The 144,179-nt window shown below is 42.9% G+C and overlaps 2 protein-coding genes across 3 annotated transcripts; one reads left to right on the plus strand and one right to left on the minus strand.

The window, feature by feature from the left end:
- The first annotated feature begins 1,438 nt into the window (after positions 1 to 1,438).
- Positions 1,439 to 34,532, plus strand: LOC132824765 (hyaluronidase-4-like). Of its 2 annotated transcripts, XM_060839479.1 has the most exons (5): positions 1,439 to 1,475; positions 1,983 to 2,067; positions 24,229 to 25,190; positions 31,198 to 31,287; positions 33,987 to 34,532. In XM_060839479.1, exons 3-5 carry the CDS (start codon positions 24,252 to 24,254, stop codon positions 34,434 to 34,436), a joined length of 1,479 nt encoding a protein of 492 aa, XP_060695462.1. In that variant the 5' UTR covers positions 1,439 to 1,475; positions 1,983 to 2,067; positions 24,229 to 24,251; the 3' UTR covers positions 34,437 to 34,532. The 2 variants fall into 2 exon arrangements, with proteins under 2 accessions (XP_060695462.1, XP_060695463.1); XM_060839480.1 differs by lacking the exons at positions 1,439 to 1,475; positions 1,983 to 2,067 and adding an exon at positions 11,791 to 11,906.
- Positions 34,533 to 55,373: 20,841 nt separating this feature from the next.
- On the minus strand, positions 55,374 to 108,277 carry LOC132824807 (hyaluronidase PH-20-like). The gene is made up of 8 exons (XM_060839549.1): positions 108,272 to 108,277; positions 101,269 to 101,361; positions 101,039 to 101,063; positions 94,875 to 95,854; positions 94,562 to 94,651; positions 83,238 to 83,651; positions 55,921 to 56,064; positions 55,374 to 55,805 (listed from the first exon to the last, which is right to left on the minus strand). Exons 1-8 carry the CDS (start codon positions 108,275 to 108,277, stop codon positions 55,374 to 55,376), a joined length of 2,184 nt encoding a protein of 727 aa, XP_060695532.1.
- Positions 108,278 to 144,179: the final 35,902 nt, after the last annotated feature.

Here is a 144,179-nt window from a genome sequence, read left to right on the forward strand (position 1 = left end):
GAACTATGTTTGTGACTATGTGTGTATAATATATAAAGACTTTTTTAATGAATAAAAGACATTTTTGAAATTTTAAAAAAAGAGCAATTTTCTTTCTTCTTTACCTGATTTAAGTATTTGTCTTCTGTTTGCTGTCTTTCTTACACGGAATGATTGCAGGAGAAAATAACTAATGCTGACCATTATCTTATATAGTACCTAATTCTTATCTTATCTTATATCTTTAACTTATATAGTACCTATAGAGTATTGACCAAGGAATTATAATTTTAGTTTCTTAAAAATACGATTATTGTGAAACCTTTGTGAAAATCAATGTATTTGACAAGCTAACTGAGGGAGAGGGAGATGAGGGAGAGCGAGATTCAAATGTAGAGAAGCACAATGTTTTAAAACAGAATTAAAAATAGGAGAGAACAAATATTGAAAATAATAAGTAAAAAGAGAGTATTGGAACTAGAGAACAGGTCAGCACAAGCTAAAAAAAGAGACTTCACCTCAAGTAATTTTCTTCCCTGTTGCTGATTGAACTGAAGTATTCTAATATTTAAATAAAACAAAGAAGTTCTTCAGTGCTGAAAAAGAATCACCAGACCTGAATTGTAACTCTGTTTTCCCCCCACAAATGCTGCCAGACCTGCTGAGATTCTCTAGTACTTTCTATTTGTTTCATTTTTAAAATTTTAAATATGATATCTTCTAGTTTGGAAACCACAATAGGCTGGATGGCTTAGAAGAAGAAGATTTTGGGCTTTCTGGTTAGAATATCTGTTTTCTCATTGACTGAGAGATCCAAATCAGATGAAGTGCAGCTTGCTTCACGCACAGGAGCAACTGGGTTATTGATGAACATTTTTCAATAAATAACTATGATTTGTGTTTTTGTTCATTTTGTCACCTTACCTTTATAAATTCCATTTGTGCTTATGCCATTACTTAAAAAGTGGTATTCATGTTTCCTCTGTTTTAGTTTCACTGACCTCACCATTGGAGGTTCTTTAATTGTCTTTGGAACATGCACTACTGACCGAGTGGCAGTGAAATGGCCCAGTTCAGGCATGCTGTCCTTGAGCCAGATGATAGTCATCAGTTATGTTGGAATGATTCCTGATATTATTTTCCCTCCCTCCATGTAGAGTTTATTTGGTTGTGGTTTTTGCTGCCTCTCCAGTAAAATATCATTCTCACTGTAGGGCCATCAACTACAAAATCCAAACTCCCTAGGCTTTGAAACAAATGACCATCTATTTGTTGTATTTTTAACTACAATGTCTTACAGTTGACAAAACAGTCTCATTTACTTTTAAAAGCCCTTGGGGGAATGCAGTTATGTAAACCTTTGTGCAGTCCACTTACTCCTTGTAAAACACTCCCATAAATAAGGTGGAGTGTAACAATGTATTAAAGCAACAGCCTCAGACTTGCACGAACATTTCTTTCAGAGAAGAGCCCCTAGCTGCTGTCTGAAGACAAAAGTAAGATCTGTAAATCTTTGCATTGTTTCTATTAAACTCAATTTAGACAATAATGTTAGATTGTGATTGCTCTCCTTTTGTTCAACAAATTATACAGAAAAGTATGTAAGACTTCTAGAACAGAGGGCACATTTTGAATTTTTATGAATTGATTTTACTTTCATTACTGCAAAGCATTCAGTTTAACTATAGTCAAATTGTCATGGAATGCAGTGTTAAATAGTTATCTAATCATAGATTTTCTGTTTTCCAGTTAACAAATTCATAAAATTTGCATTTTAAAAAAAAGTCCTTCAGGAGTGAAGTTAAGCCAATCCAGTGAGTCATTTATTTATTTCACATAAAGCATTCCCACAACAGGATTATAAAATGATAGATAAGGAAGCTGTCATTTTATACTTTGTTATGGAAATATTTTATTTGAAGTAAATAAATGATTCACTGGGTTGGCTTAATTACATTTCTTTGAGTTTTTATCTAAATGCATTTTTTTTATCAATTTGTCAGGGAAAACAAGGCAGTCTCTGAGCAGATCTTCAGGAATTCTCCTTTAAGAGAAGAACCCCTCAGCTTTGGTTGTTTGAAAACAAAGGTAAGATCTTAAAACTTTTGAGTTGTATTAGTATAGATTTAGACTTAATCTGTGATCTTGACTTAATCAACAGACCATACAGAAAAGCAAATTTTGCATTGTCAAGTGGTTTTGTTTTCATTTTCTGTAAAGTGTTCATCGTACCTCCGTTTGAATTGACATGAGTTTCAAATTTGGTTTTGATGGTGAGATCAAGTAGTAGAGGTTTGTGTTAACTACAAGGTAATTTCAAACATTACAAAACCAATCCTTATCATTGTAATGCCACAACAGAGCCAAGTGGCAATCCATTAAAAATTTTTTTTTTAAAAATTGGAAGAGTTATTCATGTAACTGTAATATTCAGGAACTAAACCTGGACACATACACAGAGTCACAGAGATGTACAGCACAAAAACAGACCCTGTGGCTCAACCCCTCCATGCTGACCAGATATCCTAAACAAACCTAGTCCCACTTGTTAGTTCTTGGCTCATAGCCCTTTAAACCCTTCCTATTCATATGTTCATCCAGATGTCTTTTAAATGTTGCAATTGTACGAGTCTCCACCACTTCCTCTGGCAGCTCATTCCAAGCTCGCACTACCTTTTGCGTGAAAAGGTTGCCCCTTAGGTCCCTTTTAAATCTTACCCCTCTCATCCTCAATCTATGCCTTCTAATTCTGGATTCCTTATGCCCTCTAATTCTGGATTCCCCTATCCCAGGGAAAAGACTTTGTCTATTTACCCTGTCCATGTGCCTCTTGATTTTATAAACCTCTATAAGGTCACTCACCCATCTCCGATTCTCCAGGGAAAACAGCTTCAGGCTATTCAGCCTTTCCCTGTCAAGTCCTCCAACCATGCCAACATCCTTGTAAATCTTTTCTGAACCTTTTCAAGTTTCACAGCATGCTTCCTGTTGCAGGGAGATCAGAATTGCATGCAATACTTCAAAAGTGGCCGAACTAATGTCCTGTACAGCCACAACATGACCTCCCAACTCCTATACTCAATGCTCTGACCAATAAAGAAAGCATACCGAACACCTTCTTCATTATACTATCTACCCGTGACTCCATTTTAAAGGAACTATAGACCTGCACTCCAAGGTCTCTTTGTTCAGCAACACTTCCCACTACCTTACCATTAAGCATATACGTCCTGTCCTGATTTGCCTTTCCAAAATGCAGCACTCCCTCACATTAATCCAAATTCAACTCCATCTGTCACTCTTTGGCTATTGGCCCATCTGATCAAGATCCCATTGTGCTCTGAAGTAACCTTCTTCGCTGTCCATTATACCTCCAATTTCGGTGTCATCTGCAAACTTACTAACAATACCTCCTATGCTCAGATTCAAATCATTTATCTAATGATGAAATGCAGTGGACCCAGTTATTGTGGTATACCAGTGATCTTGACCAGTAAAATTGTACAGGTTTATTTGACAGTTAAAATATTACTCATTGTAAGTATATTTCAATTTCAAAAAGTGTCATTATTTCGTTGGGCATTCAGGTATGTTTGAACTCTTAGGTACATTTATGGATTGCAGCACTCAAGAATGTGGCTCAACCACCTCCTCCAAAGCAGTTGAGATGAGCAATATTGTTGACTTTGTCTTCAAAGCCCCAACTCATAGCTCTAGGAAATTTTATACCCCATGCCCATTCAAGCTATATATGAAGAGGCAAAAGTAATAGTACTGTTCATGGATTTCAGTGCTCAGAAGTGGCCAAAATGTTAAAATGAATATTTGCCTCAGGTCAGTATGGAAACAGGCCATTCAGCCTGATCAGTCCATGTTGGTACAGGTTTTTCATGCAAGCAAATGCTCCTAATTAAATTTACCCACTCTGTTACCTCTTGCAGTTATTTAATTTCGTTTAATTAATCTATCCAACTAAATCCTGAAGGTCCACAGCAACATACTTGAATATTAAGTGCCTTCTGAAATTTCATAACAAACCAACCATTCAATTGTTTTTAATTTGGTGGCTCATCAGCACCTTTTCAAGGGAAACTAGGAATGCGTAATAAATGCTAACCTGACCTGAAATCTTTATGTATTGTGAAACAATAAAAAATCCTGATCATTGGATTTGATTTTGCTTTAGATACATACTAGAATTGAGTTCTGCAGCCTCATAACTTTCTGTGTGAAAAAATTCTCTCGTTTCTCTATTATAACTCTCTTATTTTTATTCTTCTTCCTATGGCGCTTCAACAACCAAAACCAATCTCGTTCCATGCACCCTATCCCAGTAAAGAAAACATCACAGATTTACAAGACTGTCTTCTCATTTCTATATCCTTATTGCATATATCATAGTAATGAAATCTGACCCTATTGTAAAACTTTACTATATTTCCTGTACTGCTCTTTCACTACACCAAGTTTATTTTAATAGATTTTGTTAAAAAAACCAGTAATTTTATTCCATCACATTATGCTGGCATTGATCTCCATCTCCCACATTTTACCCCACCACTGCCTTGCCCCCATCTAATTGTATCCATTTGCAATATCCTTTGGTATTCTAAGAAATAATAGAATCAAATTGTCCTATTTTCAGTTAGTGTTTTGTCAAGTGAGTTACATAGCTCCCAGTTTGCCATTGCTTGCAGAATTTTTCATATGCATTCTTCTCCCTTCACCACATTCGTTATCCAAATGGGCTCTTAGGTGCTTTTTATTTAAATTTGTGCAATCGAAAGCACGGGAGTGTTCCCTACTGCGGGGACTTTGACATTCAAGCCACTGACACCATATTTGCCATACATTTGGATGCCACTGCAAAGCAAGAACTACCTGTCATTTAGTGTTATAAAGTCAGCACTGTACAGCATGGAAACAGACCCTTCAGTCCAACTTGTTTGTGCAGATCAGATAGTCTAAATAAATGTAGTCTCGTTTGCCAGAATTTGGCTCATATCCCTCTAAACCCTTCCTATTCATATACACAAAATTCATATTTCAAAATGTTGTAACTGTACCAGACTCCACCAGGCGATGGCCTGAGGCACTCAGATGGGCCCCAGCTATGCCTAGCTTTTGTCAGCTACGTCAAACAGTCTGTCTTCAGTACCTATACAGGCACTGTGCCCCAACTCTTCCACCATTACGTCGATGACTACATCAGTGCAGCATCCTGCACCCAAGCTAAACTGGAGCAGTTCATCGACTTCGTCCACAACTTTCACTCTGCCCTCAAATTCACTTGGTCCATCTCCACACCTCTGTCCCCTTTCTTGATCTCTCCATTTCGATCTCTGGCAACAGTCTCCAGATGGATGTTTATTACAAACCCACAGACTCACACCTACCTGGATTAGACCTCCTTCCACCAGTATCCTTCAAGAACTCCATCCCATTCTCCCAATTCCTCCGCTTCCATTGCATCTGCTCAGATGAGAAGACATTCCACTCCTAAGCTTCCCGGTTTTCCACCTATTTTGAACAGCGTGTTTCCCCGCCTCTGTCATCCAGACAGTCCTCCACTACACCACCTCCATTCCCCATTCCACTGCTCTAACCCTCTCCCCTCCAAATGCAATAAAGACAGGGTCCCCGTTGTCTTCATCTACCGCTCCCCCAGTCTCCGCATCCAATCCGTCATCCTTAAACACTTCCGCCAACTTGCACCTACCAGGTAGATGTATCTGTTGCTCCTGATGAGATCTCCTCTATATTGGGGAGACTGGAAGCCTTCTTGCAGAGTGCTATAGGGAACATCTCCGGGACATCCGCACCTATCAACCTCACCACCCCATGGCCCAACATTTCAACTCCCTCTCTCACATGCAGGTCCTGGGCCTCCTCCACTGCCGCTCCCTCACCACCTTTCGCCTGGAGGAAGATCGCCTCATCTTCCATCTCGGAACACTTCAACTCCAGGGCATCAATGTGGACTTCACCAGTTTCCTCATTTCCCCTCCCCCATCTTACCCCAGTTCCATCCTTCCAGCTCTGCACCATCCTCATGACCTGTCCTACCTGCTAATCTTCCATCCCACCTATCCGCTCCACCCTCCTCTCCGTCCTATCTCCTTCATGCCCACCCCATCCATCTATTGTACTCTTTGCTATCTTATCCCCAACCCCACCCCCGACCCATTATCTCTCCACTCCGGAGGCTCCCTATCTTCATTCCTGATGAAGGGCTTTTGCCCGAAACATTGATTTTCCTGCTCATCGGATGCTGCCTGACCTGCTGTACTTTCCATCACCACTCTAATCTAGACAGTATGCAGACAGGCCAACAAGGGGTGATGTCATATTGCATTTCGTACTGGGGAATGAACCCGGCCAGAGGTAGCTGAGCACTTTGGCAATAGTGACCACAATTCGGTTATTTTTTCGATAGCAATGGGCAGACATAGGTATATTCTGCAGTGAAAGATGTATAACTGGGGTAAAGGCAATTATGAAGTGATTATACATGATTTAGGATGCATAGAATGAGGAAGGAAACTGCAGGAGATGGACACTTGAAATGTGGAGCTTATTCAAGGAGCAGCTACTGCAGGTCCTTGATAAGTATATTCCCAACAAGTAGGGAGGTAGTTGTCGAGAGAGGGAGCCATGGTTTACTAAAGAAGTTGAAGCTCTTGTCAAGAGGAAGAAGAAGGCTTATGTGAGGATGAGGTGTGAAGGCTTAGTTAGAGAGCTTGAGAGTTATAACTTAGCCAGAAAGGATCTAAAAAGAGGGCTAAGAAGAGCCAGGAGGGGACATGAGAAATTGTTGGCGGATAGGATCAAGGAAAACCACAGGGGCCGACCTGACTTCCCAGTCACTAGCTATTTTAATTTCCCCTCCCACTCCCTTTCTGATGTGACCATCATCAGCCTCCTCCATTACCACAACAAATCAGACCGTAAATTGGAGGAACAACACCTCATGGTCCGCCTGAGCAGCCTACAGCCTGGAGGACTCAACACTGAGTTCTCAAATTTCAAATAATCGCCCTTCCCATCACCTGACTCCCTTCCCAGCCCCTCACCCTCCATTCCATTCCTCTCATCGACTCTTCCTTCTAGCCACCAACTGGATTCATCCCTCCCATCGACCAACCAGGTTGTACCCTCTTCCTGTCTTCACCTCTCCCCACGACACCACCATGCCCTGCCCACCCCCTTGATCTGCAGCTCCTCTTACACCCACTCCTAATCCTGAAGAAGGATTACATCTTAAATGTTAACTTCTCCACCTCCTGATGCTGCCTGACTTGCTGTGCTCTTCTGGCCCCCTGCTTGTCTACCTTGGATTCCAGCATCTACAGTTTTTTTTGTGTCCACCACTTCCTCTGGCAACTCATTCCATACATGGACTACACTCTGTATAAAAAAAGTTGCCCCATAGACTTCTTTTAAATCTCTCCCCTCTCATTTTAAACCTATGCACTCTAGTTCTAGACTCCCTCACCCCAGGGAAAAGACCTTGTCTATAAGGTCACCCCTTAACCTCTGACACTCCAAGGAAAACAGCTCCAGCCTATGCAGCCTCTCCATATAGCTCAAATCTTCAAACCCTGGCAATATCCTTGTAAATCTTTTCTGAACCATTACAGGTTTCACAATATCCTTCCGAAAGCAGGGAGACCAGAATTTCATGCAGTATTCCAAAAGTGACCGAACCATTATCACTGAAGACAGAAACCAGAAAAAAATGCTTGCTCCTCACTTCATGAACAGAAGCCTGGAGATTCTGTTGGATGATATGGTGGAGATTAGGGCAGTGCCAATTAGGAAACAGCCAACCTGGACCCGGCTTGGAGCCTGGGTCAGTTATAGAGTCATAGAGTCATAGCGATGTACAGCATGGAAACAGACCCTTCGGTCCAACCCGTCCATGCCGACCAGATATCCCAACCCAATCTAGTTCCACTTGCCAGCACGTGGCCCATATCCCTCCTAGCTCTTCCTATTCAAATACCCATCCAAACGCCTCTTAAATGTTGCAATTGTACCAGTCTCCACCACTTCCTGTGGCAGTTCATTCCATGCACGTACCAGCCTCTGTGTGAAAAAGTTGCCCCTTCGGTCTCTTTTTATATCTTTCCCCTCTCACCTAAACCCATGCCCTCTAGTTCTGGACTCCCTGACCCCAGGGAAAAGACTTTTGTCTATTTACCCAATCCATGCCCCTGAGAATCCATCACCCCCTACATTTTCCAAAATAGCATACCTGTTTGAAATGGGTATAGCCACAAAAGACTCCTGCATTAGCTGGCTACCTCTCTAACCTTTCCTGGAGTTAACCCATCTGTGTGACTGTATCTGAGACTTTCTCCCTTTCCTATAACTGCCATCCATCACATACTGTTGCTGTTGCGAATTCCTCATTGCTTCTAACTGTCTCTCCAACCGATCCATTTGATCTGATAAGATTCGCAACCAACAGCATTTATGGCAGATATAATCCACAGTAACCCTAAAACTCTCTTTAAACTCCCACATCTGACAAGAAGCACATATCACTCTACTCAAGGCCATTTTTGTTCCTTCACAATCTACAGACCCAAAAAATATCACCATCTTATTCCTCCACAAACACTGCCCCAGGTTAAATTAATAGTTATGGCTTACATTTTAAGTTTAATCAAGAGACTTATCTCCAAAATCATATATTCAAGAAACTCACTACTGCAGACTTTCAGAAGTCCATTTAAAACAATTAACTTATCTGATTCTGTGATGTAAACTTCGCCCAACAGTTTCTCCAAGGTCAGTTGTGAATTTCACTGTTTGTTAATTTTCCCAGATGCACTCCAATGTCCAGCGATACATGAATTCAAACAGCAACGGCAGTGTCAGTTACTTTCTTTTTTTCTCTCTCCTGCACTGACCTCACCATGTGCTTCCTTTGTCTGTTCTTCTCCCTTTTAAAACTGCTGTTGTTTTGACTTTTTTTTCCCAAAGTTCCAAAAGAATGCAACAGCATATAAAACGTAATTGCTGCTCCTGGAATTCGAGGAAATCACCTCCAGCATCTAAAATACCTCAATAAAGGAGCAGCTGTTACAGCTAAAAAGTTTTCCTGTCCTCCATCTTGGATTATCCAGAATCCTTTTTCAATAAGCTGAGTTGAAAGGAATGCCCTGCAAAGCAGGAAGAAGGTCAATGATCTCTGTGCCTCATCAAATGAGTGCCACCATCCTCTCTATGCGACCTTATATTTACAGAGCCACCATTCCCTGTAAGTCTGCCATTGTGCATACATTTTCCCAACTCTCACTATTGCATGCAATATGACCATCAGTGACTGTCAGCCATCTCAGTCTCCTGTAACAGTACACCATCCTGCCCTCTGCTCATTCTGCTCATGCACTGGGGCCACCTCACATCATCTCCTGTGTCATCTTTAACTGCTCTTCCATCCAATTCCATCATAATCAATCCCCCTGACTTGGATGGACAGCCCTAACTACTGACTAAACAGGATCCTGACTGGTCTCCATTCAGGTCTCCAACTGCCTACATTGGGCCTGCTGGACTGACCATAGTGCACTCTCTTCAATGTAGTGAGTCAGAGCCCCTGACCATGATCATCCCAAATGGACACCTAACCATATCCAGGCCCCCGAATTGCCCTTCACTGACTGTGTTGGGCTCCCATGCCAAATCTACTTCCCGCTCCTCCACCCTTGAGCCCCGCCCCTCCAATCGCCACCAGGACAGAACCCCACTGGTCCTCACCTACCACCCCACCAACCTCCAGATACATTATATCATCCTTCAGCATTTCCGCCACCTCCAAACAGATCCTACCACCAAGGATGTATTTCCCTCCCCTCCCCTATCAGCATTCCGGAAAGACCACTCCCTTCGCGACTCCCTTATCAGGTCCACACCCCCCACCAACCCAACCTCCACTCCCAGCACCTTCCCCTGCAATTGCAAGAAATGTAAAACTTGCGCCCACACCTCCCCCCTCACTTCCCTCCAAGGCCCCAAGGGATCCTTCCGTATCCGTCACAAATTCACCTGCACCTCCACACACATCATTTGCTACATCCGCTGCACCCGATGTGGCCTCCTTTACATTGGGGAGACAGGCCGCCTACTTGCAGAACATTTCAGAGAACACCTCTGGGATACCCGCAGCAACCAACCCAACCGCCCCGTTGCTGAACACTTTAACTCCCCCTCCCACTCCGCCAAGGACATGCAGGTCCTTGGCCTCCTCCATCGCCAGACCATGGCAACACGACGCCTGGAGGAAGAGCGCCTCATCTTCCGCCTAGGAACCTTCCAACCACAAGGGATGAATGCAGATTTCTCCAGCTTTTTCATTTCCCCTCCCCCCACCTTATCTCAGTCCCAACCCTCAGACTCAGCACCCCCTTCTTGACCTGCAATCTTCTTCCCGACCTCTACGCCCTCACCCCCTCTCCAGCCTATCACCCTCACCTTAACCTCCTTCCACCTCTCGCATTCCCAATGCCCCTCCCCAAGCCCCTCCTCCCTACTTTTTATCTTAGCCTGCTTGGCACACGCTCCTCATTCCTGAAGAAGGGCTTATGCCCAAAACATCGATTCTCCTGCTCCTTGGATGCTGCCTGACCTGCTGCGCTTTTCCAGCAACACATTTTTCAGATGGAGCAAGCCCCTTAGATTAGATTATCTACAGTGTGGAAACAGGCCCTTTGGCCCAACAAGTTCACACCGCCCCTCCGAAGAGAAGCCCACCCAAACCCATTCCCCCACCCTATATTTCCCTCTGACTAATGCACCTAACACTGTGGGCAATTTAGCATGGCCAATTCACCTGACCTGCACATCTTTGGATTGTGGGAGGAAACCGGAGCACCTGGAGGAAACCCATGCAGACACAGGCAGAATGTGCAAACTCCACATAGACAGGCGGGAATCGAATCCAGGACCCTGACGCTGTGAGGCAGCAGAGCTAACCACTGAGCCACCGTGCCGCCCCTTGTGTTGACTGGTAACTACTTTCTGTCACCAGTCCAGGGCTATTTGGTCCAGGGCTATTTGGATGGTTCATATGCAATGCCTGTTCCTGTGCACATAGTTTCTTTGCAGTAGCATTGCAATGAAAGATGCCAGTGCATTCCAAAGTGCCGCATTGAAGTACAGTAGAAGTAGAAAAGGATTGTACATGTGCTATGATGATACAGTGAGATTGTTATGTCAATATCTGGGAATGACAATGTAGGCAGCCACTGCTCGTGGAGTGTGCCATGAGATGTTGATGATGACTGGCCATGATGGAGGTCCAGTTGCCAGATAACCCCTCAGACTTTCGTGTTGGAAATTCTCAGCATCCAGTTTCTATCTTGCTAGTGGGAGCATAGGAATCTGCTTATTGCTGAGATGAGAAATGGTAATAATGACGGTGATAATGAGCAATAATATATGGTAGGCCTCTTACTGTTCACTGGCAAGAATCTCTTTTTGATGTCCAGGACTTTATGGGAAATTTTGACTTTTGGTCTTGACATCTCACCAGAGTTTTCCAAAACTTTTTTTGGAAGTCCACATCATTCAGGGACTGGGGAGATTTCACCCTTTGATTCTCTTCAGTATTCCAGCTATTCTCCAAGATAAGAGGTATCTTGGGGTCCTTCTGCTAACATCCAGCTAATAAAACTATGATTATGTGCAATGACTTGGATGAATTGTCTAACTTTTCTTCATAGACCTATTGACTGTGGACTCCCCAACTCAAGCACGCACCTCACTGCATTCCTGGTCAGTGACTTCAAATCAGGAACTCCCTTGGTTCCTGCTACCCTTTGCTACATTCAAGCTGGTATAAAGCACCAAGTGCTTGTAGCCTTTTACCTTCTGGTCCCAGCATCTTCCTATTGTCAACGGAACAAGAAATCAAAGAGGTAAAGTTAATGTCCTACATCACCTTTTCCCATAACAATATGGCAAACTTGAGATACAAATTCATCTTTTATTATCTCTATCTCCCAAACCTTCCATTCTTTTGTGAAACAATGTGAACAATTTCATCTCTTTAACAAGATAACTGTAGACATCCTGTCACCATGCAGAGGCGTGGCAAGGTTGTTAGTTTAGTTTGCAATTCCTTGCATATAGCCCTCATAAATAAACATAAACTATCTTCTCAGATCATTTTTTTTAAATCATTTATCCTCCATTTAAAATTCTCAATTCTGAAACTTACGTTCCTAAAATATAAGAATCGTAAAATTGGGCATTTGGAACATTTTTTGGCTCATTGCTTCCAGAGAATGTAAAGCTGCAAGCCGTATGTTGTCTAAATTCTGGTAATTGTTAGGATCTGAGCCAGCAACAGGTAATTACTATTTGGCAATCACAAGTCAAGTTAATGCTGCCTTCATATTGGCAGGAATTTTTGGTTTAAATCTTGTTTTGGAAAATATCCCCCAGACAAAAAGAGAAAATGTAGCTAATGAGTATTTTCTGGAAATTGACCTGCATAACAGAAAGTCAGCAACAAACAAGATGCACAGGTATATTAACAACAATGCATAGGAATTACTCCAGTGACCAAGACTGTCTCCCTTTACCCTTTTCTTTTGATGACTCCTTTCTTAGAATTCCATGCATACATACATATGCTTAAGAAACATAACCTAAAGCAGTTTATAGTCAGTTAATTTGATTCTGAAGTGCAGTCTCTGCTGCATTGTAGAAAATATGATGCAGCAAACTCCCATAAAAGGCTAAGTTCTAATCAGCAGATAAGTTGTAGACTTATAGTTTGTTTTAATGTACTTATGTACATGGGGATTGCTGCAGACCAGCATATATTTCCTGTCCCTGATTACCCTTGGGAAGGTGGTCGTGAGCTGCCTTCTTGAACCACTGCAGTTCATTTGCTGTTAGTTGACTCACAATGCCCTGAGGGTAGGAATTCCAGAATTTTGACCCAGTGTCTGTGAAAGTCAGCATGGTGAGTGGCTTGGAGGGGGACTTGTGGATGGTAGTGTTCCCATGTATTTGCTGCCCTTGTCCTTCTAGATGGAAGTGGTCATGGGTATGGAAAGTGCTGTCTAAGGATCTTTGGTGAATTTCTGCAGTGCAGCTGTTGTACATTTTGCTGTGATATAAATAAAAGGGCCAGAACACCCATGTTCTTCTTTGAAATAATATGAAAATATCTTGTACATCTTAGATGGAAGACAGGACGTTAGCTTAATAATCTCATCTGATAAAATAGCTTCTTTAAAGTGCTGCACTCCAACTTTGCATTATATGCTATCTGCAGTAGAATTGTACCCACAATCTCCTCACTTAGAGAAACTGTTACCAATGAATCACAATTGCCTGCGCAGTTGTCAATTAGACATAGTAATAATTTAAAGTTTGGGGTGGAACCTTATAGAAGCCTGAACAATGTGAACTACAATGAGATTTGTGGCAGAATCACAAGTAGACTAATTAGTAAAGTTAGGTCACAAAGGGATTCAGGGTGAGCTTGCCAATTGAATACATAAATGGCTTAATAGTAGGTGACAGAGAGTGGTGGTGGAGGGTTGCTTTTTGGTCTGGATGTCTGTCCACAGGGATCAGTTGTTTTTTGTTTGTCATTGATATAAATTATTTGGATGAGATTATGGAAGACATAGTTATGAAGTATGTGGCATAATATATGGTTGAAGGTTTGTTGAAATTACAAAGGGATCTTGATCAAATAGATCAATGAGCTGAAAAATGGCAGATGGATTTCAATCTGGATAAATGTGAGATATTGCATTTTGGTATACTAAACAAGAGTAGAGCTTATGTAATTAATGGTAGGGCCTTGGGTAGTATTGTGGAACAGAGGGACCTAGGAATTCAGGTACATAGTTCTTGAACTGTGTCACATGTAAACAGGGTGGTTAAGAAGGTGTTTGGAATGCTTGCCTTCATTGCTCCGTCCTTTGAGTACAGGAGTAGGGAAGACATAATAACAAAGTCAGGGTTGGATCTCCTTGCATGGAGTGCAGTCAGTTCAGGGAAGATAGGTTAGAATGCGTGATGGGGACAGAGAAATTGAGACCACCAATGTCACATTGACAGTTCTCAATGAACAGGTCCAGTACAGGTAGAAAACCAGAGGGAAAGGTCCAGGTGGAGGGAGAGTGTTGAAGGTGAGCAAAATGATCTGTTGGACGGGTAGAGGACTCTTGTCCAAAGGAATGGGTATGGACGTGAAGATGATGGAAGAAGAGTTTGATGTCATGTCATGTCTGAAATTCATTAATGTGGGGAGGGATAAAACTAAGACTTTTGCTGCGTATAGAATGTCTGGCATCAGAGAGCAGAAGGTTAGGAGGATGGTGATTATGAGAAAGGAAATGGGGTTGGGGGAGGGGATGGAGTCCGAAGGAAGGCAAGAGGAGGAAGATTCCAGAGGGCTGTAGGTTTCTCTGTTGCATCTTGTGTGCCTTGATTCCTGAAATGTTTCTTGTTAGCATGGAGAATGAGCCAGAGAATGAAGTGGAATTGCAGAGTGGTGCAGCCCTGAGGCTACAACAAAGGCTATATACCTTTGCTCTGTTTTATTTACTCCAGCATGACAAATTGGGAAATATTTGATGGACTAATGGTCTTTCGCTTATCCTCAGTTGGAATGAAGTAACTTGCCACTTAGCATTGGCATTCTGCTGTAAGTTGGACTAAAATCTCATGTTGCACTAAGTTTGCTAGTTTTATATGCCCCAAGACAGAATGTTTTATCTGACTCACTTAATTAGAATCCATTTTCAGCTCATCTTTAGTTAAAATGATCTGTGGAAACATCGTTAAAATCCTGCTTAAGCCTGACAACCAAAGGGTTTAAAGTGTAGATTTTTGATTTAATAGCAATTACAAACAACAAACTAAAATAGATTGCTTAGTGATCAAGGGTATGGAGGTGAGGAAGGAGAAGAAGTGTTCTGTTACTTTAGCTTCCACTAGACATTTTTAGCCTTGGCAATTGATCCTTACTCTCCTATAGGAGATGATGTTAGTTATTCGGTGAGTATTTGCTAAGTGACAGAGGTGAGTTACATTTGTAAAATTTAGACATCAGAGGAGCAATTACTTTTCCTTATTACCAAGTTTTTGTTACTTTTATCCCATTCCAATTAAAAGGATTACAAGCCAGCTAATGTAATTGGCTATATATTTAGCATCTGGTTTAACATAACATCAACAGCACGGATTTGATTCCTATTTTAATGAGGCAGATTTGCAATCTGCTTCCTCATCATTCTTGGAAATAAATGACAGTGGCAAACTAACAGTGACGCAAACAAATAGCTGGGATGAAGGATCAGCAGACAGTGAATCAAGGATCTGTCTTCAGGTTGAGCACAACACTCATGTTTTGTTTATGTTGTGGATCAGTTTGTTCAATTAAGTTAAAGTCCACTTAATTGTCTTTGACTCTTTCTCATTGAAACAGTTACTGTTTTATTATTTATTTTCCTTTCACTATTTGGATTAATGCCAGCAGATATTTAGTCTAGTTTCATTTTCAATTAAAATGGAATTTCTTGAACTATTTAAAATCAAATTTATAAGTTATTGAAGACTCACTTGATGGATGGATAAACGAAAGGAGCAATTTCAGTACTAAATAGTTAGCAGATCAGGCTGTTCCTGTGGAGAGAGAAACAAATTTAACGTTTAAGTTCAATGGGTACAGAACAAAATAATAAGATAATTTGGTATAGCTATGTATTAGTAGAATCAATCAAGATGGGAAGAATGAGAAAGGGCTAATTTAAAGAAGCTAAATCAGAGATTGAAATGAAAATGAGAAGTTAATTTATTTGAGTGACTAAACAGGACATTTTAAAGGTTACTAAAATATCTGAGTAATCAGCTAGGAATATTCAGGCCACATATTCAGGTGTTGAGCAAGAAATACATTTTATTTAATTTTAAAAAAATCTTTAACTTCAGGTTCAGTCAGTTAATATTTTGTTGCTAGGATATGTAACAAACATTACAGACAAAACTGTGGATGTTTGGATAGCATTATACAAGGGTGGTCAGATCGAGCCAAGAATTATGTGCAAAGGTATCAGACAGTGGTTTCAAGGCTGTTACACTCTACTATTGCTTTTGATTGATTTTTCTTTTGATGGATAGACTTTCCTTTAACAGAGTAAAAAAATGTAAGGCTCCAGGAAAATAGTTCAGGTTGCCTGGTAAATCACTTAATCATCATCATATTTCCCAAAGGTACTTTACCCATGTATTTATTATGGGAATGGTTGATCTTCAACAGTACAGAGGAATGCATATTGTTACACAGTGCCAGCAGAGAGAATTATATTTCTGGGAAACAGGCTAAACAAATAAAAATTTATATTTTCTGCAGAGTTATGAACTCTGGTGTGATCTTTGTAAGTTTGTGTTAAGATTCTAACTTACGGAAGGGTGGGCTTGTATATTGAATGCTTCTTGTAATTTTCAGTACTTTTCCCACAATTTAATTGTTTTAAACTCATCAATTCTTCATTCTTATTGTCTGATATTTCTTAATTTCCATCTGTCTGCCCAGAACCGCATCAAGATGCACAAAACTTGGAAATATCATCATAAAATCAAGAAATAACATTTATAGATTGTAGGAAGCAGCAGCAGGTTGTACTAACCGGGGAGATGATCCCAGTCAGGGTCTCGCACAGGAGATCCAAGTTTACCTACATGCCCATGAAGAGCAGTCATGCTCCTCCTGATGTCACAAAGATAAAATGAAAGGTTTCGTTGATAATCTTTTGCATGTGGTTTCCAGAGAGCCACTAATCTATCATCCAATTATTGCCACTCGACATCTAGTGGAAACAGATGAAATGTGCATCATGCACATTTCATGTGAAATTTGCAATCAGCATAGAACAGTGATTCACAAAATTAGGCAACCTTACACTTGGAATAGGCAAGTTTAACTGAAAATTGAATTAGCCAGCCTTGGACATGAATGGACCAAATGAGGTTCTGTACTACTGCAAATTGCAAACAGCCAACTTCCTATTTTTCAGGTGAGAAACATGCCGCCAGTAAAATCTGTGCCAGTTCCATCAATCTAAAATTTTCAGCAGCAGCTGAAATGAATTTGCTTCAAATGATATATTATCAAGCATCTAATCTGTGACAAATGGTGCAAAACATGACCCGATAATTATCTCCCCAGTTCTGAATTACCACGCGTGGCAATCAATAACAAAATCAATTTAGCTGCTTGCAGCTGTTGTGAGCGTGCTTGGGTTTAAAAAAGGTCTTACAGAAGCACTTCTTCAAGAGCAAAGAATGTTTGATAAAGCTTTATGTATTAGAATGGAGGAAGCCACAAGAACTTTATCATCTTTGCCACAATAATACATTGTGCACCTTTGATTTTTGTAAAGTGTTGGTTAACATACGGAAATATCTGTTGTGTAGGTTACTGAAGAAATTGTTCTGAAGGAGCTAATGTTGTTACATTGAGCTGCTGCACCCATTGTGTTGATGTCACACACAGTCTGCACTAACCTTGGGAAGGAATAGATACTCTGTACAGCTGTAAATCTGTCTCATTTGTAATATAGCAGTAGTTATTTTTAATCATGCAATAAATAAATTGTTAAAGAAGAGCACTGGCCCTTCTGGAAGGACTCAGTGGTGGCATATCTTTTACCACTGATCATTAAACAGGTCCCAGATGAAGTTTCAACAAAGGTTGACTGACAGCAGTGACCTACTGCAAATGTGTTGCTGGTCAAAGCACAGCAGGTTAGGCAGCATCTCAGGAATAGAGAATTCGACGTTTCGAGCATAAGCCCTTCATCAGGAATAAGAGAGAGAGAGCCAAGCCGGCTGAGATAAAAGGTAGGGAGGAGGGACTAGGGGGAGGGGCGATGGAGGTGGGATAGGTGGAAGGAGGTCAAGGTGAGGGTGATAGGCCGGAGTGGGGTGGGGGCGGAGAGGTCAGGAAGAGGGTTAGGAGGGCGGTGCTGAGTTGAGGGAACCGACTGAGACAAGGTGGGGGGAGGGGAAATGAGGAAACTGGAGAAATCTGAATTCATACCTTGTGGTTGGAGGGTTCCCAGGCGGAAGATGAGGTGCTCCTCCTCCAGCCGTCGTGTAGTTGTGTTCTGCCGGTGGAAGAGTCCAAGGACCTGCATGTCCTCGGTGGAGTGGGAGGGGGAGTTAAAGTGTTGAGCCACATTGGAACTACATACAGGCAGAGGTGACAGATAGCACAAAGTGCCAGAAGTATTTAATTTTCAAGTTCTCTTTCACTTTAGCACTTAAGCGTTAATTATTAAATATTAATGTTAATTACAGATCAAGTGAGAGAGTTTTTCTGGACTACTGTTCGACGTTGTAACTCTGTACCAAGAAAAAGCATCTGGATGTTTTTAAATGATTTCTCTTGTTCCACTGTTTGAAAACTATCATTCACTTTATTTCCTTTTGGAAGATAAATCTAGTGTTGTGTAGGTGGATAATAGTGTGAAATAAAACTTAGAGGCTATTCAGGGCTCCCTGATGGCAGACTCAGTCAAATGCGGCCTTGATGTCAAATGCTGTCAGTCTCACCTCATGTCTAGAATTCAGCTCTTTTCTCCAAGCCTGAACCTAGGCCATAATGAGGTCAGGAGCTGAGTGGAACCGCAACTGCGTGTCACTGAGCAGGTTATTGCTGAGCAGGTGATGCTTGATAGTCCTGTTGATGACATCTTCCATGGCTTTACTGTTGACTGATAGTGAATTGATGAGCCAGTAATTGGTTGGGTTGGATTTGTCCTGTTTTACATGTGTAGACCATAGCTGGGCAATTTTCCACATTGTGTGTCTATGCTATACAGTGTTGTAACTGTACTGGAAGAGCTTGGCTAGGGGAACAGCAAATTCTGGAGCACAGGTCTTCAGTACTATTGCTGGAATGTTGTCACCATCCTGACTTAGAAATATATCGCCATTCCTTCACTGTCATTGGGTCAAAATCCTGGAATTCCCTCCCTAAGGGCTTTGTGTGACAAATACCCTGTTTGCTGTTTATTTAATTGACAGACTGTTTGTGCAGGAATTTCCTCCAATTAGCTATTTTGAAGACAAAGAAATTAACCAGAATTTCACAACAGCACTCGCCACCCAAGGAGCAGATTAGCAGACAGGCAAGGTATAAAATTTAAGGCTGTTGCAATGGCACTACCTTTGCTGGGTTTTATTTAATCCAACATGACAAAATGGGACATATTTGATGGACCAATGGTCTTTCTCTTATCCTCAGTTGGAGTGAAGCAGTTTGTGTTCCTTTGTAGCAAGACTGGGACAACATTTGCATTTGGGCTGGCAGGAAGTGGGAAGCAGTTGTGGCACACATTGGAGTTGTTTTCCTTGGAGCGGACCTTTGATTATGAGGGGCATAGATTGGAGGATATTCCATTCATAGAGGGTCCAACAACCTGGGAGCATATATTTAAGGTATGAAGTAAAAGGTTAAGAGGAGAATTGAGGAGAAATGTTTCATCCAGAAGTGGCAAGTGACTGGAATTCATTGCCTGAATGTTGGCTGAATCAGAAACTCTCACATCATTTAAGAAGTATATAGATATTCCCTTGCAATGCAATAGCCTCCAAGGCTGTAGGCCAAAATCTGGAAAATGGGAGTACTGTAGTCAGATAATTGTTGACTGGTTTGGACCTGAGGGCTGAATGGTCTCATGTGCTATAAATCTCTCTCAACCTACAAGGATGATGACAGAAGCACATGCAGCAGAATGAGTGAGCATGCCCATACAACATTGCCAAGGCTTCTTTAACAGACTCTTCAAAACCTGCAACCTTTACCACCAAAGAGAACAAAAACAGCAACTGTATGGTAACACCACTACCTACATTTCAAATCGCACACAATTCTGACTTGGAACTTTATCATTATTGCTGCTCTATCAATGGAACTCTGTCCCTAACAGCATTACAACTGATTACTCAGAGAAAAGGTATATTGGAATTGAGCTGCTTGCCATCCCCAAAGCATTGAGCTAATAATATTTCTATTGTTCTCTCGCAGTTTTATCAGCTTCTAAGTTGTATTTATAATATTCCTACTAATTTGCTTGGAGAAAGTGTCTCTAAATCAGCACTTTGGAGCTTTGCTGCAAAAGAGGTTTACCAGCACATTATCTGGACTGGAGTGTATTAGATATGAGTAGAGATTGGACACGATTGGATTGTTTTTGCTAGGCTGAGGGATGACCTGATAAAAGTGTACAAAATTATGAGAGTTGGATGGATAGTTGGGGTCTTTATCCAGGATGGAAATGTCAAATATTTGGGGGCATAGGTTTAAGGTGAGAGGGGTTAAGTTTAAAGGAGGTTTGCAAGGCATATTATTTTACACAGAGCGGTAAGTGCCTGAAATGTGCTGCCAGGGGAAGTGGTAGAAGCAAAACCAAGTTTCAGAAGGATTTAGACAGACAGAGAATAGGCAGGAATAGAGGGATACAGATCATCTGCAGGCAAATGGCATTCGTTTAGACTGGCATCACAGTTGGTGCAGAAATGGTGGACTGAAGGTCCTGTTCCTGTGCTGTACTGTTCTGTGTTCTATATTTTAAAGTTATCCTGACTTGTTCTCATTTGTCCTATTTATTTTCATACTGCCTGAGAGGGCTACACAGGAATTTCCCAGAAATTTTATTTCTTTTCTGGGATTTTATCGGTTTCTTTGTTGCCTCCCTGGGAAAGTTAAATGACTGTGAGCTGGAATGAAATAGCATATTTTGGAATTGTTATCATTCTCCAGCAATCAGGAGCAGGTTGTGGATTTGATGACCCTGCTAATATTTTTTTGCCCATTCTTTATATATGACTGTATGTTCAGAAGCTAGTTAGGGTAGGAATAGGAGAGAATAGGAATAGAGCAGATGAATGCGTGGCTGAGGAGCTGGTGTACGGGAGAAAAATTCACATTTTTGGATCACTAGAATCTCTTTTGGGGTAGGAGTGACAGGTACAAGAAGGACGGAGTGCACCTAAATTGGAAGGGGACTGATATACTGGCAGGGAAATTTGCTGGAGCTGCTCGGGAGGATTTAAACTAGTAAGTTTGGGGGAGGGACCCAGGGAGATAGTGAGGAAAGAGGTCAATCTGACACTGCTACAGTTGAGAACAGAAGCGAGTCAAACAGTCAGGGCTGGCAGGGTCAAGGTAGGACTAATAAATTAAACTGCATTTATTTCAATGCAAGGGGCTGAACAGGGAAGGCAGATGAACTCAGGGCATGGTTAGGAACATGGGACTGGGATATCATAGCAATTACAGAAACATGGCTCAGGGATGGGCAGGACTGGCCGCTTAATGTTCAAGGATACAAATGCTACAGGAAGGATTGAAAGGGAGGCAAGAGAGGAGGGGGAGTGGCATTTTTGATTAAGAATAATATTACAGCTGTTCTGAGGGAGGATATTCCCGGAAATACATCCAGGGAAGTTATTTGGGTGGAACTAAGAAATAGGAAAGGGATGATCACCTTGTTGGGATTGTATTATAGATCCCCTAATAGTCAAAGAGAAATTGATAAACAAATTTGAAAGAAGATTTCAGTTAGCTGTAAGAATAATAGGGTGGTTATGATAGGGGATTTTTCCCTTTCCAAACATAGACTGGAAACTGATTGGGGGCAGTGTTCGTAGGTAAAGGGACGGTTGGAAAATGGGAAGTCTCAGAAATGAAATAACGAGAATCCAGAGAAAGTATATTCCTGTTAGGGTGAGAGAAAAGGCTGGTAGGTATAGGGAATGCTGGATGACTAAAGAAATTGAGGGTTTGGTTAAGAAAAAGAAGGAAGTAAATGTAAGGTACGGACAGGATAGATCGAGTGAATCCTTAGAGTATAAAGGCAGTAGGAGTATACTTAAGAGGGAAATCAGGAGGGCAAAAAGGGGACATGGGTTAGCTTTGGCAAATAGAATTAAGGAGAATCCAAAGGGTTATTACAAATACATTAAGGACAAAAGGGTAACTAGAGAGAAAATAGGGCCCCTCAGAGATCAGCAAGACGGCCTTTGTGTGGAGCCACAGAAAATGGGGGAGATACTAAATGAGTATTTTGCATCAGTATTTACAGTAGAAAAGGATATGGAAGACATAGACTGTAGGGAAATAGATGGTGACACTTTGCAAAATGTCCAGATTACAGAGGAGAAAGTGCTGGATGTTTTAAATGCATAAAGGTGGATAAAACCCCAGGACCTGATCAGGAGTACCCTAGAACTCTGTAGGAAGCTAGAGAAGTGATTACTGGGCCTCTTGCTGAGATATTTGTATCATCGATAGTCACAGGTGAGGTGCTGGAAGACTGGAGGTTGGCTAACGTGATGCCACTGTTTAAGAAGGGTGGTAAGGATAAGCCAGGGAACTGTAGACCAGTGAGCCTGATGTTGGTGATGAGCAAGTTGTTGGAGGGATTCCTGAGGGACAGGATGTACATGTATTTGGAAAGGCAAGGACTGATTAGGGATAGTCACATGGCTTTGTGCATGGGAAATCATGTCTCACAAACTTGATTGAGTTTTTTGAAGAAGTAACAAAGAAGACTGATCAGGGCAGAGTGGTAGATGTGATCTATATGGACTTCAGTAAGGCGTTCGACAAGGTTCCCCATGGGAGACTGATTAGCAACGTTAGATCTCACGGAATACAGGGAGAACTAGCCATTTGGATACAGAACTGGCTCAAAGGTAGAAGACAGGGGGTGGTGGTGGAGGGTTGTTTTTCAGACTGGAGGCCTGTGACTACAGGATCGGTGCTGGGTCCTCTACTTTTCATCACTTATATAAATGTTTTGGATGGGGGCATAACATGTACAGTTAGTAAGTTTGCTGATGACACCAAAATTGGAGGTGTGGACAGTGAAGAAGGTTACCACAGATTACAACAGGATCTTGACCAGATGGGCCAATGGGCAGAGAAGTGGCAGATGGAGTTTAATTTTGATAAATTTGGGAAAGCAAATCTTAGCAGGACTTATAAACTTAATGTTAAGGACCTAGGGAGTGTTGCTGAACGAAGCAACCTTGGAGTACAGGTTCATAGCTCCTTGAAAATGGCATTGCAGGTAGATAGGATAGTGAAGAAGGCATTTGGTATGCTTTTTTTTATTGGTCAGAGTAATGAGTACAGGAGTCGGGAGGTCATGTTGTGGCTGTACAGAACATTAGTTAGGCCACTGTTGGAATTTTGCGTGCAATTCTGGTCTCTTTCCTATCGAAAGGATATTGTGAAACTTGAAAGGGTTCAGAAAAAATTTACAAGGATGTTGCCAGGGTTGGAGGATTTGAGCTATGGGGAGTGGCTGAACAGGCTGGGGCTGTTTTCCCTGGAGTGTCGGAGGCTGAGAGGTGACCTTATAGAGGTTTACAAAATTATGAGGGGCAGGGATAGGATAAATAGACAAAGTCTTTTCCCTGGAGTGGGGGAGTCTAGAATTAGAGGGCATAGGTTTATGGTAAGAGGGAAAAGATATAAAAGAGACCTACACGCCAACGGTTTCACACAGAGAGTGGTACGTGTATGGAATGAGCTGCCAGAAGAAGTGGTGGAGGCTGGTACAATTGCAACATTTAAGAGGCATTTGGATAAATAGATGAATAGGAAGGGTGTTGGCAGGTTGGACTTGATTGGGTTGGGATATCTAGTCGGCATGGACGGTTTGGACTGAAGGGTCTGTTTCCGTGCTGTACATCTCTATGACTCTAAAACATGGATTAATGTTTAACATGACCTAATCTCCCTTTTCAGCCTTGGGACCACAAACTTTAAATGATGAAATAGATGAACCAGTTATTACCTAGTTGTTACATTGTTTTAAAAGTGTGAGCAAATTTGGAATGACTGACTATTTAACATGAACAATCTCCTGCTTAAATTCATCATGAATGCTATGCTTAATTTTGAGACAGGGAGTTAAATCATTAATATAAGCTGAAAATGACAGCAATTCAAGTTCAGCCTTTTTTAAAACTATGATCTGTGAAAGCTGTGATGGATTTTGAACTCATTAGGAAGCTTGTAGAAAGATCATAAGGTGATGATTTTCTGATTTTTCATATATATATATATATATATGGCTAGATCATTTATATCAATAAGTTAATGATAAAATAGTACTATATTTATGGACTATTAATGCATATGTCAATGCTTGGCAATCTGCAGTAATTGTCAATGTCATTCTGTTGTTTCAGGGAGAGATTGGAAGCTGAGAGCAATGCTTGTTGCAGTGATTCCCAAGAAGCTGGTCACAAAACAACTGGTGTTTGTATTCATATTACAGACGACAAGTGGCCAGTATTTTAAGCAAGCAAAATCTCCAGTACTTCCACACAACCCATTTATTGCTGTGTGGAATGCCCCAACAGAACAGTGCAGGCTCAGGTATAAGGTGGATTTGGACCTCAGTGTTTTTGATATATTTTCCAACTCCAATGAGACACTCAGTGGGTCAACCATCACCATATTTTATCACAATCATCTAGGCAAATATCCTTACTTCACCAAAAATAAAGTTCCTGTAAATGGAGGAATCCCCCAGAACATCAGTCTTAAGGAACATTTGAAGAAGGCCAGGGCTGACATTAAGAAAGTCATCCCAGTTGATGACTTCAGTGGTCTTGGGGTGATCGACTGGGAAGACTGGAGACCTCTGTGGGTCCGAAACTGGGGTCATAAAAATATCTATCGGAAAAAATCCATTCAAATTGTGAGAAAGCTTCACCCTAACTGGCCAGAAAAAAAAATTAAGTTAGAAGCCAGGAAAGAATATGAAAATGCTGGGTGGAAATTGATGAATAATACACTGGGGTTAGCAGAGAAGATTAGACCGCATGGCCTCTGGGGGTTCTATCTCTTCCCAGATTGCTACAACCATCACTATAAGAAAGACCCAAAGAAATATACTGGGAAGTGTCCTGCAATTGAGTACAAACGTAATGACAAGTTACTCTGGTTATGGGAAGAAAGTGGCGCTCTCTATCCTTCCATCTATCTACCACTTGAATTGAAGTCAAGCCCAAATGCATTGAAATTTGTCCATTACCGACTGAAAGAAGCTATCAGATTAGCCTCCATTGCCATAAAGGATTACACTCTTCCCGTCTTCGCATATGGACGTCCATTTTATGCCTATGAGTTTGAGCCTCTCACTCAGGTAAGTAGGAAAAGATACATGTTGTGTTTGAAAATGGATGAGAAACCCAGCTTTTGTATTAGCTTTGTGATGAATTTGCCGATCCTCGTTCAATTATTCCAGCAAGGTTAACATTCCTGATTGCAAGCCAACCATTCATGCTGGAAAGTACCAGTGAACATGGGAATGCTGATGGGATTGATTCGGTTCTGCCATTCCTAAAGTTATTTAGTCTACTGACAATCGTTATCTACATATTTTCTAAGCAACCTGTTCAGAGATGTTAGCACATACCTCTGGAATGCATAGGACTCCAAGCATGATTATTGTTATTAAGCTCACAAAAAGCAAGTGGCCAATGGGTGTGGCGATAATGCCCCTGCGAATCTATGCCTCAAAGATATTTGTGCAACAAAAGTAATACAAAATCATAATTTATTTTATTAACAATACAATTTGTCATTATGTATTGTACACAAACACGTTAAAGAAGAGGTGTTGGCTAGAGATTCTCTCAAAGTTCATTTTTGAATTAGCAAGGCAACAACTTAATTATACCCTCATATGATGCATCTATATCTTCAATGTATGAACATATGAATAACTGGAGTAAGCCATTTGTCCCCTTGAGCCTGCCCTGTCGTTTAATAAGATTATGAATATGTTACTTTATTACTCTTAGGTCAAAACTGGATCTGCTATTGTTCACTTTGGCAAAGGGTGGGAATCTTGAAATCATCAGTTAGAATAAGTTAGGGAATGCTGCTACTGAAAAGCTCCCAGGAAGATCCCTCAACTGAACCTCACTGATTTATTGGGTCACTGATACTTCAAGTATTTGAAATGTTTTGTTTTTTTCAGTTCCACAAGTCTTATGATTTTAAAACACAAGGGAACTATTATTAAATCACATCTAAGATTTCTTGCTTTTACTTACCACTTTACTTGATACTACCATATTGCTGATTGGTTACCCTTCACCAACTTTTATTAGTAGTCACCCAGTTCTCTACAACTCCTGCTGTCATCGCATCGGCACATTGCTTACAGGGTAAGCCTGAACATGGGTGTCATTTCCATTTATATAATGCAACATTTGAAACTGGCAAGTGGGTTTACAGCCAGAACCCTTTCCTGCCATTAATCCTCCCTAAGGGTTACTACTAAGTTCCTAAATCCCCAGATTCCAAACCCACATTATCGGAGGGGTGTGATTGCGCTGGGGAAAGTGCAGAGGAGATTTTTCAGGATGTTGCATGGGCTGGAAAACTTCAGTTGTGAAGAGAGATTGGACAGAGGAGATTGAAAGGAGACATGATTGATACATAGAAAATTATGAGGGACGCCTATAGAGTAGACAGGAAGAAACTTTTCCTCTTGATGGAGGGATCAATGACCTGGATATAGATTTAAAGTAAAGGGCAGGAGTTCTAGAGAAAATGTGAGAAAAATCTTTTTCATGGACAAGGTGGTGGGAATGTAGACCTCACTGCCTGTTAGGATGGTAGAGGCAGAAATCCTCATGATATTTAAGAAATATTTAGATGTGCACTTGCAAAGTCAAGACATATAAGGCAGTGGGCCAAGTGCTGGAAAATGGCATTAGAATTGTTCAGTGCTTGTTTTAGACCAACCCAGATGTGATTGGCCTAAGGCCCTCTTTCTCTGCTGTAGATCTGTATGACTCTAAACGAGTGGCATGCAGATTGTGAGTTGGCATTTGGTAGTTTTTGGCTAAAAATGTTGTTTACAGTTTCTAAAAACAAAACCTGCTGCAAAATTATGTCTGAATGATCTGATAGGCCTATTTTTATTGGCAGGTTCTCTGCTGTTTTACCATTCCTGCAAGCAACAAAGTTAGGATTTAACTGGCCCTTGGGATGAGCGGACCAGGAGCAGCAACTTCAAGAACTGAGCTAACCTGAAGTTGTGATGTTGACCCCTTTGCTAGATTCCTGCCACTTGTTAAAAAGGACATTCTTTGGCCTCAATAGTACTTAGATATATTGACTTGATGTTGCCTTCAGGGACATGCAAGACCAAATTTGTGACTTACCATGATTCAAACAAAGGTGTAGAGCATTCTAAAGTATTTTGATTGGAAATGTGGGTGACAATCCCTCTCTTCTGTTCACTGTTCCAGCGACCCAGATTGTTCCTTTCCTTTTGAGAGTGAATGATTTAAAGTTTCCCCTTCTTTCGGAACCAGTAACCTGATGCTATTTTGAATAGTCTTGCAGAGGATGTATTCTGAGGTGATTTTCCATCCAAGCAGCAGCTACATCGAAATCTGCTTTGTTGCTGCAATCATACAAAATTCAGTGTATTTATTCTGTCATATCTACAAATTTGATCACAGGAGTAAATTAGTCTGTTTCTCCCTTTAATACTGATTTGGTTTCAAGGTTTCTTCAGTCCTAGTGTTGCTACCTAATAAACTTTTTCTCTGTTGTGCTTGGCATGCATATTTCAGTTAAAATGAGAAGTGATATTTTAGGCACAATAAACCCCAGGCACATCATTTCAGTTCAGTTACTGTCCTGTTTATAAATTGCTATTAACAAATCAATAATAGATTTTGAGGAGTCCCATTTCTAATAATACATGATGAATTTGGAAATGTGAAGCTACAATACTCATGTACAATAAGATTTAACACATTGCTGTAGCTTGTATAAATATTGGGTTAATATTTCATTAAATGTTACCAAACTTTTAGAGAATCTGAAAGAACAGAAGGAAGTTATTTGGCCTGTCCCACCTGTGTTGACCTTTTGAAAGAATTGTCCAATTTTTAGTCCCAGATCAAATTTTTAAAAATTTTCTGTGGAATCTGATTCTCCTATATTTTCAGGTGGTGTATTCCAGATCTGAGAAACTCTCTTGTGAAAAAAAACTCCTGATTTCCTTCTAATTATTTTTCCAAGCATTTCCAATCCATGTCTTCTTGTCCTAACCTATCTATCAGAGGAAAGTTTCCCACTTTTTACTTCATGAAAATTCCTTGTAAATTTGAACACCTCTATTAGGTTTTTACCACATCCATACCTGCCTCAGAACAAACCCAATTTTTCAAAATGGCTGGAGTCCTTCATCCCGATTTAAAGTTTTACTGAACGAATTATTATAGTAAAAGTTACAATGAATCAATCTCATGTACATTCCTTCCTTTAGTGTAGAAAATGCATACTGTTTCTGTTGTAATCTGGTATCTTTCTAATAACCATTGTGATGTTATGCTCCAAATCATGCCTTAAAGCTAACCATTTATCCTAACCAACTATGCAGTTATTTCAATCAAAATATTTCAAGTTTGCTAACATCGATTTGTGATTTGGATAATATTAGCATTTTGATTACTATCGCATATTCCACTTCAAGTACTAAAATTAAAAATAACCAATGGCAGCACAGTGGCTCAGTGGTTAGCACTACTGCCTCACAGCACCAGAGACCTGGGTTCGATTCCAACCTCGGGCAACTGTCTGTGTGGAGTTTGCATGTTGTCCCCGTATCTACATGGATTTCCTCTAGGCGCATCGGTTTCCTCCCACAATCCAAAGATGTTCTGGTTAAGTGAATTGGCCATGCTAAATTGCCCATAGTGTTCAGGATGTATGGGTTAGATAGATTAGTCAGGGATAAATACAGGATAATAGGGTAGGGGAATGGGTCTTGGTGGCTTACTCTTCAGTAAGATCAGTATGGGTTTGTTCAGCCGAAGGGCTTGTTTCCATCTGTAGGGATTCTATTAAAAAAAAATCCAATAGCATCAGCACACATTAAACTAAAAAAAAATTATATCTCAGACCAAAAAAATGCAATTCCCAATGTCTTACTCCTAGCATGAAGGCTGCTGTTTGTACAATTTGGCAAGAATTAGACGCAGCTCATAGTAGAATCATAGAATCCATACAGTGTGGAAACAGGTTGCCTCGACCATTTCCACCACCTACAAACAGAACCCACTACCAGGGATATATTTCCCTCCCCACCCCTATCCGCATTCCATAAAGACCATTCCCTTTGTGACTCTCTTGTCAGGTCCAAGACCCCCACCAAACCACCCTCTGCTTTCAGCATCTTCCCCTGCCACCGCAAGAATTGCAAAACCTGTGCCCACACCTCCCCCTTTTCCTGCGTCCAAGGCCCCAAAGGAGCCTTCCACATCCATCAGAAATTTACCTGCACTTTGATGCACGTCATTTACTGTATCCATTGCTCCCAATATGGTCTCCTCTACACTGGGGAGACAGGACGCCTACTTGAGGAATGCTTCAGAGTGCATCTCCAGGACACACTTATTAAACAACCCCACTCTCCTGTGGCTGAACACTTTAACTCTGCCTCCCATTCCCCAAGGATATGCAGGTCCTGGGCCTCCTCCATCACCAAACCCTTACCACCTGACACCTGGAGGAAGAACACCTCATTTTCCGCTTTGGGACCCTCCAACCACATGGGATTAATGTGAATTTCACCAGTTTCCGCATTTCCCCTCCCCGAACCTTATCCCTGATCCAACCTTCCAACTCGGCAACGCCCTCTTGTCCTGTCCATCTTCGTTCCCACCTATCTGTTCCACTCTCCTCTCTGACCTATCATCTTCACCCTCACCTATCGCATTCCCAGCTACCTTCCACCCCCTCCCCCTCCCATTTATCTCTCCACCTCCTTGGTCCATAAGCCTCAATCCTGACGAAGATCTTACGTTTGAAAAGTCGATTCTCCTGTTTCTCGGATGCTGCCTGACTAGCTGTGCTTTTCCAGCACCATAGTCTCGACTCTGATCTCCAGCATCTGCAGTCCTCACTTTCTCCCAACAAGTCCACACGAACCGTCCGAACAGGAACCCATCCAGACCCATTCTCCTACCCTATTAATCTACGTTTCCCCTGACTAATGCACCTAACCTGAACACCATGGACAATTGAGCATGGCCAATTCACTTAACCTGCACATCTTTGGATTGTAGAAGGGAACTGCAGCATCCGAAGGAAACCCACGCAGACATGGAGGAATGTGCAAACTTTACATGGATAGTAGCCCGAGGCTGGAATCAAACCTGTCCCTGGTGCTGTGAGGCAGCAGTGTTAACCACTGGGCCACGGTGCCACCCCAGTTTCGCAACTATTAGGGAAAGAAAATCATGAACTGTGTCCACCTAATTTGTTGAAAATGTGTTGCTGGAAAGGCGCAGCAGGTCAGGCAGCATCCAAGGAACAGGAGATTCGACGTTTCGGGCATAAGCCCTTCTTCAGGAATCCTGAAGAAGGGCTTATGCTCGAAACGTCGAATCTCCTGTTCCTTGGATGCTGCCTGACCTGCTGCGCTTTTCCAGCAACACATTTTCAGCTCTGATCTCCAGCATCTGCAGACCTCACTTTCTCCACCTAATTTGTTGCCATGCATTGTATTAGGCAAGACTCAATTTCAAAAACCTAAAACTGGAGACTAATCTCTGGTATTCCAATTCACCCTGAAACACTTTGCCATAAGCCAGAAAGAAAATTCTGCTCTAAGGCAAGTGATCTACGTCAGGGCAGAATGTGATGTATCTCAAATGATCCTGTTGCCCCCAGAGCTAAAGGTGATAAAAATTAACCACGACCCCATTGCTGGAGATGAACCGGAAAGTAGATAACAGCTGAGGACTAGATTGAGCTTAAATGTGACCATCTCCGACCACTTTCAATTCACCCTTGAGAAATGGTCACCTGAATAAGGAAAGTGGAACTTGTTTGGCTGATATTTAATTGCTTCCAACAGGTTGTGCATACACCCTTGTATATACTGGCTAATAACTAATAGGGAATATTGCACAGTCTCTCTTCTTTATACTCATTATTAACATCTCAAATGCAAATACAGCTTCAACCTGTTTTATTTACTCGTCTGGTGAATGGAGGTTGTTCTATAGGATGCTTTACCCATGTACACAGCTAAATACAAAATCGAAAGTTGCCACAAAGCATGGTTTTCCTTTATTGCTTGTGTAACTGTGACATGATACTTTCTCATCCTCCAGATTGACTTGGTTCATACAATTGGTGAGAGTGCTGCCATGGGGACTGCTGGCATCATTCTTTGGGGAAGCATCAATTACGCAAGATCAAAGGTATAACTATTTTAATCATATTCTTCCCCATCCCCATCCCAGTAAATGAAGACCAATTTCATATTATTTAGCTGAGAGATTTGAGGTGTACCCTGGACACCGTGTTCAACATACTTAATGTGTTGTAAATCCAAGTCATTTACATTCAAATTTCAGTTCAATGGTTTCTTTTCTCCCTCAATTCCTTGACTGAATGATCACCTAATAAGTGTCTCTACCTATAGTGTACTAGAGATTCATAAGTCTGTAAAGTTCACCTTCAGTGATAGGAAGGAGCATAGGAATAGGAGTGGGCCAGCCTGCCCCACCATTCAGTACAATCATGGCTGAACGAACACTCTAATGTCTTTTAAAAACCCAATCTCCATAACCATGTATATCACTGGTAACCAAAAATCTATCAATCCATACCTTTAAAGACTGAGCCTCCACAGCCTTTTGTTAGAGAATTCCAGTTTAAAAAAAATTTCTATCTCAGACCTAAGTAGCTCACCTTTATTTTTAAGTTGTGCTCCCTGGATCTAGACCCCCCAGGCAAGGGAAACATCTTACCTGCATCTACTCTTTGCAGCCCTTTAAATATTTCATAGGTTTCAATTAGATCACCTCATCCTCCAAAATGCTACAGGCCCAGTTTACCCAGTCTCTCTTCATAGGAAAGCCCCATCATCCCTGGGTCAGGTCTGGTGAACATTTGTTATACTCCCTCCATGGCAATAATAATCATTTTCCTACGGTAAGGAGATCAAAACTGCACACAGTTACTCCAGGTACAGTCTAGCAAAACTTCTACTCAACTGAAGCAACACTTCACTCCTCAAATCGTCTTATGATAAAGGCTAGCATTCCATTAGCATTTGTGATAGCTTGCTGGCCTTGCTGCAATCAGTGACTTATTGATAGGAACCTAGGTCCTCATGTACATCTACACTTTCCAACTTGTTATCATTTAAGAAATACTTGGCACATTTATTTCTCCTACTGGACAACCTCATATTTTTCCACATTATATTCCATATGTCATGTTCTGAATTAAGCCTGTCCAAAACTTCCTGAATCCACTTTACATCTTCTTCACAACACACATTCCCACTTAGCTTTGTACTGGAATGACAACTATTCCCTCATTACAAGTAGAAACTTATTGTTCCCCTTTTCCCTGAGAATACCTTAAAGATTTTTCTGTAAAAATGCATGGATTCTTCAGATCCACAGATGGAAACCAATAGAGAAGTCTAAAATAAAACAAATTTCCCTGCACAGATGTTGCCAGACCTATTGAGTTTCTCCAGCAATTTCTGTTTTTGTTTCAGAGAAATCTAAAATATTCTAAAATAATCTGAAATCAATGATTGCATTGATTTCTCCAGAGTATGATCATTGTAATCATATGATGAATTTGCATGACATTTTTACGCAACTAAAATAGCTTTGCTAAATTTAAGTTTAATGATTTCTTATTAATTAGCTTAGCACATTGCAGTCATTGTGGGAGGTGATGATCTAGTGGTATTATCACTGGACTGTTAACGCAGAGGCACAGGTGATGTTTTGGGGACCTGAGTTCAAATCCTGCCATTACAGATGTAGATTATGAATCCAATAAACATCTGGAATTAACAGTCTAATAATGACCATGATCTATTGTTGATTATCAGAAAAAACCCATGTGGTTCACTAATATCTTTTAGGGAAGGAAGCTACATAGAGTCATAGCGTCATAGAGATGTACAGCATGGAAACAGACCCTTCGGTCCAACCCATCCATACCGACCAGATATCTCAACCCAATTTAGTCCCACCTGCCAGCACCCTGCCCATATCCCTCCAAACCCTTCCTACTCATAGACCCATCCAAATGCCTCTTAAATGTTGCAATTGTACCAGCCTCCACCACTTCCTCTGGCAGCTCATTCCATACATGTACCACCCTCTGTCTAAAAACGTTGCCCCTGAGGTCTCTTTTATATCTTTCCCCTCTCATCCTAAACCTATGCCCTCTAGTTCTGGACTCCCTGACCCCAGGGAAAAGATTTTGCCTATTTACCCTATCTGTGCCGCTCATAATTTTGGCCTTCAAGTGACTCCAGACCCATAGCAATATGGTTGACTCTTAACTGCCCTCTGGACAGTCAGGGATGAGCAATAAATGTTGACCTAGCCAGTGATACCCATATCCTGTGAATAAATAAACAAAAAAAATCATGGAATGGTGAAAACAATCTACTATGATTTCACATGTGTTACTTATCCTTAAAGTGAGGTCTGTATTTCTCATATGATCCTAACTTTTTTACAATTCCCTAATGTCAATGGATTTAAACACATGAAGAACAATTATCAACTTGTCGTTGAAAAGCTTCTGACTGTGTACAATTGTATTCTTCAACATTTACCTTGATTAAAGGCAGGAAGTGAGATTTAGTAATTCCTGCTGCTCATATATTTCTTTCAATTTTTGAATCATCACATTTACTTGCAACAAGCATATTAGCATAGAAACTACTCTGCTGATGAAATTTAATTATTTGTTTTTTGTATATCTATAACCAGGAAGACATTTTGTAAGGTATTATTAACAATTCAATGGACTGCTGGTTTTGGAAATCAAAATTAAGACAGGATTTTTTGATGATGGCAGTTATTTAAATTCATATATGTATTTTTAGGATTGAAATGTCCTTAACCTTCCCTTACAGAATCACTGCTTAGCAGTGAAACAATACGTGGACGGACCCCTGGGACATTATATTGTTAACGTGACGTCTGCTGCAAAGTTGTGCAGCAAACATCTTTGCAAGAACCATGGCAGGTGTGTGAGGCAGAACAGTAACTCCAAAACCTACCTTCACCTGGATCCAAACAGTTTCAAAATCCAAGCCAATCCTGAAGGAATGTATCCCAGATTTTCTGTGAAAGGGAGAATGAACACGAGGGATATCAAAGTCATGAAAAAAAAGTTCACATGTCAGTGTTACGAAGGCTGGATTGGGATATCTTGCGAGGTACCTGTGCTTGAGATTCCTTCTTTGGATAAAAATGTCCAGAGCACGGTAATTAGAAAAAATTCAGCACCGCTGCTACCATTTTCATTGGCCACTCCTGTTGTCTTTCAGCTGGTTTTTCAAACCTTTTATTTTCAACACTAGAAAAAGCTTTAAAGTCTGGTTGAAGATTTGTAGCTCGGGTGTCCGTTGTTGTGGTTCTGTTCGCCGAGCTGGAAGTTTTTGCTGCAAACGTTTCGTTCCCTGGCTAGGGAACATCATCAGTGCTATTGGAGCCTCCTGTGAAGCGCTGCTGTGATGTTTCTTCCGGCATTTATAGTGGTTTGTTCTTGCCGCTTCCGGGTGTCAGTTTCAGCTGTAGCAGTTTGTATGTGGGGTCCAGGTCGATGTATTTGTTGATGGATGTTCTTGCCACTTCCGGGTGTCAGTTTCAGCTGTAGTGGTTTGTATATGGGGTCCAGGTCCATGTGTCTGTTAATGGAGTTTGTGGCTGATTGCCATGCCTCTAGGAATTCCCTGGCTGTTCTCTGTCTGGCTTGTCCTATGATGGTAGTGTTTTCCCAGTCAAATTCATGTTCCTGGTTGTCTGAGTGTCTGGCTACTAGGGATAGCTGGTCGTGTCGTTTTGTGGCTAGCTGATGTTCATGGATGCGGATTGTTAGCTGTCTTCCTGTTTGTCCTATATAGTGTTTTGTGCAGTCCTTGCATGGTATTTTGTAAACTATGTTAGTTTGGCTCGTGCTGGCTATTGGGTCCTTTGTTCTAGTGAGTTGTTGTCTGAGTGTGGAAGTTGGCTTGTGTGCTGTTATGAGTCCTAAGGGTCGCAGTAGTCTGGCTGTCAGTTCTGAGACGCTCCTGACGTATGGTAGTGTGGCTAGTCCTTTTGGTTGTGGCATGTCCTCGTTCCGTGGTCTATCTCTTAGGCATCTGGTGATAAAGTTGCGTGGGTATCCGTTTTTGGCGAATACCTTGTATAGGTGTTCCTCTTCCTCTTTTCGCAGTTCTGGTGTACTGCAGTGTGTTGTGGCTCTTTTGAATAGTGTCCTGATGCAGCTTCGTTTGTGTGTGTTGGGGTGGTTACTTTCATAGTTTAGGACTTGGTCTGTGTGTGTTGGTTTCCTGTGTATCCTTGTGGTGAATTCTCTGTTGGGTGTTCTCTCTACTAACATGTCTAGGAATGGGAGTTGGCTATCCTTTTCCTCTTCTCTCGTGAATCGTATTCCTGTGAGTGTGGCATTGATGATTCGGTGTGTTTTTTCTATTTCTGTGTTTTTGATGATTACAAAGGTGTCATCGACGTATCTGATCCAGAGTTTGGGTTGGATTTGTGGTAGGGCTGTATGTTCTAACCTTTGCATAACTGCCTCTGCTATGAGTCCCGAGATTGGTGATCCCATCGGTGTTCCGTTGATTTGTTCGTATATCTGATTGTTGAATGTAAAGTGTGTGGTGAGGCACAGGTCTAGTAGTTTAAGTATGCCGTCCTTGTTGATAGGTTCGGCCTCCTGTGTTCTGTTATGTATGTCCAGTAGGTTGGCTATTGTTTCTCTGGCTAGGGTTTTGTCAATCGATGTGAACAGTGCCGTCACGTCGAATGATACCATGGTTTCTTCTTTGTCTATGTGTGTATTCCTGATGATGTCCAAGAATTCCTGTGTTGATTGTATGGAGTGTTTGGATCCGCTGACTAGGTGTTTCAGTTTTTGTTGTAGGTCTTTGGCCAGTTTGTATGCTGGTGTCCCTGGTAGTGATACTATGGGTCTGAGTGGGATGTCAGGTTTGTGTACTTTGGGTAGTCTGTAGAATCTGGGGGTGTTGTTGCTTTCAGGTTTCATTCTTTGCTGGTCCGCTTTGGTTATCTGTCCGTTTTTTTGTAGATTCCTTAGTGTGTTGATTATTCTATTGGTGAGTTGTGGTGTGGGGTCGGAATCCTTCATTTGGTAGGTGTTGGTGTCTGAGAGTAGTTGTTGTGCTTTATTGATGTAGTCTGATTTATCTAAGATGACCGTCATTCTGCCTTTATCTGCCGGTAGTATGATTATGTTCTTGTCATTTTTCAGTGCTTTCAGTGCTTCCCTCTCCTTGGTGTTGAGGTTATGTGTATGTCGTTTTCTTATCATCATAGGTACGACCGTTTGTCTCACTGTTTGTTGTGTCTCTTCTGTCAGTCCATTGTTCCTGAGTGTGCATTCTAGTGCTGCTAGGAAGTCTGCTGTGTTGGCATCCCTGTAGTTGTATTTGAGTCCCTTGGCCAGTATAGTTCTTTCCATGTCTGTGAGCTGTCTGTGGGAGAGGTTTTTAACCCAGGTGTGTGTTGTAGTGTCCTCCTGTTTGTGGGTTAGTTTGTCCATTTTTTCTTTTAGTGCCATTTTTTTGCGAAGTGTTGTCCTGTTCTGTCCTATAGTGATAGCCTGTTCTATGGTCCGGGTCCATTCCTGATTAGTGGTTTTTAAAATTAACTTTTGGCGCGCAATTTCTTGCTTGTATTTGTGCAGTCGGTTGTGAGCGTCTGTGATCATTACCTGGACCATCCTGAATCCGTTCTTCCTGGCTGTTTCCCTGCAAGGACTGCACAAAACACTATATAGGACAAACAGGAAGACAGCTAACAATCCGCATCCATGAACATCAGCTAGCCACAAAACGACACGACCAGCTATCCCTAGCAGCCATACACTCAGACAACCAGGAACATGAATTTGACTGGGAAAACACTACCATCATAGGACAAGCCAGACAGAGAACAGCCAGGGAATTCCTAGAGGCATGGCATTCATCCACAAACTCCATTAACAGACACATGGACCTGGACCCCATATACAAACCACTACAGCTGAAACTGACACCCGGAAGCGGCAAGAACATCCATCAACAGACACATCGACCTGGACCCCACATACAAACTACTACAGCTGAAACTGACACCCGGAAGCGGCAAGAACAAACCACTATAAATACCGGAAGAAACATCACAGCAGCGCTTCACAGGAGGCTCCAATAGCACTGATGATGTTCCCTAGCCAGGGAACGAAACGTTTGCAGCAAAAACTTCCAGCTCGGCGAACAGAACCACAACAACTAGAAAAAGCCTATGTGCACGTGAATAATGTAATAAAATGTGATTTATCAGATGTGTGCAAATGAATGTGAACTATGATCCAACTGGGAGACTTGGTTCTAGGAACACTTTTTACATCCAGAGACATGACCATAACTATCACATCTGCTCCAGCACACTCTTTGCAACAACCAAAATGGCAATTTCTAATTAGGTGATTCCTAAATAATTCAGGGTCTGCTTGAAAATCCTACCGAACGAGGAAGAAAATTTGGGAGAACTAGTTTCTAAGATTAGTTTCTGCAAGGATGTTTTCTTCCCACATTAGTTCTCCACACCATGATAGAACAAGTGAACAGGGACCATGGTCCTTGATCACTGCTACTCCAAAGTAGTAATTCTAGACAGGTAGATGTTCATAATATGTGACATTGTGGTGGCTCAGTGAGTTTAAATCGTGAGCAATTGGGTCACATTGGATCCAAGGCTCAGTTCCCAGTCTCTGCTGAGTTAATAGACCTCAGCCAAGACATTGATTGGAGTATTGGAATTGGCCTCAGTGTCCTGATTTAGTAGGGTGAGGGATTTACTTAACCTGGCTTACTGCACTGAATGGATTCTGCAAGCTCTGCGATAGATGTACATGCTTGGATTTTTTTATGGTGAAATAACTTGGAATTGTATTATTTAAAATTGAATAATGCTCACCTTGGTGAGGAGCTGGAACACAATTAACACCTACAGAACTGTCTCCAACAATGAATCAATATGCTTAGGAAGAGAGAAGAAGAAATCCTAAAAATGTAAAGGTTTTCAAAAATATGATATGTAAAGTAGTTCACAAAATGTCATTAATATTCAAGACATAAAGACATAAATTAAAGTATTCCTTCAGTTTGCAAATATGCTTAACCAAAATGTATTGGGAGAATATATGGGGTGATTTTTTAATTAACAAAGTCTATTTGTTTTCTTACCTATGTAGTGAATGGGTGTTATAAACTTAAAAAGGTTTTTAAAGAAATACGATGTTTTTAAGATTGACTAAGACCGAAGGCTTTTTACAAATCAGCCTTTGTGCAGGTATTCCTTAAAGAGTTTAGGGGCAGAAGTCACTAATACTTCAATTTCAATTATGATATATAATCAAGAACTTGAAAATAAAACCATCCAATTAAATCAAGCAATTTGACATTCATTTTGGTCATCATTTTAACATGCTTTGTATGACTTACCACATTTATTCTTATAAACTTCTGGCTTAAATGTGCTTCCTAAACTGAATATACTTTTATTCCATGAATGATATTTAAACCTAAGTATATTCTATGGCATAATGTTAGGCTAAAATTCCCGTATTAGGGCATCTAACAGCACAAGGAGGCTTCTACATTTTTCTGCATGGGATATTGCTTGAAATGCAAGCTGGTATAATTACAGAAAGGAAAGTTCTGAGTCAACAGTAAAAGCAACTTTATCTTCTTTATCAGACTGACAATTCAAGAAATGAACAGAGAAAAGGAAGTGCAAATTAAAATATAAAAATTCAATACCAATCAGATACTTAACAAGTAATAAAAAGAGGAATTGAAGAATTGAATTAAGAAAGTTAAAAATCACACAACACCAGGTTATAGATCAACAGGTTTATTTGGAAGCACTAGCTTTCGGAGCACTGTCAAATAAACCTGTTGGACTATCAGCTGGTGTTCTGTGATTTTTAACTTTGTATACCCCAGTCCAACATGGACTAAGAGAGTGATGGGAAAGACGTAAGGAATGACTCTCCACATTTGCAGTGATTAATTTTCAGAATGCTTGCAAATTGGTTCCGTCCTCATTTCAGACCAGCTCTAATATTCTGTACTGAATTTAGTTTGTACGTATTGTGTAAATACTGCAATGTCACACCATTCAATACATTTTGAGGGAGAGGCAGGCAGTAACAAACTGATCTGCAAACTGTTGCGGAGTTTCAGGATACATAGCAGTAACTGTTTAAGTTGCATCTCACATGACAGCAACTTGTGCCATCTACAAGGCACAAGTCAGGATTCTGATGGAATAGTCCCCACTTACCTGGATGAGTGCACCTCCAACAATACTGAAGAAACTTTTCACTATCCAGAACATAATAGTCCACTCAGCTGGCATCATAACCATAAACATTCACTCTTTTTGCTGCTGAGGAGCAGACTGGAGGCTGGAGCGATCCCGGAGCAGCACAAGGGGAAACCTGAGTCTCGGAGCGATGTGAGGTAAAGTGAACCACAGTGCAGCAGATTTTATCTTGTTGCTGCTGAGTGACAGTGAGGAGTGGACTGGAGGCTGGACTAGTGTGGGACAGTTCATGGAATCATAGAATCCCTACAGTGTGGAAACAGGCTCTTCAGCCCAACATGTCCACACCAACCCTTGAACAGTAACCATTCTTCTACCCTATATTTACCCTGACTAATGCACCTAACACTATGGGCAATTTAGCATGGCCAATTCATCTGACTTGCACATCTTTGGATTGTGGGAGGAAACCGGAGCACCCAGAGGAAACCCACGCAAACACAGGGAGAATGTGCAAACTCCACACAGTCAGTTGCCCGAGGTTGGAATTGAACCCGGCTCCCTGGTGCTGTGAGGCAGCAGTGCTAACCATCGAGCCACCGGACTGGGGCCTGGCGCTACATGCTGAGCTGCTGCTGTTTGGAATCCTTTATTGGACCATAATGTAAATTTTTTTCACAAAGTTTTAACTACACATTTCTAGCTTACTCTTAGACACCATAAGTAACGCTACTGCTTTTCTTTTCATCCTCTTTTGTATAACCACAATTTTTGTTTTACTCAGTAAGATTTGCACCTAGATACTTGTACCTAAGATCGCACCCTTAAAGGCAGCCATTGTAAAAATTTCTCACTGTACTTCTACACTGGAGTACAAGTGACAATAAAGGATATTCACATTCATTCTACCAGTGGCATTCAGGGGTGTACCATCTAAAAGATGCACTGCAAAAATTCACCAAAAATTCACCAAAATTCTTAGACAGCACGTTTCAAACACACAACCACTACCATCTAGAAGGACAAGGGCAGCAGATACATGAAGAACACCACCAGTTGCATGTTCCCCTCCAAGTCACTCATCATCCTGACTTGGAAACATACCACTATTCCTTCAGTATCACTGGAGCTAAAACCTGGAACTCCCCCTCCAATGGCATTGTGGGCATACACATACCAAATGAGGGAGTCAGTTTAGCTCAGTTGGCTGGATGGTTGGTTTGTGAAGCAGTGCAATGTCAACAGCATGAGTTTAATTCTCATCACCAGCTAAGCACTCTTCTTCTCAACTTCTCCCATAGTCTGAGGTATGGGAGAAGTTAAATCAAGTTAAATCACCACCAGTTGTCTCTGATGAATGAGAGAAAGCAGCCCTATGGTCTGATAAGACTATAGTGACATAATGCCAAATGAATAGTCGGGTTCATAAAGGCAGCTCATTCACTACCTTCCCCACAGCAACTAGGAATGTGCAATAAATGCTAGCCCACCCTGTGATGCCCACATTTCTCAATGATAAAAATGAATTCTTTTAAATAACTTGCAGTGATGTAGGTATTCCTACAAGTAGCTGCTCTCAGTAATCTTAGAACATAGAACATTACAGTGCAGTACAGGCCTTCGGCCCTCCATGTTGCGCCAACCTGTGAAACCAATCTGAAGTCCATCCTACCTACACTATTCCATTATCATCTGTATGTTTATCCAATGACCATTTAAATGCCCTTAAGATTGGCAAGTCTACTCCAGTTGCAGGCAGGGCATTCCACGTCCTTACTACTCTCTGAGTAAAGAAACTACCTCTGACATCTGTCCTTTATCTATCACCCATCAATTTAAAGATATATTCTCTTGTGCTAGCCATCACCATCCGAGGAAAACAGCTCTCAGTGTCCACCCTATCTAATCCTCTGAGCATCTTGTATGTCCCTACTGAGTCATCTCTTAATCTTCCCTGTATTGAAAATCTCCTCAAATCCCTCAGCTTTTCCTCATAAGACCTTCCCTCCATATCAAGAAAACTTCCTCTGCGCCCTTTCCAATGCTTCTATATCCTTTCTATCATGCGGCAACAATGATTGCGGCCGCATCAGAGTTTTGTACAGCTGCAACATGACCTCATGGCTCTGAAACTCAGTCCCTCTACCAATAAAACCTAACACACCATATGCCTTCTTAACAACCCTATCAACCTGGGTGGCAACTTTCAGGGATCTATGTACATGGACACCGAGATCTCTCTGCTTATCGACACGACCAAGAATCTTACCATGAGCCCAGTACTCTGTATTCCTGTTACTCCTTCCAAAGTGAATCAGCTCACACATTCTGCATTAAGTACCATTTATCATCTCTCAGCCCAGCTCTACAGCTTATCTGTGTCCCTCTGTAACCTGCAACATCCTTTCACACTGTGCACAACTCCACCTACCTTAAAGTCATCTGCAAATTTACTAACCTATCCTTCTACGTCTTCATCCAGGTCATTTGTAAGAATGACAAACAGCAGTGGCCCCAAAACAGGTCTTTGCAGTACACCACTAGTAACTGAACTCCAGAATAAACATTTCCCATCAGCCACCACCCTTTGTCTTCCTGCACCTAGCCAATTTCTGGTACAAACCACTAAATCACCCTCAATCCCATACTTCTTTATCTTCTGCAATAGCCTATCTTAGGGAACCTTATCAAATGCTTTATTGAAATCCATATATACCACATCGACCGCTTTACCCTCATCCACTGGTTTGGTCACCTTCTCAAAGAGGTCAATTAGGCAAGACCTACCCTTCACAAAACTGTGTTGACTATCCCTAATCAAATTATTCCTTTCTAGATGATTATACATCCTATCACTTATAAACCTTTCCATCACTTTACCCACAACCGAAGGCTGACTGGTCTATAATTATGCGGATTGTCTCCATTCCCCTTCTTGAACAAGGGGACAATATTTGCTATCCTCCAGTCTTCCTGTGGACAACAACAACATAAAGATCAAAGCCAAAGGCTCAGCAATCTCCTCCCTAGCTTTCTGGAGAATCCTAGGATAAATCCCATTCGGCTCAGGGGACTAATCTATTTTCACACTTTCCAAAATTGCTAACACCTCCTCCTTATGCACCTCAATCCTGTCTAGGCCAGTAGCCTGTTCCTCAGTATTCTCCTCGACAACATTGTCTTTTACCTGTATGAATACTGATGGAAAAATATTCATTTAGCGCCTCTCCTATCTCTTCGGACTCCACGCACGACTTCCCATTATTGTTCTTGACTGGCCCTAATCTTACTCTAGTCATTCTTTTATTCCTGACATACCTGGAGAAAGCTTTAGCGTTTTCCTTGATCCTACCTGCCAAAAACTTCTCAAGTCCCTTCCTGGCTCTTCTTAGCTCTCTCTTTAGGTCCTTCCTGGCTAACTTGTATCTCTCAAGTTGCCTAGCTGAGCCTTCACTCTTCACCTGAATAAAACCTCCTTCTTCCTCTTGATAAGAGATTCAACTTCTTTAGTAAATCATGGCTCCCTCACTCAACCACTTCCTCCCTGACTGACAAGTACATACTTATCAAGGACACGCAGTAGCTGTTCCTTGAACAAGCTGCACATTTCAATTCTGTCCATCCCCTGCAGTTTCCTTCCCCATCTTAAGATCCTAAGTCTTGCCAAATCACCTCATGTTTGCCTTTCCCCCAGCTTTTACTCTTGCCCTGTGGTATATACCTATCCCTTTCCATCGCTAAAGTAAATGTAACTGAATTGTGGTCACTATCACCAAAGTGCTCAACTACCTCCAAATCTAACACTTGACCTGATTCATTACCAAGTATCAAACCCAATGTGGCTTCGCCTCTTGTTGGTCCATCTACATACTGTGTCAGGAAACGCTCCTGCACACATTGTACAAAAACTGACTCATCTAAAGTACTCGAACTATAGCATTTCCAGTCAATATTTAGAAAGTCAAAATCCCCCATAGCAACTACCCTGTTGCTTCCGCTCCTGTCCAGAAACATCTTTGCAATCCTTTCCTCTACATTTCTGGAACTATTCGGAGGCATATAGAAAATTTCCAACAGGGTGACCTCTCCTTTCCTGTTTCTAACCTCAGCCCAAACTATCTCAGTAGACGAGTCCTTTCAAATGTCCTTTCTGCCACCTTAATACTATCCTTGACTAACAATGCCACATCTCCCCCTCTTTTACCACCTTTCCTGATCTTAATGAAACATCTAAATCCTGAAAACTGCAACAATCATTCCTGTCCCTGCTTTATCCATGTCTCTGAAATGGCCACAACATCAAAGTCATATGTACCAACCCTTGCTGCAAGTTCACCCACCTTATTCCAGATGTTCCTCACGCTGAAGTAGATACACTCAAACTACTTCCTGCCTGCCATTACACTCCTGCAAACTTGAAACCTTATTCACGACCTCACTACTCTAAACCTCCTATACAATGGAACTCTAATTCAAGTTCCCATTCCCCTGTGGAATTAGTTTAAACCCTCCCAAAGAGCATTAACAAAGTTTCCCCTCAGGATATCGGTACCCCTGTGGTTCAGGTGTAGACCATCCCATTTGTAAAGGTCCCATCTACCCTGAATGAACCCCAATTGTCCAAGTATCTGACTCTCTTCCTCCTGCACATCCTTGTAGCTACATGTTCAACTGCTTTCTCTCTTTATTCCTCATCTCGCTAGTCTGTGGCACAGGTAGCAAACCATTGGTAATAACTCTGTTTACTCTAGCTCGAAGCTTCGGCCCAGCTCCCTGAATTTCTGCCTTAAATCCCCATCTCTCTTCCTACCTATGTCCATTGGTGCCTATGTGGTCCATGATTTGGGGTTGCTCCCCCTCCTCCCTAAGGATCCCGAAAACATGGTCCGGGACATCAGGGACCCTAGCACCTGGGAGGCAACACACCAACCGCGAGTCTGTCTTGTTCTCACAGAATCTCCAATCTGTCCCCATAACTATGGAGTCCCCAATGACTAATGCTCTGCTCCTCTTCCCCCTTCTCTTCTGAACAACAGGGACAGACTCTGTGCCAGAGACCTGAACCCCATGGCTTACCCCTGGTAATTTGACCCCTGAACTTAATTCAGATTTTATCTTAGCATATTAAAATTGGCCTTTCTCCAATTCTAAACCTTTATTTCTGGTCCATTTTTGTCCTTTTTCCACAACCGCCTAAAATTTAGTGAGTTTATGGTCACTGTCACTGAATTGTTCCTCCACTGACATTTACCACTTTCATGGCTTCATTCCCTATAAGTTATGCAGGGCATCATCCACTCTCTGTCCCATAGGACTTTCTACATGCCAACTTCAAATGCTATTCTGGATATATTTTAAGAATTCCACGGTCTCTGAGATTTTCACAATTTGTCTCTCCCAGCTGAAATCCTCTACTATTATTATCATCGGTTTCAGAGAATTGCTTCTATGTCTGTCCTTACATCCCTCTCTGAATGTTTGACATCTGTAGTCCATTCTCAACAATAGGGATGTTCCATTTTTGCTTTAAAGTTCTATCCATGTGGCTTCAATTGAGAAACATTCTAAGATATCATCTTGCATTTAATTGCTTCCTCGATCAAAATTGCAGCACCACTTCTCTTTCACATGCCTGTACTTACCATCTCACCTGAGGTTTCTCTACTTTGGAATATTGAGCTGTCTTCACTATTGAGAGTCCTACCTCCATTTCTTCCTCCCCCTGTCATATGTAACGTGACTGGCTGCAATCCATAAAAGGAGCCATCATTCACTAATTTCTAAAATGGATATTAACTGTTCTGAAGTGAGGGGTGCTCTGGGTCATTGCTGATCACCTGCCTGCATCCTTTCTTTTCTGAGTAGTGGTCACCTATTCCATCCCTAGTTGTACTTCTTTAAGTTGCAAGGTGACCATAGCCTCATGGATGCATTGCTCTGCCTCCAGCTTATGAGCAAACTCCAAAGCCCCAGTGGTCAAGCTGGCAGAAACAATGACACTTCCTGCAGATGTAGTCATCCAGGCTGCCAGGAGTGTCAAAGACCACCCACATGCTGCAGGCATGCAATATATGGGCCTGAGTTCCCCTGCTATACCTTTACTTAAAATACACCTAACAAAATTTAAGCTGAGTGGAAAGTTATTGAAGTTGCCTATTTTTTAAAAAATGCAGAAGGTAGAACTTTTATTCCATGCATCTTTGAAGACAATTTGGAACAACCTACCCACTGCCAACTAAACAGCTCTTTGCTATGAGCTGGCATCACTTGCTCCATCTGAGCTCAATATAGGCTTCGACCCTCAGTCTTTTACTGAGAAGCTCCTTTGCTTCTATTCACACCCCAGGTTTGTTCCACTCCAACCGCTGTTCCTATTCAAACTGCATGGTCATGGTCATAATCTGTATTGATTCCCTTAACAGCCAGTCTAGAAGTTCCATGGCAGACACCGGCACAATTTGACACACCAATTCAATATGTTTGAACCTGGAACTTCCATTCTCTCCAGACTGAGTGTGGCTCCCCTTCCAATACCTCACAAAGTTGCCAGTGTGCCTCTTCAATCATCCCAGCTTGGAGAGCACGGTCCCTCCTAGTGCAGACTCTCCCACATCTGTCACTGTCATGGGTTTCTGACTGTTCCTGAGTTGAAAACACCAACTTACCTAAATGGATCCAGTCAAGTGTGAATATTTGTGCTGGTGCATGACTTTTGAATGAGTGAGGTTCCGGGAACATGGAAATAGCTATTTAACCCCTCTTCATTACACTACTACTGAATGAGTTCAGTGATTTTCTGCGACATCACACCCCTGAGAAATCTTCCTTTGAATCACCAACAATTTTTTCTCTGCAGATAAAGGCTTTGGGAGATGAGAAGAGCAATGTGAATTAATTGTGGCAAAATGATATACTTGGTCTTTGCATAGTTTGATCATTGATGAAATAAAGTCAGCATGTGTGCATCAGAGGTTATTCTAATAATGTTACCAAATATCACTTGATTGAAAGACATAAACGTGCCACTTATTTTCACAACGTGTTTGTTTGCCTATTGTGACAGCTGCCTCTGGTGCTGTTGTTCTTCTTGACATTTTGTGCTTTTTTCTCCTTGGAAAGATAAAAAAAATCAGACTTGTAAAAGCTACAAAATTACCTCTAGATGCAGCACATTCAGTGAGGGAGAGAATTCGGCAGAAGCATCACATTGTACAGGAATTTGGGTGAGGATGGCTTTGAAGGGCTCTAGTCAAACTGAAATCAATGGGAATCAGGGGAATATACCTTTTTGAAGTTATACAAAAGTATAAGTGTAGCCAGAATCACAGAAGTACTACGATGCAGAAGTTCACTAGAAACCTTTCTCCAGCCTGAACAAATGTCCATTCACCATTAATGGGTTTCCTATCACTTTGTCAATTTTCCATTAACATTGCTACTTTTCCTTTTATTTCATGTCCTATGACTTTCCTCACTTGTACTTTGAGTGGCACTGTATTGAATGCTTTTTAAAAGTTTATGTAATCCAAGATGGAGGACAGGAAACATTTCTGGCTGTAACAGCTGCTCCTTTTTTGAGGTATTTCAGGTGCTGGATTTCCTCAAATTCCAGGAGCAGCAATTACTGTTTTATATGGTGTTGCATTAGATTAGATTACTTACAGTGTGGAAACAGGCCCTTTGACCCAACAAGTCAACACCGACCCGTCGAAGCGCAGCTCACCCATACCCCTGCACCTAACACTACAGGCAACTTAGCATTGCCAATTCACCTGACCTGCACATCTTTGGATTGTGGAAGGAAACAGGAGCACCCAGAGAAAACCCACACAGACACGGGGAGAATGTACAAACTCCACCCAGCCTGAGGTGGGAATTGAACCCGGGTCTCTGGTGCTGTGAGACAGCAGTGCTAACCACTGTGCCATCATGCTGCCCAAGTCAAAAAAAGTCAAAACAACAGCAGTCTTAAAAGGGAGAAGAACAGACAAAGGAAGAATATGGTGAGGTCAGTGCAGGAGAGAGAGAGAGCAAGAAACTGACACAGCAGTGAACCTGCACCGTTACTGCCTTCGCTGTTTGAATTCATGTATCGCTGGACATCGGAGTGCGGCTGGTAAAATTAACAAACAGTGAAATTCACAACTGATCTTGGAAGTTCACAGCACAGGAGCAGATAAGTGAATTGTTTTTACGTGTGACCAACAGGAAGTCTGCAGTAGTGAATAGAGTGGGCTCTTTCTTGATTATATGTTTTGAGATATGTCTCTCGATTAAACTTAAAATATAAGCCATTACTATTAATTTAACCTGGGCAGTGTTTTGTAGAGGAATAAGACAGTGTTATTTTCTTGGTTTGTAGATTGTGAAGGAACAAAAATGGCCTTTAGTACAGTGATATGTGCTTCTTGTCAGATGTGGGAGTTTAAAGAGAGTTCAAGGGTTACTGTGGATTATATCTGCAATAAATGCTGTTGGTTGTGAATCTTATCAGATCGAATGGATTGGTTGGAGAGACAGTTAGAAGCAATGAAGAATTTGCAACAGCAACAATATGTGATGGATGGCAGTTATAGGAAGGGTTGGAAGTCTCAGATACGGTCACATAGATGGGTTAACTACAGGAAAGGAAAGCGAAGTAGGCAGCTAGTATAGGAGTCTTCTGCGGCTATTCCCATTTCAAAAATGTATGCTGTTTTGGAAAATGCAGGGGGTGATGGATTCTCAGGGGAACATAGCACGAACAGCCAAGTTTCTGGTATTGAGACTGGCTCTAACGCAACAAGGGATATGTTGGGTTCCAACAGATCAATTGTGTTAGGGGACTGTCTAGTCCGAGGTACAGACAGACATTTCTGTGGCCAGCAGCGATAAAGCAGAATGGTGTGTTGCTTCCCTCGTGCCAGGATCAAGGATGTCGCAGAGTGGATGCAGAATGTACTCAAGGGGGAGAGGGACCAGCAAGAGGTCATTGTCCACTTTGGAACCAATGACATAGGAAGGGAAAATGTTGAGATTCTGAAGGAAAATTACAGAGAGTTAGGCAGGAATTTAAAAAGGAGGTCCTCGAGAGTAGTAATATCTGGATTACTCCCAGTGCTACAAGCTAGTGAGGGCAGGAATAGGAGGAAAGAGCAGATGAATGCATGGCTGAGGAGCTGGTGTATGGGAGAAGGCTTCACATTTTTGGACCATTCGCATCTCTTTTGGGGTAGAAGTGACCTGAACAAGAAGGACGGATTGCATCTAAATTGGAAGGGGACTAATATACTGGCAGGGAGATTCGCTCAAGCTGCTAGGGAGGATTTAAACTAGTAAGGTGGCTGGAGGTGGTGATTGGGTCGGGGTGGGGGGGGGAGGGGGTGGAGTTGGGACCCAGGGGGATAGGGAGGAAAGAGATCAATCTGAGACTGGTACAGTTGAGAATAGAAGCGAGTCAGGGCAGACAGGGACAAGGTCGGTCTAATAAATTAAACTGCATTTATTTCAATGCAAGGGGCCTAACAGGGAAGGCAGATGAACTCAGGACATGGTTAGGAACACGGGACTAGGATATCATAGCAATTACAGAAACATGGCTCAGGGATAGGCAGGACTGGCAGCTTAATGTTCCAGGATACAAATGCTACAGGAAGGATAGAGAGGGAGGCAAGAGAGGAGGGGGTGTGGCATTTTTGATTAGGGATAGCTGTGCTGAGGGAGGATATTCCTGGAAATACATCCAGGGAAGTTATTTGGGTGGAACTGAGAAATAAGAAAGGGAATATCACCTTATTGAGATTTTATTATAAACTCCCTAACAGTCAGAGGGAAATTGAGAAACAAATTTGTAACGAGATCTCAGCTATCTGTAATATTGATAGGTGATTATGGTAGGGGATTTTAACTTTCCAAACATAGACTGGGACTGCAATAGTGTTAAGGGATCAGATAGAGAGGAATTTGTTAAGTGTATACAAGAAAATTTTCTGATTCAGTATGTGGATGTACCTACTGGAGAAGGTGCAAAACTTGACCTACTCTTGGGAAATAAGGCAGGGCAGGTGACTGAGGTGTCAGTGGGGGAGCACTTTGGGGCTAGTGACTACAATTCTATTCGTTTTAAAATAGTGATGGAAAAGGATAGACCAGATCTAAAAGTTGAAGTTCTAAATTGGAGAAAGGCCAATTTTGACGGTATTAGCAAGAATTTTCAAAAACTGATTGGGGGCAGATGTTCGCAGGTAAAGGTACAGCTGGTAAATGGGAAGCCTTCAAAGACAAGATAATGAGAATCCAGAGAAAGTATATTCCTGTTAGGGTGAAAGGGAAAGCTGGTAGGTATAGGGAATGCTGGATGACTAAAGAAATTGAGGGTTTGGTTAAGGAAAAGAAGGAAGCATATGCCAGGTATAGACAGGATAGATCGAGTGAATCCTTAGAAGAATATAAAGGCAGTCGGAGTATACTCAAGAGGGAAATCAGGAGAGCAAAAAGGGGACATGAGATAGCTTTGGCAAATAGAGTTAAGGAGAATCCAAAGAGTTTTTACAAGTACATTAAGGACAAAAGGATAACTAGGCAGAGAATAGGATCCCTCAAAGATTAGCAAGGCGGCCTTTGTGTGGAGCCGCAGAAAATGGGGGAGATACTAAATGAGTATTTTGCATCAGTATTTACTGTGGAAAAGGATATGGAAGACATACAAAGTAGCGAAATAGATGGTGACACTTTGCAAAATGTACATATTACAGAGGAGGAAGTGCTGGATGTCTTGAAACGCATAAAGGTGGATACATCCCCAGGACCTGATTAGGTGTACCCGAGAACTCTGTGGGAGGCTAGGAAGTGATTGCCGGGCCTCTTGCTGAGATATTTGTATCATCAATAGTCACAGGTGAGGTGCCAGAAGACTAGCGGTTATCTAACATGGTGCCACTGTTTAAGAAGGGCGGTAAAGACAAGCCAGGGAACTATTGACTAGTGAGTCTGATGTCGTTGGTGGGCAAATTGTTGGAAGGAATCCTGAGGGACAGGATGTACATGTATTTGCAAAGGCAAGGACTGATTAGGGATAGTCAACATGGCTTTGTGCATGGGAAATCACAAACTTGATTGAGTTTTTTGAAGATGTAACAAAGAGGATTGATGAGGGCAGAGTGGAAGATGTGATCTATAAGGACTTCAGTCAAGCGTTTGACAAGGTTCCCATGAAAGACTAGTTGGTAAGGTGAGATCTCACAGAATAAAGGGAGAACTAGCCATTTGGATACAGAACTGGCTCAAAGGTAGAAGAAAGAGGGTGGTGGTGGAGGGTTGTTTTTCAGATTGGAAACCTGTTACCAGTGGAGTGCCACAAGGATCGGTTCTGGGCCCTCTACTTTTTGTCATTTACATAAATGATTTGGATTCGGGCATAAGAGGTACAGTTAGCAAGTTTGCAGATGACACCAAAATTGGAGGTGTAATGGACAGCGAAGAAGGTTACCTCAGATTACAACAGGATCTGGACCAGATGGGCCAATGGGCTAAGTGACAGATGGAGTTTAATTCAGATAAATGCAAGGTGCTGCATTTTGGGAAAGCAAATCTTAGCAGGACTTAGGCACTTAATGGTAAGGTCCTAGCGAGTGTTGCTGAACAAAGAGACCTCAGAGTGTAGGTTCATAGCTCCTTGAAAGTGGAGTCACAGGTAGATAAGATAGTGACAAAGGCATTTGGTATGCTTTCCTTTATTGGTCAGAGTATTGAGTACAGGTGTTGGGAGGTCATGTTGCGTCTGTACAGGACATTGGTTAGGCCACTGTTGGAATTTTGTGTGCAATTTTGGTCTCCTTCCTATCGGAAGGATATTGTGAAACTTGAAAGGGGTCAGAAAAGATTTACAAGGATGTTGCCAGGGTTGGAGGATTTGAGCTTTGGGGAGTGGCTGAACAGGCTGGGTCTGTTTACTCTGGAGCATCTGAGGCTGAGGGGTGACCTTACAAAAGATTACAAAATTATGCAGGGCATGAATAGGATAAATAGACAAAGTCTTTTCCCTGGAGTGGGGGAGTCCAGAACTAGCGGGCATAGGTTTAGATGAGAGGGGACAGATATAAAAGGGCCCTAAGGGGCAAATCTTTCACGTAGAGGGTGGTATGTGTATGGAATGAGCTGCCAGAGGAAATAGTGGAGGTTGGTACAATTGCAACACTTAAAAGGTATCTGGATGGGTATATGAATAGGAAGGATTTGGAGGGATATGAGCCGGGTGCTGGCAGGTGGGACTAGATTGGGTTGGGATATCTGGTTAGCATGGACGGGTTGGACTGAAGGGTCTGTTTCCATACTGTACAACTCTGTGACTCTCCACCACATCAACAGCATTACCCCTGTCGACTCTGTTACCTCTTCAAAATAACTCCAGTTTAACATGATTTTCCCATTCAAAATCCATACTGGCTTTTCTAAATGAAACGTTCTTTTCCCACATGACTAATCATTATATTCTGAATGGTTTCTTCAAACTTTTTCCATGACTGAAATTAAACTCATTGTAATTGCTGGGCGTATCTTGAAAACATGTTTGAACAAGGACATAAGGTTTACAGTTCTTGAGTGCTCTAGCACCTCCCCTGAATCTCAGAAAGACCGAAAGATTGTGCACAGAACTCTTCAATTTACACTCTCACTTCTTTCAACGATTCCTTGGATCCAACTCATCCAGTCCTGTTGCCTTGTCAACTTGAAGTAGCAGCATTCTGTCCACCATTTCCTCCTTACAGATTTTGGACCCATTCAGAAGTGGGTGTCCTTAGGTAACATTTAACTGCTCAGTCACAATTGATGATAAGTATTCATTTTTAGTTTCAGCCATACTCCATATCTCTTGAATCCACTTTTTGGTCCCTACAAATCCTTCTTTAATACTGTTTTCATATTTGTATGGCTGTGATAGGTTTTGAAATTCCTCTTTACATCGGGCCCGAGTCTTTGTTCATAATCCCTCTTCTCTTTTCTAATACACATGCCATCTAATACCTTAAGCATTCAGTCCTTCCACTATCAATGCACAATGGCAACAGGATGTACCACTTACACACTGCAGTAACTTGCTAAGGCTCTTTAGACAACAATTTCCAACCTTGCTACTTCTACCCCTCTAGAAGGACAGGGACTGCGGTCCTGCAGATGCATGGGAACACCCTTTCAGGCAACACACATCCCACTTTGGAACAATAATCACCAATCCTTTATGCAATTGAGTCAAAATCCTAGAATTCTCTGCCTAAAGACAATATGGGGAATCTATACCACATGGACTGAGGCAAATTAAGAAGGCAATTTTCACCAATACCACTAGCGTCCTGAGGCTAATGAGGGATGGCAATAAATGCTGGCCAAGCTATTGATGCTGAAATCCATGAGTGGATTAAAAAAAAGTCAAACATGGTCTTTTATAACTTCAGAAACCCCAAAAGGATTTTACAGCTGGTTAACATCATTTGAGTATAGGAGAAAGTGAGGACTGCAGATGCTGGAGGTCAGAGCTGAAAATGTGTTGCTGGAAAAGCGCAGCAGGTCAGGCAGCTGTCCACACTTTCCTCATTCCTGAAGAAGGGCTCATGCCCAAAACGTCGACTGTCCTGCTCCTTGGATGCTGCCTGACCTGCTGCGTTTTTCCACCCAACACATTTTCAGCATTTGAATATAGTCAATTTTGTAATGTAAAACATTAAAGGCCATGTCTAATGGTTCAAACTGATACAAAAAAAATCCTGTAGTTTTTTTTTTAAAAGAGCAGGTGCCCAGGCCACATTTTTCCTCAATCCACCATGACCAGAATAGGTGTCACTGGCCATTGATTTCTTTGCACACAGCAAGAATTCACAAATCCAAATGATTTGTTATGTTTGCTTACATAATAATGCTTCCATTTTTTCTGAGATTCCATTTTGTATTTTTTTTTGTTTTTTTAATTATTACTATGTTTCCTTATAAAACATTTAAGAATGAACCAGAACTGGACACCATACATTGCGTATTTGTCATGTAATTTCCTATATCGCCCTGACACAATTACAAGGCAGGCAAAAGAAAAGTAGGTCATTCCAGTCCACACTATCTGGTTAAGGTGCAATCCATTCCTTCCCTTTACTACAGCACCCATGGGGTCAGTGAGGCCAAAGAACCATCCAGGCCATTCAGAAGAAATTCTGGGAAAGTTCTCTCCTGCTCTCCAGAAAACTGCCCTACCTAGCAATTGTCTTAACACAACTGTTAACAATTTACCCTGTAAAATTGGAAATGTCAAGTATGACATGTGATTGAAATCCATATACAGTGTATTACAAGGTGTTATTCATACATGTAATATGGAAATAGACTAATTACTGAGAGTTAAATTATTCACTTTAACAAATTCTTTGATCCAAAACAATATTCTGTTCAATGGAACCAATTCAAAATAAACGACTGGGACCTAGGTTGGAAATATTTTGGTTATTAAAAGCATTAAGAGATATGGAGAGAATACAGGAGTATGGAATTGCAAGCTAGGGTCAGCCATGATCATATTGAATGAAAGACTAGCTCAAAGGGCTACATGGCCTTTTCCTCTTCCTCATTTTTAATCTGTTCTCGAACTTTTCAACATTATTGCCAGTTAGATTTACTTTTTCTGAGCAAGAAATCTTTTTCCTCCTCAAGGGAGAGGTTTTTTGTGAACATGTAAAAGAAATCTAAAACTTATCAAGATACAACTCACCTGCAACGAAAGTATTTCTTTGAGCAGGAGGCCAGGGGCTCAAGTGTAATAACATCTCTGAACAGGTTGATTAGAAAAATTGTTTTGCTTTGGCCACAGAAAGAGGAACAGACTCATTGTGTAACGTGCTGGAAGTTATTAACCACCTGATGAAGGAGCAGCGCTCCGAAAGCTAGTGTTCCGAATGCACCTGTTGGTCTATAACCTGGTGTTGTGTGATTTTTTTTAACTTTGTCCACCCCAGTCCAAGTCAAGTGTTATTTTATGACACATGGGTATTGGTGGCTACGCTAACAATAATTTTCCATCCCTAATTGTTCTTAATAAGATGGAGGTGGTGGTTTTCATTGCATTACATTATTTACAGTGTGGAAACAGGCCCTTCGGCCCAACAAGACCATACTGACCCACCGAAGCGCAACCCACCCGGACCCATTCCCCTACATTTACCCCTTCACCTAACACTACGGGCAATTTAGCATGGCCAATTCACCTAACCCGCACATTTTTGAACTGTGGGAGGAAAACGGAGCACCCGGAGGACACCCACAACAGACAATAGGGCATTCACTCAAACAACAGCATGCATTTTATGATGCCTCTTTTATATTATTCCCTGCCTGTGTGTAATTCAACTGCTCATTGTTAAGCAATATCGTTAAAAATCAATTTAGGCCTTTCTCTAGTATGTTATTGAGTGCAGATATTATCCTTAATCCTTAAAGATAGTTTATGAATACTCTAAATTTGAAATGTTTTATTGAGCATAAATATTCATGCTGGTTTTAATTAGGAAAATAAATATTACATCAAAGGAAGTTTATGGGCATGAAATTGAGCTTCATTGCACCATTGTTGCCAATATTTTGAGCCACTCAAACTGATTTAATGTGGGGTTTTAACTGCCAAGTTCTGATAAACAGACATTTCAAAAAGGTAATGAATGAGGAATATTGCATATATTACTGAAACAGGATGTCCTAGAAACATAAAGAGAGCAGACCATGTTCGGTTCAGTGATGACTGACAACCCGGATTTAGTCAAAAACATAACAATGCATGAACATTTCACCAAGAAGCAAGCAAAAATGCGATCAAACTCAACATAATATTGGTCATTTATAACAGCGGAGCAGGGGTCCTCCGCCAGAGCTCATCTGCTCCAGTTATTTTTCTTTCTTTTCTCCCCTCACTTTTCTATTTTATAACAGGTGTACCGAGCTGGGCCCAGAATTCAGACCCGAGTGGGCTTACTGCAGACCTTGGGGAGGACCAGAGCGCAGACCTTGGGGAGGACCAGAGCGCAGACCTTGGGGAGGCCCAGTGCGCAGACCTTGGGGAGGCCCAGTGCGCAGACCTTGGGCAGGCCCAGAGTGCAGTCCTTGGGCAGACTCAGAGCGCAGACCTTGGGGAGGTCAAGAGCACGGACCTTGAGAGGGCTCACAGCACAGGGCAGGTCCAGAGCACAGACCTTGGGCAGATCCAAACTGCAGATGTTGGGCATGCCCACCGCCTGGACGTTGGATGGGGTCCAAGTGAGAACCGTGTGCTGACCCAGTGCGTGGACCTTAGGTGGGCCCAGAGTGCAGACCTTATGTGGGCCCAGAGCGTGAACCTCGAGTGGGCCCAGAGCACAGACCTTGGGTGGGCCCAGAGCGTGGATCTTCTGTGGGCCAGAGCGTGAACCTTGAGTGGGCCCAGAGAGCAGACCTTGAGTGGGCCCAGAGAGCAGACCTTGGGTGGGCCCAGAGCGTGGACCTTCTGTGGGCCAGAGCATGAACCTTGAGTGGGCCCAGAGAGCAGACCTTGGGTAGGCCCAGAGCGCAGACCTTAGGTGGGCCCAGAGCACAGCCCTTGGGCAGGCCCAGAGAGTAGACCTTGTGCGGGCCCAGACCGTGGACCTTGTGTGGACCCAGAGCGCAGACCTTGGGGAGGCCCAGGGCACAGAATTTGTGCAGGCCAACTGTGGACCTCAAGCAGGCTCAGCACAGAGGAGAGTGAGACCCTACTTACTTTTCAGAACTTGGAATCGGTGTCTGCTACATTAGCAGAGGCAATGTCAGCAAGGTCGACCCAGTGGCAAAGTATGGTGCTTGAGGGTTGGCTACTTCAATGTTGGTTGTGTCAGGTGTAGACGGTGGCAAAGTGGTTGCAGAGAGATGGTGGCGCAGGCGTTGTTGACATGAGAAGCTGGCTCAGGATTGTTGGATTCTCTTCAGGCTATATCTCTCTTTTATTCCTTATTCTTAAATTATTCAAAACAGTGCCATTTTACGGTGACAAATGAAACATTTTCACTGTATTTTATTGTATTTTTACTTAAAACACTTGACAATAAAATAAAAATCAAATCAAATCTGAAAAGAAGAAATGTGAAACAGCTACTAAGATTTTAGATTTCAGCCAAGTTGACTTCAGAGGGTTGAGACAGAGACTTCCCACAATAAATCAGGTGGATCTACTCATGTGTAAAATGATAAAATCAATGGGAGGCCTTCAAAAAAAGATTGAATGTAATCATGAACAAACTTATACAACTAATAGGCAAGAATTCTGCTTGTCACAAAGGATAGAGGTGGGAAAAAAGGTAAAAACAACGTAAAACTAAAAGTAAGAGCAAAAGATCCTGGTGAATGGGTAAGTTATAAACAACAGAAAAAGGGGACAAAACAGGTGAGCGTGAAAAAGAATCTTGCAAGTGATATCAAGTCAGTATTGAAAAACATGAGAAAACAAGAAATGGATTCTGGATAATCCAAGATAGAACATAGAACATTTCAGGGCAGTAAAGGCCCTTCAGCCCTCGATGTTGTGCCAACTTGTGAAACCAATCTGAAGCCCATCTAACCTACACTAAACCATTCTCATCCATATATTTATCCAATGACTATTTAAATGCCCTTAAATTTGGCGAGTCTACTACTGTTGCAAGCAGTGTGTTCCATGCCCCTACTACTCTCTGAATTAAGAAACTACCTCTGACATCTGTCCCATATCTGTCACACCTCAATTTAAAGCTATGTCTGCTCCTAGCTAAAAGGCTCTCACTGTACAACCTATTTAATACTCTGATTATCTTATGTGTATCAATTAAGTTGTCTCTCAACCTCCTTCTCTCTAATGAAAGCAGCCTCAAGTCCCTCAGCCTTTCCTCGTAAGACCTTCCTTCCATACCAGGCAATATACTAGTAAATCTCCTCTGAATCCTTTCCAAAGTTTCCATATCCTTCTTATAACACGGTGACCAGAACTGCACGCAATACTCCAAATCTGGCCACACCAGAGTTTTGTACAGCTGCAACATGATCTCATGATTCCGAAACTTGATCCCTCTACTAATAAAAGCGAACATACCATATGCCTTCTTAACAACCCTTATCAACCTGGGTGGCAACTTTTAAGGATCTATGTACCTGGACACCAAGATCTCTCTGCTCATCAACACTACCAAGAATCTTACCATTCACCCAGTCCTCTTTGTTCCTGTTATTTCTTTCAGAGTGAGTCACCTCACACTTTTCCACATTAAACTCCATTTGCCACCTCTCAGCCCAGCTTTGCAATTTATCTACGTCTCTCTGTAACCTACAACATTTTTTGTCACTATTGACAACTCCACTGACATTAATGACATATCAATGACAAACAACAGTGGACCCAAAACAGATCCTTGCAGTAAACCACTAGTAACTGATATCCAGGATGAACATTTCGCATCAACCACCACCCTCTACTTTCTTTCAGCTTGTCAATTTCTGATCCAAACCACTAAATCACCCTCAATTTTTCTCTGTGGGAAGAGCGACTGTGAGGATCACTGGCATGATGGGAAGGTAATATTTAAATATGTAAACTTACCTCAGGAGTTTCAGGTGCATATTTTGGCAGCAGCCAAATCCCGAGACACTACCTGTGTAGTGTTTCCCACCCACCCTCCTCCTCTAACCGAAAAAAAAGGACTCTCAAAGGTAAGGGGTTTCAATTGATATTTATTGTGTTTTGTGTGATTAATTAAAAGTTTACACTTAGTTGGTTAGTTGAATAAGACCATAGAGAAGTACTAACAATTGTTTGACTCATAAATTTGTATAAATTAAGTAAATAAGCGGAGATGGCTGGACAGGTCATGTGCTGTAGCTGTGTGATGTGGGAGCTGGCTGATCCCATTGTGAATGGCAGTGACCACATCTGCAGCAAGTGTTGGTTGCTGGAAGAACTCCGGATCAGAATTGATGATCTGGAATCTGAGCTTCTAATTCTGCGGCACATCCACAAGGGGGAGAGTTACCTGGACACTTTGTTTCAGGAGGCAGTCACACCTGGCAGATAAAGTAATTCAAGTTCAGTCAGTGATCAGGGACAACAGGGTGTGACTGTAAATGAGGGGGGTCGGGGGGCTTCTGAGTTCAGGAGTGGAGGAGCCTCAGCCCTTGTCCTTGTCCAACAGGTATGAGATTCTTGCTCCCTGTATGGATGAGGGAAAGGGCTGTGGACAGGATGAGCCAGCTGACCACGGTACCATGGTGCAGAAGGCCATTCAAGAAGGGGGAGCAAATAGACAAGTAGTTGTTATAGGGGATTCTATAATTAGGGAGACAGATAGTAACCTATGCAAGCCAGGTCGGGAGTCCCGCATGGTGTGTTACCTGCCAGGTGCCAGGGTGCAGGACATCTCCGAACGGCTTGAAAGGACATTGGAGCGGAAGAGGGAGGATCCAGTTGTTGTAGTTCATGTTGGCACTAACAACATAGGCAAGGGTAGGATGGAGGGCCTGCTTGGAGATTATCAAGCATTGGAAGGAACTTGAAGAACAGGTCCTCAAGGGTCATAATCTCCGGATTACTGTCCAAGCCACATGCTAATTGGCACAGGGATAAGAAAACTAGGGAAGTAAACATGTGGCCAAGAGATTGGTGTGGGAAAGAGGGTTTCCATTTCAATAGACAATAGACAATAGGTACAAGAGTAAGCCATTCTGCTCTTCGAGCCAGCACCACCATTCATTATGATCATGGCTGATCATCCTCAATCAGTATCCTGTTCCTGCCTTCTCCCCATAACCCTTGATTCCACTATCCTTAAGAGCTCTATCCAACTCTTTCTTGAAAGTATCCAGAGACTTGGCCTCCACAGCCTTCTGGGACAGAGCATTCCATACACCCACTCTTTGGGTGAAGAAGGTTCTCCTCAACTCTGTTCTAAGTGACCTACTCCTTATTTTTAAACTGTGTCCTCTGGTTCGGGACTCACCCATCAGCAGAAACATGCTTCCTGCCTAAAAAGTGTCCAATCTTTTCATGGGACATTGGCAACAGTTTTGGAACCGGAGAGTTCTGTACCGATGGTACGGTTTCCACCTGAACCGGTCTGGAACCAGTGTTCTGGCAAAAAGGATAAATATGGGTGGTCACTAGGACTTTAAACTTGTGAGTCGGGGGGTGGGGGGAGGGGGAAGGGAAAGCAACAGGAAGTATGGAGTCACATAGAAAGATAACCAGCAGGTTAGCATGTGTGCAGGGTTAAAGTTCAAGGCAGACTAGGAATGAAGCAAAAAGAAAGGATAATTTAGGACATTTTGGAGAGATGTTGGAAATCATGAGGATAAGAAAATTAGCATGAAGGTGCTTTACCCGAATGCTCGAAGCATTCATAACAAAGTTGATGAATTAACAACACAAACCATCGTGAATGATTATGATGTGGTAGGCATCACAGAGAGGGAGTTGCAGTTAAACATCCAAGGATTTACAACTTATTGAAAAGACAGGGAGGTGGGCAGAGGGGGAGGGGTTGCTCTGTTAGTTAAGAATGAAATTAAATCTATGGCACTAAATGACATCGGGTCAGATGATGTGGAGTCTGTGTGGGTGGAGTTGAGGAATCACAAATGCAAAAAAAAACACATTGGGAGTTATGTATGGACATCCCAACAGTGGTCAGGACCAGGGGCGCCAGATGTGCCAGGAAATAAATAGGGCATGTCAGAAAGGCAATGTCACTGTGATCATGGGGGATTTCAATATGCAGGTGGACTGGGTAAATAATGTTGCCTATGGATCCATAGAAAGGGAATTCATGGAATGCTTACAGGATGGCTTTTTGGAACAGCTTGTGATGGAGCCCACGAAGGACCAGGCTATTCTGGACTTAGTTCTATGTAATGAGACAGACCTTTCACAAAATCCTAAAGTAAGGGAACACTTCGAAGGCAGCGATCATAATATGGTAGAGTTCAGTCTGCACTTTGAAACAGAGAAGACAAAATCAGATGTGATGGTGTTACAGTTAAATAAAGGTACTTACAGGGATATGAGAGAGGAACTGACGAAAATCAACTGGAAGCAGAGCCTTGTGGGGAAGACAGTCGAGCAACAATGGCAGAGTTTCTGAGTGTAACTGAGGACACAGTACAGAGTTTCATCCCAAAGAAAATAAAGATTATCTGAGGTGGGGTGGATGCGGGTGTTGTGGGGTTAGGCAACCATGACTGGATAACAAAGGAAATGAGGAAGGAGAGGATCAAATATGAAGGTAAACTGGCCAGTATTATCAGAAATTATAGTAAATGTTTCTTTCAATACATAAGAAAAAAACAAGAGGCAAAAGTAGAGATTGGGCCGCTCCAAATTGATGCAGAAAAGCTGGTGATGGGAGATAAGGAAATAGCTGAAGAACTTAATAACTACTTTGTGTCAGTCTTCACAGTGGATGACATGAGTAATATCCCAGCAATTAAGGAGACTCAAGGGCCAGAGTTGAGTATGGTGGCCATTACAAAGGAGAAGGTACTTGAAAAGCTAAAAGGTCTAAAAATTGATAAATCTCCTGGCCCCGATGGGCTCCATCCTAGAGTTCTGAGGTAGGTGGCTGAAAAAATAGTGAAGAAATAAAACAGTGCTATTTTCTGGGTCTGTAGATTGTTAAGGTGCAAAGATGGCCCTTAGTAGAGCGATATGTTCTTCCTGTTGGATGTGGAGGTTTAGGGAGAGTTTCCATGTTACTGATGATTATGTCTGCAGCAAGTATCTTTGGTTACACATCCTATCAGAGTGAATGAGTCAGTTGAAGCATCAGTTAGTGGCAATAAGGAATTTATGGGAGTTAAGGGGTGTGATGGATGGCAGTTACAGTAAGGGAGAAAAGTCCCAGATACAGTCAGGTAGATGGGTTAACTCTAGGAAAGATAGGAGAGGTAGGCAGGTAGTACAGGAGTCTTCTGTGGCTATCCCCATTCCAAACAAGTATGCTGTTATGGAAAATGTAGGGTGTGATGAACTCTCAGAGGAATTTAGCATGAACAGCCAAGTTTCTGGTACCAAGCATGGCTCTATTGTAATGAGGGGTACATCAGGATCCAAGCGATTGGTTGTGATAGGGGACTCTCTAGTCAGAGGCACAGACAGGCGTTTCTGTGGCCAGCAGCAAAAAATCAGGATGGTGCATTGCCTTCCTGGTGCCAAGATCAAAGATATCTCGGAGAGGGTGCAGAGCATTCTCAAAGGGGAGAGGAGTCAGTAGGAGGTCATTGTATACATTGGAACTAATGACACAGGAAGGGAAAAGAATGAGATTCTGAAGGGAGAATATAGGAAGGTAGGCAGGAATTTAAAAAAGAGGCCCTTGAGGCTACTAATATCTGCATTACTCCCAGTGCTACAAGATAGTGAAGGAAGGAATAGGAGAAAATAACAAATGAATGCATGGATGAGGAACTGATGCAGGGAAGAAGGGTTCAAATTTTTCGATCATTGAAATCTCTTCTGGGGTAAAAGTGGCCTGTACAAAAAGGATGGATTGCACCTAAATTGGAAGGGGACTAATTTACTGGCAGGAAGATTTGCTAGAGCTGCTGAGGAGGATTTAAACTAGTAAGGTGGGGGGAGTGGGTGAGGGAGGTGGGACCCAGGGAGATACCCAGGAAAGAGACTGGTACAGTGGGAAAAGGTGTGAGTCAAACATTCAGGGCAGGCAGGAACAAAGCAGAGATCAAGATAGGACTGATAAATTAAACTGCACTTATTTCATTGCAAGAGGCCTAACAGGGAAGGCAGATGAATTCAGGACATCATTAGGAACATGGGACTGGGAATATCATAGCAATTACAGAAATGTGGCTCAGAGATGGACAGGACTGGCAACTTAATGTTCCAGAATATAAATGCTATAGGAAGGATTGAAAGGAAGGCAAGAGGGAGAGTAGTATTTTTGATAAGGAATAGCATTACAGCTGGACTGAGGGAGGATATTCCTGAGAATACATCTAGGCAAGCTATTTGGTTGGAACTTAAAAATAGGAAAGGGATGATCACCTTATTGGGATTGTATTATAGGCTCCCCAGTAGTCAGCAGGAAATTGGGAAACAATTTGTAAGGAGATTTCAGTTGTCTGGAAGAATAATAGGTCGGTTATAATAGGGGATTTTAACTTTCCAAATATAGACTGGGACTGTCATAGTGTTAAAGGTTTAGATGGAGAGGAATTTGTTAAGTGTGTACAAGAATATTTTCTGATTCAGTATGTGTATGTACCTACTAGAGAAGGTACAAAACTTTACCTACTCTTGGGAAATAAGGCAGGGCAGGTGACTGAGGTGTCAGTGGGGGAGCACTTTGAGGCCATATTGTGGGCACCCTGTCTATAATATTTCAATGTTCTCTCAAATCAGGAACTATTCATATAGATTGGAATATTGTATATGTCACTCCACCATATTAGATTTTGTGACAGAGGGAAACAAAAATACATTATAGACCAGTTAACCTCATAGCTGTGGTTGAGAAATTGCTAGAGCCTATAGTCATGTTTCAGCTTGTTATGAAATTTCAGCCCGTACTTTACAATTTTGATTATACACTGTTTAAATATCCATTGCAAACTATATGACTTTTGACATTCTAAGCTGCAAATAGTTTTGAATATCATACAAAGAATGAATCAACTATGAACATTTATAGATGTTCACAGAATTCACATATTCTTTTGTTTAATGATGGAGCATAAACAACTATTGCATTCCAGCTGGCCAGTATTTCTGTTTCACTACAGATATAAGAAGCATCAAAACTCAATGTCTGTCAGGCACAAGTGAATGAATCCCATTTAATCTTTGAGGGTTATAAGGGTTTTCCCATGTCCAAGCTAGGTGAGCATTTCTTAAAGGTATCAATTCACAACCACAGGATGTGGAATCAATGCATGACCCTTTCTGAGGAAATCGAATGGTACAAGTCACATGATGAAGAAGCCATTTTGTTTCCTGTCTTGACAATGACAGCAAGAGGCTGTTCTGCACACTCAGAGTTCCACCAAAAAGTCACCAAACCAGCTGCAAAGGAACCAAGCAACAATATCTTGGGAATTGAAGAAAGACCTCCTGCAACTTGTTCCGACTTCATGTTTAGTTAAGAACTAACCTCCAGGAAATTTGATTTTAATTATAAGAAAGCATGCAGTTTTCTGAGAATATTTTGCTTGATAAGACCTTTACCTCATTTGAAGTGTCAATGTATCTAAGAAACTACAGGCCAACCATGAAACCAACAATTGTAATTGTATTAATGTATCTAATGTTTGTATGTATAATTATGTGTGAGACAAGTGAGACATTATATTTTAAACATTTTTATGAATATGCAATAATAAATAATGGGTCAGAGAGAATAAGGTACTGGAGAATAGGACAGGTTATCAGGTTAGTAGAGTGCCAGGTAAGCAGGAAACAACTGCGTAGGGTGCCAGTTGGGGTTAGGGCACTGGGGAGTTAGGATGCCACATGGAAAAACAGCCAATTGGGTAAAGCACCAAGATGCAAGCTAAGTGGTGCAATGTTTAGAGTATGGTCAGGATAATTAGGGGAAATGGGTTACAGAGATTTCAGGTCAGGTCTGGCTGGGGTATTGCGTATTTCAGGTCCAGGCAGGGGAGGGAGGGTCATGTGGGTGATTGAGGTCAGGATTGATCTAGCAGCAGGGTGTCAGCTCAAGTCAGGTTCAGTGGAGTGTCAGGTCTGGCCTAGTCTGGTGTGGCACAGTTGCAGAATGGGGAGATGGAGAGCGAAGGGAGTATGGAGGTCACCACAGTAGGTCCTACCACCAGAGGTGTCAATGGAGCCCCCTTCCTAAATCCATTTTACCCAGGAGCAGTGCCAGAGAGCCACCAAGGAGATCATAGCTGTCTAGCAGGCTGTGAATACATCAAATACCTCAGTGTGCCATCTCCCATAGACTGCCCTACTGAATCCCTCAACTGAGTTACAAGTAGCAGAATTGTGTGCAACCTACCCAACCTCTCTGTCTTATGAGCTGGTACACAAATTTATTTTTCCTTGGCCTGGCTGCCCACTAATTCCCAGTGACTTATTGGGCACAGAGCCTAGCTTTTCAGTAGTTTCTAAGGTACAATCAGTGCCAGTAATTGAGTTGGTGATTTGAGTGTCAGCAACTCATGAGATTTCTTCCCCAATGGTGTGATGCTGCTCAAAGTTTATGAGACGATTTGTAACTCGGGTGTTCGTTGTGGTTCTGTTCGCCGAGCTGGGAATTTGTGTTGCAGAGGTTTCGTCCCCTGTCAAGGTGACATCCTCAGTGCTTGGGAGCCTCCTGTGAAGCTCTTCTGTGATGTTTCCTCCGGCACTTATAGTGGTTTGTCTCTGCCGCTTCAGGTTGTCAGTTCCAGCTGTCCGCTGCAGTGGTCGGTATATTGGGTCCAGGTCGATGTGCTTACTGATTGAACCTATGGATGAGTGCCATGCCTCTAGGAATTCCCTGGCTGTTCTCTGTTTGGCTTGTCCTATAATAGTAGTGTTGTCCCAGTTGAACTCATGTTGCTTGTCATCTGTGTGTGTGGCTACTAAGGATAGCTGGTCATGTCGTTTCATGGCTAGTTGGTGTTCATGGATGCGGACCGTTAGCTGTCTTCCTGTTTGTCCTATGTAGTGTTTTGTGCAGTCCTTGCATGGGAATTCGTATACTACATTGGTTTTGCTCATACTGGATATCGGGTCCTTCGTCCTGGTGAGTTGTTGTCTGAGAGTGGCTGTTGGTTTGTGTGCTGTTATGAGTCCTAGTGGTTGCAGTAGTCTGGCTGTCAGTTCGGAAATGCTCTTGATGTATGGTAACGTGGCTAGTCCTTTGGGTTGTGGCATGTCCTCATTCCGTTGTCTTTCCCTTAGGCATCTGTTGATGAAATTGCGGGGGTATCCATTTTTGACGAATACATTGTATAGGTGTTCTTCTTCCTCTTTTTGCAGTTCTGGTGTGCTGCAGTGTGTTGTGGCCCTTTTGAACAGTGTCTTGATGCAACTTCTTTTGTGTGTGTTGGGGTGGTTGCTTTCGTAGTTTAGGACTTGGTCTGTGTGTGTGGCTTTCCTGTATACCTTTATGGTGAATTGTCTGTTCGGTGTTCTCTGTACCATCACGTCTAGGAATGGGAGTTGGTTGTCCTTTTCTTCCTCTCTAGTGAATCGGATTCCTGTGAGTGTGGCGTTGATGATCCGGTGTGTGTTCTCTACTTCTGTGTTTTTAATGATTACAAAGGTATCATCTCCATATCTGACCCAGAGTTTGGGTTGAATTTGCGGTAAGACTGTTTGTTCTAACCTTTGCATTACTGCTTCTGCTATGAGTCCAGAGATGGGTGAGCCCATGGGTGTGCCGTTGATTTGTTCATATATTTGGTTGTTGAATGTGAAGTGTGTTGTGAGGCATAAATCCAGTGGTTTGAGTATGCCGTCTTTGTTGATAGGTTCCCCATCTTGTTGTCTGTTCTGTATGTCCAGCAGGTTGGCTATTGTTTCTCTGTCTAGGGTTTTGTCGATAGAGATGAACAGTGCCGTTACATCGAATGAGACCACAGTTTCTTCCTTGTCTATGTGTATATTTCTGATGATGTCCAAGAATTCCTGTGTTGACTGTATAGAGTGTCTGGATCCGCTGATCAGATGTTTCAGTTTCTGCTGTAGTTCGTTAGCCAGTTTGTGTGATGGTGTCCCTGGTAGTGATACTATGGGTCTGAGTGGGATGTCTGGTTTGTGCACTTTAGGTAGTCCATAGAATCTGGAGGTGTTGTTGCTTTCAGATTTCGTTCTTTGTAGGTCAAACCTGGTTATCTGTCCGTTTTTTTGTAGGTTCCTCAGTGTGTTGTTTATCCTATTGGTGAGCTGTGGGGTGGGGTAAAACTCCCTCTTTTGGTAGGTGTTGGTATCTGCAAGTAGTTGTTGCACTTTTTGGATGTAATCTGCTTTGTCCAGGATGACCGTCATTCTGCCTTTGTTTGCTGGTAGTATGATTATGTTCTTATTATTTCTTAGTGCTTTTAATGCTTCCCTTTCCTTGGTGTTGAGGTTGTGTGTTTGTCTTTTCCTTGTTATCAGAGGTATGATACTTTGTCTCACTGTTTGTTGTGTCTCTTCTGTCAGTCCATTGTTCCTGAGTGTGCATTCTAGTGCTGCTAGGAAGTCTGCTGTCTTGGCGTCCCTGTGGTTGTAGTTGAGTCCCTTGGCCAGTATTGTTCTTTCCGTGTCTGTGAGCTGTCTGTGGGAGAGGTTTCTAATCCAGGAGTGTGTTGTGGTGTCCTCTCTGTTGTGTGTTAGTTTGGCCATTTTTTCTTTTAGTGCTGTTTTTTTGCAATGTGTGGTCCTGTTCTAGACAATGGTGATGGCCTGTTCTATGGTCTGGGTCCATTCCTGATTGGTGGTTTTATGAAATTAATGATTTTTGGCGTGCAATTTCTTGTCTGTATTTGTGTAGTCTGTTGTGTGCATCTGTAATCATTATAGACAACAGACTACAGAATATTCTTTGTGACAGCAACAACAAGAGGCCCTGTCATAGCTGGTCCTATGACACGGTCCACTATCTTCTCCAAAAGTATAAAAAGGTTTGGAGATGCCATTGTCCAGTAAGATAGAGATAAGAACATTAATGATTGTGTGCATTGTGTTTGGATGATTGTCGTCCCCTTTGGAAAGCACCTTCAAAAATAAGCCTTTCACAGAACTCTCTGAAACTAAAATTCACTTGGAACCAGTTTCCAAAACACAACAAAACTAAAATACTGCAGATGCTAGAAATTTGAAACAAAAACAGAAAGCACTAGAGAATCTCAGCAGGTCTGACAGCATCTGTGAAGAGAGAAATGGGGTTTGAATCCAGTACGGCTTCGTCAGCATGAAACTTAACTCATTCTGAAGAGTCAAATTGGACTCAAAAATGTTAACTGTCTCAACAGAAACCCTACTGGGTTTCTCCAACTCTTTATGCTCTCAATCCAAAGTTCAATACCCCACCCCCATCAATCAATGGTGAAAACCTTTCATTTCTTGGGAGCTTCCATTGACAACAATTTCTTCATTGTCTCCAGTGAGCCTTTGCAGGCTCTGGTCATTTGAGGAAATGAGTATTTGAAGATCAGGCTCTCAAACCTGAGAATCAGGTTATTGTTTAGCAGGCAGTACTGATCTCTATGCCTACCCCCAGTGGAGAAGTCCCACCAGGATTGATTTTGCAAAATCCTCCAAATCTTGTGATCAGAAAGGCAGCCCAGCAGTGAGGCTTCTACAAACCAACTTGCTTGGCATGGAGATGTTCACGACTCAAAACCAGTTTCATTGGACAAGTGTCCTGAATCTACTGTTCTACTCAAAGCTTGATCAGAGAAGGAGACTCCCAAAAGATGACCTCAAAGCACCCCTGAGGAGATCAAACCTCTCCACCAGTTCATGGAATGCATAGTTTGTAATCAGTCAAAATAGAGGTTTGTTCTGAATGACGCTAAATACGTTGTTGAAGAGACTTTGTTGAAAATATTCAAAGACAAAGCCAAGAAAATAAATCACCACCCAACTCTTTCCAAGCACCAGAATCTACTGCTCATGCATTACACTCATCAGCCATCTTAGAGTAGAGGCAAATCACCCTCAATCCCAAGGGACTGTCTCTGGGTGATTTACATGTGGAGGCTGCAACACGTGGTTACGTGACTTAGATCACTGGAAGGACAGAGATGAGCAGGAATTTCCTCTCTTAGAAGGTAGTGAGTCTGTCAAACTCTACCACAGAGGGCTGTCAATACTGGGTCATTAGGTATATTCAAGACTGAGATAGACAGGTTTTTCATCAATAAGGGATTCAAGGGTTATAGGTAAAGTTGGGAAATTGGACTGGATGATTTTCAGATCTATCATGATCTCATTGAATGACAAATGCAATGGGTGGAATGGATTATGTCATGTGAGCTGTAAGGTTGAGGTGGAGCTTCTGAATGTTGGATCTGTTACCTTGCTGCTTAAGACTGCTGAAGGATGAATGCTGGGTTGGTTTAATGATCATCCTGGATTAGGGTTAGGATTGGTGAGTTTGTCCTTTGAAGGTGCAATAACTGACCTTCACCATCCATCTGAGGTTGCTGAAATACTTGTGGCACGACTTTCAGGCACTACTCGGCCTCCTGCCTGGTTTTCCTTCAGACAATCTTTCTCAAGGACTACCTGGTCCCACCTTCCAAGTTCTCTGACAATGGACTCTTCTGCTCCATAGGGGTCAAACATTATATTGTGAACTCAAGAGCTTTCTCTCTGCTCTGTTACTCCCATTAATATAGTCTCTACTTCCAATTGCAGTACAGGCAGTCAACAATAACTTCCATCTGAAAAGTACAGCATCCCTTTAAGAGGGGCAGGTTGCCTTTAAGAGTTGCAGGGTACTGGAACATGTATTATTCAAAAATGTTCTTCAGCCCCTGTTGAATGTTCAGCCAACAGTGTGAGTCATACTTGGCTGAATGCTGCAATAATTCTAGTCAGGAGGGCAGTATGAAGTTTTCATGCAAATTTTGATCTCTGCATCTAAAAATAGAAGGAAACAATTTTTTAGTTATTGCTGCCTGTCTTTATGCCAATTATCATGTCTCTCTTCAGCTCCATTTCTTTATTTTCTCTTTTTTCACAGTTTGGTTGTTCATTTCTATAACGTACTTTCTCATCTATTTCAATACTTCAAAGGTAGGTCTAAGACAGGACTTGCAAATGGAGACCTTGCTTTTCTTCAGAAGCTTAGGCCCAATTCAGACAACATTCAGATATAGTGTCTAATTAAACAAGAATTGTGCACACATGTGTATTGCTATGTTTTGCTTCATCTGTCCTGAGCTACTGCTGCACTATAAGCAGCTCGGCATTGTTGAGGTCGTCCACTGCCACAACTCCTCCTTTATCTACTTTTAAAGTAACGGCCATTTTAATGATTTGGAGGTGCTAATGTTAGACTGGGATGGACAAATTAAAAAATCACACAACACCAGGTTACAGGTTACACAACAGGTTTATTTGGAAGCACTAGCTTTCAGAGCATACTCCTTCACCTGGTGGTTGTTTTAATGTGTTGGTCAGTCTCTGGCAGGGCCTCTTTGTCTAAATTGTGTAGTCATGGATAGGTCAGTGTTAAGTCCAAACAGAACAGGCACTTGTCTTAGTTGAGAAAGTGAGGTTGGCAGATGCTGGAGATCAGAGCTGAAAATGTGTTGCTGGAAAAGCGCAGCAAGTCAGGCAGCATCCAAGGAACAGGAAATTCGACGTTTCGGGCATAAGCCCTTCTTCAGGAATGAGGAAAGTGTGTCCAGCAGGCTAAGGTCTGCCTGACCTGCTGCGCTTTTCCAGCAACACATTTTCAGCACTTGTCTTAGTTAACAAGGTGGCTTACTACATGACAGCAGTAACTGCGTTACGAGTCCAGTGTTATAATGTAGGACTCTTGGAAGCTATACAGAAAACATTTCCTTTTGAAGCTCAATGCAGAACTCAACTGCCTCCATTCAAAGGTTATGTGCAATCCTCACATTAGGTGGAGATAATGCAATTTCAGAATTAACCCTTTCCAAGTTATTACCTTATACTACACTCAAAACAAAAAATGTTGAATGTCACAATGGGTCAGGCAGCATTCATGGTGAGAGAGCAAGCTAACGTTTCATGTCTGGATGTCTCTTCATCAGAGTTGTAATCCCCCCGCAATAAAAACGTGTGTGACTGAATTATCATGTTTCTGAAAATCAAGGGAAGTGGTTTTCGGTGTGTGGGCACAGGAATGATCTGGATAAGGCTCACAATGTCATACAATAGGTTCAGATACTTCATGAAAAAGCTGACAATCCCTTGTTACAGTTAGCGATAAAAGTCATCAACCATGCTCTGGGTATGTTGAGTTATATGGTGACATAATATCTGAACAACTTTCAAAGGCTGAACAAAGCTCTGTGAGTGAGTTTATAAAAATGAACACTTGATCACGGTGGCACAGTGGTTAGCACTGCTGCCTCACAGCGCCTGAGACCCGGGTTCAATTCCTGACTCAGGCGACAGACTGTGTGGAGTTTGCACGTTCTCCCCGTGTCTGCGTGGGTTTCCTCCGGGTGCTCCGGTTTCCTCCCACAGTCCAAAGATGTGCGGGTCAGGTGAATTGGCCATGCTAAATTGCCCGTAGTGTTAGGTAAGGGGTAAATGTAGGGGTATGGGTGGGTTGCGGGTCGGTGTGACTTGTTGGGCCGAAGGGCCTGTTTCCACACGGTAAGTAATCTAATCTAATCACGGACTCATTGATTGGTTGATTTATTGTCACGTGAACTGTAGTTCAGTGAAAAGTTAAATTCTATTCTACTTTATTCAATTGTCTTTCTTTTGTGAAGTTGTTGAACCTTATTGGGATTTGACCCCTCGAATACCAACTTGATCAAATAATTTTTCTTCACGGATATTATCATAGGAATGCATGAAATCCATTTAATGATGCAGCACACACTGACCTAAGCTTGCTTGCTTGCTTCCTTCTTGAAGAGGCTCAAACTATTCCAACTATTTGCCTCCTTTCCAACTTTTCAAAAATTTAGGTCACAGGTTTAGAACATAGAACGTCAGCCCTCGATGTTGTGCTGGCCTTTTATCCTACTCTAAGATCAGACTAACCTACATACCCTTCATTCTATGATCTTCCATGTGCTGATCCAAGAGTTGCTTAAATGCCAAAAGGTTATTATGTCTTTCAGCAACATTTTATAAAAATGTTCATCATATCTGGCTTTATCTGTTTTTTCCTCAACTCCTCCTTTTGGTCTGTTGTACAAAAGGAGCTTTCTTCCAGTTTCATGTTCTGGTGATTTGGGTACCACCAAACTGCGATCATTGTAACAATATAAGCGTTGATAGGCCTAGGGTCTATTTTCGTTATTTGTTTTTATTTGAACTAACACAAATGTATAGAAACTGAGAAGTTGCACATGTAGGATATTGAGAATAGATAATTTACTGAAATAAAAACAAACCTGGTGTTGATATAAAGAGAAGCCATTAACACCACAAATCTGACAAACAAATGAAGAACTTAGGCAGCTTCATAAGAAAAGCAAATTAACATGTCATCACATTAGCCTAACTTATCCTATTTACACATGCTGCATGATCTGTTCTGTTTGCTGCATTTCTTTTTATTCAGATCTTCAGCATTTGCAGTTAATTATCTTTAAATGTTTAGTAGTATTTTCTCTCAACAGGTGCTGTTAGGTTTGCTCTGTGACATATTTTCAACATTTTCTTTTACATTGAGGATGAAAGTCTGTTGCTCAGGCCAATCTTGATATAGCATGAGTGGAAAACCTTCACTATCTCTTTTGATTGTGTAGGCTATCTTTCAGTTCCTCTTGAATCCCGACGTTAGCTCATTTCCACTGCAATGTCTTAAAGTTGTTAGCCTTTGCATGATCACCGTAACTGCAGCCACTGAAGTCTTCAGCAAACTGACCAAACACATTTGGTCCCTCATTTTAAGTCACAAATATCCATTTTCATTGTTTTTATTTGAATTAGTACAAATACGCAACAACCGAGAAGCTTCAAATCAAATAGCAAAGGAAATAATTCGTCTACTTAAAGAAAATAACTCTAGTGATCATGGGAGACTGATTAGCAAAGTTAGATCTCATGGAATACAGGGAGAACTAGCCATTTGGATACAGAACTGGCTCAAAGGTAGAAGACAGAGGGTGGTGGTGGAGGCTTGCGACCTGTGGAGTGCCACAAGGATCGGTGCTAGGCCCTCTACTTTTCATCATTTACATACATGATTTGGATGCAAGCATAAGAGGTACAGTTAGTAAGTTTGCAGATGACACCAAAATTGGAGGTGTAGTGGACAGCGATGAAGGTTACCTCAGATTACAACAGGATCTGGACCAGATGGGCCAATGGGCTGAGGAGTGGCAGATGGAGTTTAATTCAGATAAATGCGAGGTGCTGCATTTTGGGAAAGCAAATCTTAGCAGGACTTATACACTTAATGGTAAGGTCCTAGGGAATATTGCTGAACAAAGAGACCTTGGAGTGCAGGTTCATAGCTCCTTGAAAGTGGAGTCGCAGGTAGTTAGGATAGTGAAGAAGGCGTTCGGTATGCTTTTCTTTATTGGTCAGAGTATTGAGTACAGGATTTGGGAGGTCATGTTGCAGCTGTACAGGACATTGATTGGGCCACTGTTGGAATATTGTGTGCAATTCTGGTCACAAGATGTTGTGAAACTTGAAAGAGTTCAGAAAAAATTTACAAGGATGTTGCCAGGGTTGGAGGATTTGAGCTATAGGGAGAGGCTGAACAGGCTGGGGTGGTTTTCCCTGGAGCATCGGAGGCTGAGAGGTGACCTTATAGAGGTTTACAAAATAATGAGGGGCATGGATAGGATAAATAGGCAAAGCCTTTTCCCTGAGGTCGGGGAGTCCACAACCAGAGGGCATAGGTTTAGAGGAAAGATATAAAAGAGACCTCAGGAGCAACGTTTTCACGCAGAGGGTGGTACGTGTATGGAATGAGCTGATAGAGGAAGTGGTGGAGGCTGGTACAATTGCAACATTTATGAGGCATTTGGATGGATATATGAATAGGAAGGGTTTGGAGGGATATGGGCCAAGTGCTGGCAGGTGGGACTAGATTGGGTTGGGATATCGGGTCGGCATGGTCAGGTTGGACCAAAGGGTCTGTTTCCATGCTATACATCTCTATGACTCTATGGTGTTGACAGAGAGAAAAGGGATTAACAGAGATCATAAATACTTGAAGCCCCAGCACTGATCCCTGTAGTGTTTCACTGGTCATTGTTTTGCATTAGCAAGCTTTCATTTATTCCTGCTCACTGCTTCCTACAGCTTAATCAATCTTCTTTTTACGTTTTTGGATTCATGACTGAGCCATGAACTCTTATATCAAGAAGTAACCTTTGATGTATCAACTTACCAGTTACCTTTTGGAAGTTCAAGCACACTTCATTAACAAGTTCCCCTATATTGACCTTGCTGCAGGCAGCCAACTGGATATCACTAAAATAAACCAAACAACTGGGGATGCTGGAAATCTGAAACAAAAATAGAAGTTGCTGGAGAAACCCAGCAGGTCTGGCAGCATTGGTAGACAGGAAGCAGAGATTTGGGTCCATTGACCCTGCCTCAGAACAGCCGTCACTGTCAGAGTTTCTTTGCGCACCGCATCTGCAGGTCCAGGGCATGTACCTCTGCAGTTGCAGTGTCAGCAAACACAACACCATCAATCAGTTCCTGTGGCAAAGCACATCCTTAGCTCACCATGTGAAAATATTTCTTTGGATTGCCTCCATTATTTACCACCTTTAAAACTGAAGGCTGTAGATTCCATGTTGCAGCATGTCACAGCAGATGATTCTGAGTTTCAATTACAGCACAAAGTACTGACAGATAACTGCACATGCACAAGGTTATGTGAAACCTGACTCAATAAAGAAGAGGGTGCATCCACATGCCAACTGTACAAAATAAACCAAACATAAGGAAAAGTGTGAAGTGATTCATTTTGGAAGATCGAATCTGAATGCAGATTACAGGGTTAAAGGCAGGATTCTTGGTAGTGTGGAGGAACAGAGGGATCTTCGGGTCCACATCCATAGATCCCTCAAAGTTGCTACCCGAGTTGATAGGGTTGTTAAGAAGGCTTATGGTGTGTTGTCTTTTATTAACAGGGGGTTGAGTTTAAGAGCCACGAGTTTATGCTGCAGCTCTAAGAGCTCTGGTTAGACCACACTTGGAATATTGTGTTCAGTTCTGCTCGCCTCATGATAGGAAGGATGTGAAAGCTTTAGAGAGGGTGCAGAGGAGATTTATCAAGATACTGCCTGGACTGGAGGGCATATCTTATAAAGCAAGGTTGAGGGAACTAGGGTTTTTCTCATTGGAGAAAGTGAGGACTGCAGATGCTGGAGATCAGAATCGGAGAGTGCGGTGTTGGAAAAGCACAGCCTGTCAGGCAGCATCCAAGGAGCAGGAAAATCAATGTTTCGAGCATAAGCCCTTCATCAGGGAGGTCGATTCTCCTGCTCCTTGGATGCTGCCTGACTGGCTATGCTTTTCCAGCACCACTCTCCTCAATTTTTCTCACTGGAGTGAAGAAGGATGAGAGGTGACTTGATAGAGATGTATAAGATGATGAGAGGCATAGATAGAGTGGATAGTCAGAGACTTTTTCCCAGGGCAGAAAAGGCGATCATGAGGGGGCATAATTTTAAGATAATTGGAAGAAGGTTTAGGGAAGATTCCAGAGGTAAGTTCTTTACACAGAGAGTGGTCTATGCGTGGAATGCATTGGCAGCATTAGTGGGTAGTACAGTCAGATACATTAGGTACATTTAAACGACTCTTGGATAGGCACATTGATGATAGTAAAATGTAGGATATGTAGGTTAGTTGATCTTAGAGAAGGATAAAAGGTCAGCATAACATAGAAGGCTGAAAGGCCTGTACTGTTCTATATTGTACTCTATGTGTATAATTTCAAAGTTCCATTGAAATAGCAGCAGACTTAGCAGCAGGGAGTCATATGTCCAGTTATACAGTGGATTTGTGAAACATCAGTTGAAGTATGCAATTTGTCCTTAGAACTGCACCAGAAGCACCTCAGAGGAGATGCATTGGTCTGAGTCTCGAATCATAGAACAGAAACCATACAGTGCAGAAAGAGGCCATTCAACCCATCAAGTCTGCAACCTGTGGAATGGCCTTCCCTGCCCAGTGAAGCAGTTGAGGCTACCTCATTGCATGTTTTTAAGGCAAAGATAGATAGTATTTTGAACAGTAAAAGAATTAAGGGTTATGGGGAACAGGGCAGGCAAGTGGAGCTGAGATGATGGAAAGATCAGTTATGATCATATTGAGTGGCAGAGTAGGCTCGATAGGCCAGTGGCCTACTCTCACATCATATGTGTTCTCATGACCCACAAAGAGTATCCCACCCCATCCCCATATTTACTATGGCTAATTAACCTAGCTTAAACACTACAGGGCAATTTATCATGGCCAATCAACCTAACCTGCACGTCTTTGGACTGCGGGAGGAAACTGGAGAATCCAGGAGAAACCCATTCAAACACTGGGAGAATGAACAAACTCCAGAGAGTCTGTGATCCAAGGCTGGAATCGAAACCAGTTGGCTGGTGCTGCGAGGCAGCAGTGCCAACCACAACGTCACCATGCCATGTTATCAGAAACAGTTGAGCATGTTGGGTCCATAGTCATTGAAGTTTAGAAGACTGGGATATGACTTTATTTAAAGAGAGGAGACTCTAAGGGGGATTGTCAGGATGGATGATAATAGAAAACCTCCCCATTGGGAGGGAATCTAGAACTGGGTCAATTTTATTTGTTTATTTTTAAAGTTCTATTTGAGACCGGGGAGAAATTTCTTCTCGCGGAGATGCAGTAATCTTTGAAATTCATTATCCCAGAGAGAGTAAAAACTAGATTATTGAATATATTCAAGCCTGAATTGATCAGATTTTTGACCTAAAAGTGAATCTAGGGTTAGCAGGATAGGCAGGAGAATGGAATATGACAAGAATTAGATCAGCCATGAACATACTGAAAAGTGGAGCAGGCCTGATGGGCTGTCTGGCCTACTCCTATTTCTTATGTGATAATGCTGTCACTTTATAAAGGTTGTTTTGTCCTTGTTTTTTATCTTAGCCAGGTCATACAGGCAAACGTGCTGAAGAGTTTAGGAAGGGTCTAGTTTAACAATGGAAGGGGAGTGGCCAGTGCTCCCAGTTCAGGTTTTTTTAAAAGTTTTATTTAGCTGCAGCAGTCACAAGATGTAAGAGTCCAGGGGAATTGCAAACTTCAGTAAAGAATTCCTCTGACCTTATTGTGAAACATTTCAGGATGCTGTTCCCTCCTGCCTGTAAGAACTTGTATTGAATTTATGTTTTTTTGCCAGGGGGCATTTATGGACTGTTTATTCGCAATAGTTACCATATTGGGTTGGTTAAGTTTTCCAACAGTTCAGTTATTCTGAATTCCACTTTCTGTTATTAATGTTTCAACTGTGGTGTTTTGCATGTGTGGTTTACAATAGACAATAGGTGCAGGAGTAGGCCATTCTGCCCTTCGAGCCTGCGCCACCATTCGATATGATCATGGCTGATCATCCTTAATCAGTATCCTGTTCCTGCCTTACCTCCATTGCATCGCACCAGGAATACCCACTTCACATATGCCTTTAAAATAAGAAAAAGTTAGGGTGTTAGGCTACCTTCTTAAAATATTTTGAGGGGCTTTGGTCTGGTCCATGACAATGACAAGACACATGTGCTGACTACCTGAACAATGAATGCAATCCACTGTTCAAGATCAACAGCCATCTCCATGGTTTTGAAGATTTGAGGTATTTTAGTGTTGGAGATGATTTCATCGAATCTCAGGAGCAGCAATTACTGTTTTATATACTGATGCACTATTTTGGAACTTTGGGGAATAAAAGTCAAAACAATGGCACTTTTAAATGGGAGAAAGACAGACAAAGGCAGGGAAAGAAACCTACATTGCTAACTGACACAGCAGTGAATCTGGACATCAGAGTGTGTCTAGAAAAACTTAAAAAGTAAAAAGTAAAATTCACAGCTGACCTTGGAGGAACCTCTGTGGGAGAGCTCAAAGCACAGGAACAGATAAGTGCACTCGTAACCTTGCTGTAAGTCTATAGTAGCAGGTAGAGTGGGTTCTTCCTTCATTTTTTATTTTATTGAAATCTGTCTCTATTAAATTTTAAAAATATAAACCATAAGTATTAAGTTAGCCTGGAGCATTTTTTTAGAGCAAACAGATGATGCTATTTTGTGGTTTTGTAGATTCTGCAGGAGCAAAGAGTGGTATGCTCTTTGTGTTGAATGTGGAAGTTTAGAGAGAGTTTCCATGTTACTGATGATTATGCCTGCAGGAAGTGTCTTTGGTTGCGAATCCTATCAGATCATATAAATCACTTGGAGCAGCAGTTAGAGGCAATGAGGAATTGGCAAAGGCTAGGGGGTGTGGTGGATGGCAGTTAGAGGAAGAGAGAAAAGCCGCAGATACAGTCAGGTAGATGGGTTAACTCCAGGAAAGGTAGGAGGTGTAGGCAGGTAGTACAGGAGTCTCCTGTGGCTATCCCCATCTCAAACAAGTATGCTGTTATGGAAAATGTAGGGAGTGATGGACTCTCAGAGGAATGTAGTACGAACAGCCAAGTTTCTGGTAATGAGACTGGCTCTAATATAATAGGGGTACCTTGGGTTCCCGTCTAGTGATCAACTGTGATAGGGGACTCTCAAGTCATAGGCACAGACATACATTTCTGCGGCCAGCAGCAAAAAATCAGAATGGTGTGTTGCCTCCCTGGTGCCAGGATCAAGGATATCTCAGAGAGGATGTAGAATGTTCTCAAAGAGGAGAGGACCAGCAGGAGGTCAGTGTACACATTGGAACTAATGACATAGGAAGGGAAAAGGATGAGATTCTAAAGGGAGACTACAAAAAGTTTGGCTGGAATTTAAAAAGGAGGTCCTTGAGGCTAGTAATATCTGGATTACTCCCGGTGCTACGAGCCAGTGAGGGGAGGAATAGGACGACAGAGCAGATGAATGCATGGGTGAGGAGCTGGTGCAGGGGAGAAGGGTTCATATTTTTGGATGATTGGAATCTCTTCTGGAGTAGAAGTCACCTGTATAAGAAGGACAGCTTGCACCTTAATTGGAAGGGGACTAATATACTGGCAGGGAGATTTGCTCGAGCTGCTCAGGAGGATTTAAACAAGTAAGGTGGGGGGGGGGGTGTAAAGGGAAATAGTGAGGAAAGAAATCAATCTGAGACTGGTACAGTTGGGAAAAGGAGTGAGTAAAACAGTCAAGGCAGGTAGGGACAAAGCAGAGAACAAGTTAGGACTGATAAAGTAAGCTGCATTTACTTCAATGCAAGAGGTCTAATAGAGAAGGCAGATGAACTCAGGGCATGGTTAGGAACATGGGACTAGGATATCATAGCAATTACAGAAATGTGGCTCAGGGATGGACAGGACTGGAACCTTAATGTTCCAGCACACAAATGGTATAGGAAGGATTGATAGGGGTGCAAGAAAGGAGGGTGTATGGCAATTTTGATAAGAGATAGCATCAGAGCTGTACTGAGGGAGGACATTCCCGGAAATACATCCAGGGAAGTTATTTGGGTGGAACTGAGAAATAAGAAAGGGATGGTCACCTTATTGGGATTGTATTATAGACCCCCTAATAATCAGCAGAAAATTAAGAAACAAATTTGTAAGGAGATTTCAGTTATCTGTAAGAATAATAGGGTGGTTATGGTAGGCGAATTTCACTTTCCAAACAGACTAGGACTGCCATAGTGTTAAGGGTTTAGATGAAGAGGAATTTGTTAAGTGCGTACAAGAAAATTTTCTGATTCAGTATATGGATGTACCTACTGGAGAAGGTGCAAAACCTGATCTACTCTTGGGAAATAAGGCAGGGCAAGTGACTGAGGTGTCAGTGGGGGAGCACTTTGGGGCCAGCGACCATAATTCTATTAAGTTTTAATGATTTGGAGATGCCAGTGTTGGACTGTGATGTACAAAGTTAAAAATCACAACACCAGGTTATAGTCCAACAGGTTTATTTGGAACCACTAACTTTCGGAGCGATGCTCCTTCATCGGTGGTTGTGGAGTATAAGATCGTAAGACCCAGAATTTAGAGCAAAAGTTTATAATGTGAAGTAACTGAAATTACATATTGAAAAAGACCTGGATTGTTTAAGTCTCTCATCTTTTAGAATGAACATGTTGGTTTCAGTTCTTTCATATGTAAATTCCCCATGGGAACCGAACTTGGCTATTAGCCTCTCCTCAGCCACTTTGCTTTGTTGCCAGTCCTGAAGTCCACCTTAGGGTTCAGTCACCAAAGTCCTCCAAGGTGGACTTCGGGACAGGCAACAATGTCCTAGACCACTGAAGCGTTCTCCAACTGGGAGGGAACACACCTGTCTGTTGTTTGTTGTGCAGTGTCCATTCATCCATTGCTGTAGCCTCTGCTCAGTCTTACCAATGTACCATGCCTCAGGGCATCCTTGCCTGCAGCGCATGAGATAGACAATGTTGGCTGAGTCGCATGAGTATCTGCCACATACATGGTGGGAGGTGTCCCTACACATAATGGTGGTATCCATGTCGACAATCTGACATATCTCGAAGCATCTACCGAGACAAGGTTCTATGGTATTGTCCTGAAAGCCAGGCAGTTTGTTACGAACAATGATCTGTTAAAAGTTTGGTGATTGTTTAAAGGTGAGAAATCGAGGCGTGGGGAAGGTCTTGGTGAGGTGCTCATCCTCATTGATAATGTGTTGCAGGGAAGAACACGATGTAGTTTTTCAGCTCCTGGGAAGTACTGGACAACAAAGGGTAACAGACACACACACTCTCCTACAGACCCATAGACTCACACAGACCCTCTCCCATACACAAGCTGTGTCTCATGTGCTCACACATGCACTCCCACACTCTCACGCACACATGTACTCTCTCACAAACTTATACCCTTTACACTCACACCCACATGCACACTCTCCTGATGTTTTGTGATTTTTAGTGGATAGACTGGATCTAAAAGTTGAAGTTCTAAATTGGAGAAAGGCCAATTTTGACGGTAATAGGCAAGACCTTTCAAAAGCTCACTGGGGGCAAATGTTCACAGGTAAGGAAACAGCGGGAAAATGGGAAGCCTTCAGAAATGAGATAATGAGAATCCAGAGAAAGTATATTCCTGCTGGGGTGAAAAGGAAAGCTGATAGATGTAGGGAATGCTGGATGACTAAAGAAATTGAGGGTTTGGTTAAGAAAAAGAAGGAAGCACATGTCATCGAGTGAATCCTTATAAGAGTATAAAATTAGTAAGAGTATAGTTAAGAGGAAAATTGGGAGGGCAAAAAAGGGGATATGAGATAGCTTTGGCAAATTAAGTTAATGAGAATCCAAAGGGTTTTTATAAATACATGAAGGACACAAAAAGGTAGCTTGGGAGTGAAGAGGGCCCCTCAAAGATCAGCAAGGCAGCCGATGTATGGAGCTGTAGGAGATGGGGAAGATACTAAACAAGTGGTTTGCAACAGTGTTTACTAGGGAGAAGGACATGGAAGATAATAGAATGTGGGGAATAGATGGAGACATCTTGAAAAATGTCTGTATTACAGAGGAGGTGGTGCTGGATGTCTTGAAATGTATAAAAGTGGATAAATCCCCAGGACCTGATCAGGTTTACCCTAGACCTCTGTGGGAAACTAGGGAAGTGAATACCGGGCCCCTTGCTGAGATATTTGCATCATCGATAGTCACAGGTGAGGTGCTGGAAGACTGGAAGTTGGCTAACGTGGTGCCACTGTTTAAGAAAGGTGGTAAGGTTTAGCCAGGGGGCTATCGACTGGTGAGCATGACATCAGTGGTGGGCAAGCTGTTGGAGGGAATCCTAAGGAATAGGATTTACATGTATTTGAAAAGGCAAGGACTGATTAGGGACAGTCAGCATGGCATTGTACATCAAAATCATGTCTCACAAACTTGATTGAGTTTTTTGAAGAATTAACAAAGAGGATTGATGAGGAAAGAGCAGTAGATGTGATCTACATGGACTTCAATAAGACATTCAACAAGGTTCCTCTTGAGAGTTCGTTTATCAAGGTTAGATCTCATGGAATACAGGAACAACTAGCCATTTGGATACAGAACTGGCTCAAAAGTAGAAGAGGTGGTGGAGGGTTGTTTTTCAGACTGGAGGCCTGTGACCAGTTGTGTGATACAAGGATCAGTGCTGAGTCCACCACATTTCATCATTTACATAAATTATTTGCATATGAACATAGGAGGTATGTTTATTATGTTTGTAGATGACACCAAGATTGGAGGTGTAGTGGACAACGAAGAAAGTTGCCCGAGAGTACAACGGGATCCAGACCAGATGGGCCAATGGGCTGAGACGTGGCAGATGGAGTTTAATTCAGATCAATACGAGGTGCTGCATTTTGGAAAAGCAAATCTTAGCAGGACTCATACACTTAATGGTAAGGTCCTAGGGAGTGTTGCTGAACAAAGAGACCTTGGACTACAGGTTCATAGCTCCTTGAAAGTAGAGTCACAGGTAGATAGGAGAGTGAAGACAATGTTTGGTATGCTTTCCTTTATTGGTTCAGAGCATTGATTCTAGGAAATGGGAGGTCATATTGAGGCTGTACAGGACATCGATTAGGCCACTTTTGGAATATTGTGTGCATTTCTGGTCTCCTCCCTATCAGAATGATGTTGTGAAACTTGAAAGGGTTCATAAAAGATTTACAAGGATGTTGCCAGGTTTGGAGGGTTTGAGCTGTAGGATGAGGCTGAGGGCTGTTTTCCCTGGAGCTTCAGAGGCTGAGGGGTGACCTCATAGAGATTTATAAAATCATGAGGTTCATGGATAGGATAAATAGCCAAAGTCTTTTCTCTGGAGTGGGGAGTCCAGAATTAGAGAGCATAGGTTTAGGGTGAGAGGGTAAAGATATAAGAGAGACCTAAGGTGCAATTTTTTCACGCAGAAGGATGAGCTGCCAGAGAAAGTGGTGGCGGCTGGTCCAATTATAGCATTTAAAAGGCATCTGGATGGGTGGGAATAGGAAGGGTTTAGAGAGATATGGGCCAAATACTGGCAAATGGAACTAGATTAGGTTTGGATATCTGGACAAATTAGACTTAGGGGCCTGTTTCCGTGCTGTATATCTCTATGACTCTGAATGAATAGTTATTTTAGGTAGAAACATTTGTCCTTCGTACAGAACCTTTAACAGCTAAATTGGGCAGTGATTTTTCAATGAAGTCATCTTAGATTATGTGTTCAAATTCTGGAGTAGGACTTGAACCCACAAGTACATCATGCTTCGACCAGCTGATACTTGCAGCATAATGCACTGTTTGACTAGAAACAGATTTCACAGTAGCAAACACAATTTGGGGAAGGAAGGGCTTGCAGTCAGTAGAGAGAAGTAAAGGGGTTTTCTTTGCCAGACATTTTCTCCCTCTTTGTAAAACTCAAGCGGATATTTCCTTCCTACCTTGTGATGAAGCAACTCCCAACCTCTGAATGGCAGCTCTCTCTCTCTCTCTTTCTCTCTCTCTCTCGGAGGGTACAAGAAGAATGTAGGATTACACAGGTCCTCAGAAGTTGATTTCCAGTTAGACAATGTTTTGCGTCATGTGATAAATGTGCCCTCAAAAAGCCAAATTTAGTCTCTGTGATACATCACACATATGTTCATAAACCGCTGTCCAGAGATTGGTCACATTTTTGAATCATAACCCCTTTGGTAGGGATCTATTCAGTGTGCTCCTTGTGCACTGACAGAACTCACCCAGCTAAAACAATGAGCTTGACTGACATGGTCCACAAACAAACAAACAAACAAACATGCAACACTTTACTTCAGAGTGATATACTCAAAAGGCTGAGTTATCAAGTTGACCAATCATTGGAAGAACAGGAACATTAACATTTATACATTAAATGAACTATTCTAACAGGTCACAGTCTAGCATTCCCTGTGAGAATCCAAGTTCTAGGTGCTTAGTAATTAAAGTTGGACAGAATTGAGCACACATAAAAACAAAATCACATTTGATGAATTTTGTAAAGTACACTAAAAATTATAGTAGCTGAAGAGAAATATACAGGAACACACATAGAAGAAGCAGAATTTTTGGAAAAGGTCGCAGAGGTTGCTTGGATTGAAGTTGGATCAATAATGTTTGATTTGGTGGATGGTTTTGTATAAGGATTGAAGTTGATACAATTATAAGGATTAACACAGGTATCCAATTCAGTGATATGGTTCACAATATCACTGGCAGGCTCACATTTCTGCCCTGCGTAACACTGGCAAGTAAACGCTTCTGCCAAGAAGAGAATATCTTCAAAGGAAGCCCGTCCCATGACTGTGTATCCATTGTCACTTTGACTGATTCTGAAGCTTGCAGGGTTCAAGTGCAGATAATCGGGGGAGTCCCAGTTCTTTCGGACACATCGTCCTTTCTTCTGACACAGTATTCTACTGCAGAGCTTCGCCGCAGATGTCACGTTAAGAATATAAGGATTCAGGACTTCCTTAACATAATTGGCAACCTCCAAACACACATTCTGTAAAATACAACCACAGAGTTACAAAATGCTTCTCCAAAGTCTAACATTTATATACTACAGATACACAATAAATAGTTAGTAAAATACAGGTATACCCTTTTGCTACTATGCACATCTAGTCTGCCATCTGACCACTGTTGAGGTTTATCCATTGACCTGTATTATTCCCTTAAAGTACCTTTTCAAAGGTGTGAGAATCAAGGCTAACTTATAGCTGTTTATTAATTCCCCAGATGTTCAAAATCAATAAATTGTTTGCAGATTTCAGCCTCCAAATCAAGGTTTTCTTTGATTTTAAACATGGGTTGCTTCTATAATGAAGGGCAAGTAAAAGCATTCTTGACACAAACCATATTACAGTGCCTATGATGTAAACATAAATTATCTGATGAATGGTTTTATTGAAATTCTCATTATGTCTCTATATATGTTTCAAATAATTTATGCAAAGCTTCTTTTTAATCTTCAACTTCTAGCAGTAGACTAATTCCTACTCAAAAGTATTCTGGCTGAACAAAAAAATTCTGCTGGGTTTTCTGTGAATATATTAATCAGAATTGGAATTTTTTTTGTGATTCATTCATCTAAAAACAGTTCAACTAGGAGATAATGATCCAAACAATTGTGCAAAACATTTTAATATTGATTTTTTTTCCCCTCAGTCTGGAGAGACTGGCTAGTTTCAAGTACATTTTAAAATTAGATATTGCGCAATATCATGATCACATTTCTCTGAAAGGCTGTATTTTGCGTTTTTGAGTAGCATCATTATTGTTTTATGCAGACCTCGGCTTTACCTAAAATTTTGATGAACACTGAAGTTGCTTCTTGTAATTGTACATTCTTAACACACACAGAATTTCTCATTATGTATAAACTGCATCTTTTTAGTGTAAATGGCAGACAGCCTCACAGCTGGAAGGACCTTCCTTCATCATAAGAATGAACTACTTTCCAAAACAAACATATAATTAAACACTTTGCTTTGAATTTCCACGCCTCTCTCACCTTCACTTGGTCCATCTCGGACTCTTTCTTTCTTGACTTCTCTATTCCTTTTTCCACTCTAATATCCATAGTACACTCATTGACACCCACATCTACCTTGACTACATTTCCTCACACCATGTTTCCTTTAAGGACTTCATTAATTTTCCTACTTTCTCCATTTCCATTGCATCAATGCCACCTTTTGTAATGATGTTTCTGCCATGTCTTCCTTTATCCCCAACCAAAGATTCCCCCACACTATGGTGATAGGATCCTCAGCCAGGTTCGACAAAGTTTTCCACACTTCTGTGCTCACCCTTTCCCTCCCTTTCATGGTCACAAAAGGTTCTCCTTATCCTCACTTTCCACCCGAACAGTCTTCACATTCAAAGGATCATCTATACCACCATTTTGGCCACCTCTAACATGATGATACCACTAAATACATTCTGGTTGTCCCCTTGTGGCACATTCACCCAAGCAGACCGACGTCACTCTAATGTGAGAGAAGGCACCTCTAATAGCATAGCACTTCACAGTGGGTCTACTTGGATTTTGGCATTCAAGTTCTGAGGTGGGTCTTGAACCCAGAACCTTGAAACTCAGAGGCAATATTTCCAGAGATAAAAGAAAATGGCTCAACTCAGATTTATTTTCTGACAAAAATCCATGATATAATATGCTGGTAGAATAAAACATTAGTGACATCCACGTCTAGATCAATAAGTACCAATGCTGAGCTTATATTACGTAATTTAACAAAGAGAAAAAGCCAGCACCTTGTGTTGTCCTATACATAGGCTACAGGGTAAATCACAATGTTACTGCCTAGACATAGATGATGGAACGGATTGCAAGATCAATTGGGTTCAATTAGGCAAAGTTCTGTATCATGTAATCCACTTGATGAAAACTTAGAAAACAAAAGACGTATGAACTTCTGCCTTTAAACTATTTTAATTTAAGTGAATCTCGATAATAGATTTGAGTTACTCTGAATCTGACAGCTCACTGGTGAATTGCTCATTTCGTATTTTCTTAATTATTGAGCTTTCGTGGTCATCATCCATCATAAGGAAACTTGCTTTTTAGATGTTCAGTTTAGTTAAATTGGCTATTTTAGTATAACTATACTGTTCATCTGACAAAGTAAAGAAGCCAGATTGTGTTGAATCATAGAATCCCAACAATGTGGAAGCTGGCCATTCAGCCCATCAAAGCCACACCAACCCTCAAAAGACCATCCCACACCCACACTCTAACCCTGCATTTCCCATATCCAATCCACCTAACCTGTCCACCTCTGGGAGGAAACCCACACAGACATGGGAAGATTGGCTGTGGGGAGTTTGTACAGTCGCCCGAGTCGAGAATCAAACTCAGATCCCTGGGAGTTTGAGGCAGCAGTGCTCACCACTGAGCCACCCTGTGTTGCCATGTTAATGCAAGTGAACAGTTAACACTAGTGTCATAATAAGCAACCAACAAGCAATTGATAGGTGATTAGAAAAACTAATGCAAAACTTGAAAAAATAAAGAATAATCAGGAGTTAAAGGTTTTTAAAAATAATTTCAATTAATTACAATAACTTACCATATTTTAAAGAAGGATTGTGGATCAGAGTTTGGAAAAAAAAGACACTTTCAGAGAGTTATGAAGAGCCTTGGATCTTGAAGCAGAGATAATGACGATAAAAGCTTAGTCTATTTTAAAGGTAAGATTTTAAAACACACCACTGCTTAAAGCATGTGCATCCATAGACAGATCCAATCAAATTGAGTATCAAATTGAGCCACATTATTTACAAATAAGACTTTAACAGCAACTTCTGAAGTGGTGTTGGGGTGTTTAATTTAAAAAACCAGATGTACAAGGGATTCTGGAGCCATTATTTTCGGCAGTTGAACCTGCAGACAGTAGCACTGCGCAGGATCTAGGTCATGTTTGCAGGTTGGCTTGCAGCAAAACTGGAGGGGATTTGTCTTGAGGAAGCAAAGATTTTCCAGCCAGATACTGGAGTAGCAAATTCAGGTTAAAGTCTATTCTGTGTGTATTGGAAAAGTGTGATCTTTTGTATAGCTGAGATTTTCCATTTTGGAGTTAAGGATGGTGGCAAGATGGCATCATATCAGCCAACGATTAGGTAAGTTTTCTCACACGATTACACACTTTTCACCACATTTTCTACGCAAGCGTGATGTTGCACAAGCAACCTGGTGAATCCCATGCAGCAGGTCAGGAGCGAGTTCTTGTTCCTTCTAGGGTTGAAGGCTCTTTTGCCATATTGGAAGGCCAGCTGAACACCATTACAATCACTGCCAGCCAGAAACCGTCCAGAAGAAATACCTCCAAAAGAATCAGCAACATCAGTGATGCTTCATTACAGCAGCCCTTGGATAGAATCACTGACAGGAGGGGCATTCTGTTGCTGGCAGGCAGCACCAGGATACTATCCTAACAGACCTATCGGTTTGGGATCAAATCACCATGCAGATCAGTGTTGATGATCCAGAAAAAAGGAAACACAAGGCAGTGCAGGAAGAAAATGAGTGATCTCCTATACTCTCTTAAGGGTGAGAGGCACCATCCTCTCTTTGGTACCACATACTCACAGTAGGATCACTTAGTCTAACTCCACCACTGCACAGGCAGCTCAGAGTGATAGAGATGTACAGCACGGAAACAGACTTGTCGGTCCAACTCGTCCATGCTGACCAGATATCCTAAATTAATCCAGTCTCATTTGCCAGTACTTGGCCCATATTCCTCTAAACCCTTCCTATTCATATACCCATCCAGATGCCTTTTAAATGTTGCAATTGTACCAGCCTCCACCACTTCCTCTGGCAGCTCATTCCATACAAGCACCACCCTCTGTGTGAAAAAGTTGCCACGTAGTTCCCTTTTATAAATTTCCCCTCTCACCCTAAACTTATGCCCTCTAGTTCTGGACTCCCCCATTCCAGGGAAAAGACCGTGTGTATTTATCCTATCCATGCCCCTCATGATTTGACAAATCTGTATAAGGTCACCCCTCAGCCTCTGACGCTCCAAGGAAAACAGCCCCAGCCTCTCCCTATAACTCAAACCCTCCAACCCTGGCAACATCCTGGTAAATCTTTTCTGAACTCATTGCAAGTTTCATAACGTCCTTCTTTTGGAGGGAGACCAGAATTGCACACAATATTCCTAAAGTGGCCTAACCAATGTCCTGTTCAGCTGCAACATGGTCTGCCAACTCCTGTACTCAAGGCCAAAAGTACTCAGAGCTGGCAAGTCTCAGTTTATGAAGTGGGAACTAAAGCAAGGTGATTGGGATGAGTAATTTCTCAATTACAGGAAAAGCTTTTAAGGTTGCTTCACATTCTAACTATGAACTCCACCCCTTTAAAACAAAAAGCAATTTACACCTCCCACTGTGAGTGCTGCTTTGTTGACATTGAAAGTTCATTTTACAATTGATTTTCGATTCAAACCTTTGAGCTTTAGAATTTGCATTTGCTGCAGTGACTGAAAGGGAAGTGGTCTCCAAGATTAAGACCAAACTCCTGACTGATCATGACCAATCCTAGGACTAGAAATGGCCTGGCTCATAAACTGACTGGAGTCCACCCTCCTCCCATTACAGATTCCCATTCACAAATCACCTTGCTCTTCATGTGGTTGTACTGTATTTATTTACAGTTTTACGCACCAGATCCCATATTGATGCAGCACTAGGTCTTTCAACCAGAATTCATAGAACCCCTATGGCATGGAAGCAGGCCATTTGGCCCATCATGTTAATATTGCCCCAACAAAAAGCATCCCACCCAGACCCAACCCCATCCCTGTAGCTGTACACTTTCCATGGCTAATCCACCCATCCTACACATCCCAGGACACTATGGGCAATTTAGCATGGCCAATCCACCTAACCTGCACATTTTGGACTGTGGGAGGAAACCAGAGCACCCAGAAGAAGCCCACCCACACACAGGGAGAACATGCAAACTGAATAGTCGCTCGAAGATGGAATTGAACCTGGGTCCCTGGTGCTGAGGCAGCAGTGCCAACCACTGAGTCACTGTGTACTCCTGAAGAAGGGTTGCATCTGAAATGTTGACTTCTCCACCTCCTGATTTCCTGTGTTCTTCCAGCCGAATTGGTGCAGTACTGTGTCCTTCAACCAGATGGACTTTCAATTTTTCAACTTGATACTTAATTCTTTTCTTTGGTCACATGCTAGAGCCTTACCTCCTGCACCAAAATGTACCTCTCTATCACAAGCTCCCTGCTTGCCTTCTGTTTTAAATGGCCCTTTCTGTCACAAATTGTCTTTGCAGTAGTCAAGGTCACAGCAAAAGTGAAAAGTTGAAAATCACAACACCAGGTTATAGTCCAACAGATTTAATTGGAAGCACACTAGCTTTCGGAGCGACGCTCCTTCATCAGGTGATAGTGGAATCTCGATCGTAACACAGGATTTATAGCAAAAATTTGCAGTGTGATGTAACTGAAATTATACATTGAAAAATTGATTGTCTGTTAAGCCTTTCATCTGTTAGAATACAGTGATAGTTTCACTTCTTTCATGTGTAAATCACAAAACCCTTTTTTTTTAAAAAGGTTGCATTCTCGGGTTAGCTGTTAACAATGGTGATAGCTAGACAATATGTTGAAGGTGTTAGCCCCTTGTGTTCTCTGTCTATGACCTGATGTTTAGATGGATTCTAATCCAAAAAGTGAGATAACAGTGTTTTATATAACTTCATGCAGTTTTTGAGCTCAGAGTTCTACACGAATGTACATTGCTCAAACTGCATACAATGTAACTCTGCAAGTACAAATTCACCCCACAAAATGTGTGCGCGCGTATAGTGAATGCAGAGTGTCTGTGAGGGGGTGCATGTGGGCGTCTGTGTGTCTATAAGGATGTGTGTGGGCGTGCGAGAGAGAGAGAGAGAGAGAGAGAGAGAGAGAGAGAGAGAGAGAGAGAGAGAGAGAGAGAGAGAGAGAGAGAGAGAGACACACACACACAGAGTGTTTGTGTAGTGCAAATGGTGATCGCCTGTAATGTGACATGTACCCAAGGTCCCGGTTGAGGCCCTCCCTATGGGTACCGAACTTAGCTATCAGCCTCTGCTCGGCCACTTTCCTCCGCTGCCTGTCCCGAAGTCCATCTTGGAGGATGGTCACTCAAAGGTCCGAGGCTGAATGTCCTGGACCACTGAAGTGTTCCCCAACTGGGAGGGAACCCTCCTGTTTGTCGATTGTTGTGCGGTGCCCATTCATCCGTTGTTGTAGCCTTTGCTTGATTTCCCCGATGTACCATGCCTCTGGGCATCCTTGCCTGCAACGTATAAGATAGACTACGTTGGCTGAGTCACATTAGGACCTGCCATGTACAAGGTGGGAGGTGTTCCCATGCGTAATAGTGGTATCTATGTCCACAATCTGACACGTTCTTGCAGCATCCACCGTGACAGGGTTGGATGGAGTTGTCCTGAGAGCCGGGCAGTTTGCTACGAACAATGATCTGTTTGAGGTTTGGCGGTTGTTTAAAGACGAGTAGTGGAGGTGTGGGGAAGGTCTTGGGGAGGTGCTCATCCTCATTGATAATATGTTGCAGGTCACGAAGAACATGGAGTAATCTTTCAGCCCCTGGGAATTACTGAACAACGAAGGGTACCCTGTCAGATGCAGCACGTGTCTGTCTCCTGAGGAGGTCATCACGGTTCCTTGCTGTGGCACGTCGGAACTGGCGGTCGATGAGTTGAGCATCATATCCCGTTCTTGCGAGGGCATCCTTGAGTACTTCCAGGTGTCCGTCACGTTCCTCCTCATCTGAGCAGATTGGATGTATGCTTTGGACTTGTCCATAGGGAATGGCTGTTTTAATATGTTTTGGGTGGAAGTTGGAGAAGTGTAGCATACACCTGATCTGCTCAGATGAGGAGGAACGTGACGGACACCTGGAAGTACTCAAGGATGCCCTCGCAAGAACGGGATACGATGCTCAACTCATCGACCGCCAGTTCCGACATACCACAGCAAGGAACCGTAATGACCTCCCCAGGAGACAGACACGTGCTGCATCTGACAGGGTACCCTTCGTTGTTCAGTACTTCCCAGGGGCTGAAAGATTACTCCATGTTCTTCGTGACCTGCAACATATTATCAATGAGGATGAGCACCTCCCCAAGACCTTCCCCACACCTCCACTACTCGTCTTTAAACAACCGCCAAACCTCAAACAGATCATTGTTCGTAGCAAACTGCCCGGCTCTCAGGACAACTCCATCCAACCCTGTCACGGTGGACGCTGCAAGAACGTGTCAGATTGTGGACATAGATACCACTATTACGCATGGGAACACCTCCCACCTTGTACATGGCAGGTCCTAATGTGACTCAGCCAACGTAGTCTATCTTATACGTTGCAGGCAAGGATGCCCAGAGGCATGGTACATCGGGGAAATCAAGCAAAGGCTACAACAACGGATGAATGGGCACCGCACAACAATCGACAAACAGGAGGGTTCCCTCCCAGTTGGGGAACACTTCAGTGGTCCAGGACATTCAGCCTCGGACCTTTGAGTGACCATCCTCCAAGATGGACTTCGGGACAGGCAGCGGAGGAAAGTGGCCGAGCAGAGGCTGATAGCTAAGTTCGGTACCCATAGGGAGGGCCTCAACCGGGACCTTGGGTACATGTCACATTACAGGCGATCACCATTGCATTACACACACACACACACACACACACACACACACACACACACACACACACACACACACACACACAGCAAATTTTTGCTGTAAATTCTGTGTTACGATCGAGCCCTCCACAATCACCTGATGAAGGAGCATCACTCCGAAAGCTAGTGTGCTTCCAATTAAACCTGTTAGACTATAACCTGGTGTTGTGTGATTGCTAACTTTGTACACCCCAGTCCAACACCAGCATCTCCAAAGCAAAAGTGAAGACATAGAATATTGAGGTTTCATTAAATACAGCCAAACCTGCAGACTGTCCTGGACTGGAAGCAGAAGGCCAATGTCAACAGGTGCATGTTTGGTCTATCCAGTCAGGTTTCTGAAGTTGGTCAGATGTTAATTGGAAAGGCAAGTTAATTTCCAAAGAGTTGCGCAATTAAAGAAAAGCAAATGCATAATTTAGGCTTCTTGTCACCTGAAAACAAGGAAATAGTTTCCTCTCGGAAGGAGGGAGGACTTAAATACAAAATTTATTGCTACAGTCAGACTCACATTTTTGGACTTTTACCCAATTATGGTCAGCACAGTGGCTCAGTGGCTAAGTTCAATTCCATCCTCGGGTGACTATCTCTGTGGAGTTCGTACATTCTCTCCGTGTCTGCGTGGGTTTCCTCTGTGTGCTTCAGTTTCCTCCCACAATCCAAAGATGTGCAGGTCAGGTGAATTGGCTATGCTAAATTGCCCATAGTGTGCAGAGATTTGTAGCTTAGGTGCATTAGGTAGGAGAAATGTAAACATGGACCAGAAAAGGCCCTTCGGCCCTTGATGTTACGCCAACCTATGAAACCAATCTGAAGCCCATCTAACCTACATTATTCCATTCTTGTCCATATGCCTTTCCAATGACCATTTAAATGCCCATAAAGTTGGCGAGTCTACAACTGTTGCAGACCGTGATCCATGCCTCTACTACTTTCCGAGTAAAGAATCTCCCTCTGACATCTGTCCTATATTTATCACACCTCAATTTAAAATGGCTCTCACTGTCCACCCTATCTAATCCTCTGATCATCTTGTATGTCTCTATTAAGTCACCTCTCAATCTTCTTCTCTCTAATGAAAACAGCCTCAAGTCCCTGAACCTTTCCTCATAAGACCTTCCCTCTATTCCAGGCAAAATCCTAGTAAATCTCCTCTGCACCTTTTCTAATGCTTTCACATCCTTCCTATCATGTGCCGACCAGAACTGCACGCATTACTCTAAATGTGGCCACACCAGAGTTTTGTACAGCTGCAGCATGGCCTCGTGGTTCTGAAACCCGATCCCTCGACTAATAAAAGCTAACACATCATATGCCTTCTTAACAACCCTATCAACTGGGTGGCAACTTTGAGAGATCTATGTACATGGACACTGAGAGCTCTCTGCTCATCAACACTACCAAGAATCTTACCATTCGCCAAGTACTCTGTATTCCTGTTATTCCTTCCAAAGTGAATCACCTCACACTTTTCTGCATTAAACTCCATTTGCCACCTCTCAGCCCAGCTCTGCAGCTTATCTATGTCCCTCTATAACCTACAATATTCTTCGGCACTATCCACAACTCCACTGACCTTAGTGTCATCTGCAAATTTACAATCATCCCTCATCCAGGCAGTTTATGAAAATGACAAACAGCAGTGGACCCAAAACAGATGCTGAACTCCAGGGTGAACATTTCCCATCAACCACCCACCCTCTGTCTTCTTTGAGTGAGCCAATTTCTGATCCAAACCGCTAAATCACCCTCAATCCCATGCCTCTGTATTTTGTGCAGTAGCTTACCATGAGGAACCTAACAAACCTCTTACTGAAATCCATATACACCACATCAATGGCTTTACCCTCATGCACCTGTTTGGACACCTTCTCAAAGAACTCAATAAGATTTGTGAGGCACGATCTACCCTTCACAAAACAATGCTGACTATCCTTAATCAACTTATTCCTACCAAGATGATTACAAATCCTCTCTTATAACCCTTTCCAACACTTTACCTACAACTGAAGTAAGGTTCACTGCTCTATAATCACCAGGATTGTCTCCACTCCCCTTCTTGAACAAGGGAACAACATTGCTATCCTCCAGTCTTCTTGCACTACTCCTGTAGCCAATGATGACATTAAGATCAAAAACAAAGGCTCAGCAATCTCCTCCCTGGATTCCCAGAGAGTCCTAGGATACATCCCATCTAGCCTGGGGATTTTCCAGAATTTCTAAGACAAAGTAATAGGGTAGGGGAATGGGTCTGGGTGGGACACTCTTTGGAGACTCAGTGTGGACTTGTTGGGCCAAATAGCCTGTTTCTACACTGTAGGGATTCTATGACTCTAATTGAGTCATCATGCCCACTATTACTCTTGAATCCTGAGGGAGTAGGAAAACCCATTCTACCAGATTTATCAGTTCAATTGAGCACAGCTATTAGATTTCAATAAGGGCAATGTTTTGTTTGATCATACATAATTTGATTTTATTCATTACCTCAGTGTCCAGTCTAGCCTGTTGGGAACATCACGAAAGCATGAGCAACAAAGGGTTTGGGTAATTTCATAGAATCCTTACCGTGTGGAAGCAGGCCGTTCAGCCCATTGAGTTCACAATGACTCTCTGAAATGCATACCACTTAGGCCCATCCGATCCCTTCTTACCCTGCTTTTCCCATGGCTAATCCACCTAAGCTGCACATCTTTGGACTGTGGGAGGAAACCAGAGCACCCAAAGGAGACCCATGCAGATAGTCACCTGAGGGTTGAACTGAACACAGCACCTGGCGCTGGAAGGCAGCAGTGCTAACTACTAAACCACCATGAGGCTTTTTAAAGAGGTATGAGAAACCACATTGAACTAATCTAAGTGATCTCTGCACCTCTTCCAAACCAACACCTTGTGTATGCACTTTCCAGTGAGGATGACTGATATAAATCTTGGCTGAATTGGTTTTACACCATCCAAGTAAGGATCAATTAAAGCATCCCCACCTCTGCTTTGCCAAATGTCACTTATTACTGTAGATCAAACTTGAAGCGACAACATTTTGTCTTACGTGGTTTCATCCCAGGTACTGCAGTGACTCGGTAATAAAAGTACAGAGGCAGGCTTCAACAATTCCAAAGAAGTACACTATGACAATATATTCATCACATAAATGGGTAAATATCAAACATATTTACCTCTGTTTCAGTCATACTCAAACTGCCCCACAACACAAACCCAGCTGTTCCCAGAGCCGCACTCTCCCCAATGGTATGGACAAGGTCAATCTGCAAAGGAGAAAGTTTGAAGTAAAACAATACATTTTACAGTCAACTTGAAGAAAATAACTCCATATGATTAGAATCAATTGACATTGCATTGCACGATTCCAAAGTTTTCATGTTTTATTCTGATTGTAACAGTCAAAAACTGTAAGAAATTGTCAATCTTTTTTAATTACTTTTGGCAAATCATGGAAGTTTTATTTCTGGTTAGTCTGATGTAATTTACCTCAGATAGGTATTCATTGGCGGCATTGGTGAAAACGGGTCGCGTGTAGATGTACAAAGGTGGTGAATATTCCTGACTGGAAAGCAATGCAACTCGCTTTGCTTCCTGAATCCGGTGCCGTACAAACTTAGCAGCATTGACTGAAGCTCGGAGCATTGTCTGCAGGTAGATGGATGGAAACAGTGCTGTGCTTTCATTCCACAGCCAGAGAAGCTCATTATTTCTATCTATTTCAATATCAGGACAACTCCCTGAGTAGTTACTATTATTGTCCTTGTAGTTATAGTTGTAACACTCCGGGTACAAGTAATATCCCCAGAAGTGATTCGGTCTTAATGACTTGCCTAATTTTAAAGTTTTTAACATTAAGTTCTTTGCCTGCTCTTCGAATTGCTTCTTGGCAATTACAATTACCTCACTCATGTTTAACAACTGGTTTCGTTGCTTAACCAACTCGACCGATTTTGTCCTGTAAATATCTTTCTGGTCCCAGTTTCTTATCCACTGAGGCCGCCAGTTTTCCCAGTTTATTATCGCAATTCCAGGAAGCTCTTTTGAAGGAATGTAATACTGAAAATCTTCAGCTGCCTTTGCATAGTGAAGATCAAAGGGTGCCAGCTGGGGGATACCACCATTGAATGACTCTCCAGTTACCTCATCATAGTATGGATAATAACCAAGCCTATTGTGGTAGAATATCGTGATGGGCTGTCCTGTTGCTGTTTCTAAAGGGCTACCGATGACTTCAAAAAGGCTTAGATCTACCGCAACATCAAACTTGCTCTCACATAGTTCGACGGGTGCATTCCACAGAGCAGTGAACGGGGAGTTCTCTATCAATGGATTCACAGTTTGATGCAGTGCTTGATTGAAGCCGGTGGAAACAAGGAGGGCCAGCTGGATAATTGCCATGGAAACAGGGTGGGTTCTGTTGTTGATGTAGCCATTAAGTCTCATTATTGCACCACAGTATTTGTAATCTGAGGGAACAGAGAAAAGGCTTTCAACATTTACTGACTGTGGGAGAAAATTGTTCCGTTCTTCTTTGTAATCAATACTGAAGGTACAAAAAAACTATCTAGGGTATAGCTTGTCAAATTAAGATAAATGTCCAAAACTCTACATTTGTAAGACTTTTGTTTGAAAGTTAAGTAGGTCAAGAACGTAGGCTGAACAGTTCCTTTCGTTTTCACCACTCCAAACTCCTAATATAAAATGTCCATGTGAAGGAATGCATTCAACGTATTCAAGAAGAACGGATACTCAAAAAAATACAGTGCGCAGATTCCTCAAGAACAAACCACGACAAGCAGACCAAACATAGCCAGAAACCCTAACCACCTTACCATACATCAAAGAAGTTTCAGAAATGACAGCCAGACTACTAAGACCCCTCGGAATCCTAGTAGCACATAAACCCACCAACACTCTCCAACAAAAACTAACAAACATAAAAGACCCAGTACAAACCATGGACAAAACCAACATCATCTACAAAATTTCATGCAAGGACTGCCACAAACACTATGTAGGACAAACAAGAAGAAAGTTAGCCACCAGGATACACAAACACCATCTAGCCACAAAAAGACACGACCCTCTCGCCCTTGTAGCCCTACACACGGATGAAAAAAAAATCACCATTTCGACTGGGCCAACACATCTATCCTGGGACAGGCTAAGCAAAGACATGCCAGAGAATTTCTAGAGGCCTGGCACTCCAACCACAACGCCATAAACAAACACATAGATCTAGATGCCATATATCAACCTCTCAGAAAACGAACAGGAAATGACATCACCACAAACCCCAGGAACCCCATCCAGGAGAAAGATATAAATAGAAAGCAGGAGACAACAGCTTCGCTTCATTTCTAGGTCGCCACTGATGATGTTACCGAGCCAGGTAATGAAAAATCTGGATTTCAAACCTACAGCTCAGCGAGCAAACCTACACACTGTCATCTAGTTCTGGACTCCCCGACCCCAGGGAAAAGACTTTGTCTCTTTATCCTATCCATGTCCCTCAATTTTGTAAACCTCGATAAGGTCACCCCTCAGCTTCTGATGTTCCAGGGAAAACAGCCCCAGCCTGTTCAGCCATTCCCTGTAGCTCAAATCCTTCAACCTGGCAACATCCTTGTAAATCTTGTCTGAATCCTTTCAGGTTTCACAACATCCTTCTGATAGGAAAGAGACCAGAATTGCATGCAATGTTTCAACAGTGGCCTAACCAATGTTCTGTACAGCTGCAACATGACCTCTCAACCCCAGTACTCAATACTCTGACCATAAAGGAAAGCATACCAAACGCCTTCTTCACTACCTATCTACCTGCGACTCCATTTTCAAGGAGCTATGAACCTGCACTCCAAGGTCTCTTTGTTCAGCAACACTCCCTAGAACCTTACCATTAAGTTTATAAGTCCTGCTAAGATTTACTTTCCCAAAATGCAGCACCTCACAGTTATTAAATTAAACTCCATCTGCCACTTCACAGCCCATTGGTCTATCTGAGGTAAGCTCCTTCGCTGTCCACTACACCTCCAATTTGGTGTCATCTGCAAAATTGCTAACTCTCCCTCTTATGCTCACATCTAAATCATTTATATAAATGACAAAAAGTAGTGAACCCAGCACTGATCCTTGTGGCACTCCACTGGTCACACACCTCCTGTCTGAAAGATAACCCTCCACTACCACCCTCTGTCTTCTACCTTTGAGCCAGTTCTGTGTCTAAAGGGCTAGTTTTCCCTTTATTCAATGAGATCTAACCTTGCTAATTAGTCTCCTATGGGGAACCTTGTCGAACGCCTTACTGAAGTCCATATAGATCACATCTACTGCTCTGCCCTCATCAATCCTCTTTGTTACTTCTTCAAAAAACTCAATCAAGTTTGTGAGACATGATTTCCCATGCACAAAACCATGTTGACTATCCCTAATCAGTCCTTGCCTTTCCACATACCTGTACATCCTGTCCCTCAGGATTCCCTCCAACAACTTGCCCCACCGGTGTCAGGCTCACTGGTCTATAGTTCCCTGAATTGTCCTTACTACCTTTCTTAAACAATGGCACCATGTTAGCCAATTTCTAGTCTTCCAGCACCTCACCTGTGACTATCAATGATACAAATATCTCATCAAGAGGCCCAGCAATCATTTCCCTAACTTCCCATGGAGTCCTAGGGTACACCTGATCAGGTTCTGGGTATTTGTCCACTTTTATGCATTTCAAGACATTCAGACTTCCTCCTCTGTAATATGGACATTTTTCAAGATGTCACCATTTATTTTCCTGCATTCCATATCTTCAATGTCCTTTTCCACAGTAAAAACTGATGCACAATACTCATTTAATATCTTCCCCATTGCCTCTGGCTATACACAAAGGCTACCTTGCTGCTCTTTGAGGGGCCCTATTCTCACCCTACTTACCCTTTTGTCCTTAATATATTTGTAAAAACCCTTTGGATTCTCCTTAACTCTATTTGCCAAAGCTATCTCATGTCCCCTTTTTGCCCTCCTGATTTCCCTCTTAAGTAAACTCCTACTGCCTTTATATTTTTCTTAGGATTCACTCGATCTATCCTGTCTATACCTGACATATGCTTCCTTCTTTTTCTTAACCAAACCCACAATTTCTTTAGTCATCCAGCATTCCCTATACCTACCAGCCTTCCCTTTCACCCTGACAGGAATATACTTTCTCTGGATTCTTGTTATCTCATTTCTGAAGGCTTTCCATTTTCCAGCTGTCCCTTTATCTGTGAACATCTGCCCCCAATCAGCTTTTGAAAGTTCTTGCCCAATATGGTCCAAAGATGTGCGGGTCAAGTGAATTGGCCATGCTAAATTGCCCGTAGTGTTAGGTAGGGGGTAAATGTAGGGGTATGGGTGGGTTGCGCTTCGGCGGGTCGGTGTGGACTTGTTGGGCCGAAGGGCCTGTTTCCACACTGTAAGTAATCTAATCTAATCTAATCTAATACATTTAATGGTCAAAATTGGCCTTTTTCCAATTTAGAACTTCAATTTTTAGATCTGGTCTATCCTTTTCTAGATATCCTAAATTAATTTGGTCCCATTTGTCAGTATTTGGCCCATATCCCTCTTAAACCTTTGTATTAATATATCCATCCAGATGCCTTTTAAATGTTGGAAACTTCCTCTGGCAGCTCATTCCATACAGGCACCACCCTCTGCGTAAAAAAGTTACCGGTTAGGTCTCTTAAATCTTTCTCCTTTCACCCTAAACCTATCCCCTCTAGTTCTGGAATCCCACACTTCAGGGAAAAGACCTTATCTATTTAGCCTATCCATGCCCCTCATGATTTTATGCACCTTTTTAAGGCCCCCCACCAAAGCTTCAGGGAAAACAGCCCCAGCCTATTCAGTCTCTCCCTGAAGCTCTAATCTTTCAACCCGGTCAACATCCTTGTAAATCTTTTTTGAACCCTTTCAAGTTTCCTCTAGCAGGGAGACCAGAATTGAATGCAGTATTCCAAAAGTGGCCTATAAATGTTCTCAAGTTTACAGAGGGCAAAGTATGGGATTCCAGCCAGCAGTATGTCATAATAGTCAAGGTCAGTGTAGATATGATGGGCTGAATGGCCTCTTTCTGTGCTGTAACCTACAAATGTTTTAGGACAAACAGTGAGGAATGCTAAGCTTATACAAGGTCGTTTCTCATGCACCATTTATAGTTTTAGTCTTTTCCCACATCAAAGTATTGATTAAAATGTCAGAAAGTCATGTTTGCCTGGAGTTTAGCAAAACGGGGATCACTGAAACTTGGTAACATGTTGGAAATCCGAAACCTGAACAAACAATTGTGGTGGCTAATCCAGAGAGATTTAGATTGCAATCACAAAAGAATATTGAAGTGGCTGCAGGGTATTCAAATTCAATTTGATACAGGGATTATAAATCAGTGGCTTTAAAGATTGTGAAGATGCTCAGTTGAACAAATCATTGCTGTGGGTAGATTAGTGATACCATACTAATGTGCAAGTTGCAGTATTTTAGTTGGGCTATCAGGAAATTATTAGCTAATAATAGTTTATGGAGAGATTTAAATTAAATCTAGTAAATTCTAACTACACACTTCTCCCTGGTGATTTTTAATTTTACATTCAGACAGAAGGCATTATTGCAATTGAAAGCAAGCATGCTGTCTCAACATGCATATGGAATGAGCTGCCAGAGGAAGTGGTGGACACTGGTACAATTACAGCATTTCAAAGGCTCCTGGATGGACTTTGCCCTCTGTAAACTTGAGAACATTGGTTAGGCTGCTGTTGGAATACTGCATTCTGGTCTCCCTGTTAGAGGAAAGATGTTGTGAAACTTGAAAGTGTTAGAGGGATATGGGCTCAGTGCTGGCAAATAGCTCCAGATTAATTTGGGATATCTGGTCCCATGGACGAATTGAACCGAAGGGTCTGTTTCTATGCTGTACATCTCCATGACTATGAGTCTGTTCCATATGTTGCAATTGTTTTATTAACTAGGGGTGCAGGCCGCAGCACCAGAACAAAGATACAAAACAAAATCTTGCGCACACAGATACGTCCAGAGAATTAGGATAAGGCGTATTTTCCGTAAAACACGAAGTATTTTTTGGAGCTAATCAGCTAGTTCCAGAAAAATAAATTAAGAAGTTTGTTCTCCGTGAAAATCTTCACTTTCTTTTAAAAAAAGGCAAATTGCATTACATTTCACTGTTGGATTTCGTTCATTAAAAAAAGTATAACATTATTTTTACCAACGTTGAAAAGTTACTGCTGCTCAGAACAGATACAAACATTCGTGTTTTACCTAAAACAATTGTTGTAGCTTATCTTTCGATGTAATTACAGATTAGACACTCAATATCACTTTCCTGCCTTGAATCACTTACATTTGAGATGGGTGTTTCTTCTCTTGGTGTGGCTTCTGTCTAACTTTCGGCTCAGCAAGTGGTGAGAGTTTAAATGAGAGTTGAAAGTATTTTGGACTTCTAACGGTGAGTGACTTTAAACAGAGAATGAATCGAATTGCGGCAGAAAGATTCAGAAAGGTTTACGTGACGAGGGTAATTCGCTGTCTTTCTGCCTCAGTGAAGCTGAACATCTTGTTTGATGCAGTAACATTGGGGGGAGGGGGTTGATAGCTCAGTCTCTCACTTGCCCCAAAGGCGCGAGGAGTGTCCTTTAAAATCAACAGAGACTTGAACATGTCACCGGCGTGAACACAAACAAAATTGGCACTTTGCACAAAGCCTTTTACTTTAGCTTTTAAGTAACTGACCTTATCACAATGAGGTCCCTTGTCCTCTTGCTGAGTTGATCATTTATCCGGGAAAAAGATAGCCAGTAGAGTTTAACACATCATAATACACCTTCAACAGAGGTACACAATAGCTATGGGGGAAGGGGAGAGGGGGAGGGGTGGATGGAATCCTGAAAGAACAGGTGATTAACAAAGTTAAAGACAATGACTGCAGATGCTGGAAACCAGATTCTGGATTAGTGGTGCTGGAAGAGCACAGCAGTTCAGGCAGCATTCAAAGTGCAGCGAAATCGACGTTTTGGGCAAAAGCCCTTCATAAGGAATAAAAGCAGTGAGCCGGAAGCATGGAGAGATAAGCTAGAGGGAGGTGGGGTGGGGAGAAAGCAGCATAGAGTACAATGGGTGAGTGGGGGAGGAGATGAAGGTGATAGGTCAGGGAGGAGAGGGTGGAGTGGATGGGAAGAAAAGGAGATAGGCAGGTAGGACAAGTCATGAGGACAGTGCTGAGCTGGAAGTTTGGAACTAGGGTGAGGTGGGGGAAGGGGAAATGAGGAAACTGTTGAAGTCCACATTGATGCCCTGGGGTTGAAGTGTTCCGAGGCGGAAGACGAGGCGTTCTTCCTCCAGGCGTCTGGTGGTGAGGGAGTGGCGGTGAAGGAGGCCCAGGACCTCCATGTCCTCGGCAGAGTGGGGGGGGTGGGGGGAGTTGAAATATTGGGCCACAGGGCGGTGTGGTTGATTGGTGCAGTTGTCCCGGAGATGTTCCCTAAAGCGCTCTGCTAGGAGGCGCCCTTATCTCTCCACGCTTCAGGCTCTCTGCCTTTATTCCTGATGAAGGGCTTTTGCCCGAAACGTCGGTTTCGCTGCTCCTTGGATGCTGCCTGAACTGCTGTGGTCTTCCAGCACCACTAATCCAGAAGGTGATTAACAAAGCCCGACTGTATTATCTTTCACTGGAAGAGTTTGTTCTCCTTCAGCAGAGATAGAGTAAATGAATTCTCACAGGTCATAGTTCTTTGCTTAGTTTCTTCTCAAGATTGTGATAACATATGCAGATGGATATTAAAATCTAGTTCAGGCATAAGCATGCTTCTTGAAGTTAAAAAAAAGCATATTTTTCAGTATCAGTTTGCAAAACAATATTCACAAGATCAGTCTGCTTGCTTGTTTTTTTCCCAAATTGTCTCTATTCTAATGTAACTTACCCCGAGATTGAAGTTCTTGGTTATTTGAAGCAGGTTTACTGGGAAGCGGAAATGAGAGTTTGTTGCCTGAGTTTTAGAGTTTAATGTTTGATTAATTTGTTTCATATATATTTTAAAGCCTTACTGCTTCCAGAAGTTTGAAATAATCACACACACAGATATTGGAGCTGACAGTGAATGCATTTCTCAGCATGTGCTATGGAACCGTACGCTGTTCCTTTGGTACACTGAGAGTTGGCAGTAGTCAGTGATTTGGCTTTTCGGATAGATCTGTATGCATACACAAAATAATGTAGTTCTAAGTCCCATCTGTTCCAGAGATGTGATATTATGCAGCTGGGCAGAATGCTTTAAAATATTGATATCTATAACTAGACAGTGCATCAGAAAGGATTTTTAAAAAAAATTTACACATAGTTCACAATGCCCATACCCTCAGACAATGCCGATGTCCAGTTGATAATGCAACATATTGTAAAGGATGCTGTTACTAACTCTCACCTTTTGTCCAGAACAGGTAAGTTAATATTCTAAATGATTTTCAAGAATAGAAGAATTAGCTTTATTGGTGCATGTACTCACATGAGTACAGTGAAATGTTTACAAGTTGCCACTTACAGCACCATCTTAGGGACCAAGACATCTAGGTGCAGATACTTAAATACAGATTCTTTAAAAAAATAAATAAAACGCCCAGCAAAAAGTTAAAAAAATAGAGAAATAAAAGTTCAGAGAAACAATTCTTCTATCCCAGACTGCACTGGGTTTCACCTTGAGGCCGGGAGTCCGAGTCCACAGCGAGGCCTGGAATCTGGGTCCACACTGAGGCTGAGAGTCCTAGTCCGTGCTGAGGCCAGGAGGCCCAGGCCATGCTGAGGCCGTTAATCCCAGGCCGTGCTGAGGCCGGGAGTCCCAGGCCGTGCTGAGGCCGGGAGTCCCAGGCCGTGCTGAGGCCGGGAGTCCCAGGCCGTGCTGAGGCCGGGAGTCCCAGGCCGTGCTGAGGCCGGGAGTCCCAGGCCGTGCTGAGGCCGGGAGTCCCAGGCCGTGCTGAGGCCGGGAGTCCCAGGCCGTGCTGAGGCCGGGAGTCCCAGGCCGTGCTGAGGCCGGGAGCCCCAGTCCGTGCTGAGGCCGGGAGTCCCAGGCCGTGCTGAGGCCGGGAGTTCCACTCCACGCTGAGGCCGGGAGTCCGAATACGCGCAGAGGCCGGGAGTCCCAGTCCGCACTGAGGCTGGGAGTCTGGGTCCATGCTGAGGCAGGGGTCCGAGTCCACGCTTTGGCCAGGAGTCCGAGTCCACGCTGAGGCCGGGAGTCCGAGTCCACGCTGAGGCCGGGAGTCCGAGTCCACGCTGAGGCCGGGAGTGCCACTTCATGCTGAGGCTGGGAGTCTGGGTCCATGCTGAGGCAGGGGTCCCAGTCCACGCTTTGGCCAGGAGACTGGATCCACAATGACACAGGGAGTCCGAGTCCACGCTGAGGCCGGGAGTCCGAGTCCACGCTGAGGCCGGGAGTCCCGGTCCGCGCTTTGGCCAGGAGACTGAATCCACGCTGAGGCCGGGAGTCTGGATCCACAATGACACAGGGAGTCCGAGTCCACGCTGAGGCCGGGAGTCCGAGTCCGCGCTGAGGCCGGGAGTCCCACTTCATGCTGAGGCCGGGAGTCCGAGTCCGCGCTGAGGCCGGGAGTCCGAGTCCGAGCTGAGGCCGGGAGTCCGAGTCTGCGCTGAGGCCGGGAGTCTGAATCCTCTATGAGGCCGGGAGTCCCAGTCCACGCTGAGGCCGGGAGTCCCAGTCCATGGTGAGGCTTGGTGTTCGAGACCATACTGACACCTCAATTTTAGGATTATCAAGATTTTTCTCTGAATCCACAATCTATCCTATATTTGTAATCCCAAACCTGATAACCTTTTCAGAACCGTGCTTTCATTCTTCATCACTCGAGGATATAGATACAGCCCCCTACTGTCCTCCCTGTATATCCACGACTGTGAGGCCAAATTCTGAGTGAACAGCACCCACACGTTCACTGACAATATCACTGTGGGTAGCACAGATATCAAATAACGATGAGTTAGAATACAGAACGGGGATAGAGGGCTTGGTGATATGGTGCAATGAGAACAACCCCTCTTTCAATGTCAGCAAAGCTAAAGAACTGATCGTTGACTTCAGGAAGAAAGGAGGAGAATGTGGCCCCATCTACATCATTGGAGCTGAGGTGGAGAGGGTCGAGAGCATCAAGTTGCTCGGAGTGACAATAACAGACAATCTGATTGAGACCTCCCATGTAGATGTGACAGTCAAGAAGGCACAACAGCACCTCTTCTTCCTCAGGCGGCTCAGGAAATTTGGCATGTCCATAAGGACCTTCGCCGACTTTTACAGATACAACATGGAAAGCATTCTATCCGGGTACATAATGGCCTGGTATGGCAACTGCTCTGCTCAGGACAGTAAGAAACTGCAAAAGGTTGCGTTCACAGCCCAGACCATCACGGAAGCCAACCTCCTATCCATGGACTCCATTTACATGTCTCTTTGCTGCAGAAAGGCTGCCGATATCATCAAAGACCCATAGCGCCCTGGTAATGCTCTTCTACAACCTCTTCCATCAGGCAGAAGATAGAGAAGCTTGAACATGCACCAGCAGATTTCAGGACAATCTCTTCCCTGCTGTTGTTAGACTGATGAATGGACTCTCCAACTTCAAATAATGTTGATCTTATTAATGTTGTTCTTGCTTTTTACACGTCTGGTGTGCTGTAACCTGTATGTCACAATCTGTCCAAAGTTTTCTCACCGTATGATCTGTATGTATATCCTTGCTTACTATGACCTGCCTGTAATGCTCACAAATAAAGCTTTTCAGTGTATTTAGGTACATGTGTCTGTCAGTCAGTCAGTCAGTCAATCAATCAAGTTAAGTTCTAGAATGTTCTCTTATTGTGTAAGATAATGATTCTGAAGGGGTTAATATTGGACACTGCATTAAAATCCAATTAATTTGACAAATAAGAATGGAGTAGGCAATTACACCCCTTGACCATGCTATATTGTGTTTGACATGTTTACCTGTTTTACCTGTGTTAGTGAATAAAAGTTGCAGTTGTTTCAAAATTTACAGTGAGGTAGATAAACAGCACCTGGTGTAGTGCAACCTTGTACTGCAAGGCTGTCGTGAACTTTCACTAGTGTGTTTTGCACAGGGCAAAGGAGGTAAAACAAACCACTGAGCCAACCTCAGAGAAATCCCACATTCATAGTTTGCATGAGTTAACAAATATACGTTTAGTGTTGGGAAAAGCAATTGATGAGATGGTTTTGTCCCTTGCCTTGTGGCAAACAAAAATATTTTCTACGCCGACTCCTTCTTCCTTGGCCTGTTATATCCCATCTGAGTGAGACTAGCTCTCAATCCAAATCGGCCACTGTTACGATTTACTAATTCATGGACTACTGTAGCGCAGAATGAGGCCATTTAACCCGTCTATCTGCTTCAGCTGTTTTGAATCTAAAGTAGACAGGCAGGAGGCTGGAAGAACACAGCAAGCCAGGCAACATCAGGAGGTGAAGTCAACATTTTTTTTGTCTCTAACCAAGTTTGTTCCACTGCGAAATCTCTTCAAAGGATGCCCACTTTGAAGAACTTCTCTGCCTCCCTCAGACATGTGCTCAATGAGACCATTTCTCACTGTCCCAGCACTATGACCTCCTCAGCCCTTCAGCTCTTTGACCACACAATGAAACAAACTCGCTACTATAGCCATGTGACATAACTGCATCAGTGCAGTGTCCTGCACCCAGGCTGAACTGGAACAGTTCATCAACTTCACCCACAACTTATATACCACCCTCAAATTTACTTGGTTCATCTTGGATACCTCCCTCCCCTTTCTTGACCTCTCCATTTCCATCTCCGGTGACAGTCTCCAGACAGACATTTACTACAAACCCACAGTCCCCCATAACTACCGAGACTAAACCTCCTGGATAGTAAATGTTGCCCCCTTGTTCAAGAAGGGGAGTACAGACAACCCTGGTAATTATAGACCAGTCAGCCTTACTTGGGTTGTGGGTAAACTGTTGTAAAAGGTTATAAGAGATTGGATTTATAATCATCTAGAGAGGAATAAGTTGATTAGGGATGGTCAACACATTTTTGTGAAGGGCAGGTTGTACCTCACAAACCTTTTGAATTCTTTGAAAAGGTGACCAAACATGTGGATGAGGGTAAAGTGGTTGATGTGGTGTATATGGATTTCAGTAAGACATTTGATAAGGTTCCCCTTGTTAGGCTATTACACAAAATACAGAGGCATGGGATTGAGGGTGATTTAGCTTGGATCAGAGATTGGCGAGCTGAAAGAAGACAGAGTGGTGGTTGATGGGAAATATTCATCCTGGAGTTCAGTGACTAGTGGTATATTGCAAGAATCTGTTTTGGGGCCACTGCTTTTTGTCATTTTAATAGATGACCTAGATGAGGGTGTAGAAGGATGGGTTACTAAATTTGCGGATGACACTAAGGTAAAAAAAATCACACAACTCCAGGCTGTAGTCTAACGGGTTTATTTGGAACCACTAGCTTTCAGAGCACTGCTCCTTCATCAGGTGGTTGCGGAGTACCCACAACCACGACCATCTGATGAAGGAGCAGCGCACTGAAAGCTAGTGCTTCCAAATAAACCTGTTTGACTTTAACATGGTGTTGTATGATTTGTAACTTTGCCCACCCCAGTCCAACACCAGCTCCTCCAAATCATGACACTAAGGTGCGTGGAATTGTGGATAGTGCTGAAGGATGTTGTAGGTTACAGAGGGACATAGATAAGCTGTAGAGCTGGGCTGAGAGATGCCAAATGGAGTTTAATGTGGAAAAGTGTGAGGTGATTCACTTTGGAAGGAGTAATAGGAATGAAGAGTATTGGGCTAATGGTAAGATTCTTGGCAATGTAGATGAACAGAGAGATCTCGGTGTCCAGAGGTACATAGATCCCTGAAAGTTGCCACCCAGGTTGATATGATTGTTAAGAAGGCATATAGTGCACTGCCTGCAACAGTAATAGACTTGCCAAGTTTATGGCAAAAGTGAGTACTGCAGATGCTGGAGATTAGAGTCAATATTAGAGTGTACTGGAAATGCACAGCAGGTCAGGCAGCATCCCCCCAAGGAGTAGGAAAATCGATCTTTCAGGCAAAAGCCCATCCTGTCATTCCTGATGAAGGGCTTTTGCCCATGACATCGATTTTCCTGTTCCTCGGATGCTGCCTGACCTGCTGTGCTTTTCCAGCACCACTCATTTCTTGACTCACCAAGTTTAAGGGCATCTAAGTGGTCATTGGATAAATATATGGATGAAAATGGAACAGTGTAGCGTAGATAGGCTTCAGATTGGTTCCAAAGGTTGGCTCAACCTTGATGGCCAAAGGGCCTGTACTTGGCTGTAATGTTCTATGTTCCTCCCACCCTGAAAATACTCCATCCTGCTCTCCCAATTCCTCTGTCTACACTGCATCTGCTTGGACGAGGAGACATTCCACTCCTAAGCTTCCCAGATATCCACCTATTTTGAACAACGTGGTCTTCCCCCCCCATTAAGACAGCCCTGCACTGCACCACCTCCATTCCCCATTCTACTGCTCTAAACCCCCCACGCCAAATGCAATAAAGACAGGGTCCCCCTTGTTCTCACCTACCTCCCCACTTGTCTCCGTATCCAACACATCCTTAAATACTTCTGCCAACTCAAACTAGACCCACCACCAAGAACATCTTCCCTTCCCCACCCCTTTCTGACTTCTGCAAGGACCATTCCCTTTGACAGTCCTTGGTTTGCGCCACTCTCCCCATCAACCCCACTGAAAACCCAGGTACCATTGCAACCGGAAAAGATGCAAAGCTTGCCGGTACACCACACTCCTTACCTCCATCCAGGGCCCAGACAGTCCTTCCAGGTGAGACAGAGGTTCTCTTCCTACCACATTTACTGTATCCGGTGCTCCCGATGTGGTCTTCTCTACAAAAGGGAGACCAAACGTAAACTTAGGGAATAATTCACTGAGCATTACAGCTGGGCATGCAGGCACCAACTGGACCTTCCAGTCACTGCCCACTTTAATTCCCCTTCCCACTCCTTTTCTGACATGTCCATCCTTGGCCTCCTCCATTGCCAAAATGAACCAAACTGCAAATTGGAGGAACAACACCTCATCTTCCACCTGGACAGTCTAAAGCCCGGAGAACTCAACATTGAGATCTCCAATTTCAAATAACCTCCTCTACCTTCCCCCGACTCCCTTCCTAGATCGTCCCCCTCCGTTCCACTCTTCCCAGTCACCAACTTGGATTCATTCCTCCCATCGACCAATCTGGTTGTACCCTCCACCTGTGTTCACCTCTCCCACTTCACCACCCTGCCCCTGCCACCACCTTTATCTGCAGCTCCCTCTACAGCCACCCCTAGTCCTGAAGAAGGGTTACATCCAAAACGTTGAGTTCTCCACCTCCTGCCTGGCTTGCTGCATTTTTCCTAGCAAAAGTGGGTATAGCAGATGCTGGAGATTAAAGTCAAGGTTAGAGTTGTGCTGGAAAAGCACAGCAGATCAGGCAGCATCTGAGGAGTTGGAAAATCGATGTTTCGGGCAAAAGCCCTTCAGCAGGAAAAGTGTTCTTCCAGCCTCCTGCTTGTCTACTTCAGCTCTTTTGAAAAACATTCCATTTGGTCTCTTTTTGGGTCTTTCTGCATATCCTGCAACTTCTTTGTCCTCAAAGTGTTTATCCAGGTAGTAGAATCATAGAATCCAGACAGTATGGAAAAAGAAAAAGATGGAGGGATGCGTCATCACCCCAACACTGTTCCCGATCTACCTCACTGCAATGTCTCCCCTTACCACCGACAAGCTCCCTGCTGGAGTGGGGCTAACGTACAGAACCAATGGAAAATTATTCACCCTCTGCTACCTTCAAATCAAAATCAACGTTACCCCAACCAGTGTGATCAAGCTGTAGTAATACAGATTGTGCTTGTGTGTGTGCAATCTCAGAGGATGGACTCCAGACCATCATCAGCACCTTTACTTGAGTATGTGAGAGCATAGGTCTAACTCTGAACATGCACAAAACAAAGGTCCTCCACCAACCTGGGCCAGCATTATGGAGTGAACCCAACATCATCAAGGTCCATGGGGAGGCCTTAGAGAATGGTGGCCACTTCCAAGACCTTGGGAGTGTCCTGTCGGCCAAAGCAGCTATTGATGAAGAGATCCCGCATCATCTCCTGTGTGCTAGTACAGCCTTCAGCTGCTTGAGAAAAAGGGATTTCAGCACAAGAAGGTCAGATCCAACACCAAGATCATGGCTGTGGTGATTCCTGCTCTCCTATATAGTCCTCCAAAATGACATGGACTAGGTGCTGAAGTAAGATCCTGCAAATCTACTCAGAAGACAGACGCACCAACCCCAGCATGCTTGACTAGGCTGACATTTCTTGATCATCTACGGTAGGCTTGGCAGGTTGTCCCCATGACCAACACAGGACTCCCTAGGCAAGTGCTCTACTCCCAGCTCCGAAATAGCAGGCAAGGAAGTGGACAGAGGAAGTACTTCAGGGATATCCTTGAGGTCTCACTGGACAAAGTCCTGCATTCCCATTGATACCTGGGAATCACTGGCCCAAGACCATCCGAATTGAAGGAGGAGCATCTAGGAAGTGGTCAAGCACCTTGAGACTTGCTGTCAGGAAAAGGCAGAAACCAAATGGAAACAGCGAGAGGAGCATACTGCCAAACCAACACCTCACCCACCCCTTCCTGTGACCACCACCTGCCTCAAAAGTAACAGAGCCTGCAGTAGCCACTTAGACAGTACAGCCACCTATGGACTCTTCCTGAGAGTGGAACAGAGTCATCATCATCTGCAAGGGACTGCCAATGATGATGACAATGGGGAAGTATTCAGCCCATTGAGTCCACAACGACCCTCTGAAGAGTCCACCCAGTCCCACCCCATGATAGTATTACCCCCTATCCCTGTAACCCTGCATTTCCCATGACTATTCCACCTAGCCTACATGCACCTAGACACTATGGGACAATTTCCCATCGCCAATCCACCTGACCTGCACATCTTTGGACTGTGGGAGGAAACTGGAGCACCCGGAGGAAACCCACGCAGACACAGGAAGAATGTGCAAACTCAACAAAGATAGTCATCTGAGGCTGGAATCGAATCTGGGTCCCTATCGCTGTGAGGCAGCAGTGCTAACCACCGAGCCACCGTGCCGCCAATTCCATTGATTAATTGGTATCAACATTTCAGCCATTATTTTTGTGCTACCTGTACCCTTCATGATTTGAAACATCTCTATCAACTTCCCTTTCACATAAGAAAAATAAGGGAAGCCAATATGGCTCATTGAGCCTGTTCTGCCACTCATTGTGATCAAAGCTGATGTTGCATTTCAACTCCACTTTTCCACTCACTCTCCAAATTCCTTAATTCCTTGACAGACCAAACATCTGTCAATCTCAGCTTTAATATATTCAATATTGGGGCAGTCAAAACCCGCTGGAGTAGAGAATTGCAAAGATTTTCAACCCTTCAAGTGAAGGCATTTCTCTTTGTGTCGTCTTAAGTGACTGTCCCCTTGGCCTGAGAATCTGCTCCCTTGTTCTAGAATATCCATTGGGGAAATGGCCTCTCAGTACCGACCCTATCAAACTCTTAATGAGGCCATTTCTTATTCTTCTCAACTCCGGAGAATACAATCCCAATTAACTCAGGCTGTCATCACTGGACAACCCTCTCATCACAGGGACCCATCTTGTGTATCTTCACTGTGTCACTTTCAAAACAAGTACATCCTTTCGTAAGTAGTGGGACCAACATTGCACAATGTTTCAGGTATGGCCTCACCTTAGCCTAGTGCAAACCTTGTACCAGTAGCAAAAATGCCTGAAGAAGGGCTTATGCCCGAAACGTCGAATCTCCTGTTCCTTGGATGCTGCCTGACCTGCTGCGCTTTTCCAGCAACACATTTTCAGCTCTGATCTTCAGCATCTGCAGACCTCACTTTCTCCTCGAAGATTTTAACCTACTGCGAATCCTCTTGCAAGGATGCCTTCCTTGAAGAAGCTCTCTTCCTCCCTCTACAAGGATTTCAGTGAGTCTCTCTCTCACTGCACCCCCCAGGTCATCTCCTCTGTACAGAAGCTCTTCAGCCGCGTTCTCAAACAGACTCGCTACCACAGCCACATCTCCTTCCTCAGCACCTGCCTACGGAACCGACAATTCCTGAAGAAGGGCTTATGCCCGAAACGTCGAATCTCCTGTTCCTTGGATGCTGCCTGACCTGCTGCGCTTTTCCAGCAACACATTTTCGGCAAAACTTCTTTATTCTTATACTCCAATTCTCTTATAATAAATGCTCAAGGTGAGATTTACTCTCTGAATGCCTTGCTGCGTTTTTGTGCACAAGCGCACCTAAATGTTAATATTTACAAGTTTCACATATTTTTAACCAATCAGCATTTCTATTCTTCTGTCCAAAGTGAATATTCTCACAATTTCCTATGTTATACTCCAACAGCCATCTTATCGCCCATTCAATTAACCTGTTGGCCTGACTGCACTATTGACGTTTTCAAAAAGAACTATGAAAAGAAGTTTTCTGCTTTAAATTCTGCAACTTGATTTAAGTTTGAAAGTGACTTTCAAAGTGAAATTCACAGCAGACAACTGACCGGGTTGGTTCAAAGACATTGTGTTGCCTCAGCACCAGTCACAAAGAGAGTTATTTAATATCCAAGTTAACTTTAAAACTAACACAACACCAGGTTATAGTCCACCATATATGCCGAAGGGCCTGTTTCCACACTGTAAGTAATCTAATCTATTCTAATTTATTTGGAAGCATTAGCTGCTCAGGTGATGAAGGAGCAGTGCTTCGAAAGCTAGTGCTTCCAAATAAACCCGTTGGACTATCACCTGGCATTGTGTGATTTTTAATTTTGTCCACCCCAGTCCAACACTGGCATCTCCAAATCAAGTTAACCTTGGTCAACACAATGGGTCCTCCTAAAAGTGTAAACATTCAAAGCTTCTGGGACAACAAGAGACAGAAAAGAACCTCAATGGAAGTAACTTCATAGCTTGATGGAACAATGGCCCATTTGAAATTAACACAGCATCACTTTACTTTGGTTGTGATAAAACATCACTTTTGTATAATCTCCATTAAGAACTCAGAGAGACACCATTGGCCAAAGGGAACACAGGAGGAAGGCACATAGAAATTCTTTGTAGTTTTGCCTCAAGTGTTCCGGCAATCTGCAAGTGCTGTAACTGCACAAATAATAAGAAACTTGAAACTCCTCTCTCTCTTTCTCCCTCTCTCTGACAGATGCTGCTAACCTACTGATACAAGCAACACCAACTATTCTACAGAAGTTGTCACATGTGCTGAACCCAATTTAAACCTGTTTAACAAATTCAAATCTGTTAACTTCAGAAAGAAAAACTTGCAACAAGTAACATGCCTCCTGGTATTACTTTAATGTCTATAGGTACCTAATTACCCACTGTTAATCTTTGCATATGTATCTTTTCAGCCAATATCCTTATTATTTTTATTTGAATAGCAATAACAGTAGTTTTGCGATTAACTAACCCTTACCTTAAATAATTTTGCTTGAAAAGTAATAAGTATCTACAAAGAAGTTTATACAAAATTGTTGGCTCATGGACCATGCAGAGGACATGCCTGGTGCAGACATGATTCTGTTTACTTCCCTTTGTGGCTTCTTTCTGTCCTCCTCTCGGTTTGCATTCCCATTTAGTTTTGTGTCATTTAGAAGTTGACCATACAACCATAAGTCTGAAAGAAATAAGAACAGGTGGAGGACGTTTGGCTCCTTAAGGCTGCTTTGCCACTCAATAGGATCATGGATGATCCGACATTCCTCATGTCCACTTTCCCGATAACCCTTGATTCCCATACTGATCCAGAATCGATTTATTTTAGCTTTAAATACACCCAAGCACCCAACCTCCACTGCTTTCTGTGGCAAGGAGTTCCAAAGATTCACAAACCTCTGAGAGAAGAAGTTTCTCCTCATCTCAGTCCTAAGTTTCTTTATTCTGAGACTATGTTCATTGCTCCTAGATTCTCCATGAGGGGAAACATTTTCCCAGCATTTACCCTGTTAAGCCCCTTAAGAATCCTATATGTTTCAATGAGGTCAGATCTCTTTCTTCTAAATTTGGTTAATGTCTGTTTATCCAAGTTATTCATATAGATTTTAAATAACTGAGACCCCAGCAATGATCTAGGAGAAAGTGAGGACTGCAGATGCTGGAGATTAGAGCTGAACATGTGTTGCTGGAAAAGCGCAGCAGGTCAGGCAGCATCCAAGGAGCAGGAGAATCGATGTTTCGGGCACAAGCCCTTCTTCAGGAATGAGGAGGCTGTGCCAAGCAGGCTAAGATAAAAGGTAGGGAGGAGGGACTTGGGGGAGGGGTGTTGGGAATGCGATAGGTGGAAGGGGATTAAGGTGAGGGTGATAGGCCGGAGAGGGGGTGGGGGCGGAGAGGTCGGGAAGAAGATTGCAGGTCAAGAAGGCGGTGCTGAGTCCGAGGGTTGGGACTGAGACAAGGTGGGGGGGAGGGGAATTGAGAAAGCTGGAGAAATCTGCATTCATCCCTTGTGGTTGGAGGGTTCCTAGGCGGAAGATGAGGCGCTGTTCCTTCAGCCGTCGTGTTGCCATGGTCTGGCGATGGAGGAGGCCAAGGACCTGCATGTCCTTGGCGGAGTGGGAGAGGGAGTTAAGGTGTTCAGCCATGGGGCGGTTGGGTTGGTTGGTGCGGGTGTCCTAGTGGTGTTCTCTGAAACGTTCCGCAAGCAAAGGAGGCCACATCGGGTGCAGTGGATGGAAAGGAAGGATCCCTTGGGGCCTTGGAGGGAAGTGAGGGGGGAGGTGTGGGTGCAAGTTTTGCATTTCTTGCATTGCAGAGGAAGGTGCTGGGAGTGGAGGTTGGGTTGGTGGGGGGTGTGGACCTGACAAGGGAGTAAACCCCCACTAACCCAACCTCCACTCCCGGCACCTTCCCCTGCAACCGCAAGAAATGCAAAATGTGCGCCCACACCTCCCCCCTCACATCATTTACTGCATCCGCTGCACCCGATGTGGCCTCCTCTACAATGGGTAGACAGGGCCGCCTACTTGCAGAACGCTTCAGAGAACACCTTTGGGACACCCGCACCAACCAACTCAACCGCCCCATGGCTGAACACTTTAACTCCCCCTTCTACTCCGCCAAGGACATGCAGGTCCTTGGCCTCCTGCATTGCCAGACCATGGTAACACGACGCCTGGAGGAAGAGCGCCTCATCTTCTGCCTTGGAACCCTCCAACCACAAGGGATGAATGCAGATTTCCCCAGCTTTCTCATTTCCCCTCCCCCCCACCTTATCTCAGTTCCAACTCTCGCACTCAGAACTGCCTTCTTGACCTGCAATCTTCTTCCCGACCTCTCCGCCCCACCCCCTCTCCGGCCTATCACCCTCACCTTAACCTCCTTCCACCTATCGCATCCCCATACCCCTCCCCCAAGTCCCTACTCTCTACCTTTTATCTTAACCTGCTTGGCACACCCTCCTCATTCCTGAAGAAGGGCTTATGCCCGAAACGTCGGTTCTCCTGCTCTTTTGATGCTGCCTGATCTGCTGCGCTTTTCCAGCAACACATTTTTCAGCCCAGCAATGATCTGCATGGCAGTTGACTAATCATAGCCTGCCAACTTGATAACACCCTATTTATTGTTTGCTACAATATTGTTTATTAACAAATCCTCTAACCATGCTCATGAATTATATCCAGCTCCACTACTCCTTATCTAGTGTATTAATCTGTTGTGTGGCTCTTTATTAAATACCATATGTAATAGTTCACTCTTATTTAATCTAATCTACCAGTTACATCCTCAAAATAATCCTCTTTAGAAATTTGTCCAACAGGAACTCCTTTGGTAAAACAATGTTGACCTTTTCTATTCATATCATGTTTCTTTAAGCCTATTGTTAAGACTTCCTTAGTAATTGATTCCAGCATTTTCTTGATAATCAGTGACTAACTAATCATCACTGAATTCCTCCACTATCAACATCTGGAGGTTATCATTGACCAGAAACTCAACTGGACTCACCACATAAACACAATGGCTACAAGAGCAGGACAGAGGCTAGGATTACTGCGGTGAGTAACTTACTTTGAGACTCCTGAAAGCCTGTCCACCACCTAATGGACACAAATCAGGATTGTGATGGAATACTCCCCACTTGGCTGGATGAGTGCTGCCCCAACAACACTCAAGAACCTCTAAACTATCCAGGACAAAGCAGCCTGTTTGATTGGCATTGCATCCACAAGCATCCAGTCCTCCCACCATCGACACTCAGTAGCAGCAGGATATACAATCTCCAAGATGCACTGCAGAAATTCATTAAAGATCCTTAGCATCTTCCAAATCCACAACCATTTCCACCTACAAGGATGAAGGCAACAGATACATGGGAACACCATCACCATCAAGTTCCACTCCAAGCCACTCCACATCCTGATTTGGAAATATATCACTATTCCTTCATCGTCACTGAGTCCAAATCCTGGAATTCCCTCCCTAATGGCATTGTGGGTCAAGCCATTGCAGGTGGACTGCAGCAGCTCAAGAAAGCAGCTCACCAGCACCTTCTCAAGGGCAGCCAAGGATGGGCAATAAATACTGGCCCAGCCAGCAACACCCACATCCCACAAATGAATTTAAAAACACTGGTCTGTAGGTTGTCAGATTCTGTTATTCTCAGTCCAGCTGAGTGAGCAACATCCAGCTATTCAACAAGAGAAGCCATCAGCGCTTCTGCATCTGACTTCTAGTTTCAACCACTTCACTTCAGAAAGTGAATCTTCAAGCAAGGGATATTCTCAGCAGTAGAAAACACAGATCTTGGTTTCATCCTCATACGTCACTTTTGTCATAACTTATTAACATTTTTGTATCTGTACTTGTTAATTTCTATCACTTCTTGCTAAAATCTACCAGTTACATCTTCGAAATAATACTCTTAAGAAATTTGTGATTCTGTGAACATTATTAGAATTTACTGAAGTAATACTTTTCTGTCACTGCAGATTGTAGCTCATGGTATCACCACAGCAGTGTGGGATTCTTGCCACTGTCTCCCTGCTTAGAAAGGTCTCTTTCGTGATGTTCAGCTGATTGTCTTCAAAATAGCTGTTTCCAGCCAGCTTCATAAAATAAAACAAAACAACTCCAAATGATACCACCTGACTACCACCTGATGAAGGAGTGTCACTCTGAAAGCTAGCGTGCTTCCAATTAAACCTGTTGGACTATAACCTGGTGTTGTGTGATTTTTAACCAAATGATAATGTTAGTGAAGCATTGTTACACCAAAGCAAAGTCAATTATGCTGGATTTTTTTGGGATAGCTCTTCCATCTCCTGTCCAATACCCATCTTTTAAGGGTTCAATGGAATTCTTAAATTGTTGACTAACCTTTTGTAATTGTCTCTGATGATAACAGTCTGTTTGTCTGCTTTTGGCTGCTTGTGTGTATTTTAAAGATCAATTGGATTTACTGATAAAATATGTGACATTACAATTATACAGTCATGACATTCTCATCTTTTTAGTAGTTTGTTGATTTCTCAAACACTCGCACAACTCAACTTTACTTACTACATTCTTTGTAACCTTATAAATCTCTTCATTTAATCTTATACTATCCTTATCCTCCTTAGGAAGCCATAAATTGAGCTTTCTCATTGTATATTTGTTTTAGCGAGGAATGTATTTTTGTTGAACATTTGAATTATTTCTTTAAATGTTTCCCATTCTTTATTTGCCGTCATACCTGTTGGTTGGTTTATTCGATTAATTTTAGCCAGATATTCCCTCATAACTATAAAAGTGATTTTGTTTCAGTTTAGGATTTGTTTTGTGATTGGAGAATGCTATTTTCAATCTTAATGTGGAATTTAATTGAGTAAAGTGGACAGATGTGAATCTTATACTTGTACACTAGACTATGAATTACACCTTCATAACATTTAATGTATAAAAACGTGGTTGTTGTTTTATATATTGGTGTGGTTTGATAAAACAACAAATTGTTACAAAATGTCAGTTGGACTTGGCTCTTTTGCCATTGTTGGTTTCCACCCTCACCATAGTGAAGACACCGATTTGGTCCAAACCAGCATGAGATAGGAGAAGCTTGAAACAGTGCAACAGCGAGCCTGAGAGTGCAGAGTGAGCACAAGAGCAGAGAGACTCAAAATGGCATGAGAGGGCGCTGGATATTTTCAGATTTACTAGATTTAAAAATCAGAAGGGTGACGTCACAAGGAAACAGTCGCAATGAGATCAAGTTGCAAAGCTGCACAAGAGGAGGGAGTTCAAAAATATTCAACATATTTAGGAATCGTAGGAAAACCATGAGCTGATCAAGAGGAACCCGGAGCCAGTACCAGTGGAGTAAGCCAGACCAGGTGAGTATTTTTACTGTCCAGCCTTTTTAAAATTTGTCTTTAGATTAAGAGTGTTGTGGGGGGTGGAGGGGGAGCACATGGTGGCCCAGTGGTTAGCACGGCTGCCTCACAGTTCGATTTGCACCTCAGGTGACTGTCTGTGTGGAGTTTGCACATTCTCCCTGTGTTTGCATGGGTTTCCTCTGGATGCTGCAGTTTCCTCCCACAAACCAAAAGATGTGCAGGTTAAGTGAATTGGTCACGGTTAATTGCCCATAGTGTTCGATCCATTAGTCAGAGGTAAATGTAGGGGAATGGGTCTGGGTGAGTTACTCTTTGGAGGATCAGTGTGGACTTGTTGGGCCAAAGGGCCTGTTTCCATACTGTAGGGAACTTACTCTAATCAAACCAAAAAAAATAAAGAGTAAAGTAATGTCCGTGGTATTGTATTTAACATTTCATGTAAACAGAAAGAGAGTAATTTAGGGGTGGATGATGGCAAGGCAGCTCGATCGAATGAAACATTCCTTCTGTGAAGTGTAGGAAGTCAGGCACACTTCCAGTATCCAGGGAGGCATGTGTGCAGGAGGTTTGCCTACCTCCAGGTACTTGCAATTGTGTTTCTGATCTGGAGCAGCAGTTGGAGTCACTATAGAGTATCTACAAGGCTGAAATCTAAAGGGTAGCACACACAGTGAGGTGCTCACACTACAGGTAAAGAGTGCATAGGCAGAAAGAGAATGATTGATTGTAGAGTAAAAGGTAGGTAGAAACAATGACTGCAGATGCTGGAAACCAGATTCTGAATCAGTGGTGCTGGAAGAGCACAGCAGTTCAGGCAGCATCCAAGGAGCAGCGAAATCGACGTTTCGGGCAAAAGCCCTTTATCAGGAATAAACGCAGTGAGCTGGAAGCATGGAGAGATAAGCTAGAGGGAGGTGGGGGTGGGGAGAGAGTAGCATAGAGTACAATGGGTGAGTGGGGGAGGGGATGAAGGTGATAGGTCAGGGAGGAGAGGGTGGAGTGGATAGGTGGAAAAGGAGCTAGGCAAGTCGGCCAAATCCAGACAAGTCATGGGTCAGTGCTGAACTGGAAGTTTGAAACTAGGATGAGGTGGGGGAAGGGGAAATGAGGAAACTGGTGAAGTCCACATTGATGGCCTGGGGTTGAAGTGTTCCAAGGCGGAAGATGAGGCGTTCTTCCTCCAGGCGTCTGGTGGTGAGGGAGCGGCGATGAAGAAGGCCCAGGACCTCCATGTCCTCAGCAGAGTGGGAGGGGGAATTGAAATGTTGGGCCACAGGGCGGTGTGGTTGATTGGTGTGGGTGTCCCGGAGATGTTCCCTAAAGCGCTCTGCTAGGAGGCGCCCAGTCTCCCCAATGTAGAGGAGACCGCATTGGGAGCAACGGATACAATAAATGATATTAGTGGATGTGCAGGTAAAATTTTGATGGATGTGGAAGGCTCCTTTAGGGCCTTGGATAGGGGTGAGGGAGGAGGTGTGGGCACAGGTTTTACAGTTCCTGCGGTGGCAGAGGAAGGTGCCAGGATGGGAGGGTGGGTCGTAGGGGGGCGTGGACCTGACCAAGTAGTCACGGAGGGAACGGTCTTTTTGGAAGGCGGAAAGGGGTGGGGAGGGAAATATATCCCTGGTGGTGAGATCTTTTTGGAAGTGGCAGAAATGTTGGTGGATGATTTGGTTTATGCTAAGGTTGGTAGGGTGGAAGGTGAGCACCAGGGGCGTCTGTCCTTGTTATGGTTGGAGGTGTGTGGTCTGAGGGCAGAGGTGCGGGATGTGGACGAGATGCCTTGAAGGGCATCTTTAACCACGTGGGAAGGGAAATTGCGGTCTCTAAAGAAGGAGGCCATCTGTTGTGTTCTATGATGGAACTGGTCCTCCTGGGAGCAGATACGGCGGAGGCGGAGGAATTGGGAATACGGGATGACACTTTTGTAAGAGATAGGGTGGGAAGAGGTGTAATCCAGGTAGCTGTGGGAGTCGGTGGGTTTGTAAAAAATGTCAGTGTCAAGTCGGTCGTCTTTAATGAAGATGGAGGTCCAGGAAGGGGAGGGAGGTGTCAGAGATGGTCCAGGTAAATTTAAGGTCAGGATGGAATGTGTTGGTGAAGTTGATGAATTGCTCAACCTCCTTGCAGGAGCACGAGGTGGCGCCAATGCAGTCATCAATGTAGCGGGGGAAGAGGTGGGGAGTGGTGCCGGTGTAATTACGGAAGATCAACTGTTCTACGGAGCCAACAAAGAGACAGGCATAGCTGGGGCCCATACGGGTGCCCATGGCTACCCCTTTGGTCTGGAGGAAGTGAGAGGATTCAAAGGAGAAATTGTTAAGGGTGAGGACCAGTTCGGCCAAACGCACGAGAGCGTCGGTGGAAGGGTATTGTTGGGGACGTCTGGAGAGGAAAAAAACGGAGGGCTTGGAGGCCCTGGTCATGGCGGATGGAGGTGTAGAGGGATTGGATATCCATGGTGAAGATGAGGTGTTGGGCGCCAGGGAAACGGAAGTCTTGGAGGAAGTGGAGGGTGTGGTGGTAAAACTTTGATGGATGTGGAAGGCTCCTTTAGGGCCTTGGATAGAGGTGAGGGAGGAGGTGTTGGAGCGTCTCAGAACTGACAGCCAGACTACTGCGACCCTTAGGACTCATAACAGCACACAAGCCAACATCCACGCTCAGACAACAACTCACTAGAACAAAGGACCCAATACCCAGCATGAGCCAAACTAACGTAGTTTACAAAATACCATGCAAGGACTGCACAAAACACTATACAGGACAAACAGGAAGACAGCTAACAATCCGCATCCATGAACATCAGCTAGCCACAAAACGACACGACCAGCTATCTCTAGTAGCCATACACTCAGACAACCAGCAACATGAATTTGACTGGGAAAACACCACTATCATAGGACAAGCCAGACAGAGAACAGCCAGAGAATTCCTAGAAGCATGGCATTCATCCCCAAACTCCATCAACAGACACATTGACCTGGACACCATATACAAACCACTACAGCTGAAACTGACACCCGGAAACGGCAAGAACATCCATCAACAGACACATCGACCTGGACCCCACATACAAATCACTGCAGCTGAAACTGACACCCGGAAGCGGCAAGAACAAACCAATATAAATACCGGAAGAAACATCAAAGCAGCGCTTCACACGAGGCTCCAACAGCACTGATGATGTTCCCTAGCCAGGGAACGAAACGTTTGCAGCAAAAACTTCCAGCTCGGCGAGCAGAACCACAACAACGGATACTCGAGCTACAAATCTTCAATCAGTTTTTAGGTGTTGGTAAAACTTTGATGGATGTGGAAGGCTCCTTTAGGACCTTGGATAGAGGTGAGGGAGGAGGTGTGGTAAAACTTTGATGGATGTGAAAGGCTCCTTTAGGGCCTTGGATAGGCCCTGACCTATCACCTTCATCTCCTCCCCCTCTCACCCATTGTACTCTATGCTACTCTCTCCCCACCCCCACCTCCCTCTAGCCTATCTCTCCATGCTTCCAGCTCACTGCCTTTATTCCTGATGAAGGACTTTTGCCCGAAACATCGATTTCGCTGCTCATTGGATGCTGCCTGAACTGCTGTGCTCTTCCAGAATGTAGAGTAAAAGCACCAGGCAGGTATTGCAGTAATCCCTTGTGGTGCATCTTTCTCTCGGACATTTGGATGGTTCCTCAGGGTAATGCCCCACTAGCCAAGCCTATTGCACAGGACTGAGAAAAAAGAAGTAGAGGAGCAATGGTCAGAAGGGATTTTACTATAACGGGAACAGAAAGACACTTCTGTGGCTGCAGACATGACACCAGGATGGTATTCTGGCTTGCTGCTGCTTATTATTGAGAAAAACATATTAAAGGTACTTTAATGGCATGGTTTGTAGGTGACTTCCATCTAATATGTAAATGGTTGTGCTTCAACCCTATATGTGATTGTTTGTCTCTCAGAATAGTAACAAAATACATTGTTACACCGTCTGGCATCACTTTTTGGCCATAGACAAGGGTCAATGGACAGAGGTCTCAACTAAGAGTTTACTGCACCATGTTGAAGGAAGCAGAGGGAGCAATCTGTATATAAATGGCATTCGGTTATGCTGACACAGCTTTTTCCCTCCTTGTTCAAAATTGTCTGCCATCCTCTTTCCACTAAGGTGTCACTGTCCGTAAGCCATCTGGGGGCTGTGCCAGGGAATTAGTGTACACAGAGAGGATCAATGCTGTAGGCTGGCCAAGGAATAGGCACTCAGCATGTCTTAATCCTGTGCATATGACCATTATTATTTCGCTTTAAAAGTCGTACGATCAGTGGTCACAGGTTGAGTCATTTACCTCACTCACTCCCAGCTTGCTCACAGCCCTTTCCTTCCCCATTGTGTGCTTCCAATTTCTAGCAGGGTGAGAGATGCCAGACTGTCAGCACTCCTATTCCATTGATTCCCTGCCTCACCCTAATTTTGGTCGTGAACCTCCAACATCCATGTGCCCTTCTTTGTCACCCAGGCTTCACACTTCCCCAGAATCCCCCCACAAATCGTTTTCAGGTGCCTACACCTGACTATCCTGCCAGACATGATCATATACTTAGCTCCCTGTCCCCAACCATCACTAACTCCTCCACTACCACCACCCAGACCTCGCAGGCTAAAATGCTCCTGACAGTGTATGTGTGTAACACCCTTTCCAGCAAAACTTTAGAATATTCCTGTCCCCTTGCAAATCCTACTGGCTCCCTTCAGTTTGTGCTGTACATTGCTAAAGCCTCCAGCTTCTAGTCCTGATGACTAAACTGTGGATGAACCCAAAAGACTGACTATGGTCCACCCCCTCAACTCACAAGATTGGTCAGCTCCATGCATGACATGCCCAGAGTCCTAACTGATGTCTATAAATCTCACTGACTGCATTAACCCTATGTCTCAGGCTTGGTGCTATGATGGCAGTGAACTAGCTGTTGCTGAGATCACCCTGGCCGGATGCCTGACCTTGACTAATGCTCTTTACTGGTACCAGAGGCTACCCTTGGATAACTGTTCTAGGATCTGCTGACTGACTGCTGCATCCATAGACTTCAGTGAAGACTATTCCTCTTAGAGCTGATGCATTGCTGAATATTCGCTGCACATGCAGTGGGTTAAATAGTAAACATTCCTGATGTGAAGACTTGAGGGGAGCTGAGGAGTATAGATTACCTTTACCTTTATTATAAGAAAAGCTTCTGAGCATTTACAATAGGAGCTATGTCATCATCCTCCTTTACCTTGTGTATTGTAATGCTTTAGTCTGTCAATATTTGCTCAGCTGTGTGTGAGTCTGATTTTCATGCAACATCCTGGCCAACCAAAGGAGAAAATAGAACACAGAACATAGAACGTTACACCGCAGTACAGGCCCATCGGCCCTCAATGTTGTGCCAACCTGTGAAATTAATCTGATGCTCATCTAACCTACACCATTCCATTAATATCCATAAGTATGTCCAATGCCCATTTAAATGTCCTTAACGTCAACGAGTCTACTACTGTTGCAGGCAGGCCGTTTCATGCCCCAACTACTCTCTGAGTAAAGAAACTACCCCCAGTATCTGTCCTAAATCTATCACCCCTCAATTCAAAGCTATGTCCCCTTCTGTTAGCCTTCACCATCTGAGGAAAAAAGGCTCTCACTGTCCACCCTATCTAACCCTCTGGTTATCTTCTATGTCTCGATTAAGTCACCTCTCAACCTTCTTCTCTCCAACAAAAACAGCCTCTGTTCCCTCAGCCTTTCCTCATAAGACTTTCCTTCCATACCAGGCAACATACTGGTAAATCTCCTCTGAACCCTTTTCAAAGCTTCCACATTCTTCCTATAATGCGGTGACCAGAACTATATGCAATACTCCAGGTACGGCCTTACCAGTGTCTTGCACAGCTGAAGCATGACCTTGCGGCTCCAAAACTCAGTCCCCTTACCAATAAATGTCAACACACCAAATGCCTTCTTCACAACCATATCAACCTGGTGGCAACTTTCAGGGATTTATGCACGTGGACACCGAAAACTCTCTGTTCATCTACACTGCCAAGAATTTTACCATTTGCCCAGTACTCTGCATTCCTGTTACTTCTTCCGAAGTGAACTACCTCACACTTTTCCACATTAAATTCCATTTGCCACTTCTCAGCCTAGCTCTGCCTCTTATCTATGTCTCTCTGTAGCTCACAACATCCTTCGCCACTGTCCACAACTCTGCCTACCTTAGTGTCATCCGCAAATTTACTAACCCATCCTTCTACGCCCACATTCAGGTCATTCATAAAAATAACAAAAAGCAATGGCTCCAAAACAGATCCTTGTGGCACACCACTGGTAACTGAGCTCCAGTATGAACATTTCCCATCAGCCACCACCCTCTGACTTCTTTCAGCTAGCCAATTTCTGATCCAAACTGCTGTATCACCTTCAATCCCAAAACTCCGTATTTCGTGCAATAGCCTACTGTGGGGAATCTTATCAAATGCCTGACTGAAGTCCATATACAACACATCAACTGCTTTACCTTCATCCACCTGTTTTGTCACCTCCTTGAAGAACTCAATAAGGTTAGTTAGGCACAAATTACCCTTCACAAAAGTGTGTTGACTATTCCTAATCAAATTATTCCTTTCCAGATGATTATAAATCCTACCTTACCTACAACCGAAGTAATGCTCATTGACTGTTGCACCAAGGCATCTTAGTTACTGTATGAACCATCTTGTGACATAGCCAGCCTTTTTTGACAGCATCTCTCAAAACAATGACTTCTACCACCCACAAGGACGAAGTTAGCAAGCACATGGGTATGGCACCACCTCTAAATCACACAGGATTTGGAAACAAGCCTCATTTCTTTCAATCATTTTGCTTCAGGCTCCTGGAATTATCAGTCTCCTGGCTCTGTGGGGTTACCTTCACCATACAGGCCGGAGCGACTTTGGAAAGTGGCTCACTACCAGTTTCTTGATACCCAAATTGCATGAGTGAATGACAAAACTATGCTAAACCTACTTTTAAAAAAGCAAACCAGTTCAGCTTCAGTTGGAATACTTGGGCAGTACCTTAAGGTGGTCTGAGTGATGTCAGCTATGGCAAGATGTGCGGCACAATGGGGTGAGAAGACTGGTGAAGCTCATCTCAGTGTCAGGAGCAACTCTTCGTTTTTAATCTCTTCACAAATGGCATGATGAGATTTTCACTTGGCAGCAGTAAGTTTGCCAATTGACATCAATTAATTCTTGTTAAACATGTTGTGGAAAATGCAACCTCCCTCTTAATTATTCTAGCTCCAATCTAATCAAACAACCAAACAAAGCTTGACATAGAGATCAGAGTATGTACCTGGCAGGGTCAGCTTGTCGCTTGCTCTGAGTGACCTCCATGTTAACTACAACCAAACCACAGCATGGGGTATGATTCTTGGGCACCAGCCACATGCACACATCCTCCACAGACACTGGTAACCCCTCATAATCCATTTTTCTGATACACCGAGAGTGTGCTCTGAAAGGGCAGAATTGCATTGCAGTGCACACTGGTAGTTAGCAGTGAAAAGCTGCAGAAGGAACATATTGGTCCAGGCACCCATATCCCTTTTAGAGTCAGGCTGAATTTCAGGCCTGTTTGCTCACTCTTCAGTATTTACTCACTTAGTCTTGTCTTGCTGTGCCAGTTAGCAAGGGGGAGGGGGCACAGATTTTGTTATCTGCACATCAATATTGCAGCTTACTATGGCAATATCCTGCATGTGCAACAGGAAGGCAGCCACATCTCAAAGTCCCAGGGAAGTAGTCCTCTATGAAGCTGATAGAAGCACCCAACAGTCAGGAGATCCCAGAACCACAAGTCAAAGGAAGGCCTCTGATACCAGTCTGGTTTCAGGCATCTGGTCAATGTGGTCTTGGTCAGGTGGTACGCACCCCTGCAGTTGAGAGAAAGTGAATCATGGTCAGTTCATTGCCTCCACAGTGGCCAGTCCACAGGGGAAACCGATTGCAGTCTGGGGCATGTCTAGAGTTGAGCGATTCTGTTGGAACCTAAACAATTTATAAGGTAACCAGTGGATAAACGCTGCTTGTTGAAACTTCACAGTTTCATAGAATCCCTATAGTGTGGAAGCAGGCCACTCAGCCTGTCAAGGCCACACCAACCCTCTGAAGAACATCCTACTCAGGTTTACTCTATCCCTGTAACCCTGCACTTCCCATGACTTGTGTACCTGGCCTGCACATCCTTGGATACTATGGCCAATTTAGCACAGCTAATCCATTTAACCAGCACATCTTTGGACTGTGGGAGGAAACCAGAGCACCCAGAGGAAACACACACAAACATCCGCCCGAGGATAGAATCGAACCCAGATCCCTGACGCTGTAAGGAAGCAGTGCTAACCACTGAGGAATTATGGGCAAAGGTTCAAGTTGAGCACAAATCTTGGCATAGATTGCTTGGGTGAATAATCTGTTTCATAATGTATACTGTGTGCCATTCTGTGTAAACTTCTAGTGATAGGCCTAGCTTTGAGTTTCCCACTTTTATGTGTCTTTGTAATTAATTTTGATTCCACTTAAATGCATCAAACTGAGAGGCAGTTGTTGTAATACTCCCACAGTAGAGATAATACAATGAGAATTTAAAATTAGTTTAAAGGTTGATATATTCTCTGGCTGGCCTCACCAAGTGCATTGTCATGTAATTTACAGCTCACTTTCAATCATACATGTGAATAAAAAAGGAAATTTAAATTTTCTGCCCTTGTTTCCATAGTAATGTTTTGAAAGCAATTGCACTGAATTATTTCAGCTCCTTTCATCCTAAAGTAATCTTTTATTGTATCTGTATATGTTCCAAAGATTTTATAATACATTTTCTTGTGATGTATGGAAATTATTATTGGTAATGTCGGATCATGTCCAGTTAATTTGTGTGAAAATGATGCATTTACTAAGTAGATAATTCAATCAGAGAGATATGGTTTCTTCCACTATCTCTGAGGACAATTGTCTGGTTGTCCAGTAGAGGCTGGAGGAAAATTGGATGTTTGTAAGAGGCCAGAATTCCAGGATTGTCTCCATACACTCCTTAAAACCAGTGCTTTGACACATCTTTTTATCACCTATTCCAATACCTTTTTACATGACTCAATGCCATTTTGCATGCTATTGAACAACTCTGATGCCTCTTGGAACATTCTAATACTTTAAAGTAGCTATATAAATGCAGGTTGTCGATGGCAGGTGAATTGCTGTCTCCTTTAATGATAGCATAGCTTTGAGATACTGTAAAGGACATCAAGTTTCTGAAAGGTTAACGGTGTGTACCGGTGTGCAATGAGCCAACTGTGAGACTGCATTTCATTGCAAAACTCCTTGTGATATGGTTATGTTGAGTAGGTGAGTGTAACAGAGGGCTAAACTGATCTTGGAACAGTCTAATGATCATCCTCTATATTTATTGGCAACCTTTTAAAATCCCATTCATCATTTTCATTGGTTCTGATTGTTCTCTTGTTTACTCAACTGTTCTGTTACATATTACCAACTAGTTAAAGTTCAAGCATGTTTGATGAGAGTGAAGCATTTGGCAGGGAAAGCTTTTAGTTTACTTGATTTCACACCTTTATTTTTAACTCTAATACAGAAAAAAATGATAGGATGAGCAATTAACAGTAGGGATCCCAGAAAATATTAGTTTACAACAATTTTGTGAACAGTGCACAATCACAGTCGGGGCATCTCTAGAGTGGAGTGATCCTATTGCAACTTCAATAACTTATCAGGTAATCAGTGGCTAAGTGCTGCTTGTTAAAACATTACAGAATCCCTACAGTGGGGAAGCAGGCCTTTATGAAGTTGGTGGATGATGTATATCTTGATAAAATAGTACATGTTGTGTTGCAATAGTCTTATAGACCAAAAGGGGCTGCTCTCTCATTAGAGAGAAGTAATTGGTGGTGATTTAACCTGAGAGCCACCAGACCTCAGGCAAGGGAGGAGGTTGAGAAGGTGAGTCCTTTGTGGTAACTTCAAATCAGTAATGGGAATTGAACCCATGCTGTTGGCGTCATGCTGCTCTGTCAACCAAAAATCCAGACAACTGAGCTAAACTGATTTTTAACATAGTAAATAGTGGGCATGTTGGTAGTGGACTTCAGAGGGTACATCAGTTACTGGACTCTACAAAAGTGTGGCTGAAGTAATGCTCAGAGTCAATAAAGTGTGGCACTGGAAAAATCCAAAGAACAAGGGCTTGGAGTCATAGAGATGTACAACACTGAAACAGACCCTTCGGTCCAATATGTCCATGCTGACCAGATATTTCAACCCAATCAACTCCCACCTGCCAGCACCCGGCACATATCCCTCCAAACCCTTCCTATTCATATACCCATCTAAATGCCTCTTAAATGTTGCAATTGTACCAGCCTCCACCACAGCCTCTGGTAGCTCATTCCATACATGTACCACCCTCTGCGAGAAAAAGTTGCACCTTAGGTCACTTTTATATCTTTCCCCTCTCACCTTAAACCTATGCCATCTAGTTCTGGACTCCCCCAACCCAGGGGAAAGATTTTGTATTTATCTTATCTATGCCTCTCATGATTTTATAAACCTCGATTAGGTCACCCATCAGCCCCTGACGCTCCAGAAAAACATCTCCAGCCTATTCAACTATCCCTAGAGCTCAAATCCTCCAACCCTGGTAACAACTTTGTAAATCTTTTTGGAACCCTTTCAGGTTTCACAACATCCTTCTGACAGGAAGGAAACCAGAATTGCATACAATATTCCAACAGTGGCCCAACCAATGTCCTGTACAGCTGCAGCATGACCTCCTAACTCCTATACTCAATACTCTGACCAATAAAGAAAAGCATACCAAAGATCTTCTTCACTATCCTATCTACCTGCAATTCTATTTTCAAGGAGCTATGAACCTGCACTACAAGGTCTCTTTGTTCAGCAACACTCGGTAGGACTTAGCAAGTTTTGAGAAGATTTGAGTGCTCAGGTTGAAGTTCTGGATGTAGGTTTGCTTGTTGAGCTGGAAGGTTCATTTCCAGACATTTTGTCACCCTACTAGGTAACATCTTCAATGGGCCTCCAGGAGACACACTGTTGCTAATCCCTGCTTTCTATTTATATGTTTGGGGTTCTTTGGGTTGGTGTTGTCATTTCCTGTGGTGATGTCATTTCCTGTGGTGGTATCATTTCCCATGGTGATGTCATTTCCTGTTCTTTTTCACAGGCGTGGTATTAACAAACACATCGAGTTAGACCCCATCGACCATCCCCTGAGAAAAAGAACAGGAAATGCCACCACCACAGGAAATGATGTCACCACAGGAAATGACAACACCAACCCAAAGAAACCCAAACATATATATATAAAGCAGGGGTTAGCAACAGTGCTTCGCTCGGAAGCCCACTGAAGATGTTACCTAGTAGGGTGATGAAATGTCTGGAAATGAACCTTCCAGCTCAGCGAGCAAACTCACATCCATTCCCTAGAACCTTACCATTAAGTGTTTACGTCCTGCTAAGATTCGTTTTTCCGAAATGCAACACCTCACATTTATCTAAATTAAACTCCACCTGCCTCTCCTCAGCCCATTAGCCCATCTGATGAAGATCCATCATAATCTGATATAACCTTCTTCACTGTCCACTACATCTCCAATTTTGGTGTCGTCTGCAAACTTACTAACTGTACCTCTTTGCTCATATCCAAATCATTTATATACATGATGAAAACTAGTGAACCAGCTTCGATCCTTGTGGCACTCCACTAGTCACAGGCCTCCAGTCTGAAAAGTAACCTTCCACTACCACCCCCTTTCTTCTACCTTTGAGCCAGTTCTGTATCCAAATGGCTAGTTTTCCCTGTATTCCATAAGATCTAACCAGTCCCCCACGGGGAACCTTTTCGAATGCCTTACTTAAGTCCAAATAGATCACATCTACTACTCTGCCCTCATCAATCCTCTTTGTTACTTCTTCAAAATAAAGTTCACGAGACATGATTTCCCACAAACAAAGTCATGTTGCCTATTCCTAATCAGTCCTTGCCTTTCCAAATACATGTAAATCCTGTCCCTCAGGATTCCCTCAAATAACTTGCCACCACTGGTGCCAGGCTCACCAGTCTATAGTTCCCTGGCTTGTCCTTACGTCCTTTCTTAAATTGTGGCACCATGTTAGCCAACCTCCAGTTTTCTGTCACCTCACCTGTGATTATCGATGATACAAATAACTCAGCAAGGAGCCCAGCAATCACTTCTCGAGTTTCCCACAGAGTACTAGGGTACACCTGATCAGGTCCTGGGGATTTATCCACTTTTATACGTTTCAAGACATCCAGCACTTCCTCCTCTGTGATATGGACATTTTTCAAGATGTCACCATCCATTTCCCTATATTCTATATCTTCTATGTCCTTCTCAATAGTCAACACTAACGCAAAATAGCCCTTTAGTATCTACCCCATTTCCTGCTGCTCCGCACAAAGGTTGTCTTGCTGATCTTTGAGGGGCCCTATTCTCTCCCTAGTTATCCTTTTGTCCTTAAATGTATTTGTTAAAACCCTTTGGATTCTCCTTAACCCTATTTGCCAAGAGAGTCGATGTTTTGGGCATAACCCTTCATAACGTCTGTGGAGGGGGAAAGGGACTGAGAAATAAATATGGGTAGGGAGTGTGGGGCTAGGGGAAATGTAGGTGGGATGGCAACAGTTGGGCAAAGGTAGAAGGTGATTGTGATAGGTCGGTGGAAGGTGTGTAGCAAATAGGTGGGTAGGAAGATGACAGATAGGTCAAGATGACAGATAGGTCAAGAGGGCAGTACCTAGTCAGACAGTTGGATCTGGGATGGGGTGGTGGGAGGGGAGGTATGAAAACTGGTGAATTCAATGGTGAGGTCATGTGATTGTAGGCTTGTAAGGCGGAAGATGAGGTATTCCTCCTCCAGTTTGTGAGTGGCTTTGTATCAAAGGCCCAGAGTGGATATGGGAGGAGGAGTTGAAATGGAAGACTACAGGAAGGTGGGGTTTGAATGGTGCATATGGACTAGAGATGCTCCCTGAACCATTCTGTGAGTTTGCAATCAGTCTGTCTGATGTAGAGGTGATCACATTGAGAGCATTGGATGCAGTAAATGAGGTTCGAGGATATGTAAGTAAATCTCTGCAGGTAGGTGTAAAATGATGCCTTTGTTAGAAATAACGTGGAGAGATCATAAGATCATCATAAATATGAGCAGGAGTAGGCACTTTAGGCCAAATGAGCCTGCATCACCATTCAATAAGATCATGACAGGTGTGCGATTTTTGAGAAGATTTGGAGCTCACTGATGATTTTATCTAGTATGGTGACAAAATGTCCGTAAACAAATCTTTCAGCTCAGCGAGCTAACTTACATACTTATCAGAGCAGATCTGATATTGTCCTCAAATTTCATGCCTGTCCTTCATAACTGTTAACTCCCCTGAGAATCAAAAATCTGTCTAACTTGAATATGTTCAATGATCTGGCCTTTATGTCATTCTGGGGAACCGAATTTCAGAGAAAAGTGGCCATCTGAGAGAAAGAATTCCTCATCCTCAGTTCCATTTCAAATGGGAGACTCCTTGTTTTTAAACTGTGCCCCACAGTTATAGGTTAACACATGAGAGGAAACATCCTATCAGCATACACGTTCCTCAGGGTGGATATGGAAAGGTTATTTAAATGGACCAAAATTTAGTAGATGAAGTTTAACAAGGATATGTGTGAGGTTGTCCCTTTGGTCAGAAGAATAAAAAGGCAACACATGACCTAAATGGAGACAAACTTCAGAATGCTTCAGGGCAGAGGGATCTGGGTGACCTTGTGTATGAATTGCTGAAAACTAATATCCAAGTGTAGCAGGTCATAAGGAAGGCAAGTGGAACTTTGGCATTTATTACTAAAGAAATAGAGTATAAACTTAGGGATATGGTGCTGGTATTAGTGAGATCTAGAGTATTGCATACAGTTTTGGTCCGTTCGATTGAAGAGGGATGTGGTTGTTTTGGAGGCAGTTCAGAGGAGATTCACAAAATTGATTCCAGAGATGAGAGGTTGACTTTTGAAGAAAGATGGAGCAGTTTAGGTCTAAACTCTGGAGCGTGGACGAATGAGAGGAGATCCAATTGAGGTTTATATTATGCTGAAGGGTTTGACAAAGTAGAAAGGATGTTGCCACTTGAGATTCAATCTAGAACAAAAAGGTTTATGGTAAGGGGTAGCAGATAAGGTGAAATAACTTCTCTCAGAGGGTCATGAATCTGGGGAATTAAATTGCCCCACAATCTGGTGGACGCCTAGACATTGATTAAATTTAAGAAGGCGATTGAAATATTTTTAATCAGTAACGGGTTGAAGGGTTATGGAGAGAAGCAGGAAAGTGGATTTGAGGCCGAGATGAGATTAACCATGGTCATACTGAATGGCAGAGCAGGATCAAGGGACTGAATTGTCTACTTCTGCTCCTTGTTCTTATGTTAAGGAAGGTATGTTGGCCAATACACTAAGACATTAGTCAATATTTAAAATGGTACTATGGGATCTTTACGTCCACTTATTACATACTAATAAATCATAAGAGGGAGAGACATAGTCAGAAGGAACATGGAAGGAGAGATTATGGGGAAAGTAAAGAACTGAAAAACTTAATTTCAATTACTGTTAGTACTTTTTAATTGGTCTATTTTAATTATTTTCTCTCCTTACACCATGCATTATTTGTGAATCCGTCAAATGCAGGATCGTATTCCTTATTTAAACACTTCTTTGACATGCTTTTGCATATGTACTAAATGGGATGGTGGAAATGGGTACTGCAGATGCTGGAGATTAGAGTCAAGATTAGAGTGATGCTGGAAAAGCACAGCAGGCCAGGCAGCATCCGAGGAGCAGGAAAAGCCTTTAATCAGGAATATCCCCAAAACATCGCCCCTCCTGCTCCTTGGATACTGCCTGACCTGCTGTGCTTTTCCAGCACCACACTTTTCAAATAGTACAATGTAGACAGTCAGTGGCATGGTGGCACAGTGGTTAGCACTGCTGCCTCACAGCGCCAGAGACCCGGGTTCAATTCCTGCCTCAGGTGACTGACTGTGTGGAGTTTGCATGTTCTCGCCGTGTCGGCGTGGATTTCCTCCGGGTGCTCCAGTTTCCTCCCACAGTCCAAATCTGTGCAGGTTAGGTGAATTGGCCATGTTAAATTGCCTGTAGTGTTAGATGAAGGGGTAAATTTAGGGGAATGGGTCTGGGTGGGTTGCGGGTCGGTGTGGACTTGTTGGGCCAAAGGGCCTGTTTCCACACTGAGAGTAAGCTGTGATGCCTGTGAAGTTGAATAATCTGTGATTATCTCATTTCTGCATCCATGGTTAGGAGAGGAGGAGGTTGGGTACAGTTTGTGGTTGCAATTCACCAACCACTTCTGCAGGTGCAGTTGTGTGAGCATTAAGTGAGGTTGGACAGTATTGTACAGACAGCAAGAAAGTGAAGATGCTGGAGAGTTAGAGTCGATAAGTGTTGCATGCAATGCAAAGCAGGTCAGGCAGCATCCGAGAAACAGGAGAGTTGACATTCCAGGCATAAGCCTTTTATCAGGAATATCCCCAAAATGTCACCCCTCCTGCTCCTTGGATACTGCCTGACCTGCTGTGCTTTTCCAGCACCACACTTTTCGACTAGTACTGTAATGCCTGTGAAGTTGAATAACCCGTTTTATACTTATTGTTGAAACCAGCATGTAAATAGTAGTTTATTGGGTACCTGAAGCCTGTGGAGCTGTAATCTATGACATGAAGAATGAGAAATTGAAAGAAGGAAGAGAAAAAAATTGGCATGGTTATGATACACACAACTGTAAGTTGAATTTTAAGTAAAAATTGCTCACTGGCTCCATCTGGTGGGTTCTTTCTCCATTTACTGAAATACTTGCGTATATACACTTCATATCTCTGAAAAGAATAAATATTAAAGGAAAAATCACTCTTGTCTTTGGTTGATAGATTTGATGTTTGTTTGCTGTCTTCATGATGACCTTATCCAATGAACAAACAAGGAGACTTGAGGATTGTTCTTCAGTTGGGACCAAAATACATTGCTGAAAATGTGTTGCTGGAAAAGCGCAGCAGGTCAGGCAGCATCCAAAGAGCAAGAGAATCTGAGAGGGTTCAGAAAAGATTTACAGGGACGTTACCAGTGTTGGAAGGTTTGGGCAATGGCGAGAGGCTGAATAGGCTGGGGCTTCTTTCCCTGGAGTGTCAGAGGCTGAGGGGTGACCTTATAGAGGCTTATAAAATCATGGATAGGGTGAATAGACAAGGTCTTCTTCCCAGGGTGGGGAATTCAAAATTAGAGGAGGCAGGATTAAGGTGAGAGGGGAAAGATTTAAAAAGGATCCAAGGGGCAACTTTTTTTACACAAAGGATGGTGCATGTATGGAATGAGTTGACAGAGAAAGTGGTGGAGGCTGTTACAATTCCAACATTTAAAAGGCATCTGGGTGGGTACGTGAACAAGAAGGGTTTGGAGGGATATGGTTCAAATGCTGGCAAATGGAACTAGATTAATTTCGGATATCTGGTCAGCATGGACAAGTTGGACAGAAGGGTCTGTTTCCATGCTGTACAATTTTATGACTCTGTGAATCTATGATGTTATGTAGCTGTCTTAAAGGTGCTGTGCTTGTGTGGCTTTGAGTTTATGCCATAATAGAAGAAAAATATTCATTCTACAATTGAACACTGACATAATTTTATTTTCCTTGTTATGAAACTTGTTACTGGTGCAAGCAACAATTCTGTCAGCATGTAAATATATTCATGGGAAAATGAATAAAAAGTGGGAAATGATTATTTTTGAGTTAACACTCAAGGGAACGTGGTGAGCCATTACACAAAGACACAAATGAAAACGCTGTAAAAATGAATAAGTGAGGTGGAGAATCACTAACCGACAGTGCAAAACTAGCTGCAAATAGCAAGCCTACAATGGGAAATGGCTAGTGTAAAGGCAAGGAAAGTATAAGTGAAAACATGCAGAATTTGGAAAAAAAGAGGCAAAATAGTTAACTAAAAGCCAAAATTAATTGTCAGAAAAAGTAGGCAGTAGGAATTTGTTAAGCAAGTGATGTTATGAAAAATGTGCTGCCTTCTGGTGGTGGTGGGAGCCGCGGTGGTGGGGGTGAGGTGGGGGGGTGGGGTGGGGGGTGACAGCATGACCTGGAGTTACTTTGGTTAATGAAATCCATTATGCTTTCTTCCGTTCATAGGACTGCGTTGGAATGTATTTGCTTTGGTGTTCCATGCCTCATGTTCACCAGGATTGTGCTGTTTGGCTGCAGTGCCGTTGAGTAACCAAGGGAAAACTGACTTTGAATTGGAACACTGAATCTCCTCTCAGGCTACAGCAGGTAGAAGGGTTGGTTGAGCTGCGACAAAGTAACAGCATGAAAACAGAAGATTTCTTTGTTCCTGATAAACCTGTGAGCCCATGACTGACTGTCTTTAGAGTGTGACTTTGGACCATAGGAACAGGGGTAGGTCATTCAGCCCCTCCAGCCTGTTCCGCCATTCAATGAGATCATGGCTGCGGCCTAATTCAAGTACCTACATTTTGGCCCATATCCCTTAATATCTTTGATGTGTTTTGCCTCAGAAGTCAGTCTACTGGAGGACCTTGTCAAAGTTTCCCACAGAACACCAGTTGGGAACCTCTACTACACTTATCCAAACTTTTTGTGTTCATGGATGTTACTTACAATGCGGGGAAGTGACTGTGGCTGATAGGTCAGGAGTAGGTTAGAAGCAGAGATGAATGCTGGGCCTGAATTTCTGCTTGATTCGAGCCTATCAATTATGCGAAACCTCACTATCCCAAATATTGCTAAATGTCAGACACGTATCTTCAATCTATTACATGCAGTGCATTACTTCATTTTGTGTTCTAGGATGAAAGAAATGGATATTCAGCTGGATTTTAACATGCAACAATGTTGGGAGTAGGTGTGGATGGGGAAAGCTAGTCAAAAGCATGCTGGAGATCTGCAAATTTGTGAAACTTTTGTCTCCCTGTGGCTATTTAGCATCGCCACTTCAATACCATCTGAGTTCTGGGTTTTCATCTTTGGGATGAACATATGGCTTACCTCTGATTTACCAGTCTCATTGTCCACTCCTTGTAGAAGAGAACACAGTACACAAGAGAAAACCAGAGAACTGGCCTCCAGCCATCCCATCCTGACAGCTGCAGTCTCAATGCAATGTGCCGGGACATTGAAGATGGGAAGGCAGCCAGACTATGCCACCTACTGGGCAAATTAAATATCAGGAAACCACACCACATACAACATCCAGTTGTGTTGATTTGATGTTAAAAGTGAGTGAAAATTATGTGCATAATGCTAAATCCTTAACTTGAGCATACTTAAGCAGGTCATTTATTCTTTCAGAGCTTTGACACATTGAGCAGGCAGTGGCTGAGATTCCATAAGTCCAACCCTCAAAGGTGCTCAATCCCTTTTCGGGTGCACCATGACATGGATTTGTGCGGGAGATACAGCACGCCAGTCACTCACACTTCCCATACCACCTTTAGAGGCATGATTGGGTTCCCATGAGGTAACTTGCACCCCACAAGTGAATAGCAGAAGATGGTGGAGTCAGGGATGGCAGTGGAGTCTGTGTTGGGCCATGTAGAATTCTCCATACACTATGACTGGGTGCAGATCATTAACCCGTTGGTTGTTAATGATCAGGATATTTCTGGGGCAGTTGCAGAAATTATGCATTATACAATGTTCTAAGTGCCCTGTGCATGATTGCATATCGTTGGGAGGATTATAACTCAAGTGTGAGTGACATGCCGTAGCAGGACATTGCAGTTTTATATTCATCTTTGGATAGAATGGCCACCTCTATGAAACATCAAATGTGACAATCAAATACATGACTACGTACTTTGCACACTCTAACCCAATCCAACTTAAACAGAACGAGTAATGCCTTAGCTTTGACTATTCATTGTTTGACTGATCTGTGGCAATGCACTCTCCAGCACATGTCAGCAGGTGATAACAGATGATGGAGAAGGTGAGTAGGAATCAATGAATCCCTATAGTGTGGAACCAGGCCATTCATCCATTGAGTTCCACACTGACCTTCCAAAGAGCATCCCAACCAAACCTACCCCTCCTACACTATCCCTGTAACCCTGCATTTCCTGCAGCTAATCCACCTAGCCTGCACATCCCTTCATACTATGTCAATTTAGCATGGCCAATCCACCTAACCTGCATATCTTTGGACTGTGGGAGGAAACCAGAGCATCTGGAGAAAACATACCCAGACACGGGGGAGGGTGGTTGGGGGTGGGGGGGGGGGAGGGGGAGGAGAATGTGCAAACTCCATGCAGATAGTCTTCCGAGGCTGGAATCTAACTTGGGTCCTTGGTGCTGTAAGGCAGCAGTGAGGACTTGGCTAAATAGGTTTCAACCAAGTTTTCACCCAATGTCCTGTCCTTCCCCATTCTCTGTGATTGGTGCCTTTCAAGTCCTGCAGTTTGAAACGCCACTTTTATGCAGAGTGCAGCATCCCAGGACAATTCTGGCAATGCCAGCTGGTGTCCACTGAGGAGTTCCTCCAGGTCGGTACAGACACCTGAGGCGCAGCTTCAGCTTGTCAATAGGTTTTAACGACTCTGCAAAGAGGGTGTTGTTGGGCTGGATGGCTGAAGAACATCAGCTGCATGACAGTCACCCAAGAATACTGTGCACACTTGAATAAAGGTCTTTTTGACACCAGCAGAATTTTAATGAGGTGGAAGTCTTTTTGGTAGATGGATGCTCCTGAGTGATTGAAGCGATGTCTCAATGGCCACAATTGTGGTTGGAGATGTCCTGCACCTATGGGAAGCCAGGCAGAGCCACAGGTTGGAGCATCTGTTCATTCTGACTGGCATCATCCCGGAAGAAATGGACACAATTAGTGCCCGACAAGCCAGTCATCATTACCTTTCTGATTCATTTGTGAGATCCAATTGCAAGTCTTCAGCAGAGGGCTTGGAACATCTAGATGAAAAATGATTGATGACGGTGGTCATTTTGATATCCATTGTTAAAACCATCAGATCCAGTAAGATGCACTTTGGGACCCTTTGAAAATCCTGATGTTTGGATCCAGCCTGGAACTGCCTGGGAAGTTTTGACTTCAAATACCATAATCCTTCTGAGAGACTGCTCCCCTTCCTGACATTGCTTGTCATTTTGGTCCTGACCGCAGGGCTGACATGAACCAGCATAAGCATTATCCTTGCTGATCTGATCAGTAGGCACTGTGAGGAACATGTGGCAGGCAGTCAGTATCACTGAGAGGAGAGGGCCATATTAGGAACATAGACAAAGGAAAAAAGAGAAATGACGTCCTGCAAGGCAGACTTTAGATGGGAAATTAAAAAGTAAGTGTAAAGCATTCTCGGTGTTGCTGTATGTGGTGCAGGTCTGGTTTACTCCCAGTCACCTGAGCCATCTTCCATCTCATCAGGAGACCTAAGATAGACTGTATCCACAGAGATGCTTAAGAATAAAGCTCTGGATAAAGGGAGGAAGAATGTACCCAACCTCGCCCTCATCCTGATGGCCATCTTTCTGTGTGGCTGCACCAAACTGTGTGTAGACCCTCAGTACACAAACACCAAGTGTCACAATGTACTCAGATTTTACCTGTCCCCAGTGCTGCGAAGGACAGGTCTGGGCCTGTTGCGGTGGAACACTCCAAGTTGTTACATCATTCCATATCACCTGTCTCTTGTTGAAAACATTTCAAATGCAAACACCTTTGACCACGAGTCCATCAGGAAGAGGCTGGCACATAGTGTCCTTGAAATCCTGCAGGAAAAGGAGAGAGTTGATCTTGTCAGGAGGTTCTCCAAACACACTGTCAAAATTATTTGGCAGAATGCCTCATTGCTTGAAGTTTCCAACAAGCCCCGAGACATCACTTGGCTGATGATGAGATGGGTGCTATCTGTGAAATACTTCATGGTCAGAATGGGCCTCCTCACTCTGCCCTTGAAAAGGCTGCAGCAGGGCTAAAGACTGTCATACATCTCCTTCTGGAGTGTCTCTTTGCAAAAAGAGAGATGCAATGGTTTTTATCAAGGTTTGTCCCGAGCTAGCTCCGTGATAGAGGACTCTGTGCTCGAGTCTGGTCCCTGAAATGCACCCTGAGACAAACATTGATTGTGCTTGGAGAACCATCAGCTCAGTGACAGATGCCATTTGGTCTGCGCAATACTTTCGGTTTTGCAGTGTGAAGAGTTGACGTTGGCCAAGTGTTGCAGACTGGTACATTCCAAGATCCAGAACGATGTGCTGAGGGAAGTACTAAAGCTTGGGAAAGCTTCCATTAAGGGCTGGGGGTGGGGGGAGACCATTGTCTAAGTTCTTTCTGCCAAAATATAACAAGCATCTTTTGAATTGCAAGTACCCCTCATTGTCTTAGCAGAAAGGTCACCAGCTTCCTTTCATGATTAGAAAATGCCTTGAACCTCTGAAGAGGAATGTCAAATTCCATTGTATTTTCCACAACGTCTGCATGAAACTGTTTTGGACCTTTGTCCTTACTCACTGTCAATTTCTGAATAAAGTATACTTTTGAAATAAGAGGAAATTGGGGACTTCAAAGCTAATAATCTCCAGATTGCTCCTGGTGCCATGCAGTGGTGTATATAAGATTAAAAGATAGAGCAGATGACTGAATGTCTGCAGAGATGGTGAAGGAGGGAGGGTTTTAGATTCCTAAGGCATTGGGTCTGATTTTGGGAGTGATGGGACCTCCACAAGTTCTATCTGAACAGGATCAACATCTTTGTGGGAGGTTTACTAATACTATTGAGGCAGTTTTACACTGGATTGGGGTTAGGGTCCATCATATGGATTATAATGGAGAGAAGCTGAAATGGAACTAAAAGTTAGACCAGGAATAAGTGAGTCCGGAAGGCAGGGGAAACAGGCTAGATGAGAAGTAAGTGAGCTTAGCATGGCTCAATTGAATATATTGCATTGCAAAGAGGCTGAGGAATAAGACAAGTAGGTGAAGAGCGCAGACGGGATGTGGGAGTATGCTATCATAGCTATGACTGAAATCTGGCTGAAATATGGGCAGAATTTGTAGTTCAACATTCCTGGTTATAGGGTGTTCAAATGATATAGAGAGGGGGATAGAAGAGGAGAAGTTTGCAATTTTGATGAAAGAATCAATTATTGCAATTAGGAGAGATTACATCTTCAAAAGATCATCAAATGAGACCCTATGGCTAAAATTCAAAAAAACATAAAAAGGGCAAACAATCTGTTGAATGTGTACTGCAGGCCCCTCGAGTCAGGGAGAGATGGAGCACCTAATATTAATCAAAGTTTCGAGAAGTGAAAGAATAATAACACAGACCCTTCAAGGGTTTTTAACTACCAGATATTAGCTGGATAGCTTTAGTGTTCAAGGTAGGGAGGAGCAATGTTCTTAAATTGCATTCAGGAGAACTTTTCTCAGACAGAACGGAGAAGCCCAACAAAGGTGTGGTCATTCTAGACATAATGAGCCTGAGCAGGTGGAAGGCGTAACAATGGGGGACCAATTTGGAGACAGTGTTCGTAATTCAATTAGATAAGTCAGAACCAGAGGTTCATATTCTGAGGGATGGGGGTTCAAATAATTGGAGCTGAAATGTGAATTCTGTAATCATCTGGAATGAAAAGCTAGCCAAAATAGCAACCATGTAACCGCTGCCAATTTTCTTAAAACCTAGGGGAGGGAATCTGTCATCCTGACTTGGTCTGGCCTGCATGTGACTACAGATCTGCAGCAATGTAATTGACTCTTAACTGCCCTTGGGATATTAAGGATATGCAGTAACTGATGGCCTGGCCAGTGGTGTCCACATCCCATGAATGAATAAAAAAAGAGATTGTATTATGCAGATAAGCCTTTTATTTAGTTCACTTTCATCCTTGTCTCCAACTCACTTTCATTGTGGAAGTAAATAAACAACTTACAGCACAAATAGCACCTCTAACACCTCTGCGGGACTTTATGAAATTGCTCTAACCATTGTGAATTTACAGACTGTTGTCTCCAAACATAAATACCTTGCACATCTTCTCAGCAAAACAATCCATAACTTCCTTTGATTTCCAACAGGAAAACCATTCAGGCCAATTTCAGATTAGGTCTCATGACCACTTGCATTTACCATAAATTTCAAGATATAACCTTAAAAAATAATAATCTTACAACAAAACATCACAATTGTAAAACATCTAAGACCTTTGAGTGGTGCAGTGGTATACACTTATAGGTTTGAAATCTTAAAAATATCCAGCCTTAAATGACCATCTTGTATTCTAGGCAATTTAACCTTGTGGATTTTAGCTGGTTCTAATTAGCCTTTCTGCTATTTCATGCTATTTATTAGATTTGGCAGCCCTCATCATGAGTGTATTTCAAATTGTTCTTTGCTGGGTCTGAATTATCTTCACCTACCACCCCACCAACCTCCGCATACAACGTATCATCCGCCGTCTTTTCCGCCACCTCCAAACGGACCCCACCACCAAGGATATATTTCCCTCCCCTCCCCTATCAGCGTTCCGCAAGGACCACTCCCTTTGTGACTCCCTCGTCAGATCCACACCCCCCACCAACCCAACCTCCACCCCCGGCACCTTCCCCTGCAACCGCAGGAAATGTAAAACTTGCGCCCACACCTCCACACTCACTTCCCTCCAAGGCCCCAAGGGATCCTTCCATATCCGCCACAAGTTCACCTGTACCTCCACACACATCATCTATTGCATCCGCTGCACCCGATGTGGCCTCCTCTATATTGGGGAGACAGGCCGCTTACTTGCAGAACGCTTCAGAGAACACCTCAGGGACGCCCGGACCAACCAACCCAATCACCCCGTGGCTCAACACTTTAACTCTCCCTCCCACTCCACCGAGGACATGCAGGTCCTTGGACTCCTCCACCGGCAGAACATAACAACACGACGGCTGAAGGAGGAGCGCCTCATCTTCTGCCTGGGAACCCTCCAACCATAAGTTATGAATTCAGATTTCTCCAGTTTCCTCATTTCCCCTCCCCCCACCTTGTCTCAGTCGGTTCCCTCAACTCAGCACCGTCCTCCTAACCTGCAATCTCCTTACTGACCTCTCCGCCCCCACCCCACTCCGGCCTATCACCCTCACCTTGACCTCCTTCCACCTATCCCACCTCCATCGCCCCTCCCCCAAGTCCCTCCTCCCTACCTTTTATCTTAGCCTGCTTGGCTACTCTCTCTCATTCCTGATGAAGGGCTTATGCTCGAAACGTCGAATTCCCTATTCCTGAGATGCTGCCTGACCTGCTGTGCTTTAACCAGCAACACATTTTCAGCTGTGATCTCCAGCATCTGCAGACCTCATTTTTTACTCTGAATTATCTTTGCCAATCTCCTGTAAGAAGCTATGAGTATATATAACCATCATTCCTATGTCCTGCTGACCAGCTTACTGCCTATACTCTCCTTAAACATGTGCTCATCCAAACATTTGCTGCTCATTTCTCAACTCATATCAAGTCCCATGCTTTTTTTTTTAATCTTCATAGGTTCTAGGCCCAATCTCTCCTCAATTTTAAAATGATAAAATCTATATTCAAATGCCTCATTGCTCCCCCCCCATCTCTGTAACCTCCTGTAGTCCTACAACTTGTTTAGGTTTCTCTCCTTGTTCATTCCCGGCTTCTTGCCCATCTGTTGATTGGAATCACCCCACCACCGATGGCTGTACCTTCAGCTTCCTAGACCCTCAGCATTGCCATTCTCTGCCTAAACCTCTCTGCTTCCCCACCTCTCTTCTCCTCTAAGATCCACCATGAAACCTATCTCGATGACCAAGCATTTAATTGCTTGCTATTGCCCATGTGACTCAGCATCACGTTTGGATTATTTACGCTCCTGTGGAGTTCCTGCGGACCTTTTGCTACCCAAAATATTTGAATGCAAGTTGTTGTTGTGTCCACGTACCACTCATAAAAAGCCTTATTATTCACTTTGTGCCAAAAAGGTTACCTGACTGTGACGAAATATAATAGCATTTTAAAGATGTACTTTCTACAGAAAAGTAGATAAAATCATGGGATACATAGAGATTCGGCTGTCTGGATACAGAGTTAGCTGGCCCACTGATGACAGGGTGTTGTAGTAGATGGAAAGTATTCAACCTGGAGCTTGGTGACCAGTGGTGTTCTGTAGGGATCGATTCTGGGACCTCTGCTCTTTGTGATTTTTATAAATGATTTTGATGAGGTAGTGGAAGGGTGAGTTAGTAAGTTTGCCACTGACACAAAGATTGGCGGAGTTGTGGATAGTGTGGAGGGCTGTTGAAGGTTGAAACTGGACATTGACAGGATGCAGAGCTGGGCTGAGAAGTGGGAGATGGAGTTCAACCTGGAAAAGTGTGAAGTGATTCACTTTGGAAGGTCAAATTTGAATGTAGATTACAGGGTTAAAGTATGAGGCAGTATAGAGAAATAGAGGGATTTTGGGGTCTACATCCATAGATCCCTCAAAGTTGCCACCCAAGTTGTTAAGAAGGCGTGGGGTATGTTGGCTTTCATTAGCAAGGGGATTGAGTTTAAGAGCCGTGAGGTTATGCTGTAGCTCTTTAAAGGCCTAGTTAGACCATACTTAGGATATTATGTTCAGTTCTGGTTGCCTTACTATAAGAAGGAGGTTGGGGCTTTAGAGAGAGTGCAGAGAAGATTTACCAGGATGCTGCCTAGACTGGAGTGTAGGACTTCTGAAGAAAGGTTGCGGGAGCTAAGGCTTTTCTCATTGGAGCTAAGAAGGGTGAGAGGTAACTTGATAGAGGTGTACAAGATGATGAGAGGCATAGATAGACTGGATGCCCATAGACATTTTCCCAGGGTGGAAATGGTGAGCACAAGGGGGCACAATTTTAAAGTGGTGGGTGTGTGGAATGCACTGTCAGTGGTAGTAGAGTCAGATACATTATGGACATTTAAACTCTTGGATAGGCACATGGATGATAGGAAATTGAAGGGTATGTAGGTTAGTTTGATCTTAGAGTAGGATAAAAGGTCAGCACAACAATGAGTGTCAATGGACCTGTACTGTGCATATTGTTCTATATTGTATGTTCTAAACTAA

Source organism: Hemiscyllium ocellatum, chromosome 19 (assembly GCF_020745735.1).
Source record: "Hemiscyllium ocellatum isolate sHemOce1 chromosome 19, sHemOce1.pat.X.cur, whole genome shotgun sequence".
Classification (NCBI taxonomy): Eukaryota; Metazoa; Chordata; class Chondrichthyes; order Orectolobiformes; family Hemiscylliidae; genus Hemiscyllium; species Hemiscyllium ocellatum.

Coding starts and splice junctions, on each gene's coding strand:
- LOC132824765 (XM_060839479.1), top strand. CDS start 24,252: ATGCTTGTTGCAGTGATTCCCAAGAAGCTGGTCACAAAACAACTGGTG. Junction 25,191..31,197: donor AGTTTGAGCCTCTCACTCAG/GTAAGTAGGAAA, acceptor CTCATCCTCCAG/ATTGACTTGGTTCATACAAT. Junction 31,288..33,986: donor TCAATTACGCAAGATCAAAG/GTATAACTATTT, acceptor CTTCCCTTACAG/AATCACTGCTTAGCAGTGAA.
- LOC132824807 (XM_060839549.1), bottom strand. Junction 101,064..101,268: donor CCTTCCCCCATAGCTATTGT/GTACCTCTGTTG, acceptor TTGATTTTAAAG/GACACTCCTCGCGCCTTTGG. Junction 56,065..83,237: donor TTGATCCAACTTCAATCCAA/GCAACCTCTGCG, acceptor GGCCTCCCCAAG/GTCTGCGCTCTGGGTCCACA.